Here is a 141,611-nt window from a genome sequence, read left to right as displayed (position 1 = left end):
AGCCAAGATGTTTAGAAGCAATTCATGATTTTGGATGTCTGTTTTTAGGTGCTCATCTTAAGACACTTAAAAAGGGGCCTGATTTTCACAGGGCAGATGCTGACTTTCTGAACATCAGGCCTCCTTAAGGTGTCTCAGGTTGGACACCTGACAATTGAGGTACCAAAAATCACTAGTAGTCACTTGAAAAGTCTTTCATCTGACTGAAGATCATTATATTATAGGTATTAAACTGTTTATCTGAAATTATAACGTTTTCTTAACATGGAGGTTGTCTAGGGTGACCAGATGTCCCGTTTTTAAAGGGACAGTCCCTTTTTGGGGATTTTTCTTATATAGGCGCCTATTACGCCCCACGCCGTGTCCCGTTTTTTCACAGTTGCTATCTGGTCACCCTAGGGTTGTCTGGATTAGAAAAGTCTAAACATGTCCAGTTAAACGGTTGCTGAGACATTTTTATAGCCTAGTGATGCTAGGGTTTGTAAATTCAATTTTCTTATGAGAAGTAAGTATTCATTAACTGACTGCAAACATTATTTTGGCTCAGGTGTAAATGCTCCATAGTTCACAATTTGCTTTTGTTTAAAATAACAGTTTGTAGGGTCTTAAGGATGGGCGGGGGGGGGGGAGCGCAAAACAAATAGGCTGGAAGTTGATATTCACAAATGTGCTGTAAGGTGTTTTTATAATCCAGCGTGTGTTGCTCATTTTTGCTGAGAAGCTCTTTATATGAGCAGAAAATGTTATTTACAAATAATTGGAAATAATGATCAACTTAGAGGGAGGTTATCTACTGAGTATGCTCTGTAAGGAACAATTCTGCATAGGCTAGAGTACAGGAGAGATATCAAGAGAAGAGACTTAATTAGGGTTTCTATGACTTTATAATGTGATTCTAGGTTTTGCAGCAGTAGCTAAGTGTTAGAATTTATCATATGTGATTGCATTTGGCCACTGTGTGAAAAATAGAAAGAGCTCTGAGGGTCTGAAGGAGAATATTAATCTCACAATAGAAGCACTGGTTATTTAGAATGTGGAGTAAATAATTTACTTAAAGTTCAAGAAGACAACAATGCTTATAAATTAACTCTTATAGACACAGGCACTTCAAGCACAGTCTGGTTTAGAAAACTGAAAAGCAAGCACTAAGGTTAGAAAAATATAGTCATGATTAACGCTAACAACTGCAGAATGTTGATTTTGCTTCTTTGAACAGGGGACAAAAAAAACATAACAATCTGTCCTCTTGGAGGGCAGTTGTGAAAGTGACCACTGATGAATTCTAGTAAACTGTTACGCAATCCTGTAAGCGCCTCTTAAGATGACACAATGTTTCAGCTAAATATAGATAACTGAATACAAAATACCTCACTAGACTCTCATTAAATTATGCAGCAAAGAGTCCTGTGGCACCTTACAGACTAACAGACGTATTGGAGCATGAGCTTTCGTGGGTGAATACCCACTTCGTCGGATGCAGGATTCACCCACGAAAGCTCATGCTCCAATACGTCTGTTGGTCTATAAGCTGCCACAGGGCTCTTTACAGCTTTTACAGATCCACACTAAAACAGCTACCGCTCTGATCATTAAATTATAAATTTTATAATTACAAACTTATTTATTGAAGTCTGTATTGCTACTCTTGCATACCACAGCCCTATCACAAGCTTTGGCATTGATCCTACAAAATTTGCCATCTAGAGATTTTAATCTTTAAACCACATCTATGAAGTCCCCCCACACACACACACACACACCCCAACTCATAGGAATTTCTCTTCCACTGGAGTCTCTCGAGCTGACCAAAAGGCAAGGCTGTTATTAGACAGGTAAACCAAAAAGGGTGCCATTTTTGTTGACAAACATGCCTGAGGTTTTTCTGGAGTTTAAAATATGCCGAGCAATGTAGGTCAATCACAAATGAATAGTTGTAACATTATTATTAGAACAGACCCTAAAAGCTATGCCAGACTAGAATATTTGCTGCAAACATGGGTTTCAAATTTTACCAAAAAGAGACAAAATAGATAAAAGGCCTGATCCTCCATGGTCTTACTCCAGCTCTGCACTGGCATAATTCCACTGAAATCAAATTACACCAGGGTACAATTGGCGTGACAGCACTGAATCATCAGGCACAATGTTTTACTTCTCACTCCACCAAGTTAATAATGCACCAAATAGATTTTCATGAGAGGATCTCAAAGAACTTTACAAATCTCAAACCTTAGAACATGCCTGTGTTATGCCCATTTTACAGATGGGGAAACTGAGGCACAGAGGTGTCAACACAGCAAGTCAGTGGTAAAGCCAGGAGTCTGACCACTAGAGGAGGTGGATGCTTCTGACAAAAATCAACATACATGAGCCTAAACTTGAAACAATGTCTTTGTGGTATCAAAGTTGTAAGACTATAAAGGTAAAAATGGCATGTTTCATGTTTGAGTCTGTGGGTGACCCACATCCTGGCACGGAGAGGTTTCTTATAACCCCTCAGTGACTGCAGTCATTCTACTTCAGAGGGTCTTTTTGTAAAGTTTACAGCTATAGCCTGGGACATAAATGCCTTTTCTTGTTTAAGGGTTACCCTGCAAGTGATCCTAATCTAGTCCTTAAAACTTGACATTTACAAACCTGATCTATATTTCAGGAAGTAAAAGGTAAAAAACAACCCTCCCCCGATTTGGACTGTTTGAGTGAACTAATTGGATTTATTTAACCAAATCCCGCTCCAGATTTCTCGGCAGAAATCCATGCATTGTCCTTCCCGCGAACGAAAGGCTGCAGTAGCCCAGGGGCTGTGAGGTTACTTGGGAGCTGGCATCCCCTTAGGGAGGACACCCCTGGCCAGAAGTCCTGGCTGGCGCTGGAAGGGCTGCAGCATTGGTCTCCTCATTTGCTGCTGGGTGCTGAGCGCTTCTGAAAACGCGGCCCCTGCCAGCCCTGTGGGGCTCTGCGGGCACGGGCCCGGAGCGGCCCCGGGGGGAGCCCCCACAGCGCTAGCGAGCTGAAATGGGGGCGCAAGCCGCTGTTCCGCACTAGACTCCAGCCTCCCCTGGGGCATCGCGGGTGCAATTGACAAAGGGGGCGGGGGTCCCTCTCCCGGAGGGAAACCCGAGAAAGCTGGAGAGCGAAAAGTGACCTATGCGCGGACCCCCCCCCCCTCCTCCCGGGCTGGCCGGTCCCCCAGCGGCAGCTCCTAGCGACCCGGACCCCCCCCGCCCCCGCCAGCCGCTTACCTTGGTGGGGACGAGCAGGGGCAGCGCCAGCAGCAGCAGCGGCGTGCAGAAGAGGACGACGAAGGACTTGAACCTCAGCAGGGGTCTCAGGCACGGCGGGGCCATGGTCCGGCGTGGGGCGGGGGGGTCCGAGCCCAGCGCAGCGGCAGCGGAGGAGGGCAGCGAGCGAGTGACAGGGACCTGGCTGCAGAGGGTGGTTTAAATACACCGGCCGGCCCGGCCCGGCCCGGCCCCCCGCCTCCCCCCCCCAGCCTGATTGCACCGCGGTGACCTCAGTGCCGGGGCCGCTGCCTCGCCCTGCTGGGCACAGCGCCCCGCCACCAGAGGGAGCCCCCCCTCCGCTGTCCCTCGTCTACCCCCGGGAGCCGGGCACAGCCCCGCTACCCCCGTCTAGCCCCCTCCCTGTGAGCCACGCACAGCCCGCCCCGCCCTGTCTAACCCCCGGAGCCGGGCACAGCCCCCGCCCTGTCTAACCCCTCCCCGGGAGCCGGGCACAGCCCCGCTACCCCTGTCTAGCCCCTCCTGTGAGCCACGCACAGCCCGCCGCCCCGCCCAACCCCGTGAGCCACGCACAGCCCACCCGCTGCCCTGTCTAACCCCCGGGAGCCGGGCACAGCCCACCTGCCCTGTCTAACCCCGTGAGTCGGGCACAGCCCCGCCCTGTCTAACCTCCCCGGGAGCCGGGCACAGCCCTCCGCCCTGTCTAACCCCGGGAGCCGGGCACAGCCCCGCTACCCTGTCTAACACCCCGTGAGCCACGCACAGCCCCCGCTACCCTGTCTAACACCTCCCGTGAGCCACGCACAGCCCCCGCTGCCCTGTCTAACCCCGTGAGCCACGCACAGCCCCCGCTGCCCTGTCTAACCCCTGTGAGCCACGCACAGCCCCCTGCCCCATCTAACCCCCGTGAGCCACGCACAGCCCCCTGCTGCCCCCGTCTAACACCCCCGTGAGCCACGCACAGCCCCCTGATACCCCCATCAGCCGGGCACAGCCCCGTGAGCCGCGCACAGCCCCTGCTATCCCTCGTCTAACCCCCTTCTGAGCCACGCACAACCCCCCCCCCCTCCCTGTGAGCCACTCACAGCCCGGGGGGGAGTGGCAGGATCAGGTGTCAAACGCCAACACGGCCCCCAGCTCCCCCCTTCCCGCCCAGCACCATCCCGTGCCCGCGGGGCGGGGATCATGTGCCAGCCTCCCCCCTCCCCATACGCACATTCCTGCCCGGGGCCAATGGCAGCGTGTGGGGAGGGGAATCATGTACCAACCCGGCACCACCTAGTTCCCGCCAGCCCCATCCCACGCACCCCCCTGTGCCCATGGCTGTCCCGGGACCGTGGGCGTGGGGGGGATCCTGAGCCAGGCCTCCCCTCACCCGCCCCCAGTAACCCGGGGGCGGTGGGACTTGGGGCCATGGGAAATGCAGCCACCAGCCCCGAGTACTCTTGCGGGCTGCCTTTCCCAGGCCCTGTGAGGATGGGGGGCGGAGGGGGGCGGTTATGGGGACTCTCTGCCCTGGCTGGTTGCCTGCCCGCTGGCTCCCGCTGAGAAGAGTCCGCTGGGATCAAACTCCTCCGAGCAACCTACTAGTACAAAGCACTGATCGCCCCGGGCACATGGCAACGCCAAGCCCCCTCCCTACCGCCCGGCCAGCCCCCTCCCCTTCTACGACCACCCTTTCCAGCCCTCTCCTGCTGCAGCCGGGCAGCCCCCGCTCCATCTTCTCCTTTCCTTGGCTCCCCCCCCGCCCGCCTCCACTTTTCCTGCCCCCCTTCCCTACAGGGACACTGGTAAGAAGGAGCCCGGGCTCAGTTTGCTTCCTAGAGCCCCCTCGTGGCTGCACAGCAGAAACTCTGTATGCAGCGGTGCTGGCCTGCTGCTCCCAGGCTCTTACAGGGACCAAGTGGGTGAGCTAATCTCTTTCATTGGACCACCTGTTGCGGAGAGAGACACGCTTTCCAGCTTACACCCGGCTCTTCTTCAGGTCAGAACAGACCAGAAGTCGGTCCAATAAAAGAGATTAGCTCATACACCTTGTCTCTGTGGCAGAGAGTATCTCTGTACTTGCATGACAGCTCACTGAATGCCCTGGAGTGCCAGCATGTTACCCACCTTAGCTGCCTGAAAAGAGGAGTTATGTTGTGATCGAAGGGGAACATGACAGTTGAAACCATGCAAGCAATTATCATATTCATGGCTGTTGCTAGCCAGGCTGTTATTAACAACAGTGTATCCCTGCTCATGTTATAAAGCCATGCTCTCTAGCAGACCTCTTCTGCGTGTTTCAGCGGGGGGGCTGTCATTTATAGCACAAACAAGGAGGAGTCCTTGTGGCACCTTAGAGACTAACAGTTACAAGAAAAAACCTTCTCCACGTTGCTCATGGAAACTGTGCTACAGTTCTGCAAGCAAGAATGGTGTTTAAACAAACGCATGCTTCCAGTGTGGGCAAGGCTCAGCTGCGCTGAAACATGGCTATCCTGGGGCCACACCGGGTCCTTTTCACTTGGAGGGAAGCTTTGCTCAAGTGAACACCAAGGGGTCTGATTCTCCACTGCTTTGCGCCTTGAGTAGTAATTCACACCTGGGCAAAGTGGGCCACTGGCATGAGAGAGTGGGGAATTCTGGTGGGGTGGCATTTTTCCTGCTTCGCACACAGGTGTCAACAACAATCCGAAGTGCACTGCTGTGGGGAACAAGGACTTGTGGATCTGATCCTGCAAACCCTGATGCAGGGCCAGTGCAGTCACTGGGGCTCCTCATGTGAGTAACTGCACACCCTGTGAAAGGGCTGTGCTGATGACTTAAGTACTATTGGCAGGTTTTGGCCTCTATGACCAGGTGCTCCAGGCTCAGAGTCACAAAAGGAGACACTCTGTTCTGCTTGTTAAAACGAGGAATGCCCACAAAGGAAGTGAGTAGCAGGCTGGAGCCCCAGCAGCAGCCCCTCTGGATAACATAATGAGCCCAGAAAATATTCCACAAAGATGGAGAGGCTGAAAGGGAGCTGGAATCAGCTCAAACCTGCATTCATGTGTCCAGTCTCCAGCAGCAGATGAAAGTGTCAGAAGCTCTTGGGAGACAGACCAGTCCTCCAACCTGAAGCAAATACTCACCAGCAACCACACACCACACAACAAAAACACTAACCCAAGAACCTATCCTTGCAACAAAGCCCGATGCCAACTCTGTCCACATATCTATTCAAGTGACACCATCATAGGACCTAATCACATCAGCCACGCCATCAGGGGCTCGTTCACTTGCACATCTACCAATGTGATATATGCCATCATGTGCCAGCAACGCCCCTCTGCCATGTACATTGGCCAAACCGGACAGTCTCTACACAAAAGAATAAATGGACACAAATCTGACATCAGGAATCCTAACACTCAAAAACCAGTAGGAGAACACTTCAACCTCCCTGGTCACTCAGTAACAGACTTAAAGGTGGCAATTTTGCAACAGAAAAGCTTCAAAAACAGACTCCAAAGAGAAACTGCTGAACTTGAATTAATATGCAAACTAGATACTATTAATTTAGGCTTGAATAGAGACTGGGAATGGTTGAATCATTACAGAGATTGAATCTATTTCCCCATGTTAAGTATCCTCACACCTCTTGTCAACTGTCTGAAATGGGCCATCTTGATTATAACTACAAAAGTTTTTTTTTTCTCCTGCTGATTATAACTCATCTTAATTAATTAGCCTCTTGAATTGGTATGGCTACTCCCACCTTTTCATATTCTGTATGTATATATATATATATATATATTCTTACTATATGTTCCATTCTATACATCTGATGAAGTGGGCTGTAGCCCACAAAAGCTTATGCTCAAATAAATTTGTTAGTCTAAGGTGCCACAAGTACTCCTCATTCTTTTTGCGGATACAGACTAACACAGCTGCTAATCTGAAACCTAACTGCAAGTAGGTAACTCCTTACAGACTAACATGGCTGCTACTCTGAAACCTGTTCTTATAGAAGCTGTACTGTTTGCTGTACCCAAGCAACTAATGCAAACATAGTTAACTGGCTCGTGGCTTCAGTGGAGAGGCAGCAATTGTGCTCTCCCAGTAAACACAGAATAAAAAGACAAAACCAACCAAGCAGTAGGAGATGCCTTTTAATGGACTAGCTAAATCAATACAGGGAAAAAATCTTGGTTGAGGAGGCTGCTCCCATGCCTTGTTCTGACAAGGAGTCCTCATGTGGCCTTGGGCAATTCACTTAGCCAACCTGTGCCTCAGTTTCCCCATCTACTACAGAGGAGTGTTGAGGCTTCATTCAAACCAGTCTTCAACATGTCTTAGATAATTTAACTGCCTGTATTCTATGAAAAGGAACAAAAATCCCAAGTAATTGGGACTTGGAATCTTCATTGATTGACCAATGGAAAAATCAGAGCAAGAGGTACAAGATACGCAAAAGGAGACACATGGATAATGGAACGATCCTCCTGTCTACTGTGATTTGAATAAAAAAATGGAGTGTTATGTCTTCAATAGGAAAAGGAAGGGAAGGAATGTTGGAAGCACAAAGTTCCCTGCAGTGTTGGATGGCAGTTGGTCTTGGGCAGTTCCAGAGATAGGAAAAAATTAAGGAGAGAGGGAGTAGGATCCCTATGGGGAGAAACAGATGAGGAGCAAAAGAAGAAACTGGCAGATGGATGGATCCACCTGAAAAGATGTGACCTTACCATAACTCTTGGAGTTTATGAAGGGGCTGAATTCTGCGTGACCAGATGCAGCTGAAATAGAGTGAGAGCTTGGACCCAAAATCCTGAGTCCAGACACTGCCGAATTTGGGGGAAAGAGAGGGGGCAGCTATAAAATTCAGACCCAATCTCCAACAGGCCAGAACAAAAACACGGATCTGCCTCAATACCATTTTAACAGGCAGGTAGTACCAGCTTTGCAATATTGCCAGGAGCCAGCCAGACACAAAATCTTATAAGGCAGGCACCCATAGCAGAACTAAGGCCTGCATTTGCAAACTTAGATGCCTAAAATTAGGCTCCAAAATCTGGGTTAGGCACATCACTAAACGCTTTGACCTGCAGGAGTGATGAGCACCCACCAACTTCACTGAAGCCCATGGGAGCTGCAAATGCCCAGCTTATTTGGAAAACCAGGCCTCTTCTATTGAGGTGCCTGGACATTGACTTTAGGCACCCAGCTTGCAAAATTCAAACTTACAATCTTGCCTGTCCATGAAAATAAATTAGACTTGTTGGTAATTAAAGCCATTGGGAGTTGACTGTGCCAATCCAAAAAAAAAACCAACAGATCACAGTTTCTTTCCTGGAGTTACTACCACCTTTAGGGCCAGATCCTCAGCTGGAGGAAACCAGCGGAGATCCATTGAAGTCAATGGAGCGATGCCAATTTACACCAGTGGAGGATGTGGCTCATTTTACTTTGTTTCTTAAATTCCGTTCAGTGGTGGCAAAAGTTTGCACGGGCAATGAGTAAGCTTCCTCAAACAGCCCCAGGGCTGACCTGGGTCAGGCCACCTACAGGGGCCCATCCACCGCTTGACTTCTCTGCTGAAGCTGCCAACAAGGGTGCTAAGTGGCACCAACTGCAATGTGGATCTCTCTCTCCACTAGGAAGTGCACAGAAACCGAACAAGCCATTGCACGTGAGCCTCCAAGCAGCTGCTAGATTGAACCAGCCTTCAATCACTTAGTGGCCTGCTGAGTTAGAACCCACAACTCAGAGAGGTGAAAAAGCTCCCTATCCCATCGCTGCTATAACCCCAGCAAGCCAATCCCTCCCCTTCCCATTTAAACTAGATCCTCCATGCCTTTAAACACCTCCCCAGAGAATGTTTTATTTCACTAAAAGCAGCAGAGAGTCCCGTGGCACCTTATAGACCAGGGGTAGGCAACCGAAGGCGGCACGCGAGCTGATTTTCATTGGCACTCACACTGCCCAGGTCCTGGCCACTGGTCCAGGGAGCGCTGCATTTTAATTTAATTTTAAATTAAGCTTCTTAAACATTTTAAAAACCTTATTTACTTTATATACAACAATAGTTTAGCTATATATTATAGACTTATAGAAAGAGACCTTCTAAAAACGTTAAAATGTATTACTGGCACGCGAAACCTTAAATTAGAGTGAATAAATGAAGACTCGGCACCCCACTTCTGAAAGATTGCCGACCCCTGTTATAGACTAACAGACGTATTGGAGCATGAGCTTTCGTGGGTGAATACCCACTTTGTCGGATGCATTCACCCACGAAAGCTCATGCTCCAATACATCTGTTAGTCTATAAGGTGCCACAGGGCTCTTTGCTGCTTTTACAGATCCAGACTAACATGGCTACCCCTCTGATACTTTTATTTCACTGCGTCAGATAATTCTCTGTGTAAGCGGCAATGGGCCAAGTTCAACCCAGCTGTCACATGGGTCAGTCTAGCCCATCAGGATTGGACCTGGTGTTGAAACTTATCTATATAAAAACATAGATTAGAGAAGATGTGGACGGTGGGTACGTAGAACTAATTAAAATAAAGGAGACAGCTATGGCCAGATAACTTCCAGCCTACTGAAGTGTTTAGCAGGGGTAGAGGGCGGGGGAGTGTGATTGGACAGAATGGGGAAGGACGGTGGCTGACAATGCCGCCCATGCCCGGGAGCTGCTCTTGGGAGGTTGCTTGCGCTTCTGGCTGAGAGGAACATGTTTGATTTGGCAGCTCTCCCTTCTGTCCCCATCCCCCTCAGCCTGTGCATGCGTAGAGACACCGGTGTTGGCTGGATCCCAGGGTTCTGTGAGAATGGCAGCTCTTTCACATGGCCCACACGAGCCTGGCCACTGGCTGCTCGCAGGCTAAGGGGAACCCACGACTGTTCACATTGCTGCAGAGACACGGCTGTGCTTGCAAAGCCAAAGCCCCAGGAGTTGGGTAGGTTTCAAAACAGGCTTTAGCCAGGCCCTCCCACAGACCTGAAACCCATGGCAGCGTGAATGACTCCACCATGCAGGCATGTGAAGAACCACTTCCCGCAAGTCAGCACTGCTCTAAGGGCAGGGCAGGGTTTCCAAAGCTGAGCCACGGACTCCCCCAGCCTTTAACAGCCATTAAAGTACTGTTTGGAAGCTGGAGACTATTTGGGCTAGACTGGGATGTCCTTCCATAGAATAGCACGGCTCCTAACAAGAGTCAATAAAGCAAAAACTTTAAATTCAGTGCAAAAGCAAATATAGGGGCCTGATCCAAAGGCTTTGGACTAAACGGCTCAGCTTCCATTAATCGGTGTTGGATTAGGCCAGTGGTGCACTGTGTTTCTACAGAGCCACCTTTCTGGAGTCTTTCAAAGCACTTTACAACCATTAATGAATTAAGCCTCATAAAACCCTTGCAGATGGGCAAACTGAGGCACAGGGAGGTTAAGTGATGTGCCCAAGCTAACACAGAATCTGTGGCAGGGCTGGTAAGAGAACCCCAGCCTCCTGAGACCTGTAATTTAACAAGTCCATCCTTTACCCTATAGATACAACCATGAATGTCAGTTTTATTTGATCTCTATACTCTTCAGAACCATGGCACAACACAGGTCTACCAGCGAATGGGACATTGCAGCAAAATATCTGTCAAAGGGTCAGACAATTGCAATGTTTGGGAAGTAAGAGTTCCAGGTGGGGAAATTAGAAAATAAAGACTATTTGGTGTAATCTGGCTCATTCCAAAGAAATTGCTTTTCAGAGATATCTTGTCCTCCTCCTGACTCATAGATTCCAGTGGCTGCTGTTATCACTAGACAGGGACGGCTTACAGGTAGCAGTGGGCTTATTTAGAGACAGAAATTTCTCCTACCCCATCCATCTTCAGTTCAAACACCGGCCAACCGCGTAAGCACACATTCTGCAAGCACAACATCCTGGTGTCAAAGCAATCAATTTTTTAAAACAATTAAAACATCGCAGCTTCAACACAGCATTTGGAAGTGCAAAACCTTAATGAAATGAAACTCACCGAGACCTGAAAGAGCTCTGATACTTGGAGGTTGCGGCGGGGGGGAGGAATCTGATGCTTAAATGTACTAGGTTTTAGCAGAAAACTTCTACTACCCAGTCTTTTGACACTGAAAAAAACAACTTGGTTCAGAACTTACCTCTCTGTATGATGCTTAATTTGATCAGACGCCTAAAACATGTCTTGTGTGTAAACCTTCTAGTGCATAACGTAATTGTACAAGACTTAAAACGGAAAGAGAGTTATTACTGGCATTCAGGGGACATCAGTGTTCATTACCTTCTGTTTCTCCTCCTCTCCTCTGCCACACTAAGTACTTTTTGTAGCCTCCGCCAGTCCACAGTGTTCTTTTAGGAATATCTTTTGACTGGGTTCCTATTGCAGCATCTGATATTTTTCCAAGAAGAGCTTTTGTAACTCTGAACTTACAGTTCTTTCGGTACAATCCCTGTGCCCAATAACTTTCTACATAAAAGCCTTCATTATGAACCTCTCGGTCACCGTCCCTTGCTGACCAGACTTTTGAGCCCCAGATGGTACTTCCAGTACAGTTCAGTCAAACCCCGAGGAGAGTTTCAAATACTGTACAGAGTAAAGACTGAAAAAAAATGTTTTAATTGTAATTGGCAACATTGTAGTCTGCCTGTCCTTCCATTACTTCCTGATGGCTGCCATCTCATTTACATATTGTTTCAAAAGCCTTTTCTCTGCTGTGTTACATAATTTGTGTTTATCCAAATAAACATTAATTATTTCCATGTCTGGGCAGTAGTGGATTTTTTTGTTTTGTTTTTTGATAGAAGCAGAAAATTAACCAGAGTGAAATGAACTCTGATTTAATGACACTTAGCCCACGTGTGGCATTCTGGAGACGCTCTGCAAACATTAACTAAAGATTCTTCGCAACCCCCCAGTGGAGGAATGAACATTATCCCATATTACAGACAGAGGCAAAGGCTCAACATTTTCAAAGTGTCCAATGATTTTGGGTACTCAACTTGAGACACTAGGGGCCTGATTCACCATGGTCCTGCACCTTGTAGTCAATTACACCACTGCAAAAGGAGTGCAAAGTCATTCGCTTTGCACGGGTGCAAATGACACAGGGCAAAGCAATGAAGAATCTGAACCTTAGGACGTCATTTTCATAAGTATCGATTTGCATGGGTCTAACTGATGAGTCTAAGTCCCAGTCCCAGTCTGAATGACTTCTGCAACTCCTGTGCTGTGGGGCTGGCTTGGCGTGGCTCTCCACTCCAGGGGTTGCAATCTCCAGGGTTGCAGTGTCATTCAGTTTTGGCTCTGCCCCCCTGACTGAACCAAATTTGTGAGAGTAGAGTTGTGACCTGGCTCATACGATTGCAGGGCCACTCACTCAAATTTGTCCTACCTGGCCTCCCGTCATCATGACAGCTGGGTTAAACGTGAGTGGCACCGGGACCCCAGAAGTTGCAGTGCCTGGAGCAGGGAGGCGAGCCCAGCTAGCCCCCAGGGAACAGGAGCTGCTATGCGACCCTTTGAAACATTCTGGAGATCCAGTTTGGGGTCCCGACCCACGGGTTGAGAAATCCTGCTCTAGGCTGCTCAGGTACAAGAGCAGAAATCCAGATTATAGCAAATCTTGTTGCTTTGCCCAGAAAATCCCCTTCCTTGACGTCTATCCACCTGTCCAACTGTCCATCCTTCGACTGAGCCCCTCTGAGTGTTTTATATGACTGGAAAGCACCTAGCAGATCACGGGCATTACAATAAATAATAAATATGAAGTATAATCCTTTGCAACTAATATTTGAGTCACTGTATCTTCAGAGCCCATTTAAAGGTTAACCAATATATTTTTAATAGATGGCTAATCAATTGCTAGAGAGTCTTACAGAATCCAACAAGTCAATACATAGCTTATAAACATCTATATCACTCTCCTCTGGTGCGCTTATTACTATCTCTAACATATTGTTGTGTCTGTAACGTACTTATAACACCTATTAACTGGTTATAAACCATTTATAAGTGGGACCTTAACATAAAGTGTGACAATTTGTTTCCATTATTACTGCTGCAGTAATCTCATGTTTCCATTCACTGATACAGGCTTTTCGTCATCAGGACATAGGTTGTCCACCAGGATGTCCTAACGAAAAGAATTCTACCAGGATTGAAATGAGGAAGGGATGCAATGGAACAGAATTCTACTACTCTTCCCCCTAGCTTATTCCCTGTGATTCATTAGAAGTGCATCTCTAGAAATCTAGAGCCTTATAATGATTTACACTTAGTCCAAATTTCATGTGGATCAGCAGCCAAAAAGAAATATCCCAGCACAACACACACACAAGCCTTCTTCCACAACCACCTATATCCCAGTCAGCTCACTACACAACAAAAAGATGACTTGCAGTTTGACTGGAAACATCAACAGATCCCAACTGTGTGTTGGACCAATGAGAGTGAATTCCACAATCAAGAACCAGTCACTGAAAATGTCCTGTCACGACCCCTGCCCTTTAAATCTAGTGCGTTTGCAAGTTCAAGTGCCCCCGCTGATCCCAACCATCACAATATTTGTACTGGGGCAAAGGGGAGGCTTGAGGCCCACAGATTAAAGATTTGCTTTTCTTCATACCAAAAAAGTTCTCCTGACATGGATTGAGGGTTATTAGGCAAAACAAAAAGCCAGCCCAAGAGTGATCTGGAAGTGTTACACTCCCAAAACCCAAGACTTGTCTCCACAGGGAGGCACTGCGCTTAGAGGTACTAGACTGGGACTTGAGAAACCTGAGCTCTATTTCCAGCTCTGCCCCTGGCCTGCCGGGTGACCTTGTTGGTATGTAAAAAGGGGATCATGATCTCTCTTTATGAAGTGGTTTGAGAGTTATGATAAATGGTGCTCTATGAGCACTAGGAGTTAATAGGAAGTGCCACGGGTACCAACCATCTTTCAATGGTGAGAAGCACCCTGCAGCCACATGCACATTTTTTCCCATTGGTAGTTCTCTGGACAGACAAAGGGAGAATGAATGAAAGCAAAGTCATCCCAAAGGGATTCAGACCCGTGGCCTGATGCAAGGCCCAAATGCTAATGGGAAACTGAACTTGGAAACCAGGCCATAGGGCTCTTTCTGATTGGCTAAAATAACAATGGACATTGTCACATGGTCAGAGACCAGTGAGCTGTACTAACAAAGGAGGATGTGGCTTGGAGGAGATACAGACACCATGGGGGATTGGTGAGGTGGTGGTAACCTTTCTAAGCTACCTACCAACACCAAGCTGTAAGTAATCTTCCACACTAGTAACAAGACAGCCTGAAGCCCACTGAGTGAGATTCATCGTGAGATTAGCCTGGGGTGTGTTAGATTATCTGCTTTTTATTTTATGATGCTCTGTCTACGTTCTCCCCCACACAAACTCACTTAAACTAGGGCTCATCTACGACACAACTAGAACCAAGTCTGACTCCTAGTCCTGTGCTCACCCATTAGGATAAAACGTTATGGATGGAGGGAAACTTGCAGCTCATTTATAAGCAAAATGTCATACAAGGTTGGTTTAACAGCCAGCGGGTGCCGGGCTCCTTCTAAGACCTTTGAGAAAATGCCCTAGATGTGAAACATTCGACTAGTTTCCCACACAGGGACAACTTGAAAACAGGCTGGGCGTTTTTTCCTTGTGATCATCTTGCTTCATCTGTCAGGTCTTTGTCCCGAGTCAAATGAATATTGGGCAGGTTCACATTTCAATTCCCAATGCACCTTTTCTTAGAGGACCATCTCCTGCACTTGCATGGGTTCTGGACTAAATAGGAGATGGGAAAGACCCATTAGACCAGGGCTGGGATCTACTGTATAGTGCAAGCCACACAAAGCCCAGTTAGAGAAAAATAAGAGGAAAACAAGGGCATTCTAACTCCCTCTTGTGGTCACCAGGAAGGCTGTCTGCCAAGGACCAAGGAATCCACTGAAGGCCATTCATGTTTTCTTTGTCCTCAGGAAAGGAATTCACAGCAACAGGCAGGAAGGGGGTGGAGGAACAGATCCCTGTGCTGTCTCCCTGCAACCAGGAAGTTTGACTGCAGACTGGCCATCTCATCATAGGCAGCCTCAGGGCTGGAGCTGAGCAGGTGAAGAGCTCCTCCTCCCTCTAGAGGCTTTCACAGCCCCAGAGAAAAAAGTCTGCGTGCCACTAGGCAAATTACTTATTGCAGTTGTTGTCAATCAGGGTACGCATAGCCCTGGGAGTATGCAGAGATCTTCCAGGGTGTACAGCAACTCATCTAGATATTTGCCTAGTTTTACAACAGGCTACAGAAAAAGCACTAGTAGCGACGTCAGTACAAACTAAAATTTCATACCGACAATGACTGGTTTATACTGTTCTATATACTATACACTGAAATGTAAGTGCAGTATTATATTTCAGTTGATTTATTTTATAATTCTATGGTCAAAATGAGAAATTCAGCCATTTTTCAGTAACAGTGTGCGGTGCCACTTTTTGTATTTTTATGTCAGATTTTGTAAGCAAGTAGTTTTTAAGTGAGGTGAAACTTGGGGGTATGCAAGACAAATCAGACTCCTGGAAGAGGTACAGTAGTCTGGAAAGATTGAGAGCCACTGACTGATTGTATTCAAACTAATTTGGGACACAGAGGAAGGAGGTGGAAATACCACCCCAAATACAGCACCTGGAGACTTGGTTGGATCTGTTGGCTCTGAGTCCATTCCAGGACCGGACTCACCCCAGCTCTGGGAGAACAACCACCACCACCAAACACTGCCCCTCCCTACTCACACGCACTCTTCCTGTTTCACAGATTTTGTTGGCAGACCGGTGATTTAGGGTTGGGTTAGTATGACAGGCAGTTTCAGTTTCATTTCTCTCCGGTACAGGGTGACAAAATAAATAACGAAAGAGAAAGAGGGGCACAGCCCCAGAGAAACCATGGAGGAGGAGAGCAAGTTCTGCAAGAACTGGTAAGAAATCCTTTATTTCCCTGGTGTGATATTTATATCTGAGGGTTGTAGAGGTTCTAGCCCCATGGTCAGTGATGAGCTGCCAAAATCTTAACAACCGGTTCCCTATAAAAAGTTCTGATTTAAGGGGGGGGGGGAATTGGGGGAGGGGCTGGGGCGGGGGGACACATACCTGTGGGGCCGGGGGCCCCTGCAGGGCCTGGGGAAAATTGCCCCACTTGCCCCCCCTGGCAACTCTAGAGCTTGCAGCCCCCTCCCCCCTTACCTTGCCAGCAGCTCAAAGCTGCAGGATGACTCAGGAGCTCAGCTGAGCTGCCCAGCTGGTGCCGGTGGCTGGCCCCGCTGCAGCTGGGGGGAAGGGCCGGGGGAGCCTCAGCCTCCCCAGCTGGGAATCCTGGGAGCAACAGGATGGTCCAGCCCACGGACCGGAGTTCTTTGCCCACCCCCTGGCCCTTTAATAACCGGTTCTCCATGGAGGTCTAATTTTAGCAACCGGTTCTTGGGAACCTGTGGGAACCGGCTCCAGCTCACCACTGCCCATGGTTCAGGGGTACGCAGAGGTCTTCCGGGGGTACATCAACTCATCTAGATAAGTTTCTAGTTTTACAAACAGGATACAGGAAAAGTACTAGCAAAGTCCGTACAAACTAAAATTTCATGCAGACAATGACTTGTTTATGCTGCTCTATATTCTATACCCTGAAGTGAAAGTACAATATTTATATTCCCGTGGATTTATTTTATAATTCTATGGCAAAATGAGAAAGTCAGCAAATGTTCAGTAACAGTACACTGCCAGTTTTTTATTTCTAGGTCAGACTTTGTAAGCAAGGAGTTTAAGTGGGGTGAAACTTGGGGGTACACAAGACAAACTCCTGAAAGGGGTACAGTAGTCTGGAAAGATTGAGAGCTGGTGCTCTAAAACAATGAGGAGGCCGGTGGCACCTTAAAGACTAAGATTAATCTGTTAGTCTTTAAGGTGCCACCGGACTCCTCGTTGTTTTTGTGGCTACAGACTAACACGGCTACCACTCTGATACTGCTCTAAAGAGCTCCCCTCAGTGAGGAGGAAGGCAGGGGCAGGGCGGGCTGTTGAGGCAGCCAGCAGCAATGAGGTTGGAAGGGTTATCTGCTTTGTGTTAAACTTTACAAACAAGCTGCCAAGAGTTTTTAAACTATTTTTGTATTCTAAAAAACACACTTTTTCTCTTTATCATGGACCTTCCCTGTTGGTTACTGTCCTTCCCCATTGGTTACTGTCCACATTCTGCTTCTATGTGCACACACCTAGGAACATGGGAAATGCCAGACGGGGTCAGACCAGAGACTCATCTGTCTCTGGCAACAGCAAGTACCAACTGCTTCAAAAGAAGCTGAGGGAATTCCCTGATTATGGACTAACCAGCCTACAGGGAAAGTTAGTTTTCATAAAATCTGGAATAGGGATCTGTAGCAAGGTGCCTTCAAACCCTGCCAGTGCCTCAGTTTCCCCTCATGCCCAATGGTTCTTTCTGCCACCAAAATGACTTAACTCTCTGGCTAAGTCCCCAAAAGTTCCCCCATCCAGGCTAATCAGTCTCTTCATCCTCCCATTAATAGCAGGGGTCACTATGGCAGCCTAGGGTAGTGGTTCTCAGCCAGGGGTATGCAGAGGTCTTCCAGGGGGTTCATCAACTCATCTCGATATTTGCCTAGTTTTACAACAGGCTACAGAAAAATCACTAGCAGAGTCAGTACAAACTAAAATTTCATACAGACATTGACTGGTTCATACTGCTCTTTTCACTGGAATGTAAGTACAATATTGATATTCCAGTGGGTTTATTTTCTAATTATATGGTAAAAATAAGAAAGTCAGCGATTTTTCCATACTAGTGTGCTGTGACACTCTTGTGTTTTTGTGTCTGATTTTGTAAGCAAGTAGTTTTAAAGTGAGGTGAAACTTGGGGGGTACGCAAGACAAATCAGACTCCCAAGAACATAAGAACGGCCATACTGGATCAGACCAAAGGTCCATCTAGCCCAGTATCCTGTCTCCTGATAGTAGTCAATGCCAGGTGCCCCAGAGGGAATGAACAGAACAGGTAATCATCAAGTGATCCATCCCCTATCACCCATTCCCAGCTTCTGGCAAACAGAGGCCGGGGACACCATCCCTGCCCATCCTGGCTAATATCCATTGATGGACCTGTCCTCTATGAACTTATCTAGTTTTTTTTTTGAACCCTGTTATTGTCTCCTGAAAGGGGTGCAGCAGTGGTTCTCAAACTATTGTACTGATGACCCCTTTCACATAGCAAGCCTCCGAGTGCAACCCCCCTTATAAATTAAAAACACTTTTTATATATTTAACACCATTATAAGTGCTGAAGGCAAAGTGGGATTTGGGGTGGAGGCTGACAGCTCATGACCCCCCATATAATAACCATGCGACCAGCTGAGGGGTCCCAACCCCCAGTTTGAGAACCCCGGGGTACAGTAATCTGGAAAGGTTGAGAGCCACTGACCTAGCAGGAACCCATACCTATCTTCCCAGCCTTGGGAATCCTAAACAAATTATCATAATCGTGACCAAAACTCTATGGAGTAGATCCTCAACTGATGTACAGTGTCCTAGATCCATTGAAGACCGAAGTTCTCCAAACTTGAAGACAGCTAGAATCCACCTCCAAACTTCGCAGCTCCCCATCTGAATATAGGGCCCAATTCTCCTCTTGCATCAACTTTACCCCTGTGTGACTCAGCTGGAGTTATTCCTGATTCGCACATGTGTGAAAGGAGAATCAGACCCAGATATTTTGGGCCTAAATCCACTGACAGTGCCTGTCCCCTTTAAAGATGTTCAGAGTAGAACAGCACAACCTCAGTAATGGAGTCCAAATGTCTCAAACAGGGCACAACTATAAATATTCATCTCTAATGTTCAGGGACAAGCCAGTTGAGTTAAAGGAGGGCCAGTAACATTCCTTTCCTTCCCCCTTCCATGCCACACAGTAAACGAGATGTGTCTGCTGCCAATTTCTCTCTCCACGAGGCCCACTGCATGCGGTTTCTCGCTATCTGTCCAGAGTGCGATGAACCTATTGCTCTAAAGGAGATGGAGAAGCATCAAGAAGAAGAACATAAGCAGGTGAGAGTTGCTCTATTTCCTGAAATAACAAGAGCTCCCAGCTATGAGCTAGGTTTCATTTTAGCCCGGCCATGCTATTGGATGTCAAATAGCAACGAACGTCCATAGCTGAAGAGCAGAAAATATCCTCTCCTTCCTGCTCACAGCTCCCATCCAGCCACATGGCACTTACATGCTCAAGCTGAGGGTTTGTGGCCTACAGAACACATGGACCTGACTCCACTCTGTTATGCCCATTATATGCTGGTGTAACGCCATTGATTTCAGTGCATAAAACTAGCGTAACAGAACGGGGAATCAGGTCCTACTGGAGCCATCTTCAGCAAGTGTAAATCAACATAACTCCACTGATGTCAATAGAGAGATGATATCTTACACCAGCTGAACATCTGTCCCTATATCGATAGGGCTATAGGCTCCTAACTTCCACTGAAATCAATGGGAGTTAGGACCCTAAATAACTTTGTGGCTCTTGTCCTTAGCACTGAGCTTGGCGAACTTTCAGGTTTGGATGCCTGAATAAAATGGCCAAATCCTGCATTTGAACAGCCAGATCAGAATTGTATTTTCCATTAAATCTTGCGTAACATAGCTCAGTCCCTGCTGCAAAAACTACGATCTCCACCAGCTTTTCATCAAATGGGATGAAAACAGAGACACCATCCTAGGCAATTAGCCCAAAGCAGAGTTGGCATGAGATGCCACCAGACATCTTTGTAGGGTTCCCCCATGATCTGTTTTGTATTTTCCCCTAAGCAACCTACTAAATCTTTTCCCCCTTCACTTTCAGGTCAGATGTAAACTGTGTCACCAAAGCATGCAGAAATACCTGCTGGAGAATCATGAGGTGAGTAGAGCGATGTATAATATCAGAATCCTATTCAGATCATCTCTGACAAATCACCTTGAGATGCACTGAAAAGGAACGACTGCAAAATAAACATCTTGCCTGCTGAAATGTAACAGCACTCAAGTCAGACAGCATAAGCATGACAGTCGTTCCTTAGTTTAAATTTAACAGAACATTTTACATTTAAATAAGCATGGTGCGCACTGTCCCTACCCTCCTCTTCCCACGTAGTTTTGCAGGGATTGTCTAGGAGAGTCTATGACCTCTGCACATCTCATGGGGCCCACTCTTTTCATGGACAGTGGCACTTCTGCCCTGCCGTCCAAGTTGACGTCTCTCACAATTCCAGGGAGGAGGCTTTGAAAAGTGAGAGGCCGTTCTAAGCAGAGGGATGACCTGCAAGAAGGTGCAGTGCTGAGGTGGGAGAAGCAGACGGTGGGAATGGTTAGGAAGGAGATGTGGAACAAGCTGAGGATGGAGAAGTTAGCGGCATAGGCGCCGACTCTGTGGGTGCTCTGCGGCTGGAGCACCCACAGGGAAAAATTGGTGGGTGCTCTGCACCCACCGGCAGTTCCCTGTCCCTCTCCGCCCCAGCTCACCTCCGCCTCCTCCCCTGAGTGCGCCGCGTCCCCGCTTCTCCTCCCAATGCTTCCTGCCGCAAAACAGCTGTTTCACGGCATAACAAGCTGTGAGAGGGAGGGGGAGGAGTGGGAACGCGGTGCGCTATGGGGAGGAGGCGGGGCCAGGGCGGGGATTTGGGGAAGGGGTCCAATAGGGGCAGGGAGGGGGCGGAGACTTTGGGGAAGGGGTTGGAATGGAGGCAGAGGCAGAGTGGACCGGGGGTGGAGCAGGGGGTTGAGCACCCACCAGCAGCAGGAGAAGTTGGTGCCTATGGTTAGTGGGGACATTTTCAGAGCTGGCAGCGATTGCTGCAGCCCAACATCCTTATGCTTTCAGCTTTGATTTACTGTTTGCAATAATTTCTTCTGCTCACATGCAGTCCTATGAATGTAATGAGCGATCACTGAAATGCACATTCTGTGAGCTGGAAATGCCCTTCAATAAGCTGCAGAGGCACCAGGAGGCCTGCGGTAGTCGCACTGAGCTCTGTTGGGAGTGTAACAAATACATCATGTACAAGGACTTGGACAAGCACAAAGACGTTTGTCAGAATGGCAAGAAGCCATCAAGCAATGGTGAGATGCACTATCAACCCAGTGAGGAGTCTGCTCATCAAACCTCGATTCTCCCACCCTCAGGTACCCAAAATCCCTCATGATCTGTAACAGGGTCACGTCACTCCAGCACCTGTTGCTTTGGAAATTCCCAGTTATCTGTAGTTACTGTATTCACAATTCTCTATGACTCTTGATAATCCAGGTTGTCCTGTATAGTGTGAAAGTCCCCACAAGGGGTTATTGTCTAGCCAGCCACAGCTAAAGGGCAATTTCTGCTCTGAGTTACATCCACAATTGTAAATTCAGAGCAGCTCTGTTGATGTCAGTGGAGTTGCTCGGCATGTATAGCAGCATAACTCAAACATTGGGCCTTATTTTTGTCTACAAGAGGCCCCTGGCAATGTAAAAGGGCTTTAGTGTAAATAAAAATCACACCCTTGATTTTTCAGCTCGAGTGACATTTTAGGGCCTGATCAACCATTCCTTATTTTCCCCCAAATTCCTGTTGGCTTTAAGGGCGATTTTTGGTGTGCAAGAACTGGAGGACAGTGTTCTCTGTCAGGCAGGGACCCCAAGCCCAGTAAACCAAGCTGATTAAGTTTGCATAACAATCCTACTTTTACTGCAAACTGCTGAGAGTGACTAAACAAGCCCCTTTGCAAACACACTAGCTGAAGCGCAACAAACTCACCCCCTTCCTGGGGTTTGGCTTCATCTTCAAGCTTGACTGCTCTTGGAGCCCACACCCTAGAGCCTCTCTCTCCAGAGAGGCACTGCCACCTCCGGATATTATATCTCAGAGACGCAAACCCCACTTAAGCCTGTCCCACCAGGTTCAGCGCCTGCTAAGCTGGTAGCGTATTTAGAGTCCATGTTGCCAGCCTGTTATAGTGACCTTTAAAAGTAGCACATTTGAGCGATGGGCTTTCTTCCTACTGAAGTGTCAACAGCCAGGCACATTACTGACGTGTTCAATAGCATCATGCTCCCTTGGGGCTGTGGATGGTTTTCTGTTGGGTAAGACAAGAGGCCTGGCCAGAGGGTGACAGGATAAGTGGGTGATCATTTGTGAACGCTGTCCTTCCTCAGAATCATTGGTAGGCACCATGAAGAACAATGGGGGATACAGAGCATAGCACTAAGTAGAGATGGGCCTGAGGTGCGAAATGTGGATCCAGACTCAGATTTCAACCACTCCAAAGTTCAGCAGGGAGGGAAGGTCAGAACTTGAGTTTATTTAATAGGAGCCAACAGTGAAGTCCAGATCCATATCGGCCTTAGGCTCTGGTCCCTTGAAGTTCAGTGGTGTTTGGATCGGGTGCCTCTAGGACCGGTCAACGTGACCTGAGTTTGAGGAGCCTGGTACAGTATTTTACTGACTCATGCCAGCTCTGCGCGTTACCGATAGATCCCTTTCCCTTTTTCCTCTGAAGGTCTCAGTGACAATCTTTGCCAGCAGTGCAATAAGTGCTTCCCGGATGACCAGTACCTCCAACACCTGGTAAGTGGATTGGGAGCTAACCCCGCAAAGAGCTTGGGCCTCATTCAAGCCAGGCCTTTTCTGTCAAAAGCCACCTGTTGGATTCGGTAGGACACCATGTTTTGGCTGTGCAGTTTGCACAGCCATTGCTATCCCACGGCCAGCTGGCAACAGCTACACACGCTCTCGTGACCACGAGCTTGGCCCTTAGCACCAGTCCTTGTTTGGCACGGCTCCTCCAGGGCTCTTAGCCTCCCACTGCTGATGCAGAATGCAAACAGCTGTGACATTCCATGCCCCCTGCATCCTTCTCACCCACTGCCTAGGCAGTGGCACATTGAGATAGACTGGTTAATAAAGCCCTGAAGGCCCCAGCTCTGTTGCCCTGAGGGGGTCTCTGTTCTGAAAAGGCTGCCACTAACCTTTAAGCCAGTTTGATGGTGCCTTTGCTGCAGAAGCTTCTAATGAGAACCTCACTCCCCATTGGAGCATCTACCTGGACTCCATCCTCCTCTCTTTGTAAACCACCCGCAAACACTGACTCCCCCACCCCAGAGGGGACTTTTAGTTGTAGTCAGTTTTGTAGAACTTTTCTCCCTCCCCACTGTTTTTTAAGACCCCCATCTTTACTGGCATTTAGTCTCCCATTATCTCATTTTGATGTTTTTAATTCTTTCTTATATTAAATCGCTGTGCAGACTATACCTTTTCCCAGCACCATCAAGGGCACCCATCACTGGTTCACCATCTGGCTATTTCCTTTGTTCTCTCATTATTCTTTTTAACTGTCCGCCACAGAATGAGTGCAGCCCGCTCTCCAAACTCGCAGAGATTCTCGCCAGGCAGTCAGTTACAAAATCCCGCCCACTCCCACCTTCCTCTCTGGTTACGTCTCCCCCCCGTGAGAATGCAGCCATGGCATGGAAGGACGTTCGCCCGAAGCGGAAGGAAAAGGACTTATCTTCTGCCTCCAGGCCCTCCCTCAAGCCACTGAAGAACAAAAAGTCAGCAGGCCGCCCTGCTTTCACTGCCACAGTGGATCCCGTACTGCCTAAGGCTCTTGAAGACCCAATGACTTACGATGTGTTGGTGACCTGTTCCCAGTGCAATATCCTCCTCCCAGGTCCGACTCTAAGGAAGCACGAGGTGAGAAATGCTACGTACCCCGCTGCACACTCTTGGTGATGGTGGACAGTGAAGGGGTGCTGGGGACAGCCAGAGGCACCGACTCTGTGGGTGCTCCAGGGCTGGAGCACCCACGGGGAAAAATTAGCGGGTGCGCAGCATCCACCGGCAGCCAAGCTCTCCCTCCTCACCTCCTTCCCCCTCCCGAAGCGTGCCGCGTCCCCATTCCTCCCCCTCCCTCCCAGCGCGTCCCGCCCCCCTGCCACCTAACAGCTGTTTGCCAGCGCTTAGAACTTTCCAGGAGGGTGGGGGAGGAGTGGGGATGCAGCACACTTGGGGAGGAGGCAGAGAAGAGGCGGGGATTTGGGGGAAGGTGGTGGGGACTTTGGGGAAGGGGAGGAATGGGGGCGGGGCAAGGGCAGGGAGGGGCGGCACCTACCCAGCAGAGGGGAAGTGGGCGCCAAAGGTGGCAAAGATGGCTTAAAACCTCCTTTAATCTCCCTCCCATCCCTGCCTCAAATGCAGTAATGGAGTAACTAAGAGTCAGGCCCCTTGACTCTAGGGTCAGATCCTGCAAGGTACTCGTCCTCTTCTTCCCCCTTCACTTCCCAATATGCTTCCCAATACATAAATACAGCATGGGGAGTGTGATTAGGGTTATGCTGTAGGGGGGACGGGGCTAGCCTCAGGTCTCAAGGCCTGGTGCAGGGACCCAGTTGTCTCCTAACCAAGTGTGGATACCTTAAGGATGCAGGGCTATGTTCTTTTGTATTCATTGTCACTATTATTCATTTCTTCAGAGAAAATGTCTGCGTCTAGCTTCTTTGCAAAGTCTCAGGAGGAAACCAAAATGGAGTCCTGGAAAACAAGGTACTATAATATTTCTAAGAAATACGGTAGAACTCAGTTAGAGACATCTACAGTGCTGGGTTAATCAGGATGATGGGGCATTTCCCAGAGCAGGTGCCTCTGGAAAGGTTAAAGATCAAAGAATCACTGGGCAGCTGGGTAGTTCAATGAGGATAGTGGTATGTATACCTGTACAGTCTCCATGTTTAGAAAACATGCTCTGATCTTCCAGGCCCCCGTGCCCTTGTCAAGCTAACTCAGTAGGAATGCTTAAATTTGGCCCTAGCTGCATTGCAACTGCCAAAAGCTACACGTTAAGGCAGAAAGACTAGAACTTGGGTGCTCCCAACATCTAGCCTTATGTTCTTTCCACTTGAATAAGCTGCCACCGCTCAATACTGAATTTCATAGCCACTCTCCTGTGGGAGACTTTAAAACAAACATATCTGATTTTCATACCATTAGGAACTTAAAATCAGCTCCCTGCTGTCCTTGTATATAGTATAGACAGGATTTTAGGTACTCAAGATGCACAGCAACACTGAGAACCAACAACAAGTTTCTAGTAATCGCATCTTCATTAAGGGCTTGTGCACCCACCCGTGTTATACGACTTCAATTATGCTGTTATAATAAAAACAGTACAACCCCACTAGACTGGGCACAATTATACCAGTCTAAAGGTGTTTATTTCTGTATGCAAAGGGGCATAAGTGATGAGGCACCTTTATACCGGTATACTGGCATCCACACTAGGGGTTGTACCAGTGTAACTGTACTGATAAAACCATAATAATAATTCCCCTGACAGTTATACCAGTGCAAAAGCAGTGCACAGATCTGGCCTAAGTGATGCTAACTATAAGGATGTTGGGCCTAATCCTGCAGTCCTTACTCAGGACAATCTCCCATTGCTTTGTATAATATTTTCCATAGACAAAAATGCTACCTTATACTTTTAGCCAGAACTATCCTTGTTTTATATCAAGGGGAAAAAAACAAGAACAAAAGTCCATGAAAGAGCATACAGTGTATGTCTCTCCTCAGACAGACTGCACCAACCTGAACACAAAATGGCTGCCTTTCTCAGTAGGCAGCATATTTACACATTGAAAGATATCATACAACTAAAACAGAGAATGCACCACAGTGTGAAATTAAAGGGAGTTTTGGCTGACTATGGACTACAGGATCGTATTTTGAAATACTTACCCATTCATTACATAGTTTGTATTCACTTTCCTTGTACTTTGGACTGTTCTAATGGACTCAGTCAAAATGGGTGGGGGGAGGTAAGGGCTTACCTTCATAGGCTTACCTATTCATTGTAAAATAAAATAAAAAATTACATTGGGTTTTGTTTGTTTTACAGAGGAGCCTTTCTAAGGCACTCCTGGAAGAAACTGGAACCAGAGATGCCCCACCAGACCCCAGGCTTCAGTTCAGCGCTAGTAACGGCATTCTAAACACATGGCTTTATACATAGCGAATAAAAGCATCATGCTTCCTACACTAGACTGAGAACAAAGAACCATTCTCGGAAATTTATTCTGAGCCAAATAGGCTCGTCATCAAGCTTCCCCAAAAAGCTATGCACAGCTGTGCCCCAACAAGTGCCATCCTTTTGGGCATTAACACGTAGTCCTGCCTTAGGGACTCACTTGTTCTCTGTGCCCTGCCTGTTACAAGAGCGGAGGTTAAAGGTCCCATTCTCCTCTCAGCTATACTGGTGCGTCGTGGCTGAAGGGGCAGGAACGTAACAGAAGAAAGCATCAGTGGAAGCACTGTGGGCCAAGTACAAGGTGTTGGCTTTCAGCTTTGACCCTAATGTCCCATAGTGATCCATCCCACACCACTAGACAGGTTGTACTCAGGTCTGCTGGGCTCCTCCCCCAGCCACATACACACACACACACCCCTGAGAGCAGCCTATGCATCATGGTCACTTTCCTTGAGGGGAAATATTTTCCCTCAAGGAATTTAGAAGCACTATAGATTCCTTGGGCCCGATGCCGAGCATCTGCCATTCCCATTGACTTCAATGACTCATAGCGTTTGACCCGGCACAACAAAGGGCTAGATACTGGTCTCATTGAATTTTATGGGGGCTTAGCCATGGACTGCAGGACTATAGCCCACACGGCTTAACCCCTCATTGGCAGATGAGAGTGTTCAGCCCCTGGTGCTACTGAGCCCAAACTGCTTCACCACGAACTGAGAGGGGCAAATGGTGGAAAAGTTAAATCTCCAGCACAACAAGTGGGGGTTGTATATTGAGGCAGCTGTTGAACTGTAGTTGAGTGGGAACATATACAAATGTTAACTGTGAACAAATAAGGTTATTTCATTGGTACCATGGTTTCCCTGCACTGGAGTGCTCCTAGCTGTATGTGATCCTATCCACTGGTTGCTGGAAGCGGAGCAGAGCGATCACGTGAAGTTGTTTGCTAAGTGCGTTCGCAGCCAGTTCATCAATCCATTGGAAAATGAAGGTTGATTTACGTTATCTGAAGAAGCCGGGCTTCCAAGCCACTGAAACGTGACGAATGCCCCTTGCTTCCCGTCTCACGTTCTCATCAGCAAAACATCCAGCTATCAGAATGAACCAAGTTTGACTATCGAAACGAGACCTACAGGATAGCTCTAAGCAGGATGGGATTTTTCCAAGGCTGCCAGCACTAGCCTAACTCATTGCTTCCACTGAAGTCAGTAGCTGACTTTTAAAGACGTCCGCTGCTTTTGACAAGCCCATCCTAAATAGCTGCTGAACAACTCCACGTTATGGAATATCGATAGCTATAATTGCTTTTTTGGGGAGAATGGGTGTGTAGCTGGGGGTATAAGGACTAACTCACACTCTGTAGCAGTTTCTTACTGAATGTAAAATAATGTGTTTGTTTTACAGGTGTGCATAGGATAATAAATTTAGTATCCCAGGTCATTGTAATGTGCAAAAATCCAAAAGATTGTATTGTCTCTGAAGCAAAGAGTGTTTATTGTCTGTGCAGAGCCCTCCCACGATGCAGCCCTGATCCTTGATGGGGGTTTGTTCCTCAGGGCTACTCCAATACATTTTTGTTATAATAGAAAGATCTACTAGATTAGTCTCTTCATTTTTGTCTGCACAGCACACTGAGGCCTAGGTCTGGGGTCTTTGAGTCCCAGACTTTTATTTGCAGTAAATGAATTATAATTGGGTCTGTTTCAAATCCTTTGAACTAAAAACAGCTTCAATCCCACCCCGAAATACTGTTCTAAACAGCACTTGTCAGTAGAATCCCCTCCCTCCATTGACAGGGCGAGCTGTGGTACTGCAATACAGCACAGTAACTACAGCAAATGTTTCAGACTTTGCGGGGACTGATTGTGGAAATCATGTTAAGCACCACATCACCAGAAATAATAAATTTAGCTTAACACAACAGGTTGATTACGGGAGGGGTCCAAGGAGAAGAGGAAAAAAAGTGAGTGAACAATAATGTTTTAAATTCAATTGGAACAAAGTTTTCCACCCCCAGCATTGGCCTCTCATTAATTCCCTGGGAGTCCAGAACTAAGTCTGCTATAATCCTGCACATCCCCTGCCTCCCCAATCTCCCTTATGTCAATGAGGTTGTACAGGTTTTAACAGAAGCATTTAGCTCCCTGCAAACAAGGGCAGATAGGAACAAATTCACTGCCTTTGTGGGGTGTTGGCCCTGCTCATAGAAGGGATGAATCCACCAAAGACATGAGACTCCAAAAACACCTGCTTGCTTAGCCCTAGGAAGCAGATAGAGACATAGCTGCAGGGGGGCTGGATTAGCTAAAGGCTAGTTTGGTAGCTAGGCTCCTAGTTTAGGAAGTGGGGGAGCTAGGTTCAAATCCTTGCTCTACCACAGATGTCTTGTGAGAGCTCAGGCAGGTCACCTGGCCTCTCTAGCCCTCAGTTTACCATCTGTACAAGGGGCATAACAGTCAGTAGCATTTCTGTAGCCCATTGGCCTGACCCCCTTCCCAGAGTCTGGAATAAGCCCTCTCCCTGACTTTATTATTCAGACACAAAACTCACCAAACAAAGCTAGTCCCTTGACCAAAGCAGACAACAAAGGTCTCACCCTCTGTTCCAAGGCCTGCCACAGAAGCCTGTTTGCTTTCTGTAGTTTTCTTTTCGACGGGCCCCTTTCAGCCCTTTATAGGGATCACCTGATCCCTTCCCAGCTGGGTGTGATAATGGAACAGGGCTGGTGCCCCCTGGCCTTTAGAGGAGCCGGCCACCTCCTTACAACTACCCTAACTCGCAGGGATGTTGTGAGAATAACAACATCAACGACTGTGAAGTGCTCAGATAACTACAGTAATGGAGAGCTGACAAGTACAATAACTAGATTGGCCCTGCCACCAACTGCTACATCCTCTGTATGGGCTAAATTTGATCTTCAGACGCGTGTGCAATTCCCACTGGCGTCTAAGAGCAGAACTGGATTATCTTGCTACCCACTCTTTCTGTTTAATAGCAGCCATTTGGGTTTAGTGACATCAGGACAGCCATCAAAAAACAAGAGATGGAACTTGAGCTGTAAATCAGACCCGCAACCCTGGGATGCTCCTCGCTGAGCACAGGCTTTGGTTCGGGCCCATCAGAGTTATAAGGTTGTAGAACCCTGGTGCACTCATGCTTTTAACTTCTCTGGCATGTAGGTGGCATGTAAAACAAGACACTGTGGTACAACAATTAAACCAAGTGGGCTGGGGTTGAATGGAGCAACTAAGTGTTTGTGTAAATATAAATATATATCCCTTGTTGTGACAAAGAGAATTTGCAAAAGCTGTACTGACACAGTGACAAGTCTGCTTGAGTATGTGGACATAGCGCAGGGAGCTGGGAGTTGCTCTCATTCATCTCAATTGGGTGTTAAACCTGAAGTTTAAGTTTCAGCTGAAGTTAAGACTGACGGTTCAAATGTCAGCCTTGTTTACTTTCACGGCTAATCAAAGCACGTAGGGATGATCATATTAGGCAAATCTGAACAGTATACTGTGAGTAGCATTTTATACTGGTTTCACGAGTGGGTGGGGCTCAACTTGTGGGTGGTGCTTGAGAGAGTACAGCTTTCTTTCCAATTTCACTGCCGCAGGGATGAAAGTGATTTTAGCTACTTAACCTAAAGCTTGAGTGCTGTGTAAAGATAAATTCACGCTCCGATGACTGCAAAACTATTCACAATCCACCAGCTTCAGATGCATCTGATCCCTAACATGTTAAATAAGTGAAAACTATGCGAGAAACTATGGCCTAACATCTTCCTCAAGCAAATAAAAACCCAGTGTCAGAAAACTGAGCAAATATGTGCAGATTATTCCATACACTTGTTTTGCGTGGAGTGGTCTCAAAAAGGATGGAAGCACTATCTTGTCATAAGTGGAAACCAGCTTGCATTGCATGCATGAGGTTTGGGGCCCCTAGGTTAAAAGCTGGAGCACGCACCACTTTCTTCCCTTGCAGTTTGCATCTCAGCTTCCAGACGCATCACCTGGTTTCATAGAGGGAAAGGGAGGATGTACTGCAGCAGCCCCCCAGGTTCCTTGGGTGCTGTTTGCACTGAGCTCCCAAGCAATGCATCTTTCTCTACTTCCTGCCTTCACATCAAGGACACTGCTCAGCTGATTTCCTCCCCATTTGTACTGGGATAAAGCCAGGCTGTGCCTGCGACATCACAGAAGCTATCTGCTGTTCCCTCATAATGGCTGAGTGCAGGCACATGACATGTCTCCGTGCCCACTGAGCCCTGCCAGGACAAGCTCAGAGAGGGAAGAGTGCTGGGGTATGAATGCCTTCCCACCAGTCCAGCATGGAAATCAGAACCGGTAACTAATTCCTCTTGCATCACATGCCTTGTGCATCTCATTTTTAGAGCCCTCCATCAGATTTCCTGACTCCCTACCTGTGCCTTAGCCATTGGACCACACTGGACTCCTAAAATGGACTGAATAATTGGATCACTCCATTGGCTGAACAGCGTAATGTTTATTTCCCTGACTCCCTGGATGTGATGTTTCAATAGACCAATTTTCAAAGTTTTTTGGAAAGCTTCGCAGGCCTTTGCAGTGCCTCCCAAAATAGGCTGTGATGTTAACCCAGAACAGCAGCTGAAATCAGCAGGTTTCGCTGGTTCATCTCAGGCAGTGCAGTTAATCTGTGCAGTGCAAAGGAAAGCAGCTCTTTGTACAGTACCAAGCACACTGGGTTGAGGCTGCTCAAGAAATAACTTGAGCAAGGCCACCTTCAGTTACATTGGTATTTTCCAGGAGCTTCTGGAGTCTGCATAGATAGAAAATTTAACAAATTGATCTGGAACGTCTATATCATTTTACCATTGAAGGTTTAAGCATTATTGGAGGTCAAGGAACTGAACGAGTGTCCTTTGCTGTTGCTATAATTTTACCATTGCCTCTGTGGCCTGAGCAGTGAGTCAACGCTTGGAGCTTTGCCAGGTTGTTTCTGTTGAGAGGAGAAATTGATTATAATGTGTCAGGTATTTCTTTGTTGCAATCCTGTTACAAAGAATGTACATAAAGTCCTGTCTCCCCGAACAAAGTAGAAACAAACAACAGGCAATTTCCTTGCTCAGAAATTCCCAGGACTGCCACTCCAGCAAGTTCTGTGCCCAAAAGCTCTGTCTCTCTGTTTCCTCCCAGGCCTCGTCTTTGCTGGAGAAAACGAGGTATATTCTTAACATGAGTTAGATAACCTGAAGTAAATCCTAGTGAAGATGAGGCAGTTGAAGTTGTCACACAAGTGAGCAGGTGCTTTTTAACTTGACCCGCTAACTTGCGTGAAAACTATAAACTGTCTTGTTTTCCCTAGTTTACTTTAGTTAACTCAAGTTAACGCACCTTTTTTCCTTAATGAACACTCAACCTCAGGGTCGCACTCACAGCGGGGTCTCTGGCTTTCTGCTGGCTTCCTTTAATACATGTGCATGCTTTTGTGTGCACACCTTACAAAACAATGCCCTAGCCCCTTACATTGGCAATCAAGTAAGCCTTTCAACCCACGTGATTTAGCTCCTCTTAGTCCTCATGCCTTTTATTGTCTCCAGCTATCATTACATAAAGGGGGTTAATTGTTCCTTCCACTGAGCTTGAAAGAAGGATGCTTAGCACACACATTGCTTTAACCTGGTCTGCCATTGTTTTTGGATCACAGACCCACTTGAAGGCAGCCATTAGCATCTTTCAGAATAACAGTATTTGCTTATTTTCTCTTTTGATTAGATCACAGTTTAGACCCAAGAGCTCATGTGGTCACCAGCATTCGGATGTAAAGAGGCAGGATTTTTGCTATTCACTTGGAACATTCTCATTGCAGCAAACAAACTAGCCACAGACTTCCTGATCTAGAAACCATCTAGGTTTGATTCTGCACCCAACAGGAACTGACTGTCTCCTTCATGGAGGATGACAGTGAACCAGAGCAGAGTTGCTGGGCCTATTTGCCTGACGTCTGCCTAAGCAACATGTTCTGGTGGCTAGACGACAGAGACAGATCTCGGGCTGCTTTAGTCTGTAAAAAATGGAATCAAGCCATGTATTCAGGCTCTCTCTGGAGAACCAGAACAATCACCTTCAGTGGGCGGCCATCCAGGTCAAACACATCCGAGTTTGAATCTGCTCTGTGGTACGTCAAGAGATTTGGCAAGTACTTGGAACACCTAGAGATCAAGTTCCTGAATCCTTACAATGCTGTCTTGACCCGAAAATTTCAAGTGACTATGAGGGGGCTTCTCTCGCGCTTGGGCAAATGTAACAGCCGTCTGGTATCCCTGACTATTCAGCACCTGGAGTTGGACCGATTGGTCTGGAAAAATGGAATCAGGACTCAGTTTATCAAGAACGTAAGTACTTTCCTGAAAAGAATGAGCAAGCACCTTGATTATCTCAACCTGAAAGGAGCAAGAGTGACGCTGGAAGAAGGCTGTGAGCTTTTGAGCTCTTTGAGCTACTTGAAAAACAAAAGTTTTGCCTCCGAAATCAACATAGAAGACTTCTTCAGCCACCATCTTTCCATCTACAGCAGCCCCTTGTTCCACCAGACTATGTCCACGTTCCGCAACCTGGTCATCCTGACTCTCAATTACAACTGCATCTCGGATGAATTGCTGGACATCCTGTGCGAGCACAACGCCCATTCTCTCTGGACTATAAACATCAAGTGCCACATCCATGACCCTCACGGGCAGGTGGTTTGGGGGATGTCCTGGGCCAACCTAGCCAAGAGAGCACCCAAATTGAAAGTGAACTTTTTCTTTGAAAGGGTCATGAAGCACAACAGTCTAGCCAGGATACTCTTAGCGGAGATCCCACTCAGGAGCATCAGTCTACGGAGCTGCTATTTCAGTGACCCGGACTGGTCGATGAGGCCGACCCTCACCAATCTCTTACCAGCATACAAGCACAGTCTGCAGGTATGGTGGGAACAGCAACATTTTATCGTTTTGTCACTAATCTAACCAGGTGGCCGTGTGGGCGTTGTACCAAACTGTCAGTGTAAAAGTGAAACCCTGACCCATGAGGTCATTAGAGCTCCACAAGGCAGTTTTCACAAGAGATGAGTCCCGTACATAACTGCCCTGCCCGTTGGTACCAACATTGACACTGTTATTTATTTTCAAGAAATTAACGCTCGAATTCAACAATGACCATGAATTGCTGGATGAGGAGCTGCTGCAGCTTGTGTTATTGTGCGAGAGGCTGTTCTTCCTCAAAGTCTGGGCCTTCCTCAGTGTGGCATTTGTGGAGAGGCTGCTGCAAAATCGGGCAGAAGGGAAATGTGTCTTGTGTACCATGAAGGTAAAAAGTTCTTCCCAAACCTCCCGTCCTCCACCCCGTCAAAATGTAGTTGAATGCAGCCCTGCCTCTGAATGTGGTTTGAACGTTACCATTAATATGCAGGGAAAGGGGTTGTGAGGCGGTGTAAGAATCCTACATGTATTCCCGAGGTCCACTCGCAGAGACGGGTCTCCCAAGTCCTGATCAGCCCCACAGAGGATGCTCAGAAAAGGTCATGATAACCCCAGTGTCACCTCTTCCAGAATCCCACTCTGTGCTGGGGAGCCCCCTATAAAGAAGGGCCTTATTCAAGAAAACATTTAAACACATCCTTAAGTCCTATTGACTTCAGTGAGACTTAAACATGGGCTTGTAGTCCATCCTGAATAGGGATGCTCTCCTGAATCGTGGGCAGGGACAGCTGCAGCCAGGGGAAACCATCCTGCCAGGGAGTTAGCAGAACCCCAGAGCCCTGTGCCTCCAGCAGAGAGGCAAGAGCTGATCCTGGGGATCAAGGGGTTCTGGGGGCAGAGAATGAGGCACTCTTTTTCCCAGCTATTCTGCTGTTGAAATCCCAAAAGGCGGGGAAGCCCAGATTTTCACTCAGTCTGTAATAAGGAAGTTCTCACTGACGGCCCTGGGAATCTTGTCTGAGCAAAAACTGAGTAAGGATTTCAGGATTTGACCCCATTTATTAGCTGGCTGGCTTATCTAGCAGTCTCAACAGCCACCCGGGCTTCTCCCTATTACTAGCTTAACTGCAGCGGCTGCGTTGCGTGTCTGTGATTGCTGTCCATCCACACAGGTGAGGATTTACACAGCCAGGCATGAGACCAGCGAAGAGGACCGACTGCTGCGAGACATTTACAAGAAGTTCAGAAACCTGATCGACTCAGAGCTTAATTATTTTGTCATCGCCTACCCAATGGTGTGAGCAGTGTGTGATGAGCCAGGAGTTAAAATAAAAACCAGTCACACTAGGAAATGTCTGATCTGTTCCTCTGAGGAAGTCTGTGCAGAGACTAATGGTATTAGCAATGTCCCTGAAAGGGAAAGCCACTGAAAGGGAAAGCCCACTAGAACTGTAACAAGCGGTGAGCAATTTTAGAGGCCCACGTATTAAAATCCTGGCTTTTGCAGATGGCCCGCAGTGTCTCATTGTTATTTTGTCTTGTCTTTGCAATGGCACCGAAGGAAGCAGAGAATATTATTCTGCCAGGACAGTCACATTTAAAATAATACCTAGCTCTTATATAATGCTTTTCATCAGTAGAGCTCAGTGTGCTTTACAAAGGAAATCATTATCCCCATTTTAGAGATGGGGAAACTGAGGCCCAGAGTAGGGATGTGACTAACCCAAGGTCACCCATCAGGCCACTGACAGAGCCAGAATAGAAGTGAGGTCTCCTGAGGCCTAGTCCAGTGCCCTGTCCATTAGGAAACACTGCTTCTGCCTGCAGTTATCTTACGTACATTCTCCATCCATTTGTCAGTGGATAGGTGTACACAGCACCACAGCTGGCTCTAACTAGCTTCCTGTCTCTCTAACATAACTAGTCACTTTGTGTAGGAATATCTGTTCTAGTTTATGTAGTTCAAAAAATCTGTCAATGAAAAGCAGTGACACTGACAGCAACAAGATACACTAAGTGGCTGGAATGAAGGATTTTTTCTTGTTGTTCCATAACTTTAATGTCTACTGGAAAGCTTACAATAGACTTTCTGGGACACAGGCAGCTGGGGAGGAGGTCTGTTTTAAATAATTCACACACCTAGGCCAGGTTCTGCTCTGAGTCACACTAGTGTAAACACAGAGTCGCTAGGTTAATGTTCAGTGGAGTTCCTCTGGCTTTGCCCTGGTGTAGCTCCCAGCAGAATCTGGCCCCGTGTGGGGCAATGCTGTCTCTGACATCAGGGCTTCAAAAGTTGTTAATGGAAATGGACTCCCTCATCTGCATGCACAGCACTTCGTCGATGTACAGTGTGTTCTCCTTGACCTGGATCTCCTCCTCCAGCGAAAGCTGTCGACGACTCAGACCTTTCAGCTCCACCTCAGCTTGTGCCAACGTGTCCTTTAGTCTAGGGGTGAAACAAAGAGAGACATTCGTTTTGACCACATGTACCTCCTTGCTATTGAGCGGCATCACTTCCTCCCAACGTGAAACCCACAGGATGGGACGTGGCGGGAGGAAATCTCTGTGAAGATGCCCTTTGGTTTCTCCCCACATTGTTCCACTGGGGGGGGGGTGGCCCATCCATGCTGGACAGATGCCCCCGTACCCTGCAGGTCCCATGGCCTCCTTCATGGAGGCCCGGTGCCTCCAGGTGTTTGGTCCTCTCTGTCCCACTTTGCTCTCCAGCAATGCAGCTCTTTCGTAGCCACAGTATCAGGGACTCCTCCTGGGCATGGTTGTCCAGGAGCCCTTCCCCTCTCCCTCTTAAAAAGGGGTCTCAAATGGCAAGATAATATGGCTCCTGGCTCCATTACCTTCTCCTTATAAACTCTGCTGGGTACGGGGTAATGCCACTAATCCCCAAATCCCCATAACAACCCTGCCAGCCCTTCCCCCAGATAGATCATCAGATCAGCAAAGAGCACTCCACATAGCCTGGGAGACAATGCCCAGAAGTGGCTGAGCCCCACTTCCACATGGGAGGGGGGGATACGTCCATTGGCTAAAGGTTTCTTCCATATATGATCCAAGAGGCGTGACCTCCTTCCACTTGTAAACAGCACCATTGGATTGGGAACATGCTGGGTGCTGACAATTTTGCAGAACTGACTCTCTCAATTAAAATGATTTGAAGAAGGTTGCTAAACCACAACATCCTACAACCCCATTCACTCCCCTCAAACAGAAGCAGATGGGAAATGGTAGAATGAAAGGACAACAAAACTATGTAAGAAGTATCATTTTTTTCTTGACAATAACGGCGAAGCTGGGGCTCGGATGCTCCAGGCATTCCCATCACATCTTCTTTTTAATCATTTCAAGATCTAACGAGTGGAAAATTCACATTAATATCCATAATGCTCTCAGGGAAAACAACATGACACAAAGGGTATGTCTACACAGCTAGCGGTGCGCAGGCTAGCCTACCCAAGCTAGTTTGAATCCAGCGAACACAGGTAATGACTGCAATGAAGAGAGCGCAGCACAAGCTTCTGAGCAGGCTAGTGAGACAAATATGTAGCCAGGGCCTGGGCTGGGCTTGTACTATCCATGCTGCGCTGTCTTCACAGCTGTTGTTACCCTCACTAGCTGGGTTTAACTTAACGCATGTCGACAAGGCAATGCATAGTTTTTGCTGTGTAGACACACCCTTAAAAAGGGTTCTGGTACCCTACCATCAGATCTAGAAAAATAGGTATACAGAATATTGAAAACATGTGGTAACTGTGTGCGAACAGACATGTCTGTACATGTGCCTGGATTTATTACTTCTTTGGCTGGTTACATTTGCCCAGTGATCTACACCACTGACTTCTTGCTGTGTCACCATTTCACTTACCTCTGAATATTGGTTGTGATCTCCTGAACCTCACTGATCAGCCTGTATTGCACCATATCACGACACAGCTCCACGTTGGGACGATGGGTCCTCGTCTCCAAACGTGTGTGAGCCACCTTGGCAGGTCCTTCTTTATCGATTATAGCTTTCTTTAAGGACGCAATGTTCTTTTCCTGGGATGTAATCTCATCCATCACCTTAGTAAATCAACAAAGGGAAGTGCTGCACGGTGCCACTTGAAAAACGTGATATCCTCTTTAATAATGATACTTTGCAATTCTAAGGTGTTACTTCATTCATGGATCTCAAAGTACAGAGGTGAGTGAGGATTATTACCCCCAATTTACTGATGGGATAACTGCAGCATAGTGGGGAGGGAAGGATTAAGGTCGAGATTTTCGAAAGTCATCTCTAACACTCAATTTTTTGGGTGTCCAATTCGAGATACTTAGGGCCTGATTTTCAGAGGTACTGTACTAAGCATTCACAACTCAAGCTGAAATCTATTTGTGTTGTGGACACCTGTGGAGTAGAGCATCTCTAAAACTCAAGGGGTGAAATCCTGGCACCATTGAAGTTAGTCTCAAAACTTTTGTTGAGTTCAATGGGCCAGGATTTCACTCCAGGGGTCTTAGGTTGGGCACCCAAACACTGAAGAATACATAATTAGAGGCCACTTTTGAAAATCTGAGCTTAAATGACTTGTCCAAAGTCACATAGCAAGCGAGTGATAGAGCTGGGAACAGACACCGTGTCATCTGATTCCCAGGTCCAGACACTGCCATTAGACCATAGCTGCCTCTGAATGGCTACTATCTAATAGGTAGCACTGTGTTATCACCAAGCTTTCATGTGCCTTGTAGCACATGCAGTCATGAGGATTTGTATAACTGGGAATGGAAAAGCTAATGGTACTTTAGTTATAAAAACAGAAAAAGCACTGGGCTTTGTCCAGCTTAGAACTGCAACGTTTGAATTCTTAAGGCACAATAGCTCAAGGCATTGGATCAATAGAACTGGCTGATGTCCCTGTCCTATTTTCTCGGCTGACTGTCTCTAGCGTTTACCTTAGCAAGGTGGATCTCCAGTTTGTTCTTTGCATCTTTTGTCTCCTTCACCCTGTTCTTAAAAGCAATGTTCACCGTCTCGCACTGCTTGCGCATGTCACTTGCTGTCTGGGATAAGATTCGGTCAATCAAGGCCCTAAGCGCCAAAGAGTTGTTCCTCTGCTTGTCGGCCTTTTCAATATTTACATTCGAGAAATCTACCCAGTCTTCAGGGCTCACAGAACTATAATAAAATAAAAAAGGTCTCTTCAGCCCTCTTTGTGTATTCATAAATGTGCATTAACGACAGAAGATCTCTATTAATACGAAAGAAGCAGTATTATTATTGCTTATTATTATGTTCATCATTATGAAGCATCATTATAATTATTGACCACAATCAACATCAGGCTCAATGGTGCTAGGCATTGTACAAACACATAGTCAAAGACTTTAGCTTACGAATGAAATAGACAAAAGTTGGGTGGGGAAAACAGAGGAAGCAACTTGCCAAGGTCATGCAGCAGATTAATGACAGAGCCAGAAACTGAACCTAGATCTCTTGAATCCTACTCCAGTGGCCAATCTACCGGACCACACTCTGCAGCCATTAAGATGTGGAACTGGAAGTTAGATTAGTAAATCCAGTGTGGGTTTCCGGTGACATGGAGTTTTGCTTTCATAAAAAATTAGCACCAGAGCCATTTAACAGAACTCTAGTCCATTAGGAACTTCGTTATTAGTATTGATTTTAGATGAAAGGCACTCAGATACTATGGTATGGGCCGCAGTATAAATCCCTAAGATAGACAGACAGACAGTCAGACAGATAGCCTTATTATAAACTGGAGTGGCTATGTTAGGCCTTGTATTACAGGGACAGTTTATATTATGTCTGTATAACTACTGGATGTGGAGCTAGGGAAATAACCACTTACTTTCCTTCAACCTTCACTACATTTCTGGCATATCTTATATCAGGTGTATTGTTTGTCAGGTTGGAACAATAGTTATCAATTGTCAAGGCGGTGAACTTGTCTTTCAGATCCATCTCCAGATTGTATTTAGCTGAACGGTTTAACCTCGGGGGAAAACAATTAGACTCCATTAATCTGAAACCTAACAAAATAATTATCCCCTTCTCTTTTTAATGGAGGTAAACCACCATTAAAGGGCCAAATTCTGCCATCCGCTGGCCCTCAGAAATCCCACTGACATCCATGCAGCTTGATGGCAGGAACAGGTAAATAAGAAAATATGAATGTTATTATCATAATAGGCAATACTGTGAGTTACAAGTTGTAAAAATCTAGGGCATGCTGCTGCTGCCATTGAAGTCAATGGTAAAACTCCCACAGGCTTCAGCGGTGTGGGATCAGGACAGAGGCCCTGGGAGTCAACGGCTGCTGGCATATTGTGCCGTCGGTGTCTAAACAGAACTCTCCACTGAAATCATCCTACAACCTCTCCAGAAGCACTCCCCAATCTGAGCTATCCGGTGGTTTGTTCCTCCTTTGAGATACCTAATTTGCTCATTGGTTTGTTCCAGTGTGCGCTCAAGCAAAGCCATAACCCCTTGGAGCACTTCAACTTCCTTTATCAGTTCCCGCTCCACTTCGTCATGGACCAAGTCAATCCCAACTCGCCTCTGCCTAAGAGAAAGAGGAGAGAGCCATCACTCAGTGCCGACCATTTGAGTATTGCAGCTCTGGAGACCCAAAACCCTTGTTCTTGTTATAACTGATTGGAAATAGTCACCTTTCCACTCCTAGGACCTGATTCTCCTCTGGTTTACGTTAGTGTAAATCAGGAGTGACTCCATGGAAGACAACTAAGAAGAAAATCAGGCCCTTTGTTTGCAGAGTCAGGAATAATGCAGCTTTTCTCTTTCCTGGCTTATTTTACAAACTTTTTTTTAAGATGAATAAAGCAAGGATATCTGCTCAGAACACGTCGGATGGGCCTGGTCCTGCAGCCTTTCTTCACATGCTTAGACGCAGTGAAGCACAAAAAGGACGGGGCTCTGTGACTTGTTCACTTTGCTTTCATATATTGATCATGTTTCTTACACACTTGTTTATTTAGGGCCTCATCTTGAAAGGTGCTGAGCAGCCTTACTTCCCACTGAAGCCGATGGGAGCTGTGGGTGCTCAGCACTGTTGAGAATCCATCCGGACCTGAGCTCTGAGGGCAGTCCTCCATGCCTGCTATCAAAGTCCTAGAATTCCTCAAGTTTCATCCACTTTACACCCTGCAACTTGATGACCCGCTTCATTGTCACCACCCTTCCAGAGGAGGAAGCCTGCAGTGCGCTTGAAACCGATCAGCGCAGCTCTCCACTCAGCCCAATGGGATGCTCTTGGATTTCCCTTCTTTTCCCAAGAGGCCTGAAAGCACTGCCTCCATTGCACTCCCAGCTCCTGCTGGCCTGGAGCCCTATGGGAGACGGAGGCTGGGAATCCAACCCAGATCTCGCCTACTGGAGCGCAGGGCACAAAGCACTCCCTTCTCTCTGGGTGTCTGCCTCTCTTATGAAGAGCCTAAATCTGCAAAGTGCTGAGCACCTGCAAATCCTGCTGACTTTGGCTGGGATTTCCAAAGATATCTACAAGAGCAAAGTTCCCAACTCCCACTGGATGTCAATAGGAGCTCAGCACCTATTTCCCATAGACAACCTTTTAGAAACTCCATCTTTAGCAGGGGTTGCAGGGGTGCCGCACTTTGCAGGATTGGGCCTTACGTGTCATACATCCCAGGCCCCGACATATCATTTATCCAGAACACTGTCAGGTTTTTCATTTTTTTAACAGCTTAGTCATAAATTTTCTTACCCCCTTAATTATTATTATTGTTGTTGTTTGGCTATTACCCTTACCTGTTCAAGAGACACTCTTGAGCGATGAATAGTGGCTCTTTACAGCTCTCCAATGCTTTCTCTAGCCTTGTCTTAAAAGTCAACAGCACCTCTGTCTCATTAACAATCTGTTCTAGTTTGTCGTCTAATTCTTGCTTCCAGAATTTTATTTCATCAAGTCTCTGTTCTGCAGAATGAAGAGAGATTTCAAATTAATTAGAAATAAAAGCCCGGCTTTTTCTACAGAGCCTCACGGCCCAGCCTTAGCCATGAGCAGAAAAGGACTCGAGCCACAAAAAGTGCTGTGTATGCTGATGTATGGCAATGGTTTCGCTAAAGCACTGGACTATGAGCCAGGAGATGTGGGTCAATTCCTGCCTCTGCCACAGACTTCCTGTGTGACCTTGGGCAAGTTGCTTGATTTTTCTGTGGCTAAGCTCTTTGTTTGTCAAATGGAGGTGATGATGATACTTCCTTTGTCTGTCTTATTTCATTAGACTGTAAGCTCGTTGGGTTAGGGGCTGCTTCTTACTACATCTATGTACAGTGTCCAGTGAAGCTCTGGCCACACTGGGTGCCTCTGGGTATCATTGTAATAAAAATAATAATGCTTTCAAAGGGTCAGATTGTAACTGGCCTTTGCAGAGATACATGGGTAAGAAAGAGGATTCTCAAGTGCAAATCACAACTGCATCCACCTTACCTCTGGCACCCTGATGCATAATCTCTCTCTGAATTCCCCATGAAACATGGTGGAGCTACACCATTTCCATGGTGGGACAATGTAATGTGTGACTCCGTGTTGTTGTTGTTGTTGTTTTTTCTTTTCTCAGTCCAGACTCTCGCCTTAACAATTAGTTAGTAAATATTACACCAGGACTGAATTTGTCTCCTTATATCTAACAGATGCCTGAAACTGTTTGGTCATAAAATATAAAATCCATCACAAAGTATTTTTAAAAGGATTTGGAAATGCATCCCCATTTTCCTAAGGGAAGGAGAAATAAGCCATTAAAACTATTTAATATCTCCTGCTTTTTGTGAGTCTCCCTTAATCAGTCCAATCAAATAACGAAGCCCACAAAGCCCACATGATCACCTATTTTCTTGTTAACGTCACTTTGGGTTTTCTGAGTTGTTTTTTCGATTTCATCCACCAGCCTCTGGCTCTCAGCTACAAGTCGCTCTGACCTGGATCTCTGACTCTCCGCACTGGCATACTGTGTCTTGTTTGCAATATGCCACTCTGGGGGGAGGAACTTGGGTGGAGCTTGCAACAGTTTGGCCATTGTCTTTTTGAAAGATCCTGAACGTAAAGCAGCAGCTTAGCTCTTCGGATGGAGAACCTGAAAATGGGATAATATTGTATCAGGTCATTTGGGCACAGACAGCAAAACAAGCTGCATTCAGGTCAGAGAAGATAGGGTGGAAACTGGGTAAGTAGTAGCCCCTGAATGAAGTAGAACCAGACATCGGGTCAGCTTGGAGGATGATGAGGGAGAGGGAAGGCACTGGCAGCCAAAGCAAAGCAAAGCAAAATCATGGCTCATGGTAATCCGGGGGATGGAATAAAGGGAGAGATGGGGCTTGTAGGGCAGGGAGGAGTAGGGAGAGAAACTGAAAAGGAATATGGAAGAAGGTGAGAGATAACATAAGGAAAGAAAAGGGAAAGGAGAAAAAGGAAAGTGAAATTACTCAAGGGACAAATAGGGAAAATTAAAAAAAAGAGGAAGGCAAAAGTCTCTTGAAGAGAAAGAAGAGCTGTAGGAACAGGGGTAGAGGTGACATGAGCTGAACATTTTAAAAAGAATTAAGCAGAAACATTAGACTAAGGGAAAACAGACCTGAAAAAAGATGGAGGAGAAAATACACCAAGAGGTACAAGGGAAGGAGAAAGTGGAAGGAAGGACAGAAGAAAACAAAAACTAAGACCAACTAAGGTAATTTTTGTTACTTATGGAAATGGTGATGCCAAGAGGTCATGATAAAATACATGAATTTGGTACAATATATAAACGTATTATAATATATCCTTGTGCTGAAAACGTGATTTTGTGCTTCCATCCGACTGTTTCCCCAACAATCCCTTCCCTAAACACACACAGCACATCAATCCCTCCCTTTAAATCCACCCCACTGCCATCGCCAGCCAACAAATACAGACATAAATCAGTCTATGCCGCCAAACCCACCCACACCAATCTGTCCCCTCAAATCACACACATACTTTTGCTGGTGTGGCTACTGGCCTGACTGTTGCTTATGGCAAAAGCTGGCCAAGTTCTAAGATCTTGGCTTCCCTTAACCTGCAGATTCACTCCAGATTGTGACTTCAGCCTCAGTCGCTGCAGCAGTGAAGCATGTTTTTTCCCTGAGACTGAGTATTCCAGGAGCAGACTCAGAAACAGCCTGGAATATACACAAACCTGTTCCTATGGGAACAAGGCAACACTTCACCTTGGCAACAGAGGTGGGGTTCTGGAAGAGGCACATGGCTGGAGAATAATAGTGCTTTCCCTTCCAGTACATGAGCATCTATCTATCCCTCATGCAGAGACTTAATGCACTTGGATTTATTGTTACAATTAATTATGTTAGGGTGCCTAAAGCCTGGGATAAGAAGCTTTATTATTTTAAATCTAGCTAACTAACTAAATGAATTATCATCTACCTTGTACTGAAGCCCAGTAACAAGAGCTTGAAGTGACTGTCTAGAAATTGTAACCAATTAAATACTTTCAACAATATTTTGTGAGCACTATTTTGTTTTTAAACAGTCAGTTATATTTTTTTCCTTTCAGGGAACAAAAGATCAGGAGCCAGAGACAAGAAAAGATGGAGCTGAACTGAAAAAGGGATTAGTCTAGATACTATGACGGTCAGTGCTCTGTAAATATCAGATAGCTATAGGTTACCTGAGAGGAGAAGGATCTGGTATTTAAGAGATGGAAAGAAGGGAGAAGAAAGGACAGGAAAGAGAGATGTGGAGCTTTGAAGGAGAAAGAAGATGGAGCTGAAAGAGTCAAAAACTGGGGAAATATTCCAGATCACCCTGAAAGCTAGACTGTGCACACAGACCTAAGTCCGTATGTCTCTGTCATCCCAGATTGTAAAGTCCACCTGAAAATATTTTAGTGTGACGCAGTGGTATCCCATTATCTTTCTTTTGGTTATGGAACTTTTCCACTGACAACCTCAAGCCTGCTCCTGCTCCTCAGAGTTAAGGGCAGTCAGTATTTTGCAGGATTGGGCCCTGGCTTATTATCTATTATGTAAAGCCACTAAGAACCGGTGAATCTTTTTACCTGAAATAAGTGTTCTCTTACAGCCTTCATCCTTACCTGTGTTAATGCCATCAACTGGAGAAGGGAAAACATAAAACTTTGAACTCAAGTCCAAGAGGAAATACTCTCAAAATATTTTGTTTGTAAAACATATTTATTTGTAAATTTCAAGCCTACACATATCCTGTTTATTGGATTATGTATCTAAAACGTCCTTTTTATTTTTAAAACCTCACAGAGAACCCTTAAAGAAACACCGTCAAGTAATTTTATTCCCTAACTTAAATTATGGTTAACACAAGTTTTAATTAAATGTAATATGGATGAAGAGGATTTTTTTAAAGTTAAAAACAATCAGAATCATTTTATTCTTAATAATTAAAACAATTTTTAACATTCCCAGGCGATTGTGAACCCAGACACCATCTCATGCTAATCCACGAGAACCAGAAAGAGAAACTGAGCAGTCAAGTTTCCCTGTCTGAATGAAATGTAACAATAAACGAACAAAAATAAGCACCTGAACAGCATAAAGGGAAAAGGAAATTTGATCTTTCAAATTTTTCAGATTTTAATAATTTTTAAAAATTAAATCAAAACCATGTATTTAATAACCTCAGCTAGAATCATAGAGATGTAGGGCTGGCAGGGACCTCAAGAGTAGAGCCCCGCATGGATACAAAATTTATATCAACGGATGCTGACGTCCAGCAGCATGTCAGGCTACTGGTCACAAGAGCCAGCCCGGCAGCTGTGTGCGAACAGCTCGCATGCTCCCGGCCAGGAGACACACACTCAGGGCTGGCTGCACCTTCTCCCAGAGCTGCAGGGGGCTACCCCCCCCACACACCCGGCTGCGAGGTTCCCACTGTGGCCAGGGGCGCGGCGCCCTTGCCCCATCTAAGTGGAGCAGCTCCGAGAGAGAGCGCAACTGCCCCGAAAAAAAAGGATGGCTGGAATGCTGCCCCTGGAAATGTGCCACCCCAAGCACGTGCTTGCTTTGCTGGTGCCTACAGCCGGTCCTGCACACACTGCTGCGTGGAAGGGTCGCCTGTCGGGGAGCCGCTCACAAATGCTGGCGTGACATGGGACAGTTGCCAATGAGCCTGGTGCCCACCCCAGTGGGCAAGGCTGGGGGGTGGGGGGCGGTACAGCCATGCCGGAGTTGCTGCCCAAGCTGGGTGCTGGCTCCTGCAAGCAGCAGCCCGACACACTGCTGCGGTTCCTGCTAGAGCCGTGGATAGCTGTTCCTGGTAGAGCCGGGCAGCTCCACAGATCTCCACTGTATACAGATAGCGGCATCCACAGATCTACATTCTGCATCCACACAGGGCTCTACTCAAGAGGTCATCGCTAGTCCAGCCCCTCGTGCTGAGGCAACCTGGCCATGCCTGACAAGTGTTTGTCTAACCTGCTCTTAAGACCTCCAAGGATGGGGGATTCCCTTGGAAGCCTAGTTCGGTATTTCACGAGCCTTATGGTTAGATTTCCACTCCATACAACCTGCATTTCCCTTGCTGCATATTAAGCCCATTACCCCTTGTGAGGCATGTCACTGGATGAGGCCCCCTGCCCACACCCCATCATCCCCTCAATGCACTGGGCTTTGGTTCCAGCATCCCCCTCAAGGCATAGACCCTGCAGCACCTCCCCGCCCCGCCCCCCTCGCCTCACCCGCAGCCGGCCAATCCCAGAGCCGCACTATCCCCGCAGCCAATCAGCTGCCCCCCGCCTGAGCCCGCCCCGCTGCACCACTCGTCAATATTCATCAGGCCTCATGAATATGCAAAGACAGGCGGCCGATGGGGGCTGCCCAGATCGCTCCCACCTTGGCGGGCAGAGCAGCCGGGCGGCCGCGGGTGCGATTGAATTGCGATGCGGGAGGGCGCAGACAGAGCCGCCTCCATGGCCGCTCAGCCAGCGGTTCCTCGGGCCGTGGCTGCCGCCGCAGCCGCCGCAGAAGCTAAGCTCACCCACCCGGGCAAGGCGATCCTGGCCGGTGAGGAGCCGTCCCGCGCGGGGAGGGAGGAGGCGGAGCCGCTGCCCGCCCCGCCCTATGCGCACTCCCCGAGTGCCCGCCCGCCCCGCACCCCGGGGTGTCACCGTGTGTGTAGCCCGCCCCGGCCGCGGCTTTCTCGAGCCCTAGCTGGGGCAGCGCGTGCTGGTGTGAGGGGGCGTTGGCTCGAGTGTGGGGTGCAGCGGAGGGGTCGGTCTCAGCGGGGCCGCTGGAGGCGGGAGAGCTCGGCTTCAGTGGGGCTGTTGGTGTGGGGGGGCCGGTCTCAGTGGGGATGGGGGAGCGGGGCTAGTGGAGGGGGACTAGTCTCAGTGGGGCTGGGCGTGGGCGGGCCGGTTGGAGGGGGGGTGATCTCAGTGGGGCTGGCTGAGGGTGAGGGGTTGGTCTCAGTGGGGTAAGAGGGGGTGGTTTCAGTGGGGCTGGGCGAGGGAGGGCCTGTTGGAGGGGGGGTTGCTCTCAGTGGGGCTGGTTGAGGGTGAGGGGTTGGTCTCAGTGGGGGTAAGAGGGGTGGTTTCAGTGGGGCTGGGCGAGGAGGGCCTGTTGGAGGGGTTGCTCTCAGTGGGGCTGGTTGAGGGTGTGGGGTTGGTCTCAGTGGGGGTAAGAGGGGGGTGGTTTCAGTGGGGCTGGGTGAGGGAGGGCCTGTTGGAGGTGGGGGGTGATCTCAGTGGGGCTGGAGGAGAGGGGCTGGGCAAGGGAGGACCTGTTGGGGGTCAGGCTAGTCTCAGTGGGGCTGGGCAAGGGCAGACCTGTTGCAGGTGGGGGCGGGTTGGTCTCAGTGGGGCTGGGCAAGGGAGGGCCTGTGGGGGAGGGGAGCTGGTCTCAGTAGGGTTGGGGTGGTTGGTTGGAGGTGAAAGGGGGTGCTGGCAGGCTCATGATAGCTGTAATTTACCGTGTACTAGGAGAGCTATGGAAGGTGGCACTGATGTTGCTCCTGGTTCCTTGCTGCTCTAGCTTCATCCCAAAGATAGTGGTGCTGACCTGGCTGCTGAGTCCCCCTTCTTTTTGTGTTCATTTCCTTTAATGACATAGAGTGAGCTTCCCCCAGGGGGTAAGGAATGGTATCAAGGAGGGGGCTGTTATGCAGAGAGATTTTTGGGGTGAGTGGAGCCATATGGGTTTCCTTCATCCTCCCTTCTGCAAGAAATTGTCAGTCCCTGGTACTGAAGGCCAGACTTTCAAAAACTCCCATTTAGGGACCCAAGTAAGGGCCGTATTCTCCCCTGCTTTGCACCTTGTTTAATCACTAATTCATATTCAGAGTGCATGTAAAACTCTACTGTTTTGCTTTAGTAGAGTTTTTACAACCGTTTTGTACTGGGATAAATGATTACAAGGCAGTGGAGAATCAAGTTGTAAAAAAATTGATTTGCAGTCATATCCATCATTTGAAAGCTGGAAACACACACCCTTGAACCGCATTGAAATATAATGACTTGGAGGGGTTTCTGGATGAATGGAAACGGGGTAAAAATGGTAAGTTAGCTTAAAAATCGGGACTGATCTCTTGAAAAGCATGGATAGCATGTGTGCAGACTATGGGCCTGATACTTCTAACATTAAAGTCAACTGGAATCCTGCCTTTAACTTCAGTGGGAGATCCTGAAAAGTGATCTCACATTCCAGTGAGGGCTTCTAAAAGGTTATTTTGAATTTAGCAGAAGTCTGAGATGAAATATTCCTTGGTTAATTGTTGCTGAGTAATGTATTACTTTAAGAAGAATTCTGTGGGTGAAGAGAGAAAGGGGACCTCTTAAAATTTGTATAGATGTGGTCCAAAGAATAATAGAATTCAATTGGATATTGGGAAGAGTCAAAGTGGGGCGGGGGGGACAAGATTTCCAAAAATGGATATCTAAAATATTGGGCCGGATTTTCACAAATGCTGAGTACCCACAACTCTAGCTGAAGTCTAAAGTGAAAATCACCTGATCCAACTCCCACTAAAATCAAGAAGTGTGGCCATTGGATTTGTATTGGTGTGTCTATTGGTTTTTATGTCCTGTTTATTGGTTTGTTTAATGATCAGTGTGAGCTGGGTGTTAAGCTAAAGTTATACCACCATCCTTGTGATTTCCATAGTTAATATTTTGACTTTTTAATGGAATCTCTCCTCTCTAACTGCACTTAAACTTCACTATAAGTAACCACTCTTTTTGTTTTTGGATTGTTGGTGTATTGCATGTGTAATTTAGGAATTATTTCTCATTGTCTCTATGGAATTCTTTGATCCTCTCCCCTTTTGTCTTGTCTGCTTGGTTTGAGTACCCACAACTCTAGCTGAAGTCTAAAGTGAAAATCACCTGATCCAACTCCCACTAAAATCAAGAAGTGTGGCCATTGGATTTGTATTGGTGTGTCTATTGGTTTTTATGTCCTGTTTATTGGTTTGTTTAATGATCAGTGTGAGCTGGGTGTTAAGCTAAAGTTATACCACCATCCTTGTGATTTCCATAGTTAATATTTTGACTTTTTAATGGAATCTCTCCTCTCTAACTGCACTTAAACTTCACTATAAGTAACCACTCTTTTTGTTTTTGGATTGTTGGTGTATTGCATGTGTAATTTAGGAATTATTTCTCATTGTCTCTATGGAATTCTTTGATCCTCTCCCCTTTTGTCTTGTCTGCTTGGTTTGTAATAGTTAGCCAGTGTTTTTTTCTGGGTGTCTTCTGGTTTTGAAATGTTTCTGCTGTGTTTCTGTACTTACTGCATTGTTGCCAAAACTGTTAATAGGATAATTTGCAACGTGGATTGGCACAGTGCAGTACGGCACAATTTGTGTGTTGCTTACTTTTTGTTTCTATAAAAATAACAGCATCACATTTCTTCCTCTCTGTTCTGTGCAGGTGGCATTGCTGGAGGTATTGAAATCTGTATCACCTTTCCCACAGAATATGTAAAAACACAGTTACAATTGGATGAAAGAGCAAATCCCCCTCGGTATAGAAGCATTGGTAAGAGGATAACAACTCCTATTTGTGTGCATTTTAACATATCAAACAAAGTTTCTAGTAGACTATTAGCCTAGCAGGCAAATCTCTATGATTCATTTGTAAAGTAAAAGTTGATTATCAAGACTTGGAAATTGTCTTGCAGGTCACTGTGTGAGGCTGACCATTCAGGAGCATGGTGTGAAGGGTCTGTACAGGGGCCTAAGTTCTTTGTTGTATGGCTCTATTCCAAAATCTGCTGTCAGGTAAGGTGATCTCTAAATTATTATTCATAAATATAATAAACACGTCCAATCTGTGGAAGGACTTCACTGATAGGTTTTTATCAATTTTATAGCGTGCTTTTTCACCCATAGATCTCAAAGTGCTAAATGAGTCTGCTTTTTGCTTTCTGCTTTTTTATCTTATTTGCAACTATATTATTTGCCACCATTTTCTCACACACAATTTCTAAAGGACTGCGATGTGCTCAGTTCAGTTCTCTCTTGAGCTCCATCTGTATTTTATTAGCCTTGCAATATAGGTCTTGGAAAAATAATGTTCTGTATTGAAACTTTATGCAGATTCTTAGGCCAGGTGAACATCTGAAAAAAAGGCATAACTGTAGTTTGACTGTTACATAGTTTGAAAGGGGAAAATAGTGTGAATGCTCCATTTTATACTCTTTCACTGTTAATAAAGACCCAGTTTGGGATCATAGTGTTTTAAATGAAGTAGTAGATACTATAGATTTAACATTGCAAGGCTATTCGTGGTATGCACTGAATCAAACATTCCAGGGTCAGATAGTGATGGCTGTAAAATGTCAACTTCATTATCTTATTGGCTGCTGCTGGTAAGAATAAGATGACTTTTTTACTACTTAGACATGTGATATTGTTTCATTCTGTATTTCTGTCTTCTGTTTGCATTTCTTAGCTGGTGCTTTACTGAGCTTTACCACTTGGAATAAGGCTGTTATGATAGCACAGTCTCCTTTTGACTTGTTTGTCATAGTTATTACTTCAGTAATATCAAGGGAAACATACCAAATCACACTGGGTAAGATTGTCACTCTCCCTACTTGGTGGTGTAAGGTGTCCCCTTCAGTCCCTGTGTGGGTTACCTTGATTGTAAGTAGCAATGTGGGCCTGGACAGTGCTTCGGCTCCCATGTACGTAGATAATGAGTGGTAGGGCAGGGGTGGGGAGTGGGTGTAGCCTTGGCTCCCTCTCCCCAGTGTTCTACCAATACAGAGGGGACTGTAATCTGTCCTGGGTATAGGGCTGGGTACAGATTCCGTCACTTTTTGCTCCCTTCCCCTCAGAATATGGTGGGACCATGGAACCATACTGTGGCTGTGAGCAGGACTGTGGTCTGTTCTTTTCCTTGGGCGGCTTAATTGTTCATTGCCCTTCACTCAGGGCATGTGGCAAAGTCATAATCTCACCCCCAACTTGTCTTCATTTCCACTTTACTAATACTGGATGGGGGAGGAGAATGGCACATTTAATTTAGCAATTTCATTTCTGATTGGTAAAGATTTATTTTCATAATAGAAGGACTTTGGTTAAGGGACTGAAGGAGAGAGAAGTTTTCCAAACCACAGGTTTTTTAGTCTTGGTAAGTTGCTGGGATACCAGTCCTCATTAAAAGTAATTAAACATCCATAGCTGAGGACCATTACTATTTTTGAAAAAGAGAGAGGATAGAACAGTGGGCTGGATACTTCTGACACTGTCGTTCAAGATGCTACCTGTCTGCATTTGAGGAAATCTGTGGTGGGGAAAGCAAAACTCTTCTGTTCCCTGCAGGTTTGGCATGTTTGAGTTCCTCAGCAATATTGCAAAGGATTCAAGTGGGAAACTAGACAACAAAAGGAGTTTGCTTTGTGGCCTTGGAGCTGGTGTTGCAGAAGCTGTCCTAGTAGTCTGTCCAATGGAAACTATAAAGGTGGGCAGAATGTTAATATTCATAGGCTATAACATCATCTACTTCTTGGAAACTTCTTCCTGTCAGCTAAACAAGTCCATTACTGTTTCCTCATTGTGTTTTTAAAATGGCCTACCACATTTTAGCTTGTGCTATTTTCATCCGTCTTAGGGCAACTAGACAAAAGTATTATCACTTTACTGTGCAAACTTATGTAGTTAAGAAATATTTTTGTTTAAAAGGCAGGAGAGGGATTTTTCCCATAAGTTGGCAGTATTGCGTAACCTAACAAAATAGCCCCTGTTCATATTAAATGATGGACTAGAGCAGTGGTTCCCAAACTTATTCTGCCGCTTGTGCAGGGAAAGCCCCTGGCGGGCCGGGCTGGGCCAGTTTGTGTACCTGCCGCGTCTGCAGGTTCGGCCGATCGCGGCTCCCAGTGGCCGTGGTTTGCCGCTCCGGGCCAATGGGGGCTGCGGGAAGCGGCCTGGGACGAGGGACGTACTGGCTTCCGCTTCCCGTAGCCCCCATTGGCCCGGAGCGGCGAACCACGGCCACTGGGAGCCGTGATCGGCCGAACCTGCGGATGCGGCAGGTACACAAACCGGCCCGGCTTGCCAGAGGCTTTCCCTGCACAAGCGGCGGAACAAGTTTGGGAACCACTGGACTAGAGGATAATAGTCATGAGACAATGTTGTGCTTAAAGTTTTTTGTTTTAAATTGTTACAGGTGAAGTTCATTCATGATCAGTCCTCTTTAAATCCAAAGTACAAAGGGTTTTTCCAAGGTGTCCGTGAGATTGTTCGGGAACAAGGTATAATCATGTAGCAAAAACTACTGTGGGTTTTTTAATCTCCGCATAACTTAATGGGGGAATCATAAGCATCCTTTGTTCTATTTGAGCCTAATTGTATAAGATAAATGTGTTGAGAGAGAACACAGTTTGTTCCAGTGAATTATCCAGTCTTTCAGTAGACTGGCAGGTTCATTCTGGCTGTCTGATTTTTCACTCACACTTCTAAAATTTATATATAAAATGAAAATTATGTCATCTGTTACAGGCTTACGTGGAACATATCAGGGGCTGACAGCTACAGTCCTCAAACAAGGCTCAAACCAGGCTATCCGTTTCTTTGTGATGACTTCCCTTCGAAATTGGTATCTAGGTAAAATGAGTCAAGCTGGCAATTTAATTGTATTATGGGAAGTAGATAAAATCTTATTTTTTTTTTAAACTTGCTTAAATGGCAATGTTATAAAAGTTTAATCAGTACTTCCTACTGTTGACCACTTAATGGAATATGAGAATATATTCTAAATTATTTCTAAGAGCATTAGCATTTGTAGAGGTATATGGTCTAATTGCTTTATCTCCTATATGTGCTTGATCAGGTGATAATCCCCACAGAAAGATGAATCCGCTTATTACAGCTGCATTTGGTGCTACTGCAGGTGCAGCCAGTGTCTTTGGCAATACTCCATTAGATGTCGTCAAAACCAGGATGCAGGTAAAAATCACTATAGAAACTAATTTTAAAATGAACTGGCTCGTGGATAGTGGATATCAGGACACTTAGCAGAGTTCCGATGCTTCATTTAAGAAGGCAATAAGAACCTCGTACACTGGTTTCTTACACCTACGCTCTATCTGGGTTATTGTGACTCTTGAGGATTATTATTACTGTAGTATGTAGGAGCCCTAGTCATTGACCAGTACCCCATTGTGCTTTGCACGGAACAAACACTGTGCAAAAAGACTCATTTAACCAAAAAGTTTGCATTTGACTTCAGATTTAGCATAGTGCTGTGCTAGTGGCTGTGTCAGGTACCAGGTACCACGCACCACAACTGCTCTAAAGGGAACCACATTTTGTGAAGAAATCCTTGGATTTGCTTGGTTTCTGCTGAAGTTGTACAAGCTTAATTTCCATTTGTAAAGGAAAGGTGTATTAGTGATGGAATATCATTGGATTTGTCTTTAAAAATGAAAACTAGGCATAAAAGCTTCAAAATTTTGTGACTGGGAATTTTTTTTCATGGAGAAACGAATCCAAAGTGGCAGGTAGAATTTTGTGGAAATCCTGCAGTTTTCTCTCTGGGCCGCCCATGTTTTTCCACTGTTCATATCATTTTAGCAGGTGGTACTGTGACAGTTCTGGGATTCTGACTGAGGGGCAGGGAGGTGACATCTTTCCAAAAAGCCATTTCTTAATTACAGTTCATACTGGAATTCGCTAAAAAGCTGAGATCTCTAATCACCCAGCTCACTTCATTTATATTTTACATTTCAGGGCCTGGAAGCTCATAAATATAAAAATACACTAGATTGTGCCTATCAGATCCTCAAAAAGGAGGGCTTATTAGCGTAAGTAGATTCAACTATTGTCTATATAAGTAAGATATTATAGCTGCAATATTTCAGTGAAACTATTGTTTTCCATATTTTGATGGGTGATGCTTTTTAGCCCAGCGTACACCTCTTTGCTAGAATGGGATTTATCTTAGTACTGTTGTTTTGGTGTCTGTCTTCATGGGTTCACTTTTAGTGCAGTTTAGAACTAGCATATACAATTTACAACTACTGTGCCTTACCCTCCCCTGCCCCAAATGACTCTGTCTGTGACATGCACACTGGTCACAGAGGAAAAGAAGGTGGAAGCATATTTGATAACTTTCACTCCTCTCCATACACGCGTCTGGAACGGTTTATGATGTTGATCTTCTATAAGAACTGTTGCCTATTTGCCAGCGGATGGGACTGATTGTCAGTTTATGAATCTGATATAATCAGTTACTGTAGGCAACTTGTTTTAGGCATACTTATTAGAAACTATTTGCAAAACTGTAAAAGTTCAACTTGCTGTTGAAGTTGACTTTGTGAAATAGACTTATAGCTATATACGAAACTTCATTGTTCAAGTCGTCTGACTTTTTATTCCCAAAACTAAAAATATGTTCTTCCTTCTGTGAAGCATTTTCTTATTTATAATTCTTCTACCTACAGATTTTACAAAGGAACAGTTCCCCGTCTTGGCCGAGTCTGTTTGGATGTAGCAATTGTGTTTGTTATTTATGAAGAAGTGGTCAATGTTCTTAACAAGGTCTGGAAAACTGCCTGATGCTGCTTTTTATAAGGCTGACAAGGACAGTTTGGATAGCTGGCTAGCCAAGTCCAATGAGTGCAAATCTCAATTGAATTTACTGCCTATGGTTTATTATCAAAGGTGTTTGAAATGCAAACGCGATCATTCCATCTTCATTCTTTAAAGTGACAAACCTGTAATCCAGACATTACACCACTTCAAAGTTTATAAATTGTATGGTGTAGAGAAAAGGCTAGTAGAGCAATATTACTAACTGCATACATGCTGGCTCCTAACACAGCTGAAATTGGTGATCTTGGCAGGCAGAAAACCAATTAAAGTAAAAACACTTGGCTAGATTCTGCTGTTTACATGAGTGTATCTCTGGATTAATTTTGTTGACCATTAAACTCCAAAGAGGCCCCCATCTAAACACCATGCTGTGTCAAACAACTAAAAGTTTTTTGTTTGGTTTTGGTTTTAAATGTATTTTAGTTAAACTTTTAAGCTGTATATGGACATTCTTTTAATCTAAACCAGGCTTGTATAGGTAAATTTACCCTGAGGCAGGGTGAACCACATAAACTAGTTTTATGTCTAAGTAAAAGTGCACTGGTTCCAAAACAGATTACCTAAATCTGATTCTTAAACATGTGCAACTTCTGTGTGTAGACAAGGCTTGAGTGCCTTCAATAGAGTTACTGTTTACTTACACTGGTATAATTGAGAGCAGAGTCTGACACACTGTTCTTGAAAGATCACATATGCTGAAAAATTGGAGAAGGGAGCACACTTCCCATGCTGACTGACAGCATCTGTCAGGCTGAATAGCAACTTTGTAAATAGCTTTATTTCTTATTTATTTATTTATTTATTTACTTTTGAGTTTGGTTTCTGGGCGAGGAGGAAACTGCCTTGTGGGCTCCTGCTGTGAAAATGCTGGACCAGCTTTCTGATCGGAGGCACTAGAAGTAGCAAGGAATACTTGGGACCAGATCACTGGCATATAATAGGGATGTAAATATCGGTTAAAAAAGTGAACCGTTAAACTGTTAAAATTATATCATTTAATTGGTTAACCGACGCCGCTCCAGTGCAGGGGTCCCGCTGGGACTGTGGGGCTGGGATTGCGCCAGCCGGCCGGGCTGGGGTTGCGCCAGTCAGCTAGCCCGACACAGCTTGGGCTTCTTTGGCCCAGCACAGCCAGCCCCCAGGGTTAACGGTTAAGGTCCAGTTAACGGTAAGCCTAATGCTTACCGGTTAACCATTTAACCTTTTACATCCCTATTATAGCACGACTGGGCCCTTATATATTTACCTAAGTAAAGCTCATGTTGAATTCAGTGAGTCGTACTTGAGTAAGGACTGCAGGTCTAGCCCTATTCTGAAATTGCAGAATAAAGTTCCCAAAACTTCTACAGTGTTTCATGCTCTGTTTGTATTCTAGTAACTTTATTTTGCCATTGCAGTCTTACTAGAGATCTGGCCCCAGGTTTCACTAGCTCCTGCTTCCAGCTTCTTGAGGGACATCACTGAAAGTTGCTCTGATGTTCTGTCTGGAATAGGAACGCAGGGAGCTGCATCTTCAAGGGTTAGATAATGCCCTAAAACATATTTTGTAGTCTTTATATTTATGAATGGATAAATATGTTGGTTCTTAATATATGCTTTAGTAATCAGCCTGCCAAACTGGAACACTGAGCATGGCAGATGGGGGTTTTTGTCCCTGAAAGAGAGAATAACTTCAGACATTATAACACTTGTTCTTCAAAAATGATCTCAGTTGACCTCTTTATTTTGGTGGTACGTTAATCCTTAAGGCATTTGAAGACATTTTTAATCTGTGAGCATGGATCCTCTGGGGAATGGGGGTGGGGGAAATACTTCTCTCTTACGCTAGTGTAATTTCAGAATTACTTCAAGGGTTACACCAGTGAATCTAAAGATAATTTGGGTCCGAGGTGCATACAGTTTAAAAAAAGACAAGCATTAAAAAAAGTTGGGGAAAGGACCAAATTAGTGTAGATAAAATGTCATCTAACATACTGTATCCTATAGCATAGACTTGTTGTGGCATTTAGGCTTGGACAAGCTAGAAAATGTCAAACTGGAGCTAAACTCCTGGCAATTTAGGCAAAAGATCATGTCAAAACAAAGGTACTGTCCTGTCTCCTATTATCCCTGTACTATCTGAACATCCCTTCCTCTTGTGGTTCTCATCACTAGCATTTGGTTGGATTTGTCACCAAGTACAAGAGAGTGCCATGTTGCATCAATTAAAATTGGAAACTTGGTTGTAGAAGCTTCCTTTACTGTACAGGAAACTTGTGCCAGTCCACTCTCACTTGCTCTCAGCAAGCATTGGCCAACCGAGTGGTGCATGTTTCTCTATGAATTGGCCATTTACATTCAATATCAAAGTATTTCTGTAATCTGAGACTTGCAGATAATTTGCTGCTGGGTTTTGGTGAATACAGAGCACTTGCTATCGAGGTTGGGGACATGCAGAGCATATTAGGAACTCCTCTAGAATTGGGAGCCATGTTAAGACATACAACAGGTGTTGCTTTTAACTGGCCATCAAGGAATACTGTATTTAACACGTCTGCTGAATTACTGAATTATTCAAATTTTAAGACACTAAGCTCTAAAGTCATATGCATTACTTCATAGCTGCCATAACATGGCTCCTTTACATAGTCGCTGGTACCTCCAGAATAGGCAGGGCTTCCACCTTCATAACTTAAAGAATAATTTTATTGCCAAAGTCATTACAACCCTCTTTACTGTCTCAATAAACAGCAAGGCTGTCCCCATGCACTATTGATTGAAGTTTCCACATTGACCAAAATTGTGTCCACTAAAATCACTCTGTAGTTGCCAAAACTTCTTGATCCTCAGTGACCCATCTGTCTTAACTGCGCCATCAAAGGGACACCAGGTGAGTTGTCTTGGCTGACTGTTCTCTGTTTCTACAGCTCTATCTTCAACCTTAAGCGGTCTACCATTTATAGCTGCATCAGCCACTTCAACTCTGGTATAGAAAACCAGTTCAAAGCCTTTGTAAATGTTGTCCAAGTTCCTCATTGCCACAGAGCCTAAGTATGATTCATTGCTAAAAATGGCTTTAGTGGCCATTTAGTTTCAAAGCTCAGCTGAGGAGGAAGCAACGCCTAAGGTGACAAACTACAGTGACATAAATAGTTAGAACAGTGGCTATGTGAAGGGAATTGACTCTGGCCTATCAAATAGAAATAACAATAAAACTTTAAATACTAGGATGTTAAGCTTAAACAGGAGAGAGCTGAGGAAGTGACAGGAAAGCATCAAGTCTGATCATGAAGTTTAAATGTTGAGGGAGGGGGGTGACTTTTAGAAATACAGCAGTGTTGAGTTGTATGTGGGTTTGGGGACTAGTGTATTTAGATTTGTTCATTTAGTCATACTGGCTCATAAGCCACCTATTTTGATATTCTGAATCTGCTGGACCAGAAACAAAAACACATCATTTCCAGTTGTGGCAAAATCAGAATGATTGTGTTCACCTACAGACAGCATCTTTACAAATTGGCAAGTAAAAATACTGTACATAGTTAAGCTTATTCGTACGATACCTAGTATTGGTTGGGTCAGTAGAATATGGACTTGCCAATTGGTCTGGTCAGTAATACATGCAGTTACTAGAAGGTCTCTAATTTTATCTATTACTGGGCACCGTAACCAGGGAATGCTATATTGATCAATGCTTCAAGGAAAGCCACTTTCTAATGTTTGTGCCTTTTTTGGTGTTTCTTTAACATTTCTAACTTGTTTGCTACATTTATTTTTAATGTTAAATAATTGTTTACAAGTTCAATCTTTTGTCTCTTTCAAAAAAAATAAAAACATCTAAATATGGAGCTGCTTAAATTTCTGTTTAAGTAGATTTCATCAGGGAAAACAAATGAGAATTTGATACAATTCAAAAGTGTTAATCACTGGGTAAGAAGATAATGGATCAAATTTTGCTCTTGCTTTAAACCAATGCAATCTTGTTGCTTTCACAAATAAATGAGAGCAGAACTTGCCCACTGTAATCTGATTAGTGATGTAGTTCATATTATTTGGGTAAATATATCCAACTAAAGCAGAAGCCCTGCTGCAAAAGATCTTTGTTCTATATACCTCTGTATTCTCCACAGCTGGATGGTGCAGAAGGAAACCATCTCAGAAATTCAGTAGAATTATATGGATGGGAAAGTAATTATGCTTGGACATCCTCTTCTCATTTAGCATCACTGCCAGTGTTCTCCTTAGAAACTCCACATAACTACTGGATGGAACAGAGGGAGGAAGCACCTATCCAGCTACTGAAGGTGATTATTTTTTAATTTCTTAACTTGTTCTATCCCTGCATTTTTTACTGTGGAGACACACTTGGGGCCCTTTAAATAGATACAATGGTAATTGGTTCTTGAAATCTAGATATGGGGTCCCTTGTAGGCTGCACACTAACTGATGTATAGAAATTCATCGTATGAAAATGTATATTCACAACCTATACTGTTCAGATTACAATGTTCAAGCACTCCAAATGGAAGTGTGTACACAACTTTTATGAATGCATTCCCAAAAGTCTTGTAATGGGTTTCTCACCTCTCACTAGCAGGGTTGCATAGGGGTATGGTCTGAGAGAGTCTGGGGGAATGGAAAGTGAAACCATGTTCTTCTGAGTATTGCCTGTTGCACTCGCTATGGGAGGCAGGTACGATAGTGAGGTTCTGGCTGCACTGAAGTTGGTTGGCGTTCTTGGCAATGTGGCGTCTCTCCTTTATTCATTCAGATCGCCCTGGTGCTGCACATGTATCTTACTTTGTCTCTGATATAATAATTAAAGTTACTATTGATCACTTTTTAAACGTCATTACAGCTATTTCAAACAATCCTCTAAACTGTACATGCAGTTTGGGAATGTGTTCAAATGAATTTGCATAGTTGAATTTGCACTACACAGAGTGATCTTGCACTGATTTCTAGCCATTAGAGGTCAGTGTTCTACTGCAAATGCTTAGATGTACAGCAGGGAAATGTTCAGTCACTGTTATTGGTAGTAAGCAGCTGATCTAGTATTGTTTAGATAGGTGTGGCTGACCCTTTACAACAGGGGTAGGCAACCTATGGTAGTTGGCACGTGTGCAAAAGGCGGTATGCAAGCTGATTTTCAGTGGCACTCGCGCTGCCCAGGTCCTGTCCCTGTCCGAGGGGCTCTGCATTTTAATTTAATTTTAAATGAAGCTTCTTAAGCATTTAAAAATCCTTATTTACTTTACATACAACAATAGTTTAGTTATAGACTTATAGAAAGAGATCTAAAAATGTTAAAATGTATGACTAGCACGCGAAACCTTAAATTAGAGTGAATAAATGAAGACTCGGCACCCTACTTCTGAAAGGTTGCCAACCCCTGCTTTACAACCAAACAAAACATGACAAATCTCTATCCTAAGGAGCCTACAATTTGATAACTATATTTACTGAAGGCCTCAGTCTGCAAACCCTGCTCCCAAAAGTGAGGATTTGCAGGCTTGGGCCCCCTAATCAGTTACAGTGAAATCCAGGAAATCTCTGAAAAGAAAAAAATTAACATGTTGAGTGTTGTAGAAATTGAATGCAAAATAATCTGGCCTTACAAGGAGGCTCAAGTTGCCACTGAATAATATGATTGCTCTTTTGTATGCATTGTGGACTGGCTCTGAAGTTTTAGAAGGACATTAGAAAACCTGTGAGCCATCTATTTCAAAACTGCCATTTGCCATTGAATCTGATACGTACCACTTATACTAATCTCTTTTAGATGCCGGTCTCCTGTTCTCCCTTTCTAAGAATAGGTATTTGTGGAGCCAGAAAAGTAATATAAAGAAATCCAGCAGAGGTGTCACTTAAAGGCTTCAGTTTTAGGGCAAGCATATGCACAACTAGTTTTATATTTCATTATAAATTAGATCACATACTATTAACAAATTGAGAAAGCAGACAAAATGAAGAATGAGTAAAAGTTGCCAGTGCAACATACATACATGTGTGCGTGGTTTTAGAGCTGGTTTGAAAATTTTCAAAACTTGCAATGTTGATTTAAAAAAAAAAAAAACTTCAGACAAAGCTAAATTTAGTTGAAAGTGGGTTCATATTTTATGAACTCTAATATTTCTATTACTTTTAAACAGATGTCCAAGAATATAACATAATTGTAAGATAATAATTACTTGCTGCTAGCTAAATGCAAACGACAAAGTCAGTGGCCATGTCTGAAACAGTGAAGGAGAGGAAGTCTGGTGCTGCACAATGTTTGTCCTGTGACTGCTTCATGAATATATCTTCTCTATAATTCCTAGATTCTAGGATTGAAAGGGACCTCAATAGGTCATCAAGTCCAGTCCCCTGCCCTAATGGCAGGACCAAATACTGTCTAGTAATGCTTTTCATCAGTGTATCTGAGGCCTGGTCTACACTGGGGGGGGTGTCAATGTAAGATATGCAACTTCAGCTATGGGAATACTTCGACTTCAGCTACGGTATCTTATTCCGACTTACTTCCCGTCCTCACCGCGCAGGATCGATGTCCGCGGCTCCCCGTGTCGACTCCGCTACAACGGCTCGCTCCGGTGGAGTTCCGGAGTCAACGGGAGCGCGTTCAGGGATCGATATTGCATCTAGATGAGACGCGATATATCGATCACCGAAAAATCGATTGCTACCCGCCGATACGGCGGGTAGTCTGGACGTACCCTCACAGAGCTCTGTACAAACCAGGTCACTATCATTATCCCAATTTTTACAGATGGGGAAACGGGGGCATACAAGTAGCAGAGCCAGGAATATAACTCATGTTTGCTGGAGGACCTTGGGCAAGTCATTTCAGCTTTCTGCATCTCAGTAGATTTGCATGTGGCCTTGATTTGGCAAAGCACCTAAGTCCATGCTTATGTCCTATTGAAATCAACGGAGCGCAAGCCCTTTGAGCGGGGGCCTATATGAATGAATCTGGGGTGATGCAAGGGATATGGCTAGTAAGAATCATACTGTATTGCCCTACTGACCATGTTAATGGAGAAAATACTGATGCTGTGCTGTGAGAAAGGGTCTGTAACCACAGTAAGTTCTGGCTCTAAAGGCAGGTTTGCTTTCATAGCATTTCAACAGGAAAAAGACTTTGACTATTACTGTGAAATAGAAATCTAGAGCTTTCCTACTCAGAACACATTTTGTTGAGCAATAGTTGTATGTATACATTTACTCTCCATCATGATGTTGGTCATTCAAGACAGTGTTAAAACTCAGAACACCAAAACGTTATCTGACAAGTATGCAAAAGCGTGCCAAACCTCTGTCCACTTCCGTAAAAACTAGAAGGGTAGCGGTAACCGGGGTGCGGCGCCAGTGGCACCTTATATTTTTCAGATGTGCATAAAGGCTCTCAAATTGTTTCCACTGTGACATTAGCAACAGGATATCTGCATTATAAACAGCAGGATGCTCCCCAGCTTGAACTGTCAGTTTACGTATTCAGTTAATGGCTTTTCCTTATTCTTTTTCAGTCTGTTAGAAAAGCAAGAGCTCCAGCCTTGTTTATATTGGGCAATAATATATTCTACAAGAGATCGGGCCTGAGCCAAACTCCCAGTCCAAACGCCATTGAACTTTGGGTTGTTTGGTACCTGATCCAAAACTCTGTCCAAACTATTTGGATTGGAAGAAAACTCTCTGTCCAAATCCTTCTGAACTTTGGGGAAGTTCAAACCCAGATTGGAATGGTGTAGCTTGAGCTCATCTCTCTGATTGAATTGATGCAACACTTTTCAGCATGAAAGGGGTACAAAGCATTTCACATTTGAAGTGCAACTAGGAAACTTCAGTGTGTGTTTCCTGTTTGAGGGATTCTCTTTGAAAACCATGAGGGAAGCGTGTGTGTGGGGGGGCAGGGGGTTGTAGGTGTAACTACATAGTCAACAGCTCTTCTGCTTGTTGTCCTCCCTCCTACCCCCATGTGTTGGTTTGTTCACAGTTTCAGGCCAAACTTAGGCTGAGTAACTGAGAGCAGCGCCTTGGAAATTAATGGAGTTTCCCGTGTTTACACCAGCTTATCCACTGGCCCACAATTTAGAACAACCAAACTTTAGAAAGTTGTTGTAATGAGAGAATACATAGCTATTGCCTGGTCATTGCTATGCAGTGGGCACAGGAGGGGCTCCGCCCTAGGCTTGTGATGTAATTCCTTCTGTAAGGTATCTGTAAGTCCTGCTTCAGATGTTGGAACAAAATAGGCTGGATAAGATGAGACAACGTGGCAGTGAAGGGGAGAAGATCTGTAACTCAACAAACTATGACCTGACCATGTAAATTCGTTTGAGATCAGTCCATCGGACGAACAGATCTGGACCTGCCTGAACCGTAACTTTTTCGACAGTTGCACACAGGTTGATGCGTGCTGGTTCTGTAGTGGTTGCTCAGACGGTGTAGTTCTCACAAGGAAGATAGTGATCCCGCTCCCACTGAAACCAACACAAGTTTTGTCATTGACTTCAACAGGAATAGGAGTGTGGCCAAAGTAGTGAAAATCCTCCAGGGATGGTGCATTTAGCAATCGGTGTTAGCATCATTATCCCTCCTGGGCTGGCTCCTAACCCTGCAGTGAGAGTCCAGCCTCCTGTCCCTCTGTGTTGGCTCAATTGAGTAAGCTTGTGCATTGTGCAGAAGGGAAATGCAGTAACGTAGTTGGGCCAGATTGCTGTAGCTCCAACACCGTAAAGTGCTGCAGCTCCATTGACTTGGTGCCATGGTGACTGACCCCAGCTGAGGATCTGGCCTGGGATAAATAGCATGTCTGGCATTTGAGCTGCACTTGCTTAAAAACTGTAGTTTCAACTAATATTTACATTTCAAAAAAATCTTCTTGCCAGTTTTCTGTGAAGTGGGGAAGGGGGACAGGCAGCAGTTGCTGGCTCTAAAAGCCAACTGAGGAGAAGCAGGATGATATGTGGGACAGAATCCAAGCTGTATCTATCTTAGATACACATACAGCTCCCATCACCATAGTATCTGCACATCTTACTGTATTTATCCTCACAACACCCCTGGGCGGTAGGACGGTGCTGTTTTCCCCGTTGTACAGATGAGAAACTGAGGCTGAGAGAGACTAAGTGACTTGGCCCAGGTCACACAGGATGTCAGTGGCGGAGCAGGGACTTGAATTCAGTCTGAGTCCTAGGCTACTATCCTTAGCAGTGGATCATCTCAGTGTAGATGAAGGGGAGGAGGCTTGGTAGGGAGCATGACACTCAGAGCAGCTGTGAATAGTCCCTACCATGCAAATAGTTCTAGCCTACTAAATATTACTATCCTTTGTACTGCAGTAGGACCCAGCAGTTTTAGTCATGTCCTGAAGCCAACAACGTTGCTCTGGATTTACAGCCCTATGACTGAGATCACAATGGGTCCCAGTGAGTTGTTTTTCCTTTAAATTCTGAATATATTTCCATTTTGAAAAAACTTCTCGGGAATCTCTTTCCCGCTGTATCCTCCACTCAGCCAGAAGCACTCAGACAAAAGGAGTTTGACATATATTTTATTATAAATGGTCGTCAATACAGAACCAAAGTCATTTTTATAAATATCTGTGAGGAACAGGAACAGATGCAGGTAAAAAAACATCCTTTAGCAAGAGCAATCTGCTTGTCTGGCTTTCTATTGTACTTTCTATTAGTTTGTTCTGTGGGGGATGGGACTTCAGTTTTTTACATTCATTGCAAAAACAAAGCTGCTGATCTAGTGAACAGAAGCCAGAGGGTGGAATCTGATCTTTTTCACAGGTGTAAATGTGGAATAACACCACTGAAGTTGATGGGGTTACTGTGGGTTAATGAGGGTTAACAGAGATCAGAAATAGTCCAAGGTGATCCAAAACTCCCAAATCATTTAGTGGCACCTTAGCAGACTCCCTCAGCAGGGAGGCCGAGGATGGAATGAGTCATGGAGATCGCTCCTAGGGCTGGGGTGGAGGCACATTGCTGGGCAGCTTCCTCTGCTGCTGCCTGTGTTATACCTGTTAAATAGGACTCCTGAGCAGTTAATCTTCGCCGCTTTGTAAGCACTGAAGTTATGACCGTGTACATAAATGCATACAAGTAACAGCCCCACTCCTCCCAGGCCTTCTTAGCAAGGACTTAAGCCAAGACCTCAACCAACCACTTGAGCAAAAGATTTTAGGTTTGACCTCCCTGGCACATGCTGGTGGAGTTTGTTACACAGTAATAGCCTATATGGGGATTTGAGCTCAGATGCTAAGTGGATTGTGTCCCTTGCCTCTACTGGCTGATGCAGATAAAAGATAATAGCCTACTACTGCTGCAAGTGAAGTGTGTAACTCCTTTAGCTTATGTGGCAAAGGCCTGTGCTGTGGTTTCAATCCCCATATGGGCCACTGATTTGTAAGAACCCCCACCAGTGATTGTTATGTTGTGCAGGCACACACACACACACAAACACAATAAACACCCTTGAGGGCAGTGATAACTTGTATTCACTAGAGCAGAGGCTACCTTCCTTTGTAAAGTCTTGGTGTAAACTGCCTTCTGTTTCTTGTGTGCTACACTGGACAGAGGAGTAGAAAACGTATCTACATTATCCTGTGTGGCTTAAACTATGGTAGGAGAGAATGACTTTGAAGCAAAGGTGCTCTTACCATACAGAGCCATGTGTCCCAAGCTGACTCTAAGGAGACGTATAATTTAGTTTTCTTCAATCTTTTAACACAACTGTATTTAAAACAACTTATCACTAGCACCAGAATGACGATTTCTGCCTTTCCCTATGCTTTTCCTGTGTTTTACTGGCCCACTGCTGTGATCAACACTTTGGGGCCCTGCTTGGCAACAGTGTAAGCAGTGACATGGCTGAATGCAAGCATAGGGACAGTAACAAGCTTCAGAGTGAACAATAATGGCCGCGCTCTATTCTCAAAACACTGCTCTCCTTTTGTTGAGAAAACACCAGAGTCGTCTCAGTATGGGGTTGTGTTCAAGCTTCCCGGTGGATTTATTCAAAGCGGCGCAGGTGATTGTATAGTGACTGTACGTAGGTGAAAACGCACATGGGATCTGGCTTGCGTCCCATCACCATCATGTCGTCCACTTCTATCAGGCGGTCGCAGTGAGCCAGTTTCCTGCAGTAACCCCAAAACAGAGCCGTCAAACAAAGGGTTATCGCCAACTATTTCCAGTATCCATTTGCTACCCCGGTATTGGAATCACTTGGGCTTGTATCAAACAGTGGAATTTTCTCTCAAAGAAATTTATATAACATTGTAGTTAACACTGAAACGGTCAAGCTTGAAGGCTGCCATTTTCTGTAGCCAGAGAAAATTCCTGTTCCACCTCTCTCTTTTTTTTTTTTTTTTTTTTTTCTCATGATAGGGTGACCAGATGTCCCGATTTTATAGGGACAGTCCTGATTTTGGGGTCTTTTTCTTACGTAGGCTATGAAAAAAGCTGGGTTTGGGCCACAGGATGCCTGGTCCCTTCGAGAGGGAGGGAGAAGTTCAGTGCACCTGGGACTGATTACCTGCTACCCAACTGGGCTTAAAGGAAAGCACGTGGGCCTTATAAAGGGGCAGTCAATAGTAGGGGAAGGTTGACTACCCAGTGATCTCTCTCAGCTCAGGCTGGTGAGGCTGCTGTGGGAGGGCTAGTGCATGAGAAGGCTGAATTCCAGCTAGGAAGGGCTGAGAGTGGCTGCTCGGTGAAGAGCCAATGGGGACAGAAAAATTGCTCCAGGACTGGCTGCGCATGCTCAAGCTGAGTATGAACGTGTGTGTGTGGTGGTGATGGACTTTATTTGAGGACTTTGTTTTGAACCATAAATATTATTAAACCAGCCCTAGGCTGGCGTGGTGTTAACCATAAGGAAACTTAAGAGAGTCCTGAGAAAAGGGGAATTTCCCGACTAAACCAGAGCTGTGCAGAGCCACCCCGTGCAATGAGAGGCACTTGGGAGGCCAGGCATTCTATTACAGTTCATGTCAGAAATCAACCTGCTAAAAAATCATGACGCTCACTCTTGTGATTTGTTTATCAGTCGCAGGCGTAGGAAAGATGATCTTCCCCTATCATTTTATTTATCTGTGACTGACCTCGCTTGCAGCGAGCTCAAATACAGTGCATAGCCTTTATGGTGAGTGTTTTGCTTCCTGGCAAATGGTGATTCCAGTTTTAGTGAAGTTTTGATTTGAAAAACTTCACTCTGAGGGGGCCCTACTGTACGTCAGTGTAACAGTGTTTGACGCTACATCAAAAGTTGTAGGCGCCTGTAGCCATGCATTGCTGCATCCTGTGATTATTTGGAAAGAGCATGCTGAACCTGACTCTGTACCCCATGGAGCGTTCTTATTGTTACCCGAGTTAAACTGCACAGCAACTGTGTATGAGTCATGTTTACATTGGGTCAAACAGCTAAAAAATTCCTTCCTTCTGTAATTAAACAAAATTATCAAATAGCTGAAAAGTTCCCCTTTGTTATGAATTTAGCAAACCCTGGCTGGTCTCATTCACTGAGCCGGTGTGCCAAAACACGCAGGATGACGCAATTGCGTGGTGTTATCCCTCTATGTGTTTTACAGAGATTCCCCTGACAACCAGGGCTGAGATTTTTCAGACATGCACAACGCTAGCCTCTCTCTGCTCCCACTGAAGTCAACTTTCATGAACATCAACAGGAGGAGACTTGCAAATCTCACTCCAGAAAACTAAACCACTTGCTGCATCCTTTTGATCTTTCCAGAGAGGCTAGATTCGCATGCAAACCTCATCTAAATCGGGTATTAGTGTGGGATTTTCAAAGGGGTTTAAGAATTAGTTGCCCAATTCCCACTGAATGTCAATGAGACTTGGATGCCTAACTCCCTGAGGCTTCTGTAAACTTTGGTTTCTTTGTTCTGTAAACCTCGGTTTCTTTGTTAATGGTTACTGGAAAAGTTCAGTAAGAGTCACCTATTACCTGTATCATAAAAAGCTAGAAAGGATATAGATTCTTCTTCTCTGTCCATAAACAGGATATAGAACCAATTTCCCAAAGAGTAGTGAAATAACACTGTAAGACTGGTTTAAATGAAGTGCTTATAAAATCATCCCACTCAGATGACACACTTACATTGCAGCAATTGCCTAATAAAGCTTCAGTCTAATGTCAAACCCCTTAAGACCAGTAAATGTTTCTCTGTGCAGAAAACAGCAGAACGGAATTTAATGGACTGCTTTAAACTGTTGAAATGAGCCACCTTCCATAAACTGTAGCACTTCAGAGCTTTCCTTGTGATTTGCTTTGACTGCTGTCTGGTTCTTGATTTTAACTTTGAACGCTCCCAGTACATGTTGACTTCTGGCCTAATGGAAAGATTAGTTTTTATAGCACAGCACAGAGTTTCAGACATCAGGTCCTTTATGAAGCTACAATGAGCTAGCACATATTAGGGTTTTAACAAGAATATTGCTAATACTACATTCTCCATTAGGCCATCTGTGCCTTCATTAGCCTGGATTTGGTCTTGACAGTGCTGACTGTGCCAAAGCTTTGCTCCTGCTGTTTACTCTTGGGAAGAAAGAGAGGAAACATCATCTGAAGTTCCCACTGGCCTTCAATAGAAGAAACAGCTGCAGGAGTCTGGAGGGATGTATCTGCAGACCTTTGCAGCTGGGAAACGCAATTAACTCAGCTCTGCCTTTAATAGCTAGTGAACCTGTGCTCCATGTGACACTGGGATTGTTCTGTGGTCTATAATCACCAGACAGCATCTCTTGGTAGTTTTTCTTTTCTTGCTACCATCTATGGAACAAAATAGTACTGAATATTTTTCAAGTCCTAGTTAAGAGACTTAGGCCTGGTCTACGCTAAGAAGGGGGGTCGAACTAGGGTACGCAAATTCAGCTACGTGAATAGTGTAGCTGAATTCGAAGTACCCTAGTTCGAACTACTCACCTGTCCAGACGCTGCGGGATCGAAGTCCGCGGCTCCAAGGTCGACTCCGCCACCGCTGTTTGCAGTGGTGGAGTACCGGAGCGCGCGGGGAGTTCGAACTATCGCGTCTAGATTAGACGCGATAGTTCGAACTCCGAGAAGTCGAACTCTCCGCGTCGACCTGCGCAGTAAGTGTAGACCTATCCTTAGAGTATGTCTGCACAGAGATAAAAGACCGTGGCATGGCTGCAGCTGACCTGGGTCAGCTGACTTGGGCTCCGGCTCCAGGGCTACAAAGACCATAGGGACTTTCCATCCCTGCAGGGTCCTGCAGCTTGAGCTCCAGCACAAGCCTGAACAGCTAGACAGCAGTTTTACAGAGTCCGAGCCCCATGAGCTCAAGTCAGCTGACCCGGGCCAGCTGTCTGTTTTTTATCCCTCTGTAGATGTACCCCAGTATAGACCAACCTAAAGGGTATTTGTGCCAATGTAGCTACACTAGTGCCACTACTAGTGTAAATGTTCTGCACTGATAAATACTGGGGCCTTGTCTACACTGTGTGTTAGTCTGCATCTGTGGGGTGTAAATTCTAGTGCACACTGACATGTTACACGTTAACTGGCCTGTGTGGAGCCAGCTGGTGTGCATTAAAAGTTCCCTAGTGCGTGTTAACATAGTACTGTTTGAAACAGGACTCAGCACTCACTAAGGAACGTTTAGCGTAGGTTAGCTTTCAGTGTAGGGTGCATGTGGGCCAGTTAGCATACAACATGCTGGTGTACACTACAATTCAGACCCCACCGATGCGCACTAACGCATTGTGTAGACAAGCCATGCTGCAGCTTACTCCAGTTTCAAACCACACTAAGTTGCAGTGGTGCAGCACATCTACACTGAGATTTGTGCCTGTCTAACTACACTGGTACAAATCACTCCCCAGCAGAGATGGGCCCTTAGACAAATGTGTGTGTTAGCCTAGGGCTCTGTTGTTGACATTTTAATTGCTTTAATTTACAATGATAAGAGTGCACAGACATAACTTTCCTCCCTCCTAACAGTATTTCACAAAGCAAAAGAAGTGTTGCTCTAAATAACAATGGTATTCCACTAAAACAAAAACAACAAAACATGAGGGTCTGAGCGTATGTTCCTTAGTCACCCAAAAGTCAGGAGAAATTCAGTTCAAGAAAACTGTCCATTGCAGAAACGCAAGTACACAGAATCATGCTGTGTATACATGTCAGCGGCATACTGGTTCTATACATACTGTAAGCATGCATAGCAGGACCGGTAAAAGAGCTTTGGTATTGCATTCCACTTTACTCGCTATCTCCTGTGTTAACACCACAACTAGTGTCTGCTCAAAGACCACTCACGTGCAGCCTCTTGACCGATGCATGTTTTATATTTGTTTTGCCACTTAATTTTGTGTTTATTTCACGGATCAACGTCATTTTACAGCTATAGAAAAATAAAGACATTGGCCGTGTCTTGCACATACTTTGCCATGACAGGCTTGCTGAGAGGTGGGTGGGAGGGGGATAAATCTCTCATTGCAAGTGTCTTTGCAATAGCCACTCTTGTTCCCTTGCAGGGGATGCCAAAAGGCAGTTCTCCTACCTGCCGAGTTAGAGTACTGTAAATGTGAGTTTGACTGATTAAGCACCATGGTATCACGACTCTTGGGACTGTTGTTTTGGTTCCTGGTTCCGTATCCTAAACTTTTCAACTCAAAGGCAAAGAATCCTTGACCTCCGAAGTTAAAGTTGGAGGGGCAGATCCCGAGCTGCTGTAAATCAGTGTAACACCATTAAAGTCAACGGAGCTACGCCAATTTACAGGATCTGGCTGAGAGTAATTTTTAAAGCGACCCAATTTTCTAACAATGGAATAACAACTTATTTTAAATTCAGTTTGCTTGTATTTTCCACTGCCTGTAAGTCACCTTGTACAACCCACCCTCCAGCTGTCTTAAGGAAAGTGCATGTATTCTGTTCTCTGCTACATTGAAATCCAATAGGCTGTCAACACTTATGAGTCATATGGTCTGATCTGGTTATTTTGTCATAGTTACTAGTAATCCATCTTAAGACCATTTCTGGTTTTTTCCAAATCTCAATTAATAAAATGTATACGATTTAAGAGCTTTCTAGATGGGTATTTACATGGATTTAGAAAAGCCACCTGTCGGGAACATGCAGTAATAACTGTCAGCAGAAGTTTTAAAAGCTATTTTAACTTATTTTCCCTCAAAGGACTAGAGGGAAACAACATCTGATTAGACAACAGCCCAGGTTGACTTAAGCTACTGAATGGAACCTGAATGGAAGTTCTGTGGTGTGCAATAGAAAGATCAAGTTAAGTCTCCTGAAAGTGTTAAAGTGAAAACCATGAATTTCCAGACCTAAATCAAGTGCATCAGAACGGCAGGTTAGTGCACGTACCCGCACTCTGAAGACCCAGTCCTGCCTCCCACGGATGGCAGTAGCAAGACTGCCATAGATTGCTGTGGAAGCAGGACCCAGCTATTAGAAGCTGCAGTGGTAAGTGCTTTATAGATAGTCTGGTGCTAAGCATCATGAGGGAGATGCTCAAGTGCTGAAGGGGAGATTTTCAAATGGTACTGATGCTCCTAAATCCCTTGTGTATATAATAGCTATAACTCCGGGATTAATCTGGTTGATAGGGAGAACTGGAGCTGGCAGGCAAGAATCTGAGTGCATGAATCCAAAGAGCCCTGGAGTTTCTTTGCAACAACTTATTGATTACCAGTCATCTGCTAAAAATGCCTCTCTTGATTCCTGAGCCTCCTGCTTTATGTGATGTCTTGTGAAGTCTTACTCCCTTTTTTTGGCATTATAAGTGTGAGCGTGTGATGCAGGGTATGAGAGAGAAATGATCAGTCTTGTGAGACTTTAACTGGATGCACTTCACAGAGATCTAAAATGATACTCACTCAGCCATGGTGAAAGCCAGCTCAAAGTTCTGCTTGCGGTTAGCTGGGTCAAGCGCATTATAATCGAAGGCTTCGGGGAAGAAAGAATGCACGAGGGCACAGAATGCCATCCCGTCACTCCAACTCGAGGAGAAGTTCTGCAGATCAAGGTGCTGTCAGAATGCAAACAGAGCTTCAGGGCTGTGTACAGAGCTGGGAACTGCTGTATACTTGACCTTCTCTTACTCACCAAAGGGAACATGCAGAGTACGCAGCAGATGCCTTATGGTTTTTGTTTCCTTGTTTGTACACCCATTACGTTATTTGGGCTAAGAGGAGAATTGGCATCCTCGGCCCTTTTGTGAAAGTTAGCGCAGGTGCAAAGCAGATGTATAGTCCACAGGCCTGATCCAAAGCCCAATGAAGACAATGGAAAGACTGCCATTAACTTCAATGGGCATTGGATCCGACTCTCTTTGTCTACTCTAAACTGAGAGCATTACTTAGCCCTATGGAGTAGTCACTAACCGGAGGATGGTATTTTTCTGTGCAGTGCTTAGTGTCGTATAAAGACTAACCTGTATTGCTTGCTATACATTTAGGGTCAAATTAGTACTGACTTGCACTCTGAATAGCCCTGTGAACTTTAAGGGCGTTGTCTGAAGGTAAATGAGGGGACACTTTGGCCCACTGGAACTGCACACAGTGTAGGACTGTGCAGAAACTGGCCCATTTGCCATTACAGCAAAGAGCCAATATAATTCTGGATTTGCACCCATGTAACAAAATGGAACTGGGCTCTTTTGCCTCGTGGTGCTAGACTTCCCCCCCACCATACAGAAGTCAGACCCTGATGGTTTCATTATCGGTTGGAATATACCCCTGAGTTTAGAGTTCAACAACAATTATATTTTGTTTTCTCAGAACGGCACTGTGGAAGGGGCATTCTTTTGTTCTTATAAATCTAGGAAATTGTCCCTTTCCCCTGGCAATTGCATTAGGCAATGCAGTTTAATGCTATGTAACTCTAACGGGACCTCCCCCAGGCCAGATTCTCTTCAGTTACACTAGAGCCATCCCACAGACATGAACGTGCTGAAACGGGGAGAATTTAACCTCAAGCATTTAATCTGATTAAACATCTCTAATTCCAATATAGAGCAGTCTGGGCTACGGCATAACAAAGTTATCCTGGTCTCCAGGTAATAGTACTACCAAGTAATCTCCAGCCCCATCCGCATCTCATTATATATAATAAAGGAGACACACTCTACAATTAGCAGAGAGTGCACAGACGTAAAATGGATCCTGTAAACACACACAATCCAGACCTCAATCCAGCAAAGCACCGAGGGCCAGATTTTTAAAGCTATTTAGGCGCCTAACTCTTATGGCGAGTTGAGTGCCTAAATACTTTAAACAATCTAGCCCTTAAGCACTAACTTCAGTGATGTGAGTAGTCTTATTGGCTTCCAATGAACTAAGCAATACACAGACAGTTTCTCGGGGGGATTGGAGACCAGTGATAAATGTAACCCATTGTCTAGTGCATTTCAGAGTCACTCGCTATGGAACACACTTTCTGAGTGAAGTTTCTCTAGAAATACTCAAATACGTTCCTGGAAATAATTAAAATGGAAAGCAGTGACATCCTCTCACCTTGTATCCTATGGTTTTGGAGCGACACCAGTCCAGTAGAATCTGCTTAATGCTGCTTGCACTGGCGACCCCAAAACTCTGTGACCGCTTCAGCTTTGCTTTGGACTCTCCTTTTCCTCTAGAAGAAGAAAAGGGAGAAAACCTTGATGAGGAGACTAATCCTAACATCTTCCCGGCAGCTGCGTGCCCTGACACAGACAGTAACGAACCCATAAACACAACCTTTTTTTTGTCACCCCTTGCCTATGTGGGGCATGCATAGGGGAAATCCTGGCCCTAATCACGCTAAAGGGAAAACCCCTATTGACTTCAAAAGAGTCAGAATTTCATCTCTAGCTTCTATTTACAGTATAAACATTGAGGCAAGGACCATGTCCTGTAAAGCACAGTACACATTGTTGGCTCTTGAGTAACAATAGAAAACCATGAAATCCGTCTCCTTTTATGAGCCAGCCAGAGGAAGGTTTTTACAACACTCCCTTCTGAACAACACCCTCTGGGCCAGGAGGGTGAATATATAACAGCTTGAGCTCTGAATTTCCTGGCTTCGGTTCTTTTCAGGTTGACTGCCTGACATTACTGAATCTTCATTCTTGGTTGGAATGTCCACCAAGGGCTTGAGCCAGTACCCACTGGAAATTCTCCCACTGCCTTCAGTGGAGCTGGATCAGGCCCCAGATTTCCTGTGCTCAAATTTCCAAGTCTGGAGATCCCTCTGCTATAAGTCATTAGCAGAATATTTTCCCAGTACTGAGCCCCCTTTGGATGCGAGAGGGACTAAGGAGTGACATACTTTCCACTGTCCTGCTCAAATTTCTCAAAGAGCGCTTTCCTGGCCTGCGTTCCTGAAGTGCGGGGCAACGTCTGAGACCGCACCAGCTCTCGCCTCCTTTCCACTTGGCGATGTACAGTTGGAGGTGGGGAACAGGATTTGGGTGTCACATCATAGTAACTGTCAATGGTATTGCTGGAAGAGAACACCAAAAACAGTCTAAGAGAAACTATCCGGAACATTGGGTATCACCACAAAGCACTGAGATCAGTAACAGCAAAACTTCAGCATCCTAAACACATGGAATAAATTATTTTCAAAAGCATGTGAATAACTTAGCCATTTTCAAAAGTAACTTGGGTATTTGGGAGCCTAGATCTCACTGAAAGTCAATAGGATGTAGACTGCAAAAGGCTAGGTCTCCAAGGGTATTTAGATGCCTAACTCCCATTTAAATCAGTGGGAGTTAGGCATAGATATTTAAGCACCTAAGTCACTTTTGAAAATCTATATCAGGCGTTGTAATTCTGAGCAGAGCAACTCCTAAATCCCTTTAAAAGTCTAAGCGTTAGGCACGTAAGGTCTGAATCCTCCTTAATTTCCAATGAGATTTAGGCATCTAAGAGCATAAGTCACATTTGGTACTTGGGCTCCTAAGTCACTCATACCAAGCCCAATCCTTGGCTCCTATAAGTCAATGTAGCTCCACTGCCTCCAATGGACCCAGGCCAATTTACACCAGCAGGCCAGTTGGATTATATTATATAGCAGGGGTAGGCAACCTATGGCACATGTGCCGAAGGCGGCACGCGAGCTGATTTTCAGAGGCACTCACACTGCCCGGGTCCTGGCCACCGGTCCGGGGGGCTCTGCATTTTAATTTAATTTCAAATGAAGCTTCTTAAACATTTTAAAAACCTTATTTACTTTACATACAACAATAGTTTAGTTCTATATTATAGACTTATAGAAAGAGACCTTCTAAAAACGTTAAAATGTATTACTGGCAAGCGAAACCTTAAATTAGAGTGAATAAATGAAGACTCCGCACACCACTTCTGAAAGGTTGCTGACCCCTGTTATATAGGACTATATATTGCTTTGCACTTCTATTTGAGGTTCCCAAAGCACTTGACAAATATTAGTGATTTAAGCCACATAGTACACATGTGAAGGAGGGTGTGTTACCACCATTTCCAACCGGGGAAAACTGAGGCACAAATCGAGGCACTGACTGGCTCCAGATCACACATTATCTGGGGCAGAGCTGTGAATCAAACCCGGATCTACTGACTCTAAGTCCCATATATTAAGCCCATGATGATCATTCTTCTATGTCTTGGCCACCAATGAGCTGGTATCGCATCCTAACTTATTAGTTGTTCATAAGAAACATAAAACCCTGTTCAGGGAAATTTTCAGGGCAGATGCAAGCCCGGTTTAAGAGGGTTATGTAATCTGTGCTACCCTTTTTCTTGATGAGGTTTTGCATGCTGAGGATGCCGTGATATTGCCACAGTAATTGTGATACTGTGTAATCCTATACTAAACAACTGTGACTGAGTTATTCAAAAAGGTGTGGTAGTCAGCCTTTAGGAGTGAAGGCAGAAAGTCACAGTGTGTCCTGTAAGGAGTTTAGAAACTTAAAGCTGTAAGCTAAGATGCAGGCCAGTCAAACTAAGGATGGTTGATAGGGGTCATGCATTCAAGTGCCCAAAATAGACCCAAAATAACAACTTTTACACAGCCGAGTGCTTTAAAAGGAGTTTTCAGAGGCCCGGGCATGGCTATTAAAGGACAATTGAAGCTTTTTACATCCCATCTGTGCCTGTTCACGCTGGGATTAGAAGAGGGCTGGCAACGTGGCAATCAGTAGCAAGGTTCTGGACTTGGTGCGTTCTGACAGTGAGATTTGTATGAGGGTGGAACGCTTCATGCATGAAGACAGGTCACTAGCCTAGCTAAAGCAGGATAAAGTATCTACTGCAGAGAACAATCCTGCACTGGCTGGGGGAACCGGTTAGATCAAAGGTTATCAAATTATCTCGGTACTTATGTGGCCCCCAATCGCTGAGCACCTCACACAAAGTAATGGACTTCTCTTTCCAACACGTAGGGAAATGTTATCCTCGTTTTACAGGAGGGGTGCTGAAGTACAGAGAGATTAAGGGGCTCCTCCCAGGTCACACAGGGAGTCTAGAGCCAGGAACTGAACCAAGATCTCCCATGCCAGTGCCTGACCCACAAGCCCATCCTTCCCTTATCCTGTAATGCAGGGCAGCTAACCACATGCTATTCCCAACCTGCTCCTAACACAGTAACCCATTTCTGGGTTTGCCTTTACTATTAAATTACGTGACAAACTAATCTCAGTCTAAGCATCAGCGTGAGCTTGACAGATCCTGAGAAAACCTGCAGGATCTCTCTTTGTTCCAGTCTCTAGTTCCTTCTGCCTCAGAGACACTCAAACCCTTTTGTAGACTGGAGCCAGTAGGACACACTTGGTCTGGCTGCCAAGATGAGTCAACAGAACACCTCTGCATTTAGGCTACGTTGAACACACTCAGAAAAAGTCTCACTGAAACAGTCAAGGGAAGATCCTACCTTTCACTAGCTTTGGTTCCACTAGTCAATCCATAGCTCATGGCTGACATAGACTTTGTGACGGAAGTGCTTTTCTCTGTATAAACAGCAAGAAAAACAAGATGCATCAGTGTTGAAAGTATTTTCTCCTCTTCCCACACATGTTTTTAATCTATTTCCTGACATGTGGCCACGCATTTATTCTTACTCACAGCAATGAAAAGTTGCAGCTTTCTCTATAAAAGACCTCTGCCAGCATGAGCTAATGATTTCCTGGGGAGAGATTCTCCCCACTGTCCCAGGCACCAGACATCACTATAGTCGCATACAGGGGCAATAAACAGCTCCCAAGGGGCCACAGGACAATTCCCCTGGTGCAGACACTGTGCTGGGACTCCACAGGCAGACCTACACTGGCCCTTCCGCCAGTCCTAGAGTAGGGGGCATGCTGGAGATGGAGCCAGGGCAGGAGGAAAAGGTACTATATCGTAGACGGCTATGGTCATTCTGGCAGGCCATAAGCAGCCATGGGGAGGCTAATAAAATTTAAAGTCACTGCACTACAGGCTGCTTTAGTTCCACCACCTGTTCAGTCCTTGTGCTCGGGAACGAAGGATTAACACTAAGGGGCTGGTTCTGTTCTCCATCAGTTTCATATGCATGTACCTGCGTCGACCTCGTTGATATACTCCCTGGTACTGTAAATGAAAAGGCAATTGGGCCCTAGGTTTTCAAGTGTAAACTTAATTGCCCTTTGAAAACCGAATGTGAAGATTCTTCATCTCAGGTTTAATCCCTGGACTGTGAAGGGACTAGTTTTCCTGTGCTCTTCTGCCCAGAGCTGATCTGGATCCTCACCTTGCAAGCCTGTGGGAGCCTCTTGTGCTAAGAAGTAATGCGTTTTCTAGGCTGTGTCGTTTTTGCATTCCTGCTGAACTGACCATGCAAATCGGTTCCAAACGGCTTTGTTGTCTACAGAGAGTAATAGCTTGGTGATGTGGACTAACAGCATTTTTGGACAGCGTTCAAGTCATTTGTTTAGCCGTGAATTAAGAGTCTGAGGCATTTTGTCCTTTTACACATTCGTGACTTGAAGAAGGGGTCAGATGTTGAAAAGTTCAGTTTTCAAACCATGCTACCCATCCCTAAGGCTCCTCCAGTGAATTTGCTTTGCCATGGTGGTGCTGTGTGGCTGCTCTCCCAAAGCAGCATTGTTTAGCAGCTTTCCTGATATGTACCAGGGTTTGATCTGCCTTCATTTGTATACCACCCATGTTAAAGTCTTTTCCCACCAGCTCTCTGGGCTGCAGCTTCACACAGCTCTTACTCCTACCATGTTCCCCGCAGCTGAGAGGTCTGGTCATTCTCTCCTCCAGAAAATCAAGTTTGTCCCAATGTACAGCAAAGAACACAAAATCAGTCTGATCTGGTAGCACCCTGGCCTCAGTGCAAGACAAACCATTAGAAAGCGAAGAGAATAAACTCCCTTCTGGGAGTGTGATTTATGAAGTGTTTGTGGTAAGGACAAAGGGCATTGTGGAAAATCCCAAATAAACTGAAGGCCTTTCTTTGCTCTGGCTGGATCATCCTCAGGGTTTGTAAAACCAAACCCCAGTGGCAAAGTACTCTCAAGGGCATGTCTACACAGCAAAAGGTGTGTGCAGGCTCGCCTACCGGAGCTCTTCTGAATCCAGCTAGCACAGGTGAACAGTAGCAGTGAAGACAGTATAGCACGGGATTCAGCACAGGTAGTTCAAGACTGGCACAGACCCTGGGCATGTACTTGCCACGCTAGCCAGCTCTGAAGCCCACGTGGCACTATCTTCGCTGCCGTTACCTGCGCTAGCTGGATTCAAGCTTGCTTGGGTAGGCTGGCCCATGAACAGCTTTGGATGTGTAGACATGCCCTGAGTCTGAATGGACCATTGCCCTCTGCTAAGAATTGATTTATTGACTCTCACTGAAGTCAATGGAAAGACTCACCTTGACTTCAGTGGGGCTAATCTGGACCTCTGCATGCAGCCTTGTGATGCTCTTAGTGTTACTACATACTGATGTAATATAACCATCCAATTAAAGATTGGTGGATAGACAACTCCTACTCAGTAGAGATGGGACCAGATCTGAACCCCCAAGTGCTGCAGCACTGGCTTCCTTGTACTGTTTAGCATAATTATGTGGGTTTGGGATATACCTTCCATGCTGAAGGGCAGAGAAAATAACACCCACCTGCAGCTATGGAGGTGCCCATTGTTTTCACGGAACTTGAATTCCAGGTCTTCACAGCAGTCACTGAAAAGCAAAAAAGACAGAGGAGCGATTTGCTTGTTTCTTTGTTTTAAAAAAAGGGCAGGTAGAGAGGAGGGATTTTTTATTTAAATGGACACAATTTCTCTTGTTGGCAATGGGGCTGGACCTTCCTTTCACAAATCAGGAGTTCAATGGTGTTCCATCAGTGTCAGACTGGTGCAATAGGAGAATCAGGTCCATGCACCCCCCTCCCTCCTATTTTCCAACCCGCTCTAGTCAGGACTCCTATGTTTTATTCCGGGCTGCATTGCTCACTCCTCTTTGAAATCTCAGGCAGGTCACTGGAACTTTCTGCACCTGAGTTTCCTCATCTATAAAACAGAAACAACAAGACCTTCCTCACGGGGAAGTTGTGCGCAAACCACTACGGGCTTGATCCCAAAACTGCTGTAGTTAATGGAAAGACTTTCACTGACTTCAGCAGGCTTTGGATCAGGTCCTATCTAACCCCAATGGGAGCAACGTCTATGTAAAATCTGCAGTGTGTGACTGAGGCTCAGATAAACTGGACTACAAACATCACAGCTGCTAACCTTTGCATGAAGTGCAGTTCAGAAAAGAAGGCGGCTGAATAGTGTGAACAAGAATCAAATTATATGAGCTTTTGTTTTATTATTTTTTTAAATCAGAGCTGGCTTCAGTGAGCAAATTATTTTCATACCTGGACATTTCTTTTACCTGACTGGCTGGAAGTTTTCATCACAGCCTCATTCTGGCTCCTGCTCTGCCCTATCAGGCCACTGGTAGCATTACTCGTTCCTGATAAGGCAGAGGTTTCTCCTGAAAACTTCTCTGATACTCTTGTTACTGCAGTAACAGGAAGGTGGGGCATCCGCAAGGTTACTGCAGGGGCATGTTCCTCAGGGGACGAGTTTGACATCTGAAAGGAAGAGGTCACTTCTTGTGAGACTTTTGCCTGACCTAGGGTATTAAAGAAAACAAGGAGAGAGAAATACTTTTATTGACAGATATCTTTAAAAATACAAAACGATATCTATGCACCATGGCTTTATTTAATTTTATTTTAGGAAAGCATGGGAATAACAATCAAATTTCCCCCTAGCTGATTATGTCATTTATGCACAGACTCAGATGTAAGTTGGAAGTAACTGATCATATTCTACTCTTTAATATTCTTAATTAGAAAAGCTTCTTCAGATGACTAGTCTACTATGTTTCCTTTTAGGGCCACTAACTCTCATGCTCTACTGCTGGGGGTTAGGAGGCAGGACTTCTTTGTTCTTTCTTGGTTCACTTAAACCATCTGTGCCTCAGTTTCCTCTTTTGAGGAATAGAGATAATAAGACCTTTCCCACAGACAGGTGGTGAGAGTTAATTAATAGTTTGCAAAGTCCTTTGAAATGCATGAACAGGAAGGCATTCAGAATACAAAGTCCTGTTATCGTAATTGGAAGTCATGCTGATGATGGGTCTTAGGCCCCGATTCTGCAGACCCTTAGGCACATGCTTAACAAGTTAATGGTTACTACTCATGGTAATAAAATCAAGCATATACCTAAGTGTTTCAGGATCAGGGCCTTAGCACAGCATTCATGCTGAAACAGTTCCAGAGTAAGACACTGGCGACATCAGAGAGCTGCTCAGTAGACAGAATTGAGCTCTTGACCAGGAGCAATATTTTGCATTCAAAGTTGATCTTGAAAAGACTCATTTCAAGCATTTCTCTTCTCTTACCTGCCAAAGACTGGTGTCCGTTTTCAACTATGGAGGAATTAGAAACTTTTCTAGTCTCAGGTTCGTTGTGGTCATCCAGGTCCACGCTCTGCCAAAACATTGCACACAATACTTGAACGATGGTTTGGCTTTCAAATGATTAACGGTAGTCATCGCTGTAGCACCCAGAGGTCCCAACTGAGATCAGGTCCCATTGTGATAGTCTCCATGCAAGAGAGTGGGAGACAGCCCCGACCCCCAAAAGCCAAATCATTCAGGATCACACTGAGTATCAGAACGGTCTGGCTGCTGCCCACTGCAAAAGGAGCGCTGGTGATAAAGGACTAAATCCAACCCTCAGATATGTAGCCAAGGGCAGATTGGCCCAGTGCAGAAAGGAGGGGTTTCCAGTGCTTAATTTTTGCCCCGGCACCTCTAGGCTTAGCAGTTCAGAGCCCCAACACCTCTGGGCTTGCTGTCAGTTATGAATGTAAAAATATTGCTTGAGCCCTGGCATCTCTTTCATGACAAATTAAGCCCTGGGGGTTTCCCTTCCTGTGGCACATAGAGGATACACTGTGCTCAGGTGGGGCATTTTCTGTAATCACAGGGGGCATCACACAGGTCAATGTCTGCCTTTTCCACCCTCTGCTACTTTAATACATTGGAAGTTCTGGTGCTCCTCCCCCTGCTCCCCCCCTCCAACCTTCCAGAGTTGTATTGTGACTTAAAACAAAGCCCTCTGCTACACAGACAGGATGGGCTGGTTCAGAACTAAGTCTGACATGCTTTTAATATTAGCAAATACCACTGCCATCCACTTGTGGGGAACTGTAGGTGAGCACATCTGCTGTTCATTTAACACAGTGTGGCAAATAAAGCCTGATCATGCTTCAAGTGAAGTCAATGGCAAAACTCCTGTTGATTTCTTTGGGAGCAGCAGCAGGACCAAAATCAGTGCTGTCTACCTTAGATCAGTGGTATGCACGCCACGGGTGAAATCCTGGCTCCACTGAAATCAATGGCACAACTCCCATGGACTTGAAAAGTGCCAGGATCTCACCCCAGGACAAGAGTCTGTACCTTTCAGTGAACTGAGTGTGATCTTTTTCACAGATGCACATATCAGTCATGTGTCACTATTCTTCTGTACAAAGTTAATTTATTCTGCTTTATAGCCAACGATGTCATGTCTTTGAATGATTCTGCACTGTCTTCAACACAATATCTCCGTCCTGCGAAAGCTACAGCATGTGCATATCTCTACACATGTGAGTAATTCTGTTGAAGCCTGTTGGCCCATTCACATGTGTAAAGTTAAGCCTTTGCAGGATCCGGGCCTAAAAGAGGTGCTGGCTGTTTAGGGTGCTCAGCACCTCACAAGATCAGACCCAGGATTTGCATGCACACTATGAAAATAAATGCAGAAACAGAGGGAGGGCCCAGTTCTGCATGCACTGATGCAGATGTAAAACGTCACTAAATTGAATGGCCCCATCCACTTGAACGGGTCTGGTCCTGTGAGTAAAGTTAGTCACGTGCCTCAGGATTGACTGCAGGAGTGAGGCCCAAGTTATTACAGCAGTATCCCTGTAAATCTGTTCCCCCTCCTGTACAGGATGGGCAAAATAAAGGCAACTTTTTCTCCACACATACAATCCAGTTGCTGATTCTAACTTCTTGTAAGTCTAAATGCTAACCTAGTATTTTTATCTTAGGAATGATTTAATGGCCTTTATGTAAAACAGTGGTACAATTTATGGCCAGTAAAAGTTTTCCACTGGGACAAGCTGTGGAGTAAAGCCCATAACTCTTCTCAACATTAACTCGAAGAGTCCCTTATGTTTACACATGAATCTTCTTTATACAACATTTACAGGACATTGCATAAAACTGCTTAATGTTCTACACAAGTTCTCTCTACTTAAGGCAGATAAAATGACAGTCGTTACAATTAGATGACATATGGAAAGAGTATTCGGGGAAAAGTAAATATCCTAGCACTTCATGACCGAGTTACCACTTATAACTTTTGAAATGTTGTTTTTGGAAAACTACACACTTTTTGATGTTTGCTAATTTAATTCCAGGCAAATCAGCCAAGAACGTTTTGTTTTTATCATCCAGCAGAAAGTACGCAATTTTTGGTTGCAAGAGACCAAAAAAAGAATATTTTTGCAGTCACATGATTACTTTGATTAAAAAATGTTGTGGTACTTATACCTGTTTATGGGAAACTGCGAGTTCCCTAAGTTAAAGTCCATGGGAAAATTTGAGGTCACTGTAAATAGACTTTACACCAGACTGGCCCAAAAGTTTTTTAAAAAATCTGCAACACATTTGTGTGTTTACTCAGTCTAAACTAATAATGAAAGAAAAAAAAAGCAGTCAGTTGTGCAACTGGGTTGTCACATTAGATACAAAAGTTGTGTGTCAATTTCTCTCTCTCTGGATTCAGACTGCAGGATTAAACAAAACAAAAAATCCCACCAGAGGCAGAGTTGCCCGCTCACATCATTTTATCCCAACCCTCACAATATTTGGTGTTTATCTTAAAGCCTCAGCTCCTGGAGGCAGGTGATTTTATGAGTCTCCATTTTCATTTTCTTTTTAAATGGAAATTTCTAACCATTATGGTTGTGGAGAAAAGCCTGAAAATGTGAACTGAGTGTGATCTAAAGATGCAGAAATCAGGAGACAAAGAAAAATAACTCCTAATTATTATTTTTTTTAAATCATGATCAAGACCATGTTATGATTTTAGGGCCTGATTCATAACTTGTGAACTCTTGAAGCTGGCAAAACTGCATAGGGGCATGCTCTGTTCCCTGCTACACCGGTGTAAATCTGGAGCAACTCAGTGGATTGAATGGTGTTCCCAGAATTTACCCGCAGTGTTACTGAGAGCAGAGTTTAGCCCAACATATAGGGCTTTATTGTTTACACTTGGGACAGCGTGTAGGATAGGTGTAGCTATATACCACAGTGAAAAGCAGGCTGCATCCACACTGCGGTGTGTAGCTACACATGGCAGTGAAAGGCTCCGGCAGGGCAGAGGGCAGCGGGACACCACACTGCTAAAAATAGCGTAGACATAGGCGGCCCTGCTTGGAGGTATAGAGCGAGCCATGTAGGATATATATACCCTAAGCTTCTGGTGTGTCTGTGCTCTGTTTGCCTAAGCAGTGCCTCACCATCCACACTGCTATTTATACCTGGGCTAGCTGGGTGTGCAATCTGTATGCTACACCCCGCTGTAAATGTAGGCGTAGCCTAGAATGCTGTTAACTTATACATCAGTAGCCAGAGCCTCATCCAGCGTAAAGCAGCATAGCTCCATAACACTCAGTTAAACTACACTCCTTCACAGCAGCTGAGGATCTGGCCTCAGGTGTTAGAAACAAACACATTTTACCTCTGTTGCTATTAGCACATTATGAGAAGTGACAGAATTTTAAAAATCCAAATTCCTTGCCACTAGTTATTCACTTATTGTGATTTAGACAAAATGTCAGAGAAGCCAGTCTCTCCTGACCTCAGCGGGGCTACTCACCCTGGTAAAGTTAAGCTGGGCCTTAAGTAGTTAGCCTGTTTGGGCCTGTGCCCCCAACACCCTGCAGAATTGAACCTGAAGGCTCATTTTAAAATAAAAACCCAGGTTGTAACATAAACGGGGACACCTCTGACTTGTGTTCTGTCCATTAGCCAAGCTTTCTGCTTTGGCTTTTGCTATACAGTAAGTTACTTTGCACAGATGTTAATCATGTTGCTTAATCCACTACTGGAAGACACTCAAATACTATGGTAATGAGGGTGGTATAAGAACCTATATAGAATAGAAAGGAAAGAGGCAGCACACAGGTAAGTAATAATTTTCCCCTGCATCCACATTTGGTTTTCACGTGGAGGGAATCAAAGTGATGGTTTGATTTCACATAGTTATGCTGTGGCTTCATAATAAACTATTAAAATAACTCATTAGTGGTGGGGGGAAAAAAACACATTGCATGTAAAATGCCGAAACCAAACAATCAACCGGAGGTAAGTCTGCAGAAGACATGGTTTCCTGGCCCTTATTTGATTTTTAGCATACCCCTGTTTATCTTCGCCCATCGTACACTCAGAACATGGGACAAGGACCTTTCCCGCCTTACCGTTAGCTTTTAAATCAAGCACATTCTTTCTCTTCAGTGTTAATTCACTGGGAATTTCCATTGTATTTTCCACTACCTGAGCTGTTTATAGTTTTACTAGTCCTAATCCAAATCCTCACCAGCTCATAATGATCTGTTCTGGGGATTGGGGTCCCATCTGCTCTTTATACCCTACAATGTCAGGTGATCCTTGTTACAATGGTAGTTTAAGTGCAATTTGGGAACAAAGTATAAAATTATGGTTAAAATCCTACACTACTAAAGTCAGTGGAGTTCCTTTGAGTTCAATGAGACTTGGTTTGGGTCCTGTATTCCCAATCACGGCTGAACCTTGTGCTTGGCAAGGGCATGGCACAATTTGGGAACACAGTTACAATTTTTAAAAGTGGCTCGTGGTTTTGGGTGCCCAGCCTGAGACGCCGTTAAAGGGATCTGATTTTCCAAAGCCCCCAAAGTCACTAGTCACTTGAAAGCCCTGCCCTGTGCTCACACGGAATTAGAACTCTGATCAAGACGACGGCCCTGGTCCAGCAAAGCACTTAAGCACACGTTCAGCTTTGAGCACCTGGACACGCCCATTGTGGTCACATGCTTAAAGTTATACGGCTACTTCACATTTTTAAAGTTACACGTGTGTTTTTATACTTTGTTGGATCAAGGCCTGAGGTATAAAAGAATGTGCCAGCATATTCCCCAAACTGTTTACCATCAATCTACATAAGCAACACATGCCTCCTTTGTTAGTTTAATGTGCTTGTGAAAAGGCACCGTTGGTTTTTACCACTACTTTGTTTACAGCTTCAATAACAAAAGTGACACACACTCAGATTTTCCTTGGTTGCCACATCAAAATCCTCTTGGCTCCTGGGATTTTAGGATGGTCACACACAACAACAGTTTTATCCTCCCCGGAGGTACATCTTCCAGCTCCATGCTGAGATGCTGCTGTGTACTGGATCTGCGCACAGGAAACTTTTGTTCACTACTTTATTAGTAAGAAATGTAGGAGAAAATAATTCCCATAAAAGTGCATGTGTTTGGAAGCTCTCACTCTTTTCCAGCATCCAAACGTTCTTAAAAGCATCCGAGCTGTTCTAGGGCCAAAGCCGGCTCCAGGCACCAGCACAGAAAGCAGGTGCTTGGGGCAGCCAATGGAAAGGGGCAGCAGGTCCGGGTCTTCGGTGGCAATTCGGCAGCGGGTCCCTCTCGGAGAGAAGGACCGACCGCCGAATTGCCACCGAAGAATGAAGCAGCGCGGTAGAGCTGCCGCTGAAGTGCCACTGATCGCGGCTTTATCTTTTTTCTTTTTTTTTTGCCGCTTGGAGCGGCAAAAAAGCTGGAGCCGGCCCTGTCTAGGGCCATCTATGCTACACCGGGCCAGATTTTCGAAAGAGCTCTGCTCCCATACAGACACCTAAATAAGGGCCCTATTTTCAAAGGAGCTCACACCCGCAGAGGGGGCTCTTCAGAATTATTCGTAATTTGGTCTCCAAATGGGTGGTGGGCTCTTTAGAAAATCCAGCCCTTAGACTTCGCGTTCTACAGCATATCAAATATAGCGGGAAAATGGCATCTTTAACAAAATATGATTTTGTCCCTCCTCATAATAAAAAATAATAACATTTTGTTGCTAATACTGGAGCACCTATTATTCCCTAGGTGAACGTTTCTTTGTACTTACATGGCAAAAATGAGACTGCATCTGACTTATTCCTGCTAAACTAAATCGGTAACATTGTACACGGACTTCTTAACTTTTTTAAAAATAAAAGTTGTTTGGGAACTTCTCTCTACCCTGAGATTAGCAGCAGTTATTTTGCATGAATAAACACAGTGACCAGCCAGGACTCACTGGAGAAAAGTACAACAAACATCATCCTTCCTCAGTTGTATTTTTATTCTGTATTTATGCCTTACACAACAAGGAGGGCCAGACCTCAACTGCTGTATATTGGAGTTGCTCTAGTGACTTCAATGGAGCTACATCGGTTGACATCAGCTGAGAATCCAGCTTATAAGATTTTGCCCTATAAGGGCTAAGTCGTGACATTCTTATTCAGGGAAGTCTCCCGTTTCATTGATTGTACTCAGTGGGAGCTATGCCTGAGGGAAGGACTGAGTGGCCGCACCCTGTTCTCCACGGAGTGGCCTGAGCATGGCGCCAGCATAAGGCTGCTGTGCTGCTTAAGTGGCAGAGAGAATTTCACTCACTGTCTTCAGTGCAAGCATGATCAGGCCCTGACTAAGGGACAGTTTTGATTCCCAGAGTCCACGTCTTACAGTGATGCTGCCAAAAGATGAGAAGCAATTTTAAATTTTTAGGCTCTGATGGGGCCTGGTCTCTAGACTCAAAAGGTGTCTTTTTAAGAGCAAATTGCACCAGCCCTGTCAATGGGAAATTAAAAGCCAACCAAAAAACCCAGCTAAATAAAGAGACCCAGAATGTTCAGAGGGGGCTGGCATCTGAAGGGACTATTTAAAAAACAAACAAAATACAGTTTTTAAAAATTGGAGAATTGAATCACTATTTTCTTGCTAACTCCTGCTAATGGTGCCCAGTTCCGCAAAGTACTATGTGCCCCACAAGAAGGGGGATCCGCACTCTCATTGGACAAGGTGCTCGTTCTCAGGCAGTGCTCAGCACTCCCATTGGACGTGGTGCTCCCTCTGCAGCAGAGCGCAGCACTCCCATTGGACAAGGTGCTCGTTCTCAGGCAGTGCTCAGCATTCCCATTGGACGTGGTGCTCCCTCTCCAGCAGTGCTCAGCACTCCCATTGGACGTGGTGCTCCCTCTGCAGCAGAGCGCAGCACTCCCATTGGACAAGGTGCTCGTTCTCAGGCAGTGCTCAGCATTCCCATTGGACGTGGTGCTCCCTCTCCAGCAGTGCTCAGCACTCCCATTGGACGTGGTGCTCCCTCTGCAGCAGAGCGCAGCACTTCCATTGGACAAGGTGCTTCCCTCTCAGGCGATCCTCAGCACTCCGATTGGATGAGGTGCTCCCTCTCAGCACCATGCAGTAGCAAGCCCCATGGTCCAAATGTGTTATTATCCACTAAAATCCATTGTAAGCATGGAACCAGAAGTGAGTGGCCTTCAACAACATGGAGCATCTTCACCTTGAGGACTGGAGTGTTTTACCAAGGCTCTGTGCACTGATGTCTAAAGAGCATGCCGCCCTCCACCCATTACTGACATAGGCCCTGGTCCAGCAAAGTACTTAAGCAATGTGCGTAACGTCAATGGAACTGCTCACATGTTTGAAATTAATTATGTGACAAGTGTAAACAGGCAGTCCCCAGGCCCAGTTCAGCTCTCAGTTACACCGATGTAAAACTGGAGCAACACCACTGACTTTAGTGAAGTTACTCCACATTTGCGCTGCTGGGGAGAACAACGTTTGTTTCCTGGGGGTTGCCTAGAGACAGCTTTCTCTACCCTTGCACTTGTTCTTGGTCCTAGGGAAGGAGTGAGGGAAAGGGCTATCGCACTCTGGCACCAGCCAGAGACAGTCTGACCCTAAATAATGGCCCATCTATCCTGCAGATTTCAACAGGTTGTAAAGTGGACTCCACTCATGGTTCCCATCTGCACAAGTCACAATTAGCATGTGGGCCCAATCGTCCTTGGCGTAACTCCACTGATTTCAGTGACATCACATCAGTGCCAATGGTGGTTCATAGTCACTAACGTGTCGGAGGTCCCATGTTTTGACCATGCAGTGAGCAGGGATGTAACATGGCGGTCAGGCAACGCCCTGGGGTTCTGACTTGCTGACTTTACACTTTGGCCAGGGTGTTTGCCTCCTCTCTGTGGTGCTGCACGAGGCAGCATGCAATCAGGGTTCAAGATCAAACTTCGCTCGATAGCCCTGCAGAGCAGCTTATTATTGATGACAGCCTCCTCCTGAATGCTGAGCTGCTGCTGCTCTGTTTGGGTGGGATTTTCACAAGTGCTCAGTGCTGGCCTAATTCTGCTCTGATTGAAGTGAGCGGTTAAGCTCTGATCAGCTTCAATGGGAGCAAAGGGAACCCAGCACTCAGTGCTTCTGAAAATCCCATCCTTTTATAATACATTTTTGCAAAAACCACTGACTTTTTTTTCTTTTTCCTTGTTTTAAGGAAACCCCACAAAGAATTCCACAAGCTTTGCGAACGGACACAAAAAAGGTAGGTCAGTTCTGGCTCCTTCTACCCTTGATAGTGTCAATTTACAAACTGTAGGGAATAATTCTCTCATCTGACAAAATATTTACATGACTTGTTTGCCACAGATGAGGCAAGCAGAATAGGAGTTACAAAAACACCCCCATGATGCTGTATCCGCAAGATAAATAACAGCAAACCTCCACTGAAACAGAAAGTACAGCTTACCCAAGTGTTCTTCTCTAGCATGCTCATTGCTTTGGCATGCACAGAAACGGATGCCTCCGACAGTGGACACACTCACTTTCTCCAATTTGCAACAACTCAAACACAGTTTCGTTAGGGAAAGGTGAAATCCTGGTCCCACTGAAGTCAAAGATAAAATTCCTGTTGACTTCAATGGGGCTGGAATTTCACTCACTTTGTACAAAGTGGATGGATTGAATTTTTTTTTTTTTAAATGCCAAAGGACACTCTGGTGCCACTGTTCTCTGTACAGAACTCACAGCGACTTTGATGGGAGGTACTGGCCCTTGGCTGGTAAATGTGCAGAATGGATTTTTCATTGTTGGTTAGAATTGTTCAGGGGGGTCTTTATCTGCTAGCATCCCCTTGCAGAGGCTTGCCCATCTGACTCCGTCCTCCCCTCTGCCGTCACACGCAACTCTGCATTGTCAAGTCCATGTCAAGGACCAATCCCTCCTGAATGGGTCCTCAATAGACTCTGCCCCGTAGGATAAAGGGGAGAGCCCCTCGATGGGATACACAGGGGAACCCAGGCCCACCCACTCCACTTGGTTCCAGCTCAGGGGTCTTGTCAGGAACAGCCTCCCCTCAAACCCTTGGTGTTCCCTGAGCTACTTCCTACCTCTGTAATCGTCCCCACAGCGTCTCCCTCTTTGGTGGGTTGGTTTGTCTAGCTGCGTCTCCCCTCTCTCTGGGATCCTCTCTCTGCAGTCCCTCCGTCCCTCTGGCAGTCTCCCTGCCTGCCTGCCTTGCTGCCCTTTTATCTTCACAGCACAGCTGCCATGTGGGTCTGCCAATCAGCTCTGGCTGAGCAGACAGGCAGTTGCTTTGTCCGCTGAACCAGCATGGGGTACACAGACCACAGGAGACCTACGAATAGCACAGTTGTGACCTGAATGTGTGTAAGAGGGCACTGGCTGTCTCTGAGTCAGGGTTCCATTCCCAGCCCTCCCATGGATTTCCTCTGTGACCGACCCCAGGCAAGTCACTTGTGCTGAAGTTTTCAAAAGTAGCCTCTACTTTTGGGTGCCCAACTGTAGATCCGGGGGGGGGGGCTGGTTTTCCTAGGTGCTGACCCCTGCAGCTCCCACTGATTTCAGCTGGAGTTATGCGTGCTCAGTGGCTCTGAAATGTAAACTCCAGGTGTCCAGAGCTGGGCATCCCAAATTTCATACACTCAAATTTAAAGACCACTTTTGAGAATGCTTTTCTCCTCCCGTGTAAAACAATACTTTCCTACTGCCCAGGATACTGGGAAATGACCCCTGGACAGAAGGTACAATTCTAATGAGAGCCTGGCGATTGACAGAGCTGCTCCGAATCCTCCCTCTCTCTCTGTGCTGCACCCCAGAGCTCCCCTGCACTCAGATGAAATGGTTTTGTTTTAAAGCCCCATCAGAAAGGTTTCTTTCAGCTGGATGAGCCCCGGTAGGAACACAGGTGATGATGACATCGCTCTCCAAGGAATGTGCTGCCTGGGGTTGCTCTATGGTTTGGAAAAGCTGAGAGAACAAACATCTGCCTAAGACACCCTGAGAGATACTTAATTATATGCCCAGAAAATTGCCTTTTCAGCCTGGAGCTGTCAGTCTCTCTCAAATCCATATTTACCAAGACACCGGAGCCCCAGTTAAAAAGAAGTCATTCTTTTTTAAATGAACACTTAGAAAGAAACAGATTCCAGACGGAGGTAGGTGTTGATTCTGATGCACCTGACGACAGCTGAGAATTCACTGACAGCAACAAGACAGAATTCAGGCAGATTAGGCGTTATTCTTTGCAGACAATGCATTATCCTACCCATTAGACTGACTTCCCACCATGCTGACCGTTGTTCCGCGGATTTATTGTAGGCACACTTGGTAATTACAGAGTCCCATATATCAGCTGAGTGTGGGGGAAACTGAGGTAGTGTTAAAGGAGAAGCTGGCTTTGTGGTTAAGATAGTGATCTGGGATTCAGGAGATCTGGCTTCAATTTCTGGTGCTAGCCAGGCAGAGTACTGCTATTTAGGCGCCTAACTGGGAGCTGAGCAATTCTGAACATTTGGTGGTTAGCTCTTGAAAATCTATCCCTGGGCTCTTTTGAAACTTTGGCCTTTAACCTCTCCATGTCTCAGTTCCCCATCTCTGACATGGGGACAGCAATATTGCCTTTGTCTGTCTTGCCTGTTTAGATTGTCCATTCTTGGGGGCTGTCTCTGATATGCCATACGTATGTAAATCAGACCCTTGGACAATGGAGTGCTGGTGTTGGTTGAGGGCTCTGAGCGCTATTGGGATGCACGGAATAATGATGGGGGTGGGAGAGAAGACCTGATTACAGGAGAGGAGAAGAAGCTCAGGCTCTTGAGTTCTATTCCTGACTCCATCCCCAGGTGCATCCCGTAATCTCTCTCTGCCTGTTGCCAATTCTAGTGATGCAATTGTTAGTCTCTTGGTAGCTGGTGTTTTTATGAAAGCCCCCTCTCTTGGAGGTATAAGATTCAGTGACAGTATGAGCTTCCCTTGGAAAAAGGTAAGTGTCTAGCATTCGTGGTTGCAGAGACAGGCTTGAAAATGTGACCTCAGGGCAGCCTCAAGGCTCAGAAACCAGAGGGCAAATCAAAAGAACCCAACATTTGTTATATTTTAGAAAATCTCATGACTGTGGGGGGGTCTGACTCATGATTTTTGAACATTTGGCATTGGCGATATGGCATAATGGTGCTTTGAACTTCTCTAACTGCTTCCGCTGGAGGAGCTCAAAGTGCTTTGCAAACTTTAATGAAAGGAGCTTCCCAGCAGCCCAGTGAGGTAGCAAAATGTTATCAGCCCCACTTTACTGCTGGGCAACAGGCACTGAAAACAACAGCAGAACTCCCATGGATTTCAACCGTGCCGAGAATTCATCCTCTGTGCCTGGCATATCGCAGATCACTGATACTACAGAAAAGGGGAAAGGCACAAGAGGTGGGGGGAACACAAGCAGGCGAGGAAGAAGCATGACATGGTCATTCCCTCTTAAGTCTTGTGTCAGAGTAAGAAGCCATTAAAGGAAATGATCTATTTGATAACACTAATATTCTCCAGCAGCAAATGACCCTGCAGCTTTGAAAAAGCCCTCAGCAGTGAATGTATTTGCACTGCTACTGTCCTTGGAATGATCTCCCAAGAGATGAGACAGAAGCCCATTTCTTGGCCCCTTTTTAAAGCTAGACTGGCAAAAACAGCAGTAAGTGTAGAATAGGGCGCGATCCTGCACTGGCAGCGGGGTGGACTAGCTATTTTCCAGCACAAGGCCAAATTTTGTTCTAAGCTGCTCCAATGTGAATCTGGAGAAACCGCACCTAGGTCAGTGGGGTTTCTCCCATTTTGGAGCTGAGAGCTAAACTTGACCCTATGATTCCATGACAACATCAACAGGAAGCTTATTCCTTACTCCTCCTGCAGGCTTTCCCCATCTGGTTTTATAAAACACTGTGCATGCCATATACAAAAGGCAATTGGTCTACATGGCACGTTGGGAAGAAAAATGTATTATCCAGGTTTTCTGTAGCAAACACGGGAATGTAGAGTTCATAGTGTTTAAGGTCAGAAAGGACCATTCAATGGTCTAGTGCCATGGTGGGCAACTCTGCGGCCTGCGGGCCACACAGGGCCCGTCAGGGTAATCCGCTGGCGGGCTGCGAGACAGTTTGTTTACATTGACCATCCGCAGGTACGGCCGCCCACAGCGCCCAGTGGCTGCGGTTTGCTGTTCTCAGCCAATGGGAGCTGCAGGAAGCGGCGCGGGCCACAGGATGTGCTGGCCGCTGCTTCCTGCTGCTCCCATTAGCCGGGAACGGCGAACTGCGGCCACTGGGAGCTGTGGGCAGCTGTGCCTGTGGATGGTCAATGTAAACAAACAGTGTCACGGCCTGCTGGCGGATTACCCTGACGGGCTGCGTGCCCACTAGTGGTCTAGTGTTCTTCCTATATATCACCGGCCATTAAATTTCACTGGGTTACCCATACAGAGCCATCTCTTTACAGCAAACCATTCGATAACTGCAAATGCAAGACAAGCTAATCTTCTGCCAACCCAACTAGGTACCCTGTCACCAGAGTTAGGGATGGCAAATGACAATTAGGCCATCTGGTTCAGGAAATATTGACCAGGTGAAGCTCCAGCCCAAATAACCTTATGGGCAGTGCTTTGCAAACAGATCTCCCTGAGCATGGCTTTTGCAACGGTGCAAGAGGAACGGTGGGAGAGGCGCTCCTCATCCGATGCCACCAGTTGGTATTTAATAGAAAGCCCTGCCAGCTGTCCCAAGGCCTTTCCAAGAAGGGACATACAAGCAAGGAGTTACCGTGGTCCCTGACTCAGCCAAGCTTGTTTGCCAGTTGGAGTGCAGAAAGCATGTGGCGCACGCCGGAGGAACACTGGAGTGACTCATGAAGTTGCTGCCATGCGTTTGGTGGACGGCATGTTAAACACGATGAAAGGGGACTCTCCTACAACAGAATCCAAATAGAACACTGTTGCTACATTTTTAGACTCACTATCCTATTCAGACAGGCGTGGAGCCCAACTACAAACACTACAGAAAGATCATCGGCGATAGGGTTACCACCGGCATGTCAGAGATGATTAGTGAGAAAGGACAGAGGACTTCTTCTTCCACTAGCAATTAGAGGTAGGTAGAGGAGGAATGCAGGGATTAAAAAATCTGACAAACAGCAACAGATTTCCCAACAAGGAGCTGATCCTTGGCAGCACTGCTGTTGCTCCAGCAGCCTGCTTTTAAAATCATCCTTCAAACACATGACATTCTTCTCCACCTTCGCAACAGAGGCCCCCAGATATGGGTCCATTGTGGTGTCAAATAAAAAGTTTAGTGCCAAGAAACCAGATCACTGGCAGAAGCAGGGGTTTGCAAGATAAAAGCTTCTGCTCTAATAGCAGAAGCAGGACCAGGGCTGAGCTCCAGACTGTAGGTAGTTATTTTATGTTCTGTGTTCTCTCTGCCCATATGCCATATTCATCTTATCGCATGACCAGATTTAAGGATGGCAATCTGAATGAAACAAAGCTCTGTGACTATATATTGGTATCCTCTTGTTCCTCCTCTCTGGCTATACCTTTGGGCATTCCCCTCTGAGGGATGTAGAAGATGCCAGACTTGACATCTGTTCTTGCAACATTTATACATTACATCTTTTCTTAAAAAATAGAGGTAGTCTGCAAAAATGTTATGAAACCAGTTAGCATCTGATTTCTTTCTTTATGGGAAGTTTTGAAAAGTGGCCTTTAAAAAACTGATTTCAGATGTAGTTCTTGAGAACTGGTAGTTTACAAACTATCCCAGAAGTCAAGGTAGCTCAGAGGCAGGGTGAGTGGTTTGCTATGGAGATGAAGAGTCAGGAAACCTGGGTTCTTTTCCCAGTTCAGCCCCTGGCTTATCACATGGCTGTGGTCAAAACACTTATTCACCCAGGACCTGATTCTGATTTCACCAATGTAGAACAGGAGTCAATCCACCGAAAACAATGGATTTATGCCAGCGTACACCCAGTTTAACTGAGCTCAGAATCTGACCTTCTCTGTCTTAGTCTCTTCTCCTGTAAACGAGGGTAATCATACTTACCCACCTTTGCAAAGTTCTTAGACAGCCTCTGTGAAAAGGTGCTATATACATGCAAAAAGAACAGGAGCACTTGTGGCACCTTAGAGACTAACAAACTTATTTGAGCAAAAGCTTTCGTGGGTTAAAGCCCACTGCATCCGATGAACTCCTCGTTCTTTTTGCTGATACAGACTAACACTCTGAAACCTATATACATGCAAGGTATCTTTATTTTGAATGAAATACTCACATTAGGTCTAGCCCTGACATAAACTTGTCTATTTTCACTTGTATGTGAAATAATGGGAGTTAAAATTAATCACTTGTCAATACTTTCTATCAGAAATAAATGACCTGCCATTTTCTTCATTTAGATTTCTGTCAGCACGCAGATGTACTCAGCCTATTCCATCATGAGCTAAATGATTCCCTGGAAGTTCAATGGAGTTACACCAGAGATGAATCTGGCCCCTTCAATATGCTATCAGTTGAAAGCACCTAGCTGAGATTTTAAAATGCTGCCTGGGGAACTTAGACACATGGTTCATGCCAAAATTAATGAGAGTTGTGCCTCTAAATCCCCTGGGTAGCTTTGAATATCTCAGTCTTTATCGCCGAAGGTAGTAGTGCTAAGTTAACATGAAAACACTTATACAGCCCCATAACATTGTCACCTGGTGGGCCTTTAACACCAATGTTCAGCTTCATTCTGAAGCATCGTAAATCGACGCTGTTTGTCTCGTGAAACACGTTTTCTGGTAGCTACAAGTTTGCAATGAGGTGCAGACATCTGGAGTGATTACCAGCTTCCCTTATTGGTTCTCTGACAGCAGTTTCTATTGGCAAGAAGAGTTTCATGCTGGGGTGTTAACAGAGAAAATAATGGCAAATAAGGAAAAATAGCTGGTAGGGTCAGGCCAGACCCGGCATCTCAAATCTGAACCCCTTTGAATGTTGGGAAGGATGCTGGGGTGAGCTGGCATTTGGAAACGCTGACATTCCATGGTGAGTTGAAATGTGCCAAATGGATCAGGCAGCCGGATGCCAATTCCCCAGGTAAGCACAGGGAGGAGAATGCTCACTGAACAGAAAGTGGCCACACGTGTAGGCTGATGGCTGCAAGGGAATGGGACAAGTCTCAAACCGTTGTCTGAGAAGGTTGAAAACCACTGTTGCAGGGGATACTTTTTACTGGAAAATGGATGAACTGGGAAGAATCAGACTGTTCAGGTCACGGAAAATCAGAGTTGGGTAGAGCAGGAGATATAATGGCAGGAGGTTAATGAACTGACACCAGCTCCAATTCAAGTCTGGGAGACGGGATCAAAGCGGATTAGGGTTAAAAGCCAAGAAAAATGATGATGCATGGACTGGAGGACTGAGCTATATCCCACAGTTCTGCAGCCCCCCTAAAAATATTGCATTCTTGGCTGAGCTCCAAATGCTTCTAGGGTCAAACACAGTGCCCGCGGGTCAGAAAACAAATCTGACTCTTTTTACATGTCACCCTATCTTTACTGAATGCTGCAGTCACATCAGCATAAAGCTGATCGTAAAAATGATGGAAATCTATCCTCATGATCAGCTTCAGCTGATGGGACAAATGTGAAAGCATACAGATATTTCTTTGCGGGCTCTGACACAGAGCAGGTGGTTCTCTAGCACTTGCCTATATTATGGCTGATTGACCAGGATCATCCTCAGTTCCAATTTATGGAAGGGTTAATGATTTTTGCCCCATCAGGCACTGGGATCAAAGAGGTGCACAAATCAATCAAACAGAGGTGTGGACTGGCCCGTCTCTCCTTTAAATAGCTCCGTCTGGCTTCTGAGGACAAGAGGCTTTGTTGACCAGAATAAAGAGGAACTGCGAGGATTAAACAACAGGCAAGTGTGTGCAATGCAGAGGAAATCCCCTCACACAGCCCATACTGGCAAAAGGGAAATTGTATTAGCACCTCTCTGACTGCATGCAGTGCTACTTAGGCAGGCGTTAACACTTTTCCCCTAGCTAGCGATCAATGCAGGACAGCAGCGTAGGAAACCTCAGTGCAGCATGCTCCTGTGCCCAAAGCACAGGCATCACAGCATTGGATCAGATTTTATCACAAGAGCCAGCAAATTAACCATCACAGCAGTACCCCATCTGTAAAACTGGGGTAGCAGAAATATTTCCCTATGTTGCAGGGGTACTGGGAGGAGAAATACTTGTAATTGTGATCCCAACAGTAATGGGATCCATAGATAAAATCTTGCTTGGCTCAGAAACCAGGTTTTGACCCCTGATGTTCAGCAGTGGAGGAATTCTCAGGACTCATACACAGAAACCTCCTACACGTAGAAAAACAGAAAGCAAGTGGCCTTTGCTGCCAGGGTAGCAACATGGCAAATGCAAAGATAAAACATTAGCGCTAAACCCTGGGAGCTGTAGGGTTTTAGTAAGTGACACTTGGATTTGTTTCCTGCAGGCAGAAAAGCACAGCTGTTGTTTTTATTGACTGCACCATACTGGATTATTTGCATGGTGTTAAATACAATTGTACAAGTTACAGTTCATGGACCTAACATGCAACCTCATCGAGGCTTTTACTGCACAATGTGCGCTCTCTCTTTCAGGAGAAGTCACACCAAGTATGTCTACACTGTGATAAAAAACCCACGGCACTGAGTCTCGGAGCCCAGGTCAGCTCGCTGCGGCTCTCGGGGCACAGGCTCTGGGGCTAAAAATAGCAGTGTAGCTGTTTGGGCTCATGCTGGAGCCCGGGATCTAAGACCCCACAACGGGGAGAGACATCTACATTTCAATTTGATTGCCTTGCAGTCCAAGTCAGCTGATCCAGGCCAGGCTGCAGGTCTTTATCACAGTGTAGACATACCAGCTCTAACCTATTGCCTTGCTTTCTGAATATAGCTTTAATTTACCCATAATATACCTATGAGAGCAGACCAAAAATTTCAATTTCTTTAAAACAGCAGCTCTTACTTGACTAAAACGCCCATAGACGTCTATGGATGTCTTGCCTGCTTTGAGGGCCACAGGATTTGGTGGATAATTAATTATTACTAATTGCCCAGATTTTCAGACGTGATTAGCGATTCTGGTTGCCCAACTGAAAGCAGCTCAATTTTCAGAGAGTGGGTGCTCAGCACTTTCTGAAAATCAGCCCCTTTTAAGGTGTCTCAGGTTGGCCACCCAAAAATGGAGGCATGCAAAATCATGCTTGAAAATCTTGATTAGTCATAGAATAATAGTAAACAGGTATTTAGAGAGGCAGTCTTGCAATGGATATCACACTGCAATCTTCCAACTGGTTTTTCATGTGCACAATACGTCACAAATGTGATCTAACTAGAAATCCCATAGCATTGTTACAGGCATTGTACAAAGCCTGTCCCAAAAAGCCTGTTTAAGCCATAAGGGGACAGATTCCTAAAAGAGCCTAAATGTTCAGTCCCACATGGTGCTGAGCACGCTCCAATCCAGCAAAGCACTTAAGCGCTTGCTTAATTTCAACCATATGCTTAGTCCCACTGAAGTCAACGAGACCTCATATGTATGTAAGTGCTTCGCTGGGTTGGGGCCAGAGGGCAGGATCGTGCCTAGAATGTTTTACCATATCTGGTTTTGTCAAATTTGCTTTTATGAGGTTTCATGGTGAGGCTGTCACTTGTTTCTGAAAATGATCAGGGGGAAGATTATTTTTTCCCCTTTCCAGGCCCCATCTTGCACTTCCGACACTGGCAACGTTTCCATCGACATCAATATGGGCCCGATGTTCAGAGGGGCTGAGCACCCACCACTCCTGCTGACTTCAGGAAGAGCTCAGGGCGCTCACCCGCCCTTCTGAAAATCAAGCCCATGAGAAATGTTGCCTTCAGGACAGGGACCTTAGCAAATTCAGTGCTGGTGAAAGGGGCTGGCTTGCCACTGTTGGAGAAAGAAAAACAACAAAAGGAAAGCTGTGATGTGAGGAAAGGGCTGAAGCAAAGACAAATGGTACTAAAATGTAGGGGGGCGGGGGTTGGAAAAGAAAATGAGAACAAGGCAAACAACGTTATCTGGAGAGAGAGAGGCGGCAAAGACATAGAGAGCACCCACTGGGCCGAATTCACACCTGGTGTAACTTCTCAAGTAGCTGAATCCAGGTCGACCCACTGCCTGCCATGCAGAGTATACAGATTCCAGACAGCTTGGCTAGTGCGTGTACCGCACAAGGTTATCTAAATGATCTGGCTCCCACTTCAGAAGACTGTGCACCCTCAAGGCAGTAATTTGTGCAGCAATAAGAAAGCAACTTTCTAACGAGCTTCATGTGGAGAGAAAAGATTCTGGGAACTGCTTGATGCCGTTCTATCATCGCCAAGGTTTTAAGGCCAAATGCAGCGGGGCCATGACAAATGGCCCTCAAATGAGTGCAGACAAATGCTGCCAACACATTACTAATGTGCCCCTCCATAGCCTCACTCCTGGGCCAAAAAAAGGTGCAGGATCAGGTCCTTGGAACAGAAGGAATTGGGCCCCAAAAGATCACTCAGCCACATGACCAGATTTTATCACAAAACAATTTAATTCAAACATCGGTGGAAGATTCTTACCAAATTCACCGCAAGTATTTAACTCTTTTATCAGTGCAACAGGGTGGTCTGCCCCCCAAAGGAAGGAGAGGGGCCCTGGAGCCAGCCAGCCCTGTGCTGAGGCAGTGCCCCTGTAATAACAGGTCTATGGGCACAGCAGAGGGAGTGATCAGAAGCAGCTGGGAAGGGATCAGCTGATTTCCTGACGCGCTCTTGTTTCCTGTAAAAGCTGTAGGAGTGGGTAGAGGAGAAGCTCCAGGAAGTAGGATGGTTTCTAGAACATGGGAATTCGCTGGCAGGTGTTTTCTAGGAGGACTGGTAAGGAAGACCATGGGTCGGGGGAAATTAGCTGTTGGATTTATGTTGAAGTGGTTTGGTCTGAGGTATGCTGAAGATTATTGGTCCTACTAGTACATAGTGCCCTGAAGAAAGGGCCTGAGCAGACTCTGGGTGTGGTGTTAATCCTCCGTGATCTGGAGACAGGCCAACAGCCTGCAAAACCAGAGAGAAACTTGTTCCTGGATGGCTTCAAGTACAGAAAATGGGATTCAGACATTTGCTGCATTATTGAGCAAATGTCTTAGGGTCCCTGGAGACCATTTTGTTTTCATTATTCACTGCAACATTTCAAATGCAATTGAAGTAAATAAGCACTGGTACAGGAGGGCAGAATTTGGCCTTACCTGGAGGAATTTTGCTGGAATGACTAGCGTGGTGTAAGCAAGGGCAGGGTTTGGTTGGTTTGTGGAGACACACTAATGGCCATGATTCTGTATCCTTTCTCAGGGGAAGTGAAGTCAGTGGAGTTACTCCTACTGGAAAACTGGTGTCAAATCAGTTACAGTGATGGGGAGGGATAGCTCAGTGGTTTGAGCATTGGCCTGCTAAACCCAGGGTTGTGAATTCAATCCCTGAGGGGGCCATTTGGGGAACTGGAGCAAAAATCTGGGGATTGGTCCTGCTTTAAGCAGCAGGTTGGACTAGATGACCTCCTGAGGTCCCTTCCAACCCTATGATTCTATATCCTTCAAAAAGAAAATCCTAGGGTTTTTTTAAAAAAAAAATCCAAATAGGAATGTTATAGGGCTAAACAGTTTAGTGTAGCTAACAGAATGGGAGGAGTTCTAGGAGCCAAACAAGTGGAGATCTGTAGGTTTCTTAATAACTAACCTTATAGACCAGCTTTGCTACACAGTGTCTAATTTTAGTGTTATTAGAGTCTGTCTGAATACTGGGGGCTCATTCTCCACTTCCTCACATGGCTGTACATGTGGAGCAATGCTACCGAAAGCAGTAGTTACACCAGTGTAAATGAGTGAAGAATCAGGTCCTTAATGTCCAGAGCTCATTCTGATTGGTAAATGGATGTCACATCTCTGCACAAATTCCCAACGGTACACAGGTAGGCCTTAATCACTGAATTCAACAAATCCTTGCATGGATCCTATCAAATGGGAGATAAATCAAGATTTTGCCATTGGAACTTGGATAATCACTCTGACTAGGCACAAGCCAAAACAGAGCCTGGCTTGCTCTTCCAGAGCAGTGTTTCTCTGCAGGGTGAGTAAGTGTAATGAAACTGGTTTTGGCCAGTAAACAGATAAGACCCAAAATATATGCAGGGAGCAGGTCTGGGTGAATAAAGTGCCAAGTCAGCACAAACACTGTTCATAGTAGATCTGCACTTTATATATGGAACTTGAGAGCATCAGTTTCTTCAAATTAGGCATGAAGGGTCTGTCTACACTGACCAGGTTACAGTGCAAGCGCGGCAGCGCTGTGATATGGGCAGTGTAGGGGCTTTAGCACAGGGGAGAGCTCTCCCAGCGATTTAAAAAAAAAAAAAAACCCCGAATGAGCAGTGGTAGCTTTGCTCCTGGCAATAAACCACTGTCTACACTGATGCTTTTCAGCACTAAAACTTTTGTCGCTTAGGCGAGCGGGGGGGGGGGGGTCTTTTCACACCCCTGAACGACTCAAGTTTTAGCGCTGAAAGTGGCAGTGTGTCGACAGCCTAAAGCAGAAGTAAAAAACAGCCAGTTCCAGTTGACACTTAAGAATTGCATATAAAGACCTACACTTCAATTGCAGTGAAGGCGATTTAGAATAGACGTTAGAAAAAACCCTTCTGAACGGTCAGGGTGGCTAAGCATTGGAACAAATCACCGAGGAAGAGTGTGGAAACTCCATCACTGGAGGTTTTTAGGAGGAGGTTAGACAAACGCTTGTCAGGGATGGTCTAGATCAGTAGTTCTCAAACTGGGGAGCTTTGGGGGCGTGGGGGGATTTTATTGCACACATTCAGAGCTGGGCAGCTGGAGAACAGGGGCTGCTGGCCGGGCTCCCAGCTCTGAAGGCAGCAGAGAAGTAAGAGTGCGCCTTCTTGAGGGCTATCTGTTATACCTTATCTAATAACTACTCTCCTATGTGAGGGGAGAGAGATCTGTTTTATAGAGCACTCCTGCAACAACACTACCTATAACAAAACACTGCGGACTCCTTCAATGAGGGCCCTATCCTGCATGGTACTTAGCACCATCTGTCAGGGCCCACTGACCCCGGTCTATGTCGGTGGGGGTCAAAAGCACTGAATGCTTCATAGGAGGCGTTCAGCATGTTGTGGAGTCTATCCCTATGGGGTCAGTTGCACCCAGGGGCGGCTCCAGGCCCCAGCACACCAAGCGCGTGCTTGGGGCGGCATGCCGCGGGGGGCGCTCTGCCGGTCGCCGGGAGGGCGGCAGGCGGCTCCGGTGGACCTCCCGCAGGCGTGTCTATGGAGGGTCTGCTGGTCCCGCAGCTTCGGTGGAGCATCCGCAGGCACGTCTGCGGGAGGTCCACCGGAGCCGCGGGACCGGCGACCGGCAGAGCGCCCCCTGCGGCGTGCTGCCCTGCTTGGGGCGGCGAAATGGCTAGAGCCGCCCCTGGTTGCACCTAGCCCTGCTCAGGTGCACTAGGGAGGAAGAGCAGAGGGCAAACATGTACTGCAGCGATGGGTGACGGTACAGACCCTTGAACCCTAAACCCTCAAAACAAAGTTAGAGCATAAGAGTGGTGCCGCAATAAGCTAGTGCCAGCCTCACTATGCCTTCCGCATGGTGATCCCAGGGCCCAGCACGCCAGCCAGCCGTGCTTGTCCCACAGGGAAGAGTGCACCTAGTATTTTATTCCCAGGTGGCAGAGCCACTGTGCTTGCCTGGTGTGCTTCCCCAGCACACACTGGGGCATTGTTCCTGCTGCAGGCTGCAGTTTAATGCTCCAACTGAACCCAAACCTGGTATTGTTTGCATGCGGCCTTTCTGCAGTGGAATAATACATGCACAGCCTTATCAGAAAACCTGCTTTAGCTCGGAGGGTTCTCCCTCCTCCGCCTAATCAGTGCAATAAATCTCTCTATGCAGCAGACCTAAAAAGGCATTACACATGAGCTGTTGTAAAATACATGGATGGAGTCACGTCTGCCTTCCTTCCCAACTCCAGATACTCTCCTGTACCCAGTTAGGGTGACATTCAGCCTGACGTAATGGGCTCCGACGTGGCTCTCTCTACCACGTAAGCCCCGCATGGGGGAGCACAGACAAAGGACTACTCGGCGCTCCAGTGCCAGGTTCTAGGCTGGCTCCAAATGAGCTGGTGCCGAGCAGGACTTGAGAACAGATCAGGTGCACTGAAATCCACAACTTGGGGGGGGTCACGTGACTCAAATCCCCACATAGATGGCTAGGCGGGTTAGTGACTTTTCTTCTACTCGGCGGTGTTGCTCAGGTGTATCGAGCGTGGATTCTGATCATCCTTCCTGTCTTGTCATGGGGCTGCTGTACCCGTAATTACTTGTATTGCAGTCGCACCAAAGGGCCCAAGACAAGAGCAGGAGATTGTAACATACAGACATGAGGTGAAATCCTTCACCCAGGGCCCCCACTCCAAGGAGCTTAAAATCTAATTCTCTGAGGAAAGCAGGAGTACAAGCAACAAGTATGTGGTAGCTCAGGGCAAACACCGGACTCTCGCTAGAACGCGGGATTTGGGATCCAGGCACAGTACCGTGTTAACGCGGGGACTTCGTTAAAATGAATTGCAATTAAAATCACTACATTTGGGATCCATGGCTGCGACCGCGTTATATGCGAATTCGCGCTATATAGATGCGCGTTCTAGCGAGGGTCTGGTGTACTAAGTTTAAGTTGTGGAGCACCTCCTGACAGCTGTGTAATGACCACTCTGAACACTCCTCCCAGACAGCTCACACCTTGGGAGCAATTGGTCATCCTGACCAAATGGGGGCCCCTCCCCTGCCTTGCCTTGGGAGGCCATTTCACAACTTGGATACATGATTTACCCCTGTCAGATAAGATGATACATTTGCACGCTAGGGTCTGTAAATCTGTATTTATTCATGCCATATTTAAGCAAATAAATTCCTCAGTTTCTTCTGCACTGGGACGACCGCTGCTGCCTAAAGCCCAGTGTGTGGTGGTCTGTTTCAGATATTTTTCCCATCAGATTTGCCCCTTGCTGCAAACTAGATTGCAACTGAGCTTTTCGCTTCCTATACTGGGCTCCTGAAGACTTCTTCAGGAGCATCTTTTATTTTCTGCAGGGTAAAACGGCATTAGGGAGAGCAAAAGTCTATGATCCACACTTTGTGTTAAGCGTAGCAAAAGAAGTAACGGTATTTCTTTTATATTGTGTAGATAGGGGTTCGATAGAGATCTCTGGCATCTCATTAAATATGCCCTTTTACTATCAGAGGGGTAGCCGTGTTAGTCTGGATCTGTAAAAGGTGCCACAGGATTCTTTGCTGCTTTTACTAGTCACTACTTACACTCTTCAAATCTTAAAACACAAGTATACTTTCACAATTACACAATAGAACAAGGTTCACAATATCACAGCTAGGCTCTCACTTCACTTTGTTCTTATATCTCACTGACTGACCGGCAACGCCCTGCCCCTTATATACCCATGAGGGCAGGGCTGACAACATTCTAGGAGGTTTGAGGAAAATGTAGTTCTCAGAAAGTCTGGAAGGTTCCATCAGGTTCTACTAAGGTCCAGAACATTTTAAGAGGTTAGTGAACAATGAATCCACATAGTATGTCTGAAGAACCATGTTTCAAGTATTCCCTATTTTCCCTTTTGTCACTAACAACAAAAACAGCACTCCAAGCCTGGCACCCCCAGGCTATTGCCTGGGTCCCCTGCTCTTAAATCTGGCCCTGTATATGGCTGCATTTGCTCACTCATCATTTTATCTTTAATTTTTTTTTCAGGAACACATCAATTTGCAGCATAGGACTACCTTGCAGTAACTGAGCCAGAGGGAGCTATATTGATCTACCTCATTGGCTTATTTTCTCTGGGTAGCCCAAAGTTGTGAATGGATTGGTGCCGGGGGGCGGGGGGGGAGCCAAAAAAGTCTTGTAGCAGAAGTCCAAGTGCTTGCAAGTGTCTCCTATAGAGATGGTTGGAAAAACCTGTTTATTTCCAACCTGTTCTCCCCCCCGACCCTCCCCCCCGTTTCAAATTAAAATTAAACTTTTTTGAAAAAGTGACTCTTTTATGGGAAGATTTTGAAATAATTTGAACAGAAGCATTGGTTTTGATTCAGTTATCAAAAAAATATCAGAATTTCAGATGTTTGGGGTCCCCTGCCCCCACTTCTTAGCACTGAATGCACTAGGCACATAGGAACTGCCAGACTGGATCAGACCCCAGGCCCATCTAAACTAAGATGCTGTCACCCACAGTGGTCGGTACCAGGTGCTTCAGAAGGAGCAAGGTGTAAGAACTCCAGAGTAGGCAGATGTGGGGTAATCTGCGGCCCCCACTCTGAGACTGTAAGTCTGGAATCTTTCGCTTTCCTCTTTGTCTTTGCTTTATTCCTTTCCAAATTTTCAAAACTTCCTCAGCTTCTGAAAAGCTAGAGTTGCAGAGTTCCATTTTTCTCTTTACTCTGTCACTTATTCGTTTTATTGTGCTGGGGGTGGAGGGAGACAGGAAAAAAGGAGAAACAAACTTAATATGTTTGGAAAACTTTAGGTTGGAAAAACAAAAGTCCTAACATTTTCCTGTGGAAGGTTTTGGATTAGATAAAACTCCATTTTGGGGCAGGAAACTTGTGTTTGGTTGAAAAACTTCAACCAGCTCTAGAATCCTGCCTGATCCTGCAGTGGGAAGTGAAGAACCAAAATCTGGAGGTGACAGACATGATCACACTTTTGAAGAATGGGTCTAACAAGTTCAAACCTGAATTTTCCCAAACGTTGGGAGTGTAAAAGCAGCAAAGTGTCTTGTGGCACCTTATAGACTAACAGACATTTTGGAGCATGAGCTTTCGTGGGTGTGTCACTCTAGATGGGAACTTCCCCAGAGCTCACAGGTATGCAGTTCAGGGGCTGAGCTATCGTGGCAGGTTCTTCTGTTGATCCACTTTGTAAAGTGTCCAACACAGAATTCCTGTTGACTCGCGGTGGTAGGAGTTGCTCATTAACTCCACCTGGGAGGTGAGTGACTCTTCCGGGAGAGGAAACTAAAGTCTGAGACAGAGAGGCCTTGGAGAAAAACCAAGTACAGCCTAGCTTTCTTCCCACAGTTACTTCAACTGCTGTCAAGGAACCCCAGGCTGCGGGCTGTGTTCACGCACTAATTCTGTGCGCACATATGTGCATGTGATGGATTCAAGCAGGGTAAAGGACGGTGCCTTTCATAGCAGTTTTGGTACAGGCTCCTCTTTCGAGCTTATATGGACACAAGAACGATGTCCTCTTGCAGTGGGCACCTTTACATGCCAGAATCTGAAACTGGATACATACGGTTCTGTTCATCACTAGAACAGAGCAACCAAAAATCACCCTAAATAAAAGGTAGTATGTCAGCAGTGCTGTGGGTGTTCTGTTTGAAGGGGGAGTTTCCAGACATGGGAACCTTAATCCTTCATTTGAATAATCATATTGGCCTGGAAGCCCCTAAAATGGACAGGCTCCTGTTAGGGTCCCATGTTTGAAAATCTGGCCTATGATAACTTTTCATTCACATAGAAACTCGTTCGTTTTCCTTCCCTCTCCACCAGGGCTGGTGAATGAGATCAGAGCGTGAAATCATGGTCGTATTGAAGTCAATAGCAAACTCCCTACTGATGTCAGTGGGGCCAGGATTTCACCTTTCCGGGAGGTCTGCACTGTATTCAGAGGAGTGATTGCAGCTCGTCTAAGCATCCCCACACAGCTTTAACCTAGCTAGCACCACTAAAAATAGCAGTGAAATTGCACCGGCGCAGATGTTGGCACGGACTGGACACGCCCACCTAGAACCCTGGGCACATACCCATTGCCTGGCTGCCTGCCAGGGCTCTATGCTAGTGTGGCGTTGCTACTATTTTTAGCTGCAGTAGCTGGATGAAAGCTTGTGTGTGTGTGTTGTGTGCCCACACCCGCTGCAGTCACAACTCCGGCTGCAGCGTAGACATACCAACACAGGAGGGGGGACTCTTTTGGAGGCATTTCCACCGAACTGCTGACGTGAGCAGAACTCCACAGAGGGTTTGTGTTGGTCTCCGGTGATGTGCATGCTTAAAAATGAAACTGACCCCTAAAAATCACTTTCAACAATTGGTATCCTCCAGCTGTTCCCCCAAGACTTCAGCAGCCAGCGTGCACTATGGAAACATACCAGGCACGCTCATCCCTGCACAAGTCAAAGCCATCCATCATATTGGTGTAAATTCAATCCTTTTGTTGTCTTTTAGAGCTGCTCGAGGTAGCTCCAGCTGTAAGTGCTTTCTCACCTCTCCCCAGGGGCTCTGCAAAGCCAGCTGCTCTGAATGACATCACAGGTAACTGGGAATGACAGCTCAGGCCAAGAGCTGTTTGAAACATAGTACAGAACCAGTGACCTGCGGTGAGCTGAAGCTAAGAAATCCAACCCCATTTTCATAGCACTAGCAGCATGCACTGCAGATTAACATGCAGCTGGGATCGGGGAAGCTGTACTACTGTAAATAATGGAAGCCCAAGACGCTTCTGGTGTAAGTTTCCACCATCTTCTTTGGAAAATACAAAATGATGGGCCCGACCTTGCATTTTGACAGTGCTCAGAGGGTTAAATTCGATTCTCACATGCACGTGGCAAAATAAAGAGCCAGCAGAACAGAGGAGTGTAATGCCTTGAGAAGAAAGCTTCCATCAGAGAAATAAACAGGGTGGGTTTCTTCTGCTAGGCAACTTACGAAAGAGGGAGAAATAGAGCTGTGAGGCAGCACGGTGAATTACATACGGCCTTGCACTGGGATTTGGGAGACATGGCCCTGCCACTAGGTTGCTGTGTAACCTTGGGCAAGTCACTTGATCTCCATCTTCTCCCTTTAAACTGTAACCTCTTTGGGACGGGGACTGCCCCTTACTGTGTCTACGTCCAGTACCCAGCACAATGGGCCCTTGTTCTCAGCTGGGTCTTTTAGTCGTGAATGCCATGACAGTAGCGCCTAATAGTAATAACACGAAAAATGCAATATTTTAATTTTGCAGAACTGTGTTCAAAGAAGCCTGGTATTAACATCACAAATATGCAAAAAGATCATTTACACGTTACTGGATGCAAAGCCGTTTTTTGTTTGAAAATGAGCCAATTTTTGCTTTTTAAAGCATCCTTGTTTTTTAGTGAATTGTGAACATTTCCTATTTTTAATTCATAACAATGTACAGGAAAAGATTTGCACAGCTTTGCACGTTAAGATGTGTTTTGCACACTTCTATTAATCACTCCTTTCCTACATTAAGAAAATGCTTAAATCTCAATTCCCCACCATCCCCAATTTCAAAGATGGGGAAACTGAGGCAGAGAGGGTAGCTAGTGTCAGAGCACCCAATCCATTGCCCATTGAAGTGAAATATTTCTACTGACTTCAGTGGACATGGTCTGTTTATGGCCCCATTACCACAGTATCTGAGCACTTCACAATCTTTATACTGAGCCTTACAATACTCCTATGAGGTAGGAAAGAGCTGCTATTTCAGTTTTACAGATGAGGGATTAAATGACTTGCCCAGGGTCACAAAGGAAGTCTGTGGCAGAGCAAGGACTTGTGCCAAGGTCTTGAGTGCTAGACTAGCTCCTGAATCACTGGACCATTCTTTTTCTCTGAACTATTCTCATCCTTATTTGTGAGCAGGATTGGACCCAGAAATACATGCCTTAGTAATACAAACAAAACTGATAGCAGTGTATCAATTTTTGGTATTCTTGTGTTTCTTTTCCCTACTCTGGAGGTGAAGTCAATGGGGCCAGAATTTCACCCCGGGACTCATGTCCCGCAATAATAGTAGCTACTTCTCAATCAAAGAAAATATATGAACTACCCTCAACTCTTTTCTATTTGCTTATATCATATTGCATAACATAGTTCACGAACAAGAGTCAGGCCACTGCTGCCTGGATATCAGGCGCAGCCCTAGTGAACTGGAGATATCGCCACTGATTCAACACCAAAGGATGGATTGCAAAGGGAATGTTGCTAATTATAATGGAACTGTAACTAGAACATATATTGGTAGCTATAGACCAAGAAAATTGTTGCTGCCCACAACCCAATGGAGATGGGGATGAGGAGTTTGGGATGTGGGAGGGGCTCAGGGCTGGGAGGGGACAGAGGGTTAGGGTGCAGGGGTGGGGCCAGGAATGAGGGGTTCAGGGTGTGGGCTCTGAGCTGGGGCAAGGGTTTGGGGTGTGGGAGGGGGTCAGTGCTCTGGGATGGGGTGCAGGCTCTGGGGTGGGGCCAGGGATGGGGTGCAGGCTCTGGGGTGGGGCCAGGGATGAGGGGTTTGGGTTGCAGGAGGGGCTCCTGGTTTGGTGTGGCTCAGGGCTGGGGCAGAAGATAGAGGTGTGGGGGTGAGGGCTCTGGGATGGGGTGCAGGCTCTGGGGTGGGGCCAGGGATGAGGGGTTTGGGGTGCAGGAGGGGCTCCAGGTTTGGGGTGGCTCAGGGCTGGGGCAGGAGATAGGGGTGGGGGTCAGTGCTCTGGGATGGGGGTGCAGGCTCTGGGGTGGGGCCAGGGATGAGGGGTTTGGCCTGCAGGAGGGGGCTCCAGGTTTGAGGGGCTCAGGGCTGGGGCAGGAGATAGAGGTGTGGGGGTGAGGGCTCTGGGATGGGGTGCAGGCTCTGGGGTGGGGCCAGGGATGAGGGGTTTGGGGTGCAGGAGAGGGCTCCAGGATTGGGGGTGGCTCAGGGCTGGGGCAGGAGATAGAGGTGTGGGGGGGTGAGGGCTCTGGGATGGGGGTGTAGGCTCTGGGGTGGGGCCAGGGATGAGGGGTTTGGGGTGCAGGAGGGGGCTCCAGGTTTGGTGTGGCTCAGGGCTGGGGCAGGAGATAGGGGTGGGGGGGGTGAGGGCTCTGGGATGGGGCTGGGGATGAGGGGTTTGGGTTGCAGGAGCAGGCTCCATGTTTGGGGGTGAGAGAGCTCAGGGCTGGGACAGGGGGTTGGGGCACAGGGTTGGGATGCGGGCTTACCTCCGGCGGCTCCCTGTCAGTGGCGCAGTGGGGGAGCGAAGGCAGGCTTCCTGCCTGTCCTGGCACCGCAGACCATGGTGTGCCCCAGAAGCAGCTGGCAGCAGGTCCGGCTCCTAGGCAGAAGCACACAAGCGGCTCCGCGTGGCTCTCGCCTGCAGGCACCACTCCCCTAGCTCCCATTGGCCAGTTCCTAGCCAATGGGAGTGTGGAGCCGGTGCTTGGGGTGGGGGCAGCACACAGAGCCCTGTGGCACCCCAACCCCGGAGCCAGACCTGCTGCTGGCCGCTTCCAGGGCGCAGCGCGGTGTCAGACAGGTAGGAACTAGCCTGCCTTAGCTGGGCAGCACCGCCAATGGGACTTTTAATGGCCCAGTCGGCGGCGCTGACCGGAATGGCCGCGACCCAGTGCCTTCCAGCAATGCTCACCAGTACTGGGTCATGACCCGCAGTTTGAAAACCACTGATCTAGTCGATAAGAAAATCTCCATGATCTTGAAAGAGAGATTTCCCTAAGGACAGAGTGAAGTCTGACCACGCATTTTGGGAGTTAGTTGTAGCAACTGGGCTTGTTGGACCTTTGTGGAAGCATGAAATGAGTTGCAGTGAGACTGCGAAGAGTGAGCAGATCTTCCTGGGGCGATGCCTTTGGAAGATTGCAACAAATGAAACTGCCCCATAAAACAGTCTTGGCTCAACTCAGTCCAGTACAGTCACTTGATAGCCAGCTCACCCTACAGATCGCTCTGCAGGAGGCCGTGACGCTGACACTGGCCCATGGTCAAGCTCTTTAAAAAGCTCTCAACTGTTCCCAGCCAAAGGCCCTTTAAATAGGGTTAGGATTCACTCAGGCACTGATCCAGAGCCTCAGTTACCTCAGACCAGTTTTGTGCTTCTCCACTGACTCAAACTCCCTTCCCTGGCCCCTGCATAATCTATTGGGCATCAGGTGATCCTTGTGACCGACATGGGGGCCCTGAGGGGGTGGGAAAGGTGTCCATTGTCTGACTGCGACCTCCAGGTGGTAGGGGCTGTCCCTGATCCTCTGTTCTTTGTACTGTAATAAACAATTTGTCTGGGTATCATGTTTCGGGCAGAGTTTCTGCTCAACTCTGTGGGGTTTCCCTGGACCAAGCTACTGAGAAAGCACTTTTATCTGCTCTTGCACGTTTATGACCTTGGAATGACAGCGTAACATTCTCCGAGCCATAGCACTGGCCTGCCAGGGGGTGGGTGCCCAGGGACTCCCCCTTCTGGAGATCACTAAATCACCCCGACAGGGAGGAATTCAATTGTTGCTCATAAAAAGGCTCCTGAAGAGAGGGCTTTGTTTTGCCTTTGGAGCACGCCAAGGGGCACACACAGTTTCCTTGGGCAAGCGCGAGGGCCTTAGATATATAGCCATGGCTCTCCCACGTCTTTCCTCATTCAGACAACCCCCTTTGACCCCAGGGGCCTGATTCAATGGAGTTATGCCAATTTATAACTCCTGGGCACCTGGCCCCACGTGCATAAAGACCAATGATTTTGTTTTAAAACCATTTATGGACGGGAACTAGCAGAGAGAGAAACCATCTTGAGATGAGCTTCTGTTCAGAGAGACATCGGAGAGTAACATCACCAGATTTCAAACAGGGTGTTGCGGAGGCAGGACCTTTGCACGATCCTTGATCTGGCCTTGCCAGCTGATTTTTGTTAAAGGGAGTGAAATCTCTGATCAGGCCTGGTTCACAAACGGGCTAAGTCTATCGAACGTTCTGTTCCAAACAAGTGGAGAGGGGTGCTGAGATTATTTAAAATGCCTGGATTAGTCCCTCCCGTGCACGGGTGCTCCCCAGTTGGGGGTAGGTGCCCCTGCCTCCCAAGCACCCTGCAATGCCCAGCCACCCCGAAGGGGGCGCCCCAGCACAGGTCCCCGCTCCCGGCAGTGCTTACCTGGCTCTTGCCCGTCATGGATAAGGTGGCATGGCTGGAGAACCTGGCCAGCCTTGTGCCAGCTCCAGGAGAGCCGGGCCCCTCCGCAGCCCAGCTGTCCGGCAGCCCCGCTGACCTGCTGAGGGCTTCCACCTGCCTGGCCAGGCGCTCCACCTGCGCTCGCAGCCGCTGGTTCTCCTGCTGCAGCTCGGCGACGGTGCGGGCCAGCGGGCTGGCCAGGCGCAGCACCTCGTCCACTTGCCGGTCCACCCCTTGCTTGAAGACCTGGATGTCCACGTGGATCTCCCGCACGGCGCCCCGCAGCGTGTCCTCATAGCGCCCCAGCGCCTCGCACACGCTCTGCGCGTCCTGGCTGCTGAGGTCCGCGATGTCGCTGGCCACCGTGTCCATGTTGGGGGGCTGGGGACTCTTGCCGGGCTCCGGGCAAACTCCCAGCCAGCGAGGCTGGGGGGCTGCGAACGCAGGACACCCCACTCCAAAGCTGGAGGGTCCTGGCACCGGTCCCTGAGATCTCCCTGACACAGTTTAGGAAGGCAGCAAGCCAGTCCCTGGTATCAAAAAGGTTGAGAAACACTGGGCGAAGGAAAGCCCCCAGTCCTTGCTGCAGGGCAGCCTCCTGCCTGGAGCAGTCGCACGCTCACTTCGCCGGGCTCCAGCTGGCTCTGTGCATTCTCCGGGGGTGCCCTAGGACGGGCAAGGCTGCTCCAGCCCTGCAGCTCTGCCCAGAAAAGCAAAGGAGGGAGGGCGAAGTTGGGGGAGCCCTGGCCGGGAGCGAGAGCGAAGCTGGCTGAGCAGCGGGGCTGGCTGTGTGTCTCTCTCCGGCTCCTCCAAGGAGGAGATGCAATTTCAGGAGGGGACAGTGCAAAGGGGTGGAGAGGGGGGCTGGCTTGTTCACAGCTGCCAGAGGGCTGCTTGGCTCTGTCAACAGCTCTCGCAGGGGGACACAGGCACTGGAGGAGCTGTGCAGCTGCAGGGGAGATGCTCTGGGGTGGGAGGAGGGGAAGGGACAAGGGGAGAGAGAGGCAGGCTGGGTGGGGAGGGAGGATCAGAAGGGAAAAGCTATGGGTGGGGCGGGAGCTGTGGGAGGAGGTGGCTAGGAATGAGGGGGAGCCAGGGGAGAGGACTGAGCAGGGGGTTGCATATCTGGTCTTTCCTGTGTTGCTTGGATGCTGCTGCCAAAGTAAACATTCCTTATCGCTCCCTGGGGGAGCCCGGAGGCAAAGGGAGAGGGGACTGGATTCTGGGAGAGTAAAGACACACACACACACACACACACACTCCCACACAACTTGTACACGGGCACATGGACGGCCCTCACCTAGACCTGCTCCCACCCAGACACAGCTGCACACGCGCTCCCCGTGCCACACGCCCACCAGTACACAGCCAGGGAGAGTCTTGGTGTGGCAGCCCACGCAGGTGTTTCCCAAAGATCCGGGTCTCTGGCAGAGGTAGGGGGTGATCTACAGAGGCCCACACACATACTTCTGTATGTTTGCATTTATTTATGGTGTTGACTCATTACCGAAGTTGGCCACAACCTTCAACCCCCACTGATTTCTCTTTCCTCCCTGATTTGTGTGAACACCCCCTTTTCCTCTCCCTTCTCTCCCGTCTGCGGGACGAAGGGGCCCAAGTCGCAGCTCTGAGTCAACCCTACAAGCAAATGCCAATGGCCTAGGAGACAATAGATGCTTTCTTGCCATAGGAGGGGTCAGCGCGCAACAGTTGTGCCCTGACTGGCAGCAGCAGCCCGAAGACTGTGGAGTCCAGAATGAGCTGCAAACTCGGTTAAGTACTGCCGCGAGGTATGCCCACGCGTGCATGCCCACGCGTGTAAATCAGGGCAGAGTTTATTCCTGGGGTGACTCCTGCAAAGCCACTCCAGTGAGGAGCCAGCTTTAAAAATGGGCTCGTTACAGCATTGCCCTCTGTCGGGGTTAAGATTCTGTTTGTTTTTCTCCAAGCCCCCAGCTGCAGGAATTAGGATGTTAGCTGGGACATCAGCTTTCAGTTATTTAAAGTAAGTTTCTAGCCCTCATGGTTGCAAGAGAAAAGCTTGGCAGAGTGACCACTATATGCTCCAAATCAAAAGGAGGTAAATAAGAAGAATCCCCCATTCATTTTTAAAATCTCATGATTTTTAAGCCGGTTCTTGGGATTTTTTTGAGGGGGGAAGTTGGTCAGAATCTTTTTTTCTCATTGAAAATTTGGACTTTCAGTAAAAATAAAAAATAAATTTCTTTCAGCCCAAGCCTGAAAATTATAATTTTGGAAGCATTGGGTTTTCCAACAAAAATTTAAAAGAAAATACAAGGAAAGAAACCACCTTTTGACAAATTTCATTTAGTTGAAATATCAATTTTCAGTCAAAAAAAGAAAGTTTTGATAGACGTTTTCCAACAAGCCCTAAGCAGCACATGTCTGCTCCAAGAAAATTCACTTCTTTTGGTGTGTCTGGACCAAGACAAGTAAAGAATAATTACATCATAATGTTATTTATAAAACCACTTATCTCCTTGTTCATGCATGTGGAACATTGCTGTATTTACTGTATTGTGCAATGTGAAGGAAGGGCCTTCCTGATTTTGGAAGAAATTAAAATCCAGTCTCAAAGTGCCTCTCTCTCTCTCTCAGAATGAGGGACACTTGCTGTTTGAATCATGCCCGGACCTTTTTTTTGTTTTTGTTTGAAATCTCCCTCTTCCAAGGCATCACAGCTGGATGCAGCCCTGGGAACATAGCAGCCGCCACAAACAATGACAAAACCATCATGAAACCGATAATATCAAAAACAAACACAAGAACTAAATAAATAAACCAAGGGGCAACATTACCAGGGGGGAGAAGACAGACACACACTGTCCAAAAGCTTCAAGGCTGGCTAAGGGATTTAGATGCTGGAATCCCATTATGAACTTTGTGTCCAAATCTCCTAGGCAACGTGGAAAATCCGCTCTCGATCTGAGTTTTGTTCTTTCTGCCTGTGCCTCTTTTTTTAAGTCATGCCTGAAAATAAGATTTATTTTTTTTAAATCTAATAATGCAGGTCGTCTTTTCGTGCCTGAGACAAATCCCCCAAAGTCTGTGGGAGTGTATCCACGCACTCTTGTCCTTAGTTGTTTGTGCTCTACCTCTTAGGATCAAGCCAAACAGAGGCCTAGATTAGAGAGGAGCAAACAATGCCCCGAAGCAGCAGTACCATGCCATCTTGTTAGAAGAAAACCCACTTAGCTCGTTTCTTCTCTCCAAATGAGACACTTCTGGAAATCTGTCCAGTACAATGAAATCAACCTTTTTTTCCTGCCAGCATCAGACAGGCCTTCATCTACACTGGGCTTTTAACCAGGTTTTAGAACTGTGGTGAAATACAGTCCCAGACGAAATAGTTTCAAGCATGGCTTGGCTGACCAGCGTGGTTGGGGGCCGAACCATTTTAAAAGTGTGAGCTGCATTTAGAACTGGGCTTCTAATCAGAGAGTGGCAATTACTTTGCCCCATCTATGCTGGCCAAGCAAACCATGCTCCAAATGGTTGTGTCAGAATTGTCTCTCCAGCCTTATGAAAAATACTGCGCTGCTCCCAAACACCGCAGTTCACATGACCACAGTGATTTCGATTGTCTGGACTATTACTGTAGAATGTTGGTGTCTATTCTGTAAGGATTTTGCAGCATTTCTAAATCACCAAGCACTATAGCATCCGGGCATTAGTGCGATTCCAATACGTGTTTTAAATACCCAGCGTAGCTGGAGCTTTGGGGCATGTTCGGGCTCAAAGAGAGGTTCCGCTCTGAAAAGTGACTCTGCAAATGGCATTGTGGGGCTTATTGCATCTCAGTGGGTTGCAGATCACATGTGTTCTGCTTTTGGCTTCCACATGAAAAGATCTGTTTTTAATAACTGCCAGCCCAGCAAACTCCGCCTGGGCTCTGGGAATCAAGTCGTTCCATCTTGCACATCTTTAGAGGTAACACAGGCCTGGCAAACCCAGTTACGCCCTCACTGACATTTGGCCAAACCCACTGCCTTCAGTGGTCTCGCGAAGGAGTTCCTGACTGGAACCCAGTTCCATCCCTGCTGCATGAAGTGGAACGTCACTAGTATTTGTTTCTGATACTGCCCATGATGTGCTAACGCTATTCAACCCTGCATCCAGGGCCGCCCGGGGGGGCAATTTGCCCCAGGCCCTGAGCCCCGCAGGAGCCCCCACAAGAATATAGTGTTCTATAGTATTGCAACTTTTTTTTTATGGAAGGGGTCCTCGAAATTGCTTTGCCCCAGGCCCCCTGAATCCTCTGGGCAGCCCTGCCTGCATCTGCACCTGGAAAGTGTACACAAAAAATGGATTTGAATCTGCTGCTCAACACTCCGTGGGGCCAGGACCGCAAAGTCTTTCTGTTGCTTCAGATTGTAGTGCTGATCATGTGAGAATATTGCCTGCAAAACTGCTCCTGTGCACTCAAGAACCAGTGCATCAATGGTAAGGGGACTTACTCACATGCATGTGAAATTTTTAATTCAATTTTAATATTTTGGCAACTGTGGGGCACCTTTAGGGAGCCTGAAATTTTCTTAGAACCCAATCCTGTAAGCCTTAGTCAGATGACTCACCCTTATTCATGCAATTAACATGCATGCAAATAATCCCATTGCAAATAGATCTGCTCCCATAAGGAATATTTGTCTGAGAATTGCAAGTTGCCTGAGCTTTTCCCTAATGTTTGACAGGAGAGTTCATCAGATTTAAATATATTTTCCCCCTGATAATTTCTTTCATCAATAGATCCATATTGTATTTCAACTACTATTGCACCTTCAGAGCTGGACTATCATTTTTCAGCACAGAATGTAAACACTTCCACAAAGTTCGTAAGAATCCTGCTTAGATCCTTTTAAAAAAAAAAATCTGTCTCATTTGATTGGGAGACAGGAAAGAACACTATATTACCTAATCTAGTAAATGTTCCAACCGTTATTTCATGTTAAAGCTTAATGCCAAATTTTTTTTGTGCGTGTGTGTTTTTGTAACAACCTATATAGCTATTCTGGCACATCTATGCTGACCCATTGCCATATTTTTTTCCAGTGTTTGGATTCTTTGATATCAAGAGTGCTAGCGTACAACAATGTTAGACAAAAATAGCTTTATTTGCAGCAATAAAGCTTTAAAAAAATTCTCCTTGAGGTTTGAGAGTGAAAATCTGGCACATCCCCCCAGCCATGAGATCATAGAAATTAAACTTAATCCAGTCAATTAACTCCTACCCCTGCACATGCCATCAGTAAATGTAAATCCAAATGCTATCAACTGACTTACATTCTTGGGTTATTTGCTAGCATGTATAGAGGATGATAAAATAACCTTTTATTCAATCAGCCGTGTAACATAGAGCTAAAACAAATATTAAGTCAGTGTTAGCTGGCAAGGAGAAATTCTGCAGCGATTCAGATGTTCCCTTGAACACTGAAATTTGAGTTTGGGATCTGTGGGAAGAAAAAAAGTTGATTGTTATGGGTTCCGTGTGCTCACTCCTTACTTCCAGTTTTCATAATATTTGGATATTGTATTTGGCATTTTGGATACATATTTGATGAGGGCATAATTTGGTCACTAAGCATTCGTAGTGTCCATTGCAATGTGCAGAGCAGGGTCAGCTGGGGGGAGATATACCTGAGGCAGAATACAATGCCCAGGCACAACCAAATAGTTGGAGTGGGGAGGGAGAGAGGGGGATTTCAGACACCGGTCGATCCTTGTGTTTCTGGGCCAGGTCCTCAGCAGCGTGTGTAAACTGATACAGTATAGATCCATCCCCGGTGGCCATACATGTTTACCAATTACTCTGAGCATTATTGGAGTACACGTCGGACTTGAGTCTGGCCTGATGCTTGTTTTACACCAGCCTAACTCCTGTGATTTCAACAGAGATGTGCCCAATTTACTCTGGTGTGAGGGAGAGGAGAATCAGGCCTTTTCTTTTAAGGTGGCTTAATCTGATGCCCCCTGCATGAGTTATTCCTGCTCAGGGGCTGGGAAACTCTGCAGGGTGGAACTAGCTCTCTGTTCAGGGTGGGGAATGGAAAAAACTCAGTGGCTGCAACTACTGGTTTGTTTTTATTGTGAACGAGGCAGCACAACAGAGGGTTAAAAAGGAGGCTCCCAGCCTTTGTCACGATCCCACGGGCTGCCGGTCTGTTTTCTCTCACACGATTTACGTCAGTGTGTGCGGTGACATCATGCCCCTTATCTCCCTTGGAACAGGCCGCAGTGCCACAGGGGGCCTTCCTCCTTCCTTTTCATCTCCGGAGTCAGCCTTTGCTGCTGTAGCCCCAGCATCTCTTCTGAGCAACCCTAGCAGCCGTCAGACTGTGTAAGGCCCTGATTCTGCAAGGGGCTCCAAGCAGGCAGACCCCAGCACACCTGCAGGGACCTGCTTGCCCGATCAGGATCTAGATTTGTACCAAAAGTGCACATAGTAACTGGCTCGGATTGGGTGGGGTGGGGAGGGGGTGTTTACTTGTCAGTTATATCCACCCAGTTAAAAGAGGTTGCGTGACTTTAACTCCGGACACAATTTTGCCACAATTCAATATCACAGTCTGGGCCAGATTCTGCACAGAGCTACAGTAGTGCAATTAACTCCGGAGTGACTCCCTTGACTTGCTCCAGGTTACCACTGAGAAGAGAATGTGGTTCTTGTCTCGTATTACTAAGGTAACCGTTGACAAGACTATCTACTACAACTGTATCTGGCCATGACTGTTGTAACTCAAGTCTGGTTGGGTTTCAAGTAGAAAGAAGGGATGATCTGAAGTTGGTGGAGTTGCAACACTCACTTACTCCAGTGGTCAGGTTAGCCCCGAGGGCCTGACTAGCCCACTCTCACACTGGTATTAATCAAGAGTAACTCCATGAAGTCAATGGCATTACAGTAACATCAAACTGATATCAGAGAAGAATCAGGCCCCAAGAATCAGAGGTGTAATCTGCTGTCTTGAGCACAGGACTCTGGGTTAGAACAAAGCCTGTCTCTGCTGCCCTGTTGCTGTGGGATCTTGGGAAAGTCATTTAAACCCCGTGCCTCAGTTTCCCCCTTTTAAACTGAGGTTAATTATACTGACTTGGCATTTAGTGGTATTGGAGGAATTCATTAGTTAGTGGGCGAGCTCCTCAGCTGGTTTCAGTGGGCTCCACTGAAGTCAATGAAGCTGAGGCTCTGACCCAGTAAGAGTCACTTGGTTTGAGGCATTGCATTAGCGAGTCCTGTAGGAGGTTAAGTACCCTTGACATTGGTTCTGTAAGTTAGCTCAGTACTTGAAGGGTGACAGGTTATTTTACAATTAGTTCACAAAGGCGTCTTTTGTTGCTCCCAATATTGTTCAAATCTTAACGTGATACATCTGGTCAATGTAATATAATCCAGCTACTTCATTAATTTCTTAAAACCCAAATATAGACTCGTTCTTTAAAATAGCTTGAGAGGGAGGGAGGAAGGAAGGGGTAGGGCTCTCCTAGTAATGGCATTACCATCTGTACTGAAGGATTCTTATCCAGCATTGCCCTGTCCTCTAACCTCCATGTTTTTGCAAAACTTCCACATCAGCACAATTGGTATTCCTCACAAAATCCCAGAAAATGAGATTTGTGGGTCCATAATGATTTGAAGACAATATTTATAACACGTGGAAGAGTGGAAAGAGGCTTAGACAATGAGTAGCCCAAGTTCCAGTCTCCTGTCCAGTCTCCTAGAAAACCCCAAAATTTGGAGCTGAATATCAGGTCCAGTCTGTACACAGTTTTGGTACTGGTATAACTAAGTTTAGGAGTGTGGGGCTTTTATTATTGAATTTTACCAATGTAGTTAAATTGCTCTCATCCCTAGTGGAGATGCAGTTATGTCACGGTGAATCTCAGGAAGAGGGATGCAGGGCCCTGGCTTCCCCACACGCCGTAACACCTACCAGTACTTCAGGGATGTTGCAAAGACTGAGGGACAGATCGTGCTCACATGAAGAAATGGGTGTGTCGACACTGATCTCAAAATCAGGTTCTAATTGACTGTTTGCAAAGCACTTTGACTGATGCCCCCGTCCCTTACGCGTGTGAGTAGTCCTTACACGGGTACATGAGGCCTAAGTAAAGGATTATTCTGTATCTGCTGCAGGACTGGGTCAGAAAGGTGCCTGATCTAAAACTCAGCAAAGTCAATCCAACCACTCCCATCGATTTCAGTGGGCTTTGGATCAGGCCCGGGAATGAGACATGGTGACTATAATGTCACTGCTGCCCTAAAAACAGAAGCGGTGCCAGGATTTGTCCCGGCATGCACGATGGCTATGCACACAGGAGATGGTATTTACAGTAGGTTGCCATGTACATAGAAAGTTTAAAGTTAGTTTGTCGCGCAGACGGACACATTCCACAAAGCCCCTGCAGCAAGCTGTCCTCTAAATAGAATATGCACAACAGGCCACACTGCAGTTGCCTTAATCCAGAAATGCTGGGCAGCCCAGTGAAATCTTCAGCCTTGTGGAATATATAAATATGTGATTTATGCCTCTGGTCCCATACTGGGAATTAGACTTGCAGGCTCTTTTTCCCCCTCTTTCTTACAAAAAACCCAACAAGAGACAACAGGTGATACAGATGGGAGCACAAGGAAACAAATATTGGTCAATGGTCTAAGTGCACTAATTAATTAGTAAATTGTATCATGCTAGAACAGGGGTTGGCAACCTCTGGCACGCGGCTCACCAGGGTAAGCACCCTGGCGGGCTGGGCCAGTTTGTTTACCTGCCACGTCAGCAGGTCTGGCCGATTGCGGCTTCCACCGGCTGCAGTTCACCGTCCCAGGCCAATGGGGGTGGTGGGAAGCCACAGCCAGCACATCCCTCGCCCGCGCTGCCTTCCGCCATCCCCATTGGCCTAGGATGGTGAACCACGGCCAGTGGGAGCCGCGGTCGGCCGAATCTGCCGACGCGGCAGGTAAACAAACTGGCCCGGCCCACCAGGGTGCTTACCCTGGCGAGCCGCGTGCCAGAGGTTGCCGACCCCTGTGCTAGAACATGATTGTGAGGAGTCAATGAGCTGATGTGATGCTGACTGATTATTGGTCAGTATAACTCAGGGTAAATTATGTTCAATATTACATCAGCTAATTATGACTAAGCCCATTCTACCCTGACTGGTGAGCTAACTCGATCATTCAGGATGGTGTTTGAACAGGATACTGGTTTATAAAAACTCCCATTGGTTTCAATGGGGCAGGATTGGATCCAATAGCAGCTGAGAGTGCTCACTTTGCAGGTCAGATCACTGACCAGAGACACCTGCAGGGGATATGTACATTCTCCCATTCCGGTGCCACCTGAGAGATGTGGTTTCCTCCAAACACTTAATATTCCTTATACCCAGCTCTTCCAATTATTTCCAGTGCAAATAGAGCTACTTTGGGATCTGATTTGGTGGAATGTCCTGAATTCCTGCCAGCTGTGAAGATAGATATCCACGCTGGCCGTTATCCTCCACATTTCGGAGTGTCTTCAGATAGCTAAGAAAACAGCCTGTTTCACAATTCCTGCAACATGTATAGTACACGAGGCCAAAATGCTCCTCTTCAGAAAACAGCCCTACTATGAGTCACCCAACCTTGATCATTCGATCATGTTGGGATGCACTAAAGGGCAAAGGATAATGCTGTCACATCAGACATTTGAAACTAGAATGGCCAAAGCACAAGAAAACAGACTGAGGGAAATTATCCTGCCCTGACACACAGATGGGACTAAAAAATCTCTTAACTAAAAGGTCTTCAGTAGCATCTATGATTCTGCAGTTCATCATGCAAATCCCTTCTCTGGCTTCTTCTTGAGATCCTCTGTTTTTGCTTTCAAGACTGTGCCCAGTTTAGCACCCCTCTTACATCTCTCCGCTCTCATTTCTTAGGGTATGTCTACACTACGAAATTAAATCGATTTTATAGAAGTCGATTTTTAGAAATCGATTTTATACAGTCGATTGTGTATGTCCCCACTAAGCGCATTAAGATGGCGGAGTGTGTCCTCACTACCGTGGCTAGCATCGACTTACGGAGTGATGCACAATGGGTAGCTATCCCACAGTTCCCGCAGTCTCCGCTGCCCATTGGAATTCTGGGTTAAGCTCCCAGTGCCTGATGGGGCAAAAACATTGTCGCGGGTAGTTTGGAGTACGTCATCAGTCGCCTCTCCCTCCCGTGACAGCAACTGCTGTCAATCATTTTGCGCCTTTTTTCCTGGGTTACCCATGCAGACGCCATACCATGGCAAGCATGGAGCCCACTCAGCTCACCGTCACACACTTTAAAAGCTCGATGGCGCTGTTTGCTGACTAGGTCAGACCTCAGCGCAACCAACATTCCCACTGTTATTGCTGCTTGCTGTGTGCACCTTTATTTATTATAACTGGGTGGTTCACCAAACTCAAAACTCTGCAGGCAATTAGGAAGTCTGGCAGCTCATGGGGAAAACATGTTACCCCACAGGAAATGTTGAGCATTTCTGTGCTCCAAGCTCATTTATTAGCATGTCAAACAGGAGATATGACCTTTTGCAAAACTCTAAAGCACAGTGAGCTTGAAATGGTATAGGATGTGACTGCTGGGCTTTTAACTTTCCTCTTTTGTCTTCCAACCTGTTCCTTCTCTAAGGCCTGATTTTTCACTTGAAAGTTAGCTATAACCATGTCAGGTACGGGCATAATTTCTTACCAAAATAGTTATGTCGGTAAGTGTGGATGCAGTTATACAGCTTAAAGATGCCTTTTGCTGAGGTAGTTGTTCTCCTTCCCCCTTGGGAATAGCTGTGCTGGTATAAAGCACCTCCTTTATACCGATATAATTGCAGCCACGCTAGGCGGCGCTGCACGATACTGGTACAATTAAAGTGGTACAGCTTTCTCGCGTAGCCAAGGCATCATTTCTTGTGCACAGTATTGTTAGTGGAACATGCTGTATGTATTCAGCGGGTAGAGGATTCCCATCTCCAGAGATGTCTGTCAGGCACCTTTCATCAGCACTAAATGCACTACAAAACAAGAAAGAAGCCTCCTATTCGGTAGAAACACAGAAATGTAGGGCTGGAAGGGACCTTGAGAGAGCATCTAATCCAGCCTCGGTACTGAGGCAGGACTTAGTAAGCCAAGACCATAATGAACGTCTTTGGAAACCCCCCAGAGTTTTCACCATCTGTTACTTACAGCAGGTACGTCTAGTTCAAAGGGGGTTTGTACAAACAAATGTGCCACCCAACACACAAGCTCATCTAACTACAGAATCAGAGAGGGGCCTGAACCGAAGCCTCATTTCTGAACCTCCAAACTTTGGGGTATTCAATTTCAGGGTCTGGATCTGCTTGTGGTGGGTTGGGCCCAAACGAACGAATATCTCCCAGGCTCAGTTTGGTTTCCTGAATGACCCCAGAGAGACCTAGTCTGAGTAAGAGCGTCAAGCTGCCTTTGTGGAATGGATTTTAATCAGTTATTTCTACAGCAGGCAATTGTTAGGAATGTATCCAGGCGCACATGCTATTAGTCAGATATTCTGCTTTCCGTGATTTTTCTGCTGAGTCTTTCCTTGTTTTACGATAAAGGGCAAATCACCATAATTGCAGAAGAGATGATGACAGTCAACTACTTACAGTACCATGTTGCTCTGCACTTTACAACAGGTAGAGATTAATTATGAAAACAATGAGGTCACTAGTGTTGTCAGACTTGAAAGCTCTGCAAACTGTATCATTTATAATTAATAGGTGACTGACTCCTAGGCTTTTGTAAATATGTACTTTCGGGTGATATCATTTTGCCCTCCTGAGGTTTGCTCTTATCTTTTCCTGCCAGAACATTACATACACTAGCCAGGAATTATGAGAAGTATGATCCTTAGAATTTCTAGATAATGGTTTAGGTGCCAAAAAGTTCCCAGGTTATACAGAGAAGCTCTTGCTTATTTTCAGCTTTGTTACATTTCTGGGGAGGGGAGCTCTAGAAAGAACTGGGGCCCGGAATCCCATTTACACAAAGGCCTTTTTACAACGCTCTGGCAGTGTATAGAGGTCTTAAATTGCATCCACATGCACTCTAAGACTCCTTTACACCATCAGAACAGAGGAAAGGGACCACAGTGTAAATGAACGCAGGCCAAGTAGGTATTATTTCTTCTTCAATGACAACCTATTGGAGGAAGAAACAATAAAACAAATTTAGGGCTACCGCACTGTGACAACTTCCAAGAGGGTGTATAAGCCCCATGCTATTGTAACACATCCCTGAGACCTTCCATCTCTCGCTATATTCCACACCAGGGTCACTTAGAACGATCATGGGGGAGCAAAGGTAGAACTCCGAATCCCCAGCTCAAAAAGCAAAGGCCCCTGCTAAGCTAAGCTAAGCTAACGGAGATGGGGAAGGGTTTATGCAACAGGGAGACATTACATCAAACCATTCACCCTTCCATTTTGTAAGGGTGCTGCAGTCGCTCTTGGTGTCTGTCTATGTCTTTCTCATTCCTTTTGTTTTAAACATTTATCTTCTCATATGAGGTTTCTGAATGCTGAGATTAAATTCCTCTTGCTCAGGGCTTCTCAAGCTCTTTTCTTCGTTAGGGCCACATCTTAATGGCTTTTTCTATCCCTTCCATTGTCTCCTTCATTATCTTTCTTGGTTATTCAGGCCCTAATCCTACAAAGACTTATGCACGTGCTTAACTTTACACCCTGTGAGTAGACCCAATGAAAATACAATGCATGAAATTAAGCAGGTGCATAAGTCTGCAGGATGGGAGTCTTAGATGATAAGCTTTTTAGGGAGTGATCATCTTTTAAAAATCTCTGAAGTGCCAAGCGATGCTATGATGTTATATAAATATTGATACCATTAGAATTTCCCCTAGACTTGCTGTAAGCTATCAAATTTGAGCTATAATCCCAAGATCACTGCCATTTTTAAGGTATCCATAGTCAGGGCCAGCTTTCGGAACTGCGGGGCCAGATTCAAATACCCGGCGGCAGTCCGGGTCTTTGGCGGCACTTCAGCAGCGGGGGTGGGGGGGGTGCCCTTCCCTCACTCCGGGTCTTCCGCGGACCCCCTGCCACCAAAATGCCGCCGAAGACCTGGAGCGAGTGAAGGAGTCTCCTGCCGCCGAAGTGTTGCCAAAGTCCCGGACCGCCGCTGGGTGAGTTAAAAAATTTAAAAAATTAAAAAGGCGCCTAAGGCGTGGAGCCCTCTTAGGCACGGGGCCCGATGCCGGGGAATCGGCCTAAAGCCGGCCCTGTCCATAGCTCAGATGGGTTTGATGTACTTTGACGAATATAGGACAGGTCAGGGAGTGGGCAGGAAAAGTAGAAGTTATTTAAAATAGCTTGGCTGTTCTGGTGTATGTCAGGGCCAGAGCCATGGTTTCTTGATTATTAGAAACTCTGAGTGGATTTATCATTACATCACATTGTTACCAAAGGGAAATTTGTCCTCAATGAATAGTGTTAAGACAAAGGGCCAGATGCCCCCAGCTGGTGTAAGTTGGCAGAACTCTAGTGACTTCCGCTTCAATGGAGCTCTGCTGATTTACACCAACTGAGGATCTGGCTCAAAGCCCACATGACAAACAAGGATCAGGCTAATTTGTGCCTTGTAATTAACCTATAGAGCAATGTATACCCCTTCCCAAAACAGTTTCTATCTTTAGCTCCCATGTTTTGGCACCCAGCCCAAATTTGGAAGCCCCAGTGAGACAGTTATGAAAACAATGAGACAGGATGGATTGATGCGACTACCCAAAACGCTCCCAGCCTGCATGAATCTTCTGTATCCCTTTTAGAAGGTTTCATGCCTGTGAAATAAGGAGGAATAACAAATAAAACCCTAAGCCAAGTGGGAGGAGATCACAAGGCAGAAAGAGTGGCTGCAAAATGGTGTCATTCGGAAAGCTATAACCTAACCGGTGTAAAGCCAAATCTCCTTCCGTCAGCTGAAAAGTATACATTGAGAATTGCTTTTTGCAGTTCCTGCATAGGTCAGTGGCTTTAGCGATATATTCTTGTCCTGCACAAGGCAACAGATTTCCACTCTTCTCCAATTTCCTCCCTGGAAGATTGTATGTAATTGGCCTTTCTCCCACCCCCCTCCCAGTGCTCGGGCTGATGATGTGTATCAAGGTTAAAGTCTAGTGCTGCCTTTAATGGTAAAGTCAATAGCAAATGGAAGGCTCTTGTAGTTTAGTTTCTTTACTGATTTGTATCTTCTCTCAGTCAAATCTCCTGCTTGTCTCCTCTCCATAAAATCAAGCTGCTCTGCTCCAGGGGGGATTATGGGCAACTCTTAGCAAGTTTGTTTTTTCAGCCTGAAGGGAACAGATGAAAACTCACATAGCACTTTCCAGAATCCCCTTGCCTTCATGACCCAGTTCGGGCTTGAGTGGGAGCCCAAGGTGAGAATCCTATTTCTCTGAAAATCAGACAGAGTCCAGTAGCCCCTCTTCCCCATCCCCTTTGTGCCAGGCTGTGGGATATGGAACAAAGGTGGGACAGCTCACGTGAAGGAGTTTCTCTAGCTGAACCAAATCATCATTAGCATTTTTCCTACTGGACCCAGCTAGCTGCGCCATTCCTCAACCCAAAGTGCAAGGGCTGCCAATGTCAAAAGCAGTTTAGACTTTTCTTTTAAAGCCACCGGGCCCGGAATTTTCAGAAGGGCTCCGCATCGAAAACAGAGATCGGATTTTCAAAAGAGCGTTGGCTGCTGGGCTCTTTTGAAAATCAGGCTGTAAGTGTCAAACAGGAGCTCCTGGTTGTTGAGCTGCTTTGAAAATGTGGCTCTTATTTAGAGGCCTGGGTGACAGCAAAGTCATTCTGAAAATTATGGGCACTGAGTTCCTGAAAATCTGGCCTCTCATGCCCAACTGACATGAGTGTGCAGATTTCAGGAGAGATCGTAAACGGGTGTAAAACAGCATAGTTCCATGGAAGCCAACAGAGCGACAGTAATTTATGCCAGCTGAGGATCTGGCCCTTCCTTAACAAAATATAAACTAAAATATACTTTCAATCAGATGAGGCAGCGGGGAGCAATTACTGTGTTCCCTGGAAGCTCTGCGTTGTGGTGAAGTGCGTTGATGTGTGGGAAGACTGCTTCCAGCAAGGTGCTCTAACTGGCCACAGCTGGGCTAGACTCACATTTTCCATGTCTCTGTCTTTCTTCCTCCTGGAGTCGTTTGCATGCGTTATCTGACTGGAGGGGGAACCATTTATCTCCTGCGGTACCATTGCGCCTCAGAACAAGGCTCTAATTTTTTTTTTAATTGGATGAAAAGGAGGGCTCTGAATCCTTCAGATAATTGGGCCTGCATCACCAGTCACCGTGACAACGTGCTTTCCCCTTAGGGCCTGAGCCTGCAGCCCTCGCCCAGGCAGAACTCTGTGGTCCTACTGGGATAAGCCGGCAGCGGGCAGGTCTGCACTGGCCTGAACAGGCCTCCTGGTGGGAGACGCTGCTCAGTGCTGCAGCCCAGGCGGAGTGTCTTTTGGAGGGCAGGGACTGGAGTGGGGTGGGGAGCTTGGAAGGAAGGGGACCAGAGCTCTGCTGCTGCTCTCGCCACAGCCCCTGGCTCCTGATTGTCTGTGAGGAGGGAGAGTCTTCTGGCCAGTGGGCTGTGTTGCTATCTGACAGCTCCACTTTGGAACGGGGCTGTGTGTATGGAGGGGGCTTGGGGCCCCTCCCTGTCTCCCCTAGTTGTCACCCGACTGGGGAGAGCCTCCACTCCATGGAGCGGCACCATCTTCTCCCTCCAGAGGACACCAAGGGAATGTAATCTGGCTGCAGCTGGACAGCCCAGCTGCAGTGGAGAGGAATTCTCAACAGAGACGGCTCCTGTGCCAACCCCCCACCCCTACCTCCCATGGCACAGAGGGCTTGGAATCAAGCCCTGCAGATCCAGTTGAATTGGTTCCTCTAAGAGGACTCAGGGCTTGGGGTGGCCGGGCAGAGGAATCGGATGCATTTACTCTTTAGACTGTCAGTAATCTGCAGCCCCTCAGGTTGTATCATGAGAAATTCAATTGGGTGAGGTGATGCTCATATAGAAACATCCCCTTCTGACCCCCTCTTCACTCCAAACAATCCTGTTTGCTTGTTTTCCCCCTTCCTCTTCCTGATCCAAATAAACAAAACACAGTAACTGCAGACAAATTGGATTCCCTAAGTCAATCCTAGCCAGTGTAGACTGGAATAGACAGGGCCTGGTTCCAAAAGGCTTTCTGTGCTGTTTGGAAGCCTGTGATCTCTCAGGCCTTCCTTGGGGCTAGCAAGAGGGAACTGGCAAAGGGCTGGAAGGGACACCAAGATTTGTAATTGCCTCTCCACCGCTTGTGTAAACCGGCTCGAGTTCCATAAATATTCTACGGGACAAATGTTTTGTTTTTCCAGCCAAACATTTGCAGTAACAATTGCTGTGTAGATCAACAAACGTCCTGTCTGACTAACATTTTCCACACTGCTTTCGGCAGTAAAAGTCCCTCAGAAAAAACAAACACGGGGCACCTCCCGTGCCATGGCTGCAAAATGAAAGGGAAAGGATGTGCTTCCTCTCAGAAGAGGCAGTCAGCCACAGGCTGAAATGCTGCATTTGAGCACCTAGTTACCACGTAGTCGCAAGGATGTCCTGTGGTAAAGAACTCATGCAGAGTCGCAAAGGGATTGGACACTTATATCGATAACAGAGTTCACTAGCTAATGTTAACAAAAATTTTGGAAGGGATATTAAGCCTCATGCTTCAGAGCTTAAATCAGTCTCTATTAGAGATTAAGATGAGACCTAATGTCTATCTAAGATACATCTGTGGTCCTGATCACCATAGTAATTATCTTAGTCTTTACTGTGTTTACCCTCACAATACCCCTCTGAGGCAGGGCAGTGCTGTTGTCCCCATTGTACAGCTGGGGGGCCTGAGGCACAGAGATTGCTAAGTGACTTGCCCAATGCCACACAGGAACCTGTGGCAGAGAAGAGAAGTGAACACGGCTCTCCCAAGGTCTCCCCTTCCTCTCTAATGTGTATGTGGGGGTAGATTATCCCACATCTGCCTGCTGCAGGGTTCTTACCCTTTCCTCTGAAACATCTGGTCCTGGCCATTGTGGGAAACAGGTTACTAGACTAGATGGACCAGGCATCTGATCCAGTCTGGCGAGTCCTACGTTGCCTGTTTGGTGCAAGTGAACTTGGGTTTTGCCTGCAGAGTGTAGAGAGATCATTCAGTCCTCGGGTTTTATTTCTGGCCTGTCACTGTTGTTACATAAGGCATGTAGTTGTCCACGTCAGATTTTGTGTGTGGGAGTGAATCTCATCCTGGCGACAGCTGCTAGATTGACAGCCTTGAAGCCTGGAGTCCTCTCTTTAACCAGAATCACATACAGAAGTCCTGGCTTTACTGGTATCAGTCAGCGATTTACTTGTGAAGAGACTGAAGATTTGACCCCCACAAAAGTGACAGGGGCAGATCAGAGCAGAAACCTTGGGCACTTGGTACTGAAAGCAGCAAAGAGTGGAGGACGAGGAAGTCCACTGGGGCTGAAGAGAAAATAGTCTCTCTGGGGAGGGGCATTGGGAGAAAGAGTACCTTCATGGGGGCTGGTTCGGGAAGATCAAGAAGTGTGTTTGTGGGGTGGGGGAGTGGTATTTCAGGAGCACCTGAGGTTTTGGTAGATCCATGCTCCATTTAATCTTAAATCAGTCCCTGAGAATAGATACAGCGCTGAGAGCTGCCATGGTGCAAACATCCCCCATGCTACCCCTGTCCAGCTGCCTCAAGCCTGCCATGGAAGGGCTGGCTTTAGCCAAGGTAGGGGAGTTCAGCCTCCATCACTCAGGCAGTCCTTGGCTCGTCTGTGCTGACCAGGGAGTCAATGGTGTTGGTGGCTTTTGTCAAGTGGACACTTCAAAGCATTCATGAAATCGTTCTTCCAGTGCTGGTGGGGACTAGTTTGGTATTGTCTCCATTTTACAGATGGGGAAACTGAGGCACAAAGTGATGCAATTACGTGGAGGATCCATGTTGGAATTAGAACTCAGGTGTTCCTGGCCAGCAGGACTGCACTCATTTCACTAGGCCATCTTGCCACTCCATTTTAAATTACCATCAGCACTCTGCTGTTGTCGCTGTTCTCTCTCAGGCTAGGGAATCTCAGCCTAGCCACACCTGCTGTGCTTGCGATCAAATTGGGTGTAACAGCACACCTCCCTCAGCAAAGTGGGGGCATGCTGCATGGCGAGGGAGAAGGGAAGAGATCAGCTGGTGTCCAGTTTTCAAATATCTTGCTACCCACTTGCTTTCAATGCCCACAGTACAATTCAGGCACACCACAGTTATTGAATATTACAGAGGTAAGAGGAGTGCAGTTTTTCTCTCCCGAACAGACATCTGCAGATCTTCCCGCTCAATGGAGCCCTCAGTTTCCCAATGAAAGTTGCCTAGAGTCTGCCTCATTTTGAAAGGAAACCTAGAGAGGGGTTTATTGTGCATGTGTTTGACTCTGTTACATGTGTCCATACAGGAAAAGCTAATCGTGAACTCTGCCCTAGTTCCAAAGTGCCATGTTCACCCCAATGCAGGTCCCGCAGTGCACAGGCCTTGCGCTGGGCACCGGCCTCTCCGCAGGCTTGGATATCACCCGGGAAGCTTGCTATGGTAGAAGCAGAGTGAACTCATTAGCCACCCCAAGGACCAGAACTTACACCAGGTCAGCATTGGTGACATGTTTGTTTATGTTCATTTCACCCAGTCACCGGGCTCTTCAGCTGATTTGACAGCCCGATGCTGATGTCTCTCTGACTGCGGCGAGGGGGGAGGCAGGCTAAAAATAGCTTTGTGACTTATTTGTGAAAAACATAAATATTCATCTCCCTGGGCTCCCAATGGCGAGTGTCCCCCAGGAACTCTGGGAATGGCTTTTTCCTTTGATAAGTGGGTCTCTTGGACGCCCTGCTGCTCATTTCCCATTGTGCTTCACCGGGTCCGCTGCGTATGCCCTCTCACCCCTGCTGATCCCGAGGGAGTTGGCCATTTTCCATGCTGTGCTGGAAAACAGACTAAATATAGAAAACAATTAACCAGCTCGTTGCCAGTTGATGTGCTTTGTGAGGACAGCTCGGGTATGATCCTGGCTTCCCGCAACCCCTCACTGAAGCCATTGATGAAATTCCCACTGAATTTAATGGGGCTCCCATTAAAATCCGGGGGAGTTCCACCAATGACTTCAATGGGAGCAGCATTAGGACATATCTTCTAAGAAGGCTTAAGTTTATTGATTACGGGCCCATTTACCCTACAAACCACTGAGCCTGGGGCATGGTTACAACACAGCCCAAACTGTGCAGTGTGGACTGGACCGAAATGAGGAACGGACAGGAATGCCCATTTTATTAGGGGTGGAAAACGTTACTTTTTTTAAAACAAGCCAGGTTTTTGGTACAAGTTGATTCTGAAATTAAACATGTGGATGGTTAATGCCCCAGCCGGAGACTCTGGAGACTGATAGTTTGATTCCCAGCTCTGTCATGGACTCCCCGGGGCAACCACAGACAAGTCACTTTGCTACTCCGGGCCTCAGTTTCCCTATCTGTAAAATGGAGATAATAACACTTCCTTCCACCCACCCTTTGTCCGTCGTGTATAATTAGATTGTAGGCTCTCTGCGGCATGGCCTGTCTCTTACTATGTGTGTGTTCAACACCCAGCGCAGCGGGGCACCAGTCTCAGTCGTAGCCTCTCGAGGATACCATGACACAGAGAATGATAACAACACTGGAGTTTTGTTTAAAAGATAGCACCCCCCCCTTAGCCACAACAGCGCTGGGCACCTTCACAGTTAGGACATTACCGGCTTGGAAACTTGCTGAGTGTAGCTGCCTGCCAGCGTTTGGGCCCCGCTGTTAGTGCATGGCATTTTGCCCACCTCCCTTGCTTAGTTACATGCCCTCTGAGAGGTTCCATGCAACCAGAGGTTTAAATGGGCAGCTTGCATAACAGCACAAGTGCCATTTCTTCCACAGGCAGGCCCTCCTCTGTGCCAGTAGCCCCAGTGTCTTGGCACCTCCCAGTGCTCGCTCCCACCTGTTGTCACTTCTGCACCAAATGATAATCCTTGAGCAGAAGAGGGAGAAGGGAGTGAAAGGACTTTGCAGTCCTCGCTAGCTGCCAACAACAAGACAGCTCGTATTACCGCAGGCACATGTCAAACCCACTAAAGGCTGGTGTATCAAACTATGGAACAGAGAAATCCACTGTGTTAAGCAGGCAGGCCCCTGGCACCGGGTTGGGGGGAGCTGAACAGCAGCGGGAATTGATACAAAGCCTTACCCGCTAAGGGCCAGATCCTCAAAGAAACTTTGGCACCTAATTATCATCGATTTCAATGGCGTTAGGGGCTTAAATGCCTTGGAGGATCTGGGCCTAATTGTCCACCTGTGCCCTGGTTCAGCCGGGTACAAGCACATGCCTAACTTGAGGCATTGGCTTCAGTGAGCCCATGCACGTGTTTAAAATTAGGTATGTTCTAAGTGCCTTGTTGAATGGAGGCTTTACCAGGCAGCCGCTCCAAAAGTCTGTAATCCTAACCCTCCGGCCCCATGCAGGGACACCTATTTGTATGGGGTAAAGGCAGCCCGCCCAGAGACCTTGCTTAAATTGTGTGAAACACCCTGATTGCCAGTAACTGTAGTGCAGATAAGCGTGTGTAAGGTACATTGTCTGTCTGTGCCTTTGTTGTGACTGGTCAATGCAAGTAAACACGTCACCACTTTGAGTTGTGATCTAGCGCTCTTAAAAGTGCCTTCACGCTGCAGGCACATACCAGAACTAATTTATGTTTCCCCTTCAGACTTATTGGCTGCAGATTTAACCTCCCCTGTGTATCATTATTATCGTTTTATTTATAGCTTGATACATTGAGTCAATCATTTCTCATCCATTTAAGTGATTGATTGGAGCAGGGCCTAGCAACCAGGACTCCTGGGTTCTATTCCTGCCTCTGTCATTGACTTTCCATGTGACCTTGGGCAAGTCATTTCAACACCCTGGGACTTATTTGCATTTACACTAAGGCCCTTTTACGCTGCTCTGGCAGTGTCAAGGGGTCTAAAAGGCCATCTAGTCTGGCTGCATAACACAGGCCATAAAATTTCCCCGAAATAGTTCTTGTTTGAACTAGCTTATGTCTTTTAGAAAAACATCTAGTCTTGACTTACATCTTGATTGCCAGCGATGGAGAATCCACCACAACCCTTGGTAAATTGTTCCAATAATTAATTACCCTCACTGTTAAAAAAAAAAAAATATTACTCCACATTTCCAGTCTGAACTCGTCTAGCTTCAACTTCCAGCCATTAGATCTTATTATACTTTGTCTGCTAGAGCCCGTTATCAGATATTCGCTCCCCATGTAATACTTATAGATTGTGATCAAGTCACATTATGTGCAAAGAAGCGTGAGGCTGGTTTCTTACTCCATGGTAGCTGGGAGGGTGTTGTTGGAGCCTATTGTCCGATCTCCCTTGTCAGTGTTGCTGAGTGACTTTTAAATCTGGAGTCATAGTTGGATGTTGTGGGAAACAGATGAGAGTCATTCAGTGGAGTTTCCGTACCCCACCCTTCAGAAATTCCTCCTCTGCCGGGAGTGGTCAGTTCATATCCCACCTTGACACCAGACTAGGCTAGAAAATTTCAGGCCTGATTGTCCCCTCTCTCAAACTTGAGGAGTGACCCCATCATAGATTCAAGGCCAGAAGAGACCACTGGGATCATCTTGTCTTCTGCAAAATGCAGGCCAGAGAACTTCCCTAAAATAATTCCTAGCACAGATCTTTTAGAAAAACATCCAATCTTGATTTAAGAATTGTCAGTGATGGAGAATCCACCATGACCTTAGTAAATTGTTCCAATGGCTAATTTTCACCCTGTTAAATATTTGCCTTATTTCCAGTCTAAATTTGTCTAGCTTCAGCTTCTAGCCAATGGATCAGTAAAAGCAACAAAGAATCCTGTGGCAAAGCAAGAACTTCGTGGGTGGTATAGACTAACTTCTTGACGCAATGGCTAGCCCTTCAGATGGGTGAATCTTCACTTCTTCAGATGCAGGAGTCCATGGTGCAGCAGGTCATTTCATGGAGAGTGAGGAGTCCATGTGGAGTTCTGTGGTTGTCTTGTTGTGGATCAGTTGTGTTGGTTGATGTGTGTATCAAAGTTGCTGTTCAGGCCCAGTGAAAGTGAGTCAGAGTCGTGTAAAGTAGGCAGGGGTGGCAGGTGGCAGAGGTAGGTGTGGGTGGGTGGGGCAAAGGAGAGAGAAAGAGAGTGTGGGTGGACAGATTGACTGGGTGATGTGTGGGCTAGGTTATGTTGGGGGATTGCAGGTGGGGTGGGGGTGGTGACATGTGGGCCAGCTTAGTTTGTTTTTTTGCAGCTAGGAGTCCTTTTTTCCTTTGTAGTGAGTGAGTGTGAGTGATGTAGTGTCTTAGTGTAGATATTTGAAGTATTGATTGTTTGTGAAGTTTGTTGTTGTGGTTTTTTTTGATGTTTTTTTTTTTTTTCTGAGCCTTTTTTTGATGTTTAGAGGCTGGCTGTATGGTTGGTCAGTTTCTTTGATAGTGTATGGTGTAATCTCTGTGTAGCATGTGTAGTATGTGTTTAGCAGTGATTTTATTTTTTTCCATTTTTTCCATTTGTTCAATTTGGGAAGATGATGTCTGTCTGTCTGTATGTTGTTTCTTTTTGTTTGTGAGATTTCTTGTTGTCACTCCAAATTAAATGATGTGCATGTGGTGCATATTAGTGGTATTAGAGGTGGTAGTTAGAGTTGTCGATCAAAAAAGCAACAAAATCACCCTGACTAGAAGACGCAGAGCAGCCTGAGCGCATGTGTCTTGCTCTTGAAGAAGAAGAAGGGTATTCACACCTCAAGCTCATGCTGCTGCAGAACTGTTAGTCTATAAGGTGCCACAGGATTCTTTGTTGCTTTTACAGATCCAGACTAACACGGCTACCCCTCTAATACTTGACACCAATGGATCAGATTATCCCTTTCTCCGCAAGATTGAAGAGCCCATTACTAAATATTTGTTCCCCATGTACATATTGATACACTTAATCAAGTCACCCCTCAACCTTCTCTTTGTTAAGCTAAGTAGATTAAGCTCTTTGAGTCTATCACTAAAAACCCCATTTTCTAATCCTTTAATCATTCTTGTGGTTCTTCTCTGAACCATCTCCAATTTATCAACATCCTTCTAGAATTGCAGGCACCAGATCTGGACACAGTGTTCCAGCAGTGGTCACATCGTGCCTAATATAGAGGTAAAATAACCTCTCTCCTCCTACTCAGTATACCCCTGTTTAGGAATCCCAGGATTGCATTAGCTCTTTTGACCACAGTGTTACACTGGGAGATCATGTTCAGCTGATTATCCACCATGACCCCAAATCTTTTTCAGAGTCATTGCTTACCCGGAGAGAGTCCCCTGTCCTGTAAGCATGGCCTGCATTCTTTGTTCCTAGATGTGTACATTTACAGTTAGCTGTATTAAAATACAGATTGTTTGCTTGCGCCCAGTTTACCAAGCAATCCAGATCGCTCTGAATCAGTAACCTGTCCTCGTTATTATTAACCACTCTCCCAATTTTTGTATCACCTGCAAACTTTATCAGTGATGATTTTATGTTTTCTTCCAGATCATTGATAAAGAGGTTAAATAGCGTAAGGCCAAGAATTGATCCCTATGGGATCCCACTGGAAACACACCTACTTGATGATGATTCCCCATTCACAGTTACATTTTAAGACCTTTCAATTAGCCAGTTTTTAATCCATTTAGAGTGTACCATGTTAATTTTATATCATTCTAGTTTTTTAATCAAAATGTTGTATGGTACCAAGTCAAACAGAAGTCCAAGTATATTACGTCAACACTATTACCTCCATCAATCAAATTTGTGATCTCATCTAAAAAAGATATCAAGTTAGTTTGACAGGATCTATTTTACATTACTCTCATTTAATTATTTACTAATCAAGTCTCGCATCAACTGTTCCATTATGTTGAGATCCAGGATCGATGTCAGGTTGACAGGCCTATAATTACCTCGGTTGTCCCCTTTACGCTTAAATTGGCACAACATTAGCTTTCTTCTAGTTCTCTGGAACTTCCCCAGTTTCCAAGATGTATTGAAAATCAACATCAATGGTCCAGCGAGCTCCTCAGCTCGTTCTTTTAAAACTCTTGGGTGCAAGTTATCTGGACCTACTGATTTGAAAATATCTAACTTTAGTAGCTTCTGTTTAACATCCTCCAGAGGTGGAGGCTGTTAAGCCAATGGAGCTGCACTCATGTAAACTAGTGTAAGTGAGAGACGTGCCCAGGCCATATTTTACGGAGAAATTTTGCATTGGTTGTGAGAATTGAGGGTAGATCCCATTTGTGGTACCTGTGATTGTACAGCCCATAATGTTAAACTAACATTTCAGATCTGTGTTCGGACCCCAAAAACAATGGCACTGGGAGTGAAAGTGAACACTTCATCTCTTTGTTGTTTTCACAGCCTATCACTTCTCTCCTTCCTTCATTTCTGTCCTTTTTCAGTTTCCTCTTTCTCTCTTTTCTTTTCCCTCCCTTCATTTCTCACCCTTCCCTGTCCTCCCCTTTTCTCCTGGCACTTCCCTTCTTTTCCCCTCTCCCAACTTTCCTCTCCTTTTTTGCTTCCTTCACATTGCCTTCTCCCGCTGGCAGCCCAATCGCTCAAAACAGAAGGAGGATTTTAAAAAACTGTCTTTCCTGTAATATTTCAACATCAAAACTCCCAGAGAGGAGCCCAGAGGAGAGGGGATGACACAGGACAAGGAAATAGTGAAATGAATAGAACAGAATGGAATAGCAGAGCTGGTCGATTTTCAGTGGATTTTACAGGGTCAGAGAAGAGTGTGTATGTGTGTGGGTACCATGTCTGTGTGTGTGATTGTGTACAATATAGGTGTGCTGTGTATTTTTATGTGTGCATAATAGGTATGTGTAGGTCTATGTACTGTGTGTATACAATGTTTGTGTGGGGTGTGTGCATTATGTGCGTATATGGGTGTGTCGTGTGTGTAGGACATGTGTGTGTGTGTGTATGTACAATATATATGAGCGTGTGTGGGTGCTGGGGAATCCTAATTTTCAAAATGTATCCTTTCCAGCCCCATCCCAAGTCTTACCAATCTCAGACCGTGCCAAAACATTTGTGAGTCAGGAACAAACTATGAGGAAAGTAATCCATCAATATTTATTTACCAAGGACCTTAAAAGCTTGCCTAAGGCACAGACAGACTTTAGTATGATCTAAATAATATGAAAGCATGAAAAGTGTGGTATGAACCTACGTGCCCCAAATGCATATGTACAATAACTGGTAGCAGAACTATCACAGGTTCGCAGCATGTAAGGCTACGCAATTTTAGAGATTTAAAGAGCATAATCAATGTTAATTTTAACATCTTCTTTATCTTCTGATTGCCTGCCCCAGGGATACCAAAATCAAGCCGTTAGCACTAATCTGCAAAGCTTATTTGAAAACAGCTGAGGGTAATATTCAGTTTGTATGGGCTTGTCGCCAAGGGTCTTCAGCTGTTTAAAATAACTGACAGGCAACTTTTCTGTGTCATCTATGTTTGGTACTGCGGATTATCACGATGCTAAGATCCTGATGGCAGAGAAGTAACAGAGCTCACATTCTCTGAGAGCGGGTGCATGTTCAGGTTCAGCGAAAGGAGCAACCGTTCCCTGCTTCGTGCTTCTGCTCTTGACTCCTAGCTCAGCCGCTCTTTCCATTATCCCTCATGCCTAAGGGAGCAAGAAGCACCTACGGAGATATCCTGAAATGTAATGTAGATGGATGCCAAAGCCCTTCAGCCTGTAACATTTGAGAGCGGGGGAGCGCTACCATGGCTGCAAACTTTGTTTTCCCAATATTGATTTCAGATAACACCAAGGCCCAGTCACCCTCTCTTCGGCCAAACGTTACCCGACCGCGGGTTTGACAGCATGTCGCAGGTGGCTCCAATTCTTTCCAGATCAAAGTTCTAGCTGTTCACGGCATAAGGCAACTTGACACCAGGGCACAACTCCAGCTGGTGGGGGCTGCTGGGGTGGAGGGTGGTCTTGGAGATGGGACACTTGGTGTCAGCACCTGTCCCAAAGCGCTCTGTTACAGTAGAGGTGGAAGAATGCACGGCCGCTTCCCTGACACCACTTCCTTAATCGCAGGCTCCTACTTAGCACCTGTTTCCTCACGTACATCTTATTATTAGCTATTATTTTCCATGGGACTCTGCTTAATTGAGTGTCTTTCACAATTATTTCAATCAGGCCAGCGGCCCAGGAATAACACTGCTGGAGAGCCAAAGACGGAGACGTAGGAGATCCAGACTGAGAAGGGGCCGCAAGCCTTGTAGTGCCCGGGTGTGGTGAGACGGTGGCACTGGTTTATACCTGAAGGGGTGCTGGCCAACCATCCGAGTGCTCACCACAGTACCAATCACTCCTTGGCTTCTGCCGCAACAGCAGCCGGCATCGATTTTGAAAGCGCCTGGTTGTCCAACTAACCAGCTGGTGGAAGACAACAGCCTTGTGGTTAGGGCACCAGAGTGTCTTTGGGGCAGGGACTGTCTTTTTTGTTCTGTGTTTGTACAGTGCCTAGCACAATGGGGTCCTGCGCCATGACTGGGGCTCTTTGGCACGATCACTGCACGGAACACTAATCTTGTGGAGTGGGACTCAGCCCTGGTTCTGCCTTGCACTGCCTGTGACGTGGGCAAGTTTCTGAAATCGCTTCATGCCTCAGTTGCTGAGAACAATAGAAGCTGCAGGGGATTGAGCTCGTATCAAAATCTGGCGTTAGGGCTTTTCAGAGAGATGGGCCGTGTAGCTGCCCAAAAACGCAGGTGCCTCAAAACAGAGAGGGCTGCTGTTTTGCCACCAAATACACTCACTGTAGGGCGTTCCGCTCCCTTGTTTTTATCCTCATTCCAGGAAGCACCTTTCCTGAGCAGCTGAATAGCACCAGAAATGTTAAGTGGCCAGTACAGGGGTGTCACTCCTCATTCCTTTGGCGTAATCTGCTTTGGGTTCCCCACTATCTCCCTCTGCATTCCCAAGGCACTTCATAAACTACTCCAGCTTCCATTATGGCATTCTTCGGGGCTCTATCAGACCCATGCATGATAGTGGTTTTCCTGCCTGATAATACTCGGATTGCTGCGCTCCTCAAGTATCCTTCACAAACCCTCCAACACATTCCTGTGGTATGATATACAATTCCTGCCATTTGGCTCATGACCTGTGTCCCATCTGTCTGTCTCTTTCCCTATGTGGGGTTCCCTTTTCACCGAACATGTAACTTCTCTGGCTGGTTATTTTTCCAACCTGCTGCGATGCCCTCCTTTGGGACCCTCCCACCCACCAAAAAGCCCATTTCTATCTGATTTGCTGAGACCGGAAATCCAGGGTGTGAGCAGATCCAGACACCCCATGACTCATTCTTGGATCTGGTTTGCTGTCCATCTCCGCAGATTGGCACCGTCCACAAGATGAAGCATTGCTTCTCCCATGTTTCGCTGGAGAATTTTCGCTCTCCCTGTTTACAGAGCTGGGGTTTATGTAGCACCCTTGTTAAGGCCAGTGGCTCCACCAGCTACTAGCAACAATGTTAAGCCTTTTACCAATGGCAGCCATAACGTGATACCTTGCTGGCTGGGGGGAGTTTCTAATGAAACACAGAGCCAGAATTCTCCCTTTTGCTCATAAGTTTCAGGGCCCATCTACATGGGGACATTCAGGAAATTAATCTAAATTAACCAAGGGTGTGAATTTAAAGTGGATTAGTAAAGCTGCATTAAAATCCCATGTGAATTAAAGTGGCCTTAATTTGGTTTAGGCCTTGGATTAGCCTAAACTAATTAGAGACTCTAGGGGCTTATCCACATGGCACCCCAGTGTGGACTACGGGGATGGGAATTGCAGAGCACACCAAAGAGTTGCTCTCTAACACTGCTGGCACAAACTAAAAGCTGTCTAGTTTGCGTTAATGTAGTCCTGTTTGAAAGAGGAGTATATTTGACACCAGCTAGGTACCTTCTAGTTCTTGCCAGCAGTGTCCACACAGGCAGCTAGAGTGCAACTCTTGTGCACTGTGCCGTTAACGTGCCCATAGTCCTCACTACAGCACAGTGTAGACATAGTCTTTATTCTGAGTCAGAATGTCCACAGCGGGATTTAATGTGATTTCATTAATCCACTTTAAAAGTTAATGTGGATTAACTTTCCTGAGTATCCCCGTGTAGACAAGCCCTCCGTTAAACTCAGTGGAATTCATTCATCTCTAACTTTTAAGAAAGGTAGATATGCACGGCACTTTACTGGTACATTAAAACACAACAGGCCCAGATTCTGATCTCCACTATGACTGTGTAAATCTGGAGTTGCTCCATTCATCCTAGTGGAATTACTCTGGATTTAAACTCATGTCACCAAGATCACAATGTGGCCCATGGTCTCTAGCCTGAAAAATCTTATCCTCTAAATGAAATCAAAGCACAAAGGGGTAGGGACGGGGAATAGTGGGAGGGGAGTGATATAAATACACACACAGAGGAATGTTAAAGGGGAAACTAAAAATAAATGGGATGGGTCCGATGAACCCCTGGTGTAATTCACTTGCCCTCACTGGAGTTGCGCTTGGGAGTCATTGGGTCCATTTTCTCCAATTTAGGCTTCCTATAAAACCTTTATGATTCTGTCATTTTGCCCAGTGCTAGCACCGCCCTCCTGTGCAGGCTGCTTAGAATTTCTTAAACTGAAGCAAGCCCCCCCCGCCTGCCCCAGCTGTTTGCACGGCAGCGTTGGTAAAACTCCTGAGCGCTGTGCAGCGGGATTGCATTTTGAGTCTAGCAAGCTATCGCAATCACAGTCATGCTGCTGCATTATTTGGATGTGGAATTTTTGGCACTGTAACCCAGTAGAACCCCATGGCAGTTATTAAACTTAAAGGGCAGTGTAATATCTTTCCAGAAACCAGCTGTTCAAATAACGGGGGGAAGGAGAAGGAGAGAGAGAATCTCAATGTGATTATTTTTTCTTGAGTACTCAGGTCCCCAGGGAGGAAAACCAATTCGGGCTCAGAACATTCTTTTTAAAGATGCACACACGTTTTTAATGCAAACGCTGTGTGCCGGAGGCCTGATTCTGCTCCCACTGAAGCCAGTGTAAGTCCACCGATGTGGGTGGAGTTATTCCTTGTTTTCACTGGTATGACAGTGGACTCAGGCCCTGCACGTATATCCAGCCCACCGCATAGTCACATTTTGCTAACTGCAACGTCTATCAACCAAAGTGGCGGAAATCCCATTGGATGAGTCATTTAAAGCTAGACTGGCCAAATATTAGCTGCCATTGACTTTACTGGGCTTTGGACCAGGCCCTGTTATAAGAAGTTGACTTGACTCGGTTGTAGTGCTAGTGGATATGAAGATGTAGGGGAGATCTTCAGCTGGTATAAACCGGCGTAGCTGCAGTGAAGCCAATGGAACTAGGACCCTTTACTGCAGCTGATGATCTGTCCGCGTGCATGTGCAGTAGAATCAGGATGAACTATGCTAGTGATTCTACAGCTGTGCTCCTCAGCACTCAGTTGTCCACAGGGCACTTTCAGGTGGGTCTGCGCAATGGTGATGCATCAGCCAGACTTCAAAGTTTACAAACAATGACCTGGAGAGATCAGGGGCTTGATCCTGCAGGGTGCTGAACATGTTTGACTCCCACCAAAATAAGTAGGGGTGGGGGGGTGGGTTCAGCCTTTTGCAGGCTGACGCCCAAGAACAGTGGAAAGAACATGCACCAAGAAAGTCTCCTGCCAAAGTAAATAACTTGCATAACATTTCTCAGGCTGTTACCAAGCACTTGAACAGCTTATCTGAGCATTTCACTCAAGTAAGCAGTTGTGTTTTGTTCAAGTGTATCAATTTGCCACTTGGGTCATCAGGGAAGTTTGAACCCATGACCTTCAGCATGCAGTCCTACCACAGGAGGTGATGGGATCACTCCATTAGCAATAGAGTCTTCCTCTTAGGTAGACCAGCCACCTTTCATCTTCTCAGTCTAGGTTATGTTAGTCATCAAAGTCCATAATCAGTGATTGGTAAAAGCACCGTCTGCATT

The 141,611-nt window shown here is 46.2% G+C and overlaps 6 protein-coding genes across 23 annotated transcripts in view; 3 read left to right on the top strand and 3 right to left on the bottom strand.

Moving 5' to 3' along the window:
- Window positions 1-28,953, bottom strand: part of SLC13A5 (solute carrier family 13 member 5) — a 52,713-nt gene extending 23,760 nt beyond the window's left edge. The window contains exons 1-2 of the mRNA XM_039507785.1: window positions 28,876-28,953; window positions 3,243-3,426 (exon numbers count right to left, since the gene is read on the bottom strand). Coding sequence (XP_039363719.1) covers window positions 3,243-3,347 — 105 coding nt within the window. The 5' untranslated portion in view covers window positions 3,348-3,426; window positions 28,876-28,953. The remainder of the gene's footprint in view (window positions 1-3,242; window positions 3,427-28,875) is intronic.
- XAF1 (XIAP associated factor 1) lies at window positions 14,396-26,355 on the top strand. Of its 8 annotated transcripts, none has more exons than XM_039507794.1 (10): window positions 14,396-14,511; window positions 15,229-15,359; window positions 16,129-16,212; window positions 19,207-19,342; window positions 20,133-20,189; window positions 21,193-21,388; window positions 22,804-22,871; window positions 23,649-23,996; window positions 24,776-24,845; window positions 26,197-26,355. In XM_039507794.1, the coding sequence occupies exons 3-10, from the start codon at window positions 16,181-16,183 to the stop codon at window positions 26,208-26,210; spliced, it is 921 nt and encodes a 306-aa protein (XP_039363728.1). In that variant the 5' UTR covers window positions 14,396-14,511; window positions 15,229-15,359; window positions 16,129-16,180; the 3' UTR covers window positions 26,211-26,355. The 8 variants fall into 8 exon arrangements, with proteins under 8 accessions (XP_039363728.1, XP_039363726.1, XP_039363720.1 ...); XM_039507792.1 differs by having other exon boundaries at window positions 21,193-21,451; XM_039507786.1 differs by lacking the exon at window positions 26,197-26,355 and having other exon boundaries at window positions 21,193-21,451; window positions 24,776-24,886.
- Window positions 28,954-30,533: 1,580 nt separating the features above from the next.
- On the top strand, window positions 30,534-34,615 carry LOC120387398 (F-box only protein 39-like). Its single transcript, XM_039508094.1, has 4 exons — window positions 30,534-30,671; window positions 32,082-33,271; window positions 33,480-33,656; window positions 34,441-34,615. Exons 2-4 carry the CDS (start codon window positions 32,258-32,260, stop codon window positions 34,567-34,569), a joined length of 1,320 nt encoding a protein of 439 aa, XP_039364028.1. The 5' UTR covers window positions 30,534-30,671; window positions 32,082-32,257; the 3' UTR covers window positions 34,570-34,615.
- Window positions 34,616-35,300: 685 nt separating this feature from the next.
- TEKT1 (tektin 1) lies at window positions 35,301-43,458 on the bottom strand. 3 transcript variants are annotated; one of them, XM_039507294.1, is made up of 8 exons: window positions 43,276-43,457; window positions 42,148-42,394; window positions 41,070-41,235; window positions 39,718-39,846; window positions 39,133-39,276; window positions 38,216-38,438; window positions 37,149-37,345; window positions 35,303-35,714 (listed from the first exon to the last, which is right to left on the bottom strand). In XM_039507294.1, exons 2-8 carry the CDS (start codon window positions 42,335-42,337, stop codon window positions 35,555-35,557), a joined length of 1,209 nt encoding a protein of 402 aa, XP_039363228.1. In that variant the 5' UTR covers window positions 42,338-42,394; window positions 43,276-43,457; the 3' UTR covers window positions 35,303-35,554. The 3 variants fall into 3 exon arrangements, with proteins under 3 accessions (XP_039363229.1, XP_039363230.1, XP_039363228.1); XM_039507295.1 differs by lacking the exon at window positions 39,718-39,846 and having other exon boundaries at window positions 35,301-35,714; window positions 43,276-43,458; XM_039507296.1 differs by lacking the exon at window positions 39,133-39,276 and having other exon boundaries at window positions 35,302-35,714; window positions 43,276-43,458.
- A 2,659-nt stretch (window positions 43,459-46,117) lies between these two features.
- LOC120387203 (tricarboxylate transport protein, mitochondrial-like) lies at window positions 46,118-55,707 on the top strand. Of its 9 annotated transcripts, none has more exons than XM_039507567.1 (10): window positions 46,495-46,538; window positions 47,719-47,819; window positions 49,193-49,300; window positions 49,443-49,542; window positions 51,091-51,229; window positions 51,938-52,022; window positions 52,270-52,374; window positions 52,601-52,716; window positions 53,500-53,573; window positions 54,213-55,707. In XM_039507567.1, exons 5-10 carry the CDS (start codon window positions 51,098-51,100, stop codon window positions 54,325-54,327), a joined length of 627 nt encoding a protein of 208 aa, XP_039363501.1. In that variant the 5' UTR covers window positions 46,495-46,538; window positions 47,719-47,819; window positions 49,193-49,300; window positions 49,443-49,542; window positions 51,091-51,097; the 3' UTR covers window positions 54,328-55,707. The 9 variants fall into 9 exon arrangements, with proteins under 9 accessions (XP_039363495.1, XP_039363501.1, XP_039363502.1 ...); XM_039507566.1 differs by lacking the exon at window positions 46,495-46,538 and adding an exon at window positions 47,189-47,394; XM_039507565.1 differs by lacking the exon at window positions 46,495-46,538 and adding an exon at window positions 47,189-47,443.
- An 8,656-nt stretch (window positions 55,708-64,363) lies between these two features.
- On the bottom strand, window positions 64,364-112,339 carry SMTNL2 (smoothelin like 2). The gene is made up of 9 exons (XM_039507560.1): window positions 111,347-112,339; window positions 80,230-80,317; window positions 79,213-79,455; window positions 78,454-78,516; window positions 76,246-76,321; window positions 73,663-73,836; window positions 72,870-72,987; window positions 71,232-71,383; window positions 64,364-65,488 (listed from the first exon to the last, which is right to left on the bottom strand). The coding sequence occupies exons 1-9, from the start codon at window positions 111,734-111,736 to the stop codon at window positions 65,362-65,364; spliced, it is 1,431 nt and encodes a 476-aa protein (XP_039363494.1). The 5' UTR covers window positions 111,737-112,339; the 3' UTR covers window positions 64,364-65,361.
- Window positions 112,340-141,611: the final 29,272 nt, after the last annotated feature.

The sequence above is a fragment of the Mauremys reevesii genome, linkage group 20, assembly GCF_016161935.1.
Source record: "Mauremys reevesii isolate NIE-2019 linkage group 20, ASM1616193v1, whole genome shotgun sequence".
NCBI lineage: Eukaryota > Metazoa > Chordata > Testudines > Geoemydidae > Mauremys > Mauremys reevesii.
Note: the sequence above shows the minus strand (reverse complement) of the source record. Positions and strands in the feature narration are given on the sequence as shown.

What these genes read in the sequence shown, in the direction of transcription:
- XAF1 (XM_039507786.1), top strand. Translation starts at nt 16,181, where the DNA reads ATGGAGGAGGAGAGCAAGTTCTGCAAGAACTG. An exon ending in AGCAAGTTCTGCAAGAACTG is followed by an intron (nt 16,213 to 19,206) that starts GTAAGAAATCCT and finishes CATGCCACACAG; the next exon opens with TAAACGAGATGTGTCTGCTG. An exon ending in ACCAGTACCTCCAACACCTG is followed by an intron (nt 22,872 to 23,648) that starts GTAAGTGGATTG and finishes TGTCCGCCACAG; the next exon opens with AATGAGTGCAGCCCGCTCTC.
- LOC120387398 (XM_039508094.1), top strand. Translation starts at nt 32,258, where the DNA reads ATGGAGGATGACAGTGAACCAGAGCAGAGTTGCTGGGCCTATTTGCCT. An exon ending in CATACAAGCACAGTCTGCAG is followed by an intron (nt 33,272 to 33,479) that starts GTATGGTGGGAA and finishes TTTATTTTCAAG; the next exon opens with AAATTAACGCTCGAATTCAA. An exon ending in GTGTCTTGTGTACCATGAAG is followed by an intron (nt 33,657 to 34,440) that starts GTAAAAAGTTCT and finishes CCATCCACACAG; the next exon opens with GTGAGGATTTACACAGCCAG.
- TEKT1 (XM_039507294.1), bottom strand. Translation starts at nt 42,337, where the DNA reads ATGGCCAAACTGTTGCAAGCTCCACCCAAGTTCCTCCCCCCAGAGTGG. An exon ending in GTAGTGAAGGTTGAAGGAAA is followed by an intron (nt 38,439 to 39,132) that starts GTAAGTGGTTAT and finishes ATTTTATTATAG; the next exon opens with TTCTGTGAGCCCTGAAGACT. An exon ending in ATCACAACCAATATTCAGAG is followed by an intron (nt 35,715 to 37,148) that starts GTAAGTGAAATG and finishes TTTCACCCCTAG; the next exon opens with ACTAAAGGACACGTTGGCAC.
- LOC120387203 (XM_039507561.1), top strand. Translation starts at nt 46,208, where the DNA reads ATGCGGGAGGGCGCAGACAGAGCCGCCTCCATGGCCGCTCAGCCAGCG. An exon ending in CCCTCGGTATAGAAGCATTG is followed by an intron (nt 49,301 to 49,442) that starts GTAAGAGGATAA and finishes ATTGTCTTGCAG; the next exon opens with GTCACTGTGTGAGGCTGACC. An exon ending in GTCCAATGGAAACTATAAAG is followed by an intron (nt 51,230 to 51,937) that starts GTGGGCAGAATG and finishes AAATTGTTACAG; the next exon opens with GTGAAGTTCATTCATGATCA.
- SMTNL2 (XM_039507560.1), bottom strand. Translation starts at nt 111,736, where the DNA reads ATGGACACGGTGGCCAGCGACATCGCGGACCTCAGCAGCCAGGACGCG. An exon ending in GGAACCAAAGCTAGTGAAAG is followed by an intron (nt 73,837 to 76,245) that starts GTAGGATCTTCC and finishes GTTCTCTTCCAG; the next exon opens with CAATACCATTGACAGTTACT. An exon ending in CTGGCTTTCACCATGGCTGA is followed by an intron (nt 65,489 to 71,231) that starts GTGAGTATCATT and finishes GGGTTACTGCAG; the next exon opens with GAAACTGGCTCACTGCGACC.